The sequence below is a fragment of the Sorex fumeus genome, unplaced genomic scaffold (assembly GCF_029834395.1).
Source record: "Sorex fumeus unplaced genomic scaffold, SorFum_2.1 ptg000142l, whole genome shotgun sequence".
NCBI classification, from domain to species: domain Eukaryota; kingdom Metazoa; phylum Chordata; class Mammalia; order Eulipotyphla; family Soricidae; genus Sorex; species Sorex fumeus.
The window spans coordinates 2,193,329-2,331,373 of NW_026606199.1; the positions used below are offsets into that span (position 1 = coordinate 2,193,329).

At 63.2% G+C, this 138,045-nt stretch overlaps 3 protein-coding genes across 4 annotated transcripts in view; 1 reads left to right on the forward strand and 2 right to left on the reverse strand.

The window, feature by feature from the left end:
* Positions 1–6,041: 6,041 nt before the first annotated feature.
* On the reverse strand, positions 6,042–16,171 carry CLRN3 (clarin 3). Its single transcript, XM_056106747.1, has 3 exons — positions 15,943–16,171; positions 9,582–9,761; positions 6,042–6,322 (listed from the first exon to the last, which is right to left on the reverse strand). Exons 1-3 carry the CDS (start codon positions 16,169–16,171, stop codon positions 6,042–6,044), a joined length of 690 nt encoding a protein of 229 aa, XP_055962722.1.
* A 13,417-nt stretch (positions 16,172–29,588) lies between these two features.
* On the forward strand, positions 29,589–120,839 carry PTPRE (protein tyrosine phosphatase receptor type E). Of its 2 annotated transcripts, none has more exons than XM_056106674.1 (20): positions 29,589–29,720; positions 94,050–94,168; positions 97,608–97,707; positions 97,945–98,018; positions 99,007–99,143; positions 103,440–103,530; positions 105,718–105,794; positions 106,105–106,141; positions 107,568–107,665; positions 109,124–109,243; positions 110,904–111,067; positions 113,229–113,364; positions 113,775–113,924; positions 114,041–114,134; positions 115,076–115,152; positions 115,888–116,022; positions 117,562–117,687; positions 118,284–118,450; positions 119,097–119,232; positions 120,653–120,839. In XM_056106674.1, exons 1-20 carry the CDS (start codon positions 29,668–29,670, stop codon positions 120,725–120,727), a joined length of 2,166 nt encoding a protein of 721 aa, XP_055962649.1. In that variant the 5' UTR covers positions 29,589–29,667; the 3' UTR covers positions 120,728–120,839. The 2 variants fall into 2 exon arrangements, with proteins under 2 accessions (XP_055962649.1, XP_055962650.1); XM_056106675.1 differs by having other exon boundaries at positions 110,907–111,067.
* Positions 120,840–127,133: 6,294 nt separating this feature from the next.
* Positions 127,134–138,045, reverse strand: part of MKI67 (marker of proliferation Ki-67) — a 20,269-nt gene continuing 9,357 nt past the window's right edge. The window contains exons 7-13 of the mRNA XM_056106706.1: positions 137,971–138,045; positions 137,210–137,435; positions 137,003–137,124; positions 136,747–136,918; positions 129,550–135,029; positions 129,006–129,248; positions 127,134–127,199 (exon numbers count right to left, since the gene is read on the reverse strand). The exon at positions 137,971–138,045 is cut by the window's right edge and continues 92 nt beyond it. Of these exons, the coding sequence (XP_055962681.1) occupies positions 127,134–127,199; positions 129,006–129,248; positions 129,550–135,029; positions 136,747–136,918; positions 137,003–137,124; positions 137,210–137,435; positions 137,971–138,045 (6,384 nt within the window). The remainder of the gene's footprint in view (positions 127,200–129,005; positions 129,249–129,549; positions 135,030–136,746; positions 136,919–137,002; positions 137,125–137,209; positions 137,436–137,970) is intronic.

The following is a 138,045-nucleotide window of genomic DNA, read 5'->3' on the forward strand; positions in this document are numbered from 1 at the left end:
GGGCTGTGCTCCGAGGCCACTTTCCACCGGCCTCGTGTCCCCAGCCCTGTCCGATGCTGGAGCCACTGACCACCACGCGGCCCTGATCTCTGCTGCCCCCTGGTGGCGCCACGCTGAAGTGAACTCTGGGCTGGACCAGGAGGCAGCAGCTTCTGAGAGGGGGTCGTCCTCAGCCCCTGGGGTAAGAAGCGCCCTGAGGGAGGGTGGAGGACCAACACGGTGGCCTCTCAGGGTCAGATCACCCCGGGGACCCCGGGGCCAGCCTCCACAGTGGGAGGGATGTTATGTCCCCAGGGTAATAGAGAGCCCAAAGGAAGAGAGAGACAGGGAGAGACAGAGACAGAGAGACGGGAGCGGGAGAGAGAAGCGCCTGCCAGGGAGGAGGGGGGAGGGGGTTGGGAGGGAAACTGAGGGCACTGGAGGTGGGGAATGGGCACGAGAGAAGGCACGGGTGTTGGAATGAACCCGGTTCAGTAAAAGAAAGGAAGGAAGAAAGATTCTTAATTTTTAATTTTAATTTTTTACCTTTAATTTTTTTAAAAGGTAAAAGGTAAAGGCCCTCCCGTTGATCGTCGATTTGCTCGAGCGGGCCCAGTAACGTCTCCATTGGAGACCTTGTTGTTACTGTGTCTGGCATATCGAATACTCTCGGTAGCTTGCCGGGCTCTCCGAGAGGGGCGGAGGAATCGAACTCGGGTCGGCCATGTTGGCTGCGTGCAAGGCAAACGCCCTACCGCTGTGCTATCACTCCAGCCCTAATTTTTTTAATGTAAAACATATGAATACCACAGCCCCCGAAAGGAGAGAGAGAACAAAAGGGAGTGCCCTGACACAGAGGCAGGGTGGGATGGGGGGGGTGGGGGTGGGAGGGATACTGGGACCCGTGGTGGTGGGAAATGGGCACTGGTGGAGGGATGGGTACTCGATCATTGTATCATTGAAACCCAAGCACAAAAGTTTGTAAGTTGGGGCTAGAGTGATAGCACAGCGGGTAGGGCGCTTGCCTTGCACAAGGCCAACCCGGGTTCGATTCCCAGCATCCCATATGGTCCCCCAAGCACCGCCAGGAGTAATTCCTGAGTGCAGAGCCAGGAGGAACCCCTAAGCATTGCTGGGTGTGACCCAAAGAGCAAAACAAAAATCGTAAGTCTACAACTGTACCTCATGGTGTTTCACTAATAAAAATTTTTTTAAAAAAGGTTGATCAGGGCAGTTAAAACACAAGTTAGTTGTCAAGGAAATAAAAATATATATATGAATATCCTCTAAGACCCCATCTGTAATCTGAATCCCAAGAAAAAGAAAAAAAAAGAAAAACCAGTTTCTGCCCTGCCGTGGAGCAAAGGAGGTGAACACAACTGAACACAACACAAGTGAACACAACTCCAGGCTCACCAAACGCAGTTACCAAAATGCCCACCAGAGGGCAGTGCCGCCCTAGAGCCGTCCTCCCAACGGGGCGCAGGAACCCAGAGACCGGGACGCCTGTCTGGTGGGCACTGTCCACCCCGTGGGGGAAAGCCAGGGGGCCGAGACGCTATCAAAGCACAAGGGCGTGAAACTGGTAACAGCTGCAGACCCCAGCCCGCCCGGGTTGAGAGAAAGTGAGGGCTGGGAGGGAGACCCTGACCAGGCGAGAGCCCCCGTCCCCAGGTCCCCAGGGGTCCTCGAGGCCCCTGTCAGCGGGGACGCCTCTGCCGTTCCCACCTTGCTGGAGCTCCTCCCTCCCCCAGATTCCCCAGTGCTCTGAGCCTGCCCCGTGCCACCCCCAGATCTTTCGCAGCCTAGGCTGATGGTCCTGGGCCTGGGCCCACCACACCTGTGGGGTGACACAGAGATCTTGGGAGTCCCCAGCCCGGCTGCCCACTCACCTCTGACTCCAAACTCCGGTCTTGTCACCTAGTGCCCTGGGGGAGCCCAGCGCCATGCCAAGAGTGACATGGTCCGGGGTCCAGGTTCTGTCCCGGCCGACCTCGGCCTCTTCAGGCAGAATCCCGAGTGCCCCCAGTGGGTGGGCTGCCCGTGAGGTGCCCCCCGACCCAGCTCTCTGGGATGCAGTGATGTTCTCAGGGCCCGCGGGAGCCCTGCCGGCAACCTCCCTCTGTCCCTTGGCCCAGCAGAGACCCGGGGGAGGCAGGCCGGACCCCCTATCTGACACTGGGCTTTCCTCCTGTCAAGGGGCTCGGTCGGGCACCCTTCCCCGGCAGCCTCACCCCGGGCCTCCCCGGAACCGCCCGTGTCTCTGCTCTGGTCGTGTTCCATCAGCAAACACAGATGCATGTTCCCGGCCCCACACTTCCTTCTGACGGGCTCCGCATTAGTCCGGCACCCCCCACGCGAACTCTTGGGGGTCGTGGATACTTTCAAGAGGGCAAAGGGGTCCTGAGAGCAGTGAATGCCCAGGGACACAGCAAGCACTGGTCTCTGCAGCCCCCCAGGAGGGGAGTAGCGCCCTGCCTCACCCCCACATCCAGGGAGGGCGCATGACAGCCCCGTTTCCTGGAGACGAGACACCGTCTCACATGACCTGTTCCCGAGGTTGGGCCCTCGCCGGACGCACCGGGGGAGGCAACGGCCAGTTGGGACTAAGGTACTGAGCTCAGTGGCTTCCTGGAAGCGGCAGTTCCTGGGAATGTGAGACCCCACGGGTGGTGCTGTGTCTGGGTGGGAGAGCCGGAGGCTGCCCCGCTGTGCCCACCAGTGCTCGCCGCCTCTCTCGGGCCCAACTGGAATGTGGGAGATGATGGGGGGTCTGGAACTTGGGTTCAACCAAGGCGCTGCCTCTCCGTGCTCCCGAGTGCTCCTCAGCGGCTGCTCCTGGGCCCTTCTGCGAGGAGTCCGTAGCGAGCAGGGATGAAGCCTGAGCCATTTCCCGCGGGGTCTCTCTGCTCCCCCTCGTGTTGGGCCTTCAGTGGGTGACGGGAAGAGAACTCAGCGCCCACCATGCACGCTCGAGTCTCCAGTCAGCGTCCATGACCTCTGCCCTTCCCGCCCAGCCCCGCCTGCTCTCAGGTGACCCCATCCCCCCCCCCCCTCAGGCCTCTGTGGCCTCCTCTGGAGCGAGCCCAGCAGAGAGCATCTGTGCCACGTGTGTGAGGCCAGGGTCATGCCAGCACTGCACACTCACAAGAGGGGAGTCTGTCTCAGAGGGAAACTGCACCCCCTTTGGAGGGCAGCCCGGGACTCCCCATCTCACACGCCCTGTTCCCAAGGCTGGGCCCTCGCCGGCCTCTGCGGGCACCCGAGCCACCAGGAGACGGGCAGAGGGTCCACGTCTGAGCAGGCCCAGATGGTGCTGTCTGGCATAGAATGGACCAAAGGATAGATAACTTGCTTCTGCCCGGCACTATGGGAAATCCCACCTGGCAGTTTGGGGGAGCCACTCCCGAGGCGGGGAACCCCGTGAGCTGTGCTGGGCCCTGGCCTGGGGGCGTCCATCACTGCACCCACCTTCCGGGGCCAGGGGCCAGACATGGCCAGGGCCTCTCTGGGATGGGCCGGGGCCAGGACTCCTCCAGCCCCAGGAGAGGGCAGCAGTGTCCCGGGTTTCCTCGGCTCTGTGGTGTCACCCTCTCCTCCGGGCCTGAGCCAAGCTAGACGTGCAGCCCGGTGGCCCGGAGCAGGCCCCGAGCGTGGACACGTCCCCTGTGCAGAGAGGCCTGAAGGGGGAGCTGCCCTCCACAGACCTGCCTCAGTTCCCAGGGAGTGAATCTGCCCAGCACCTGCCAAACTGGACAGCACCTCTCTGCTCTGCCCAGCACCAAGGCCCAGCTGACACCCTGGGCTGCAGAGCACTGGGCACGGAGCCTTGTGGGCGGGACCTGGGGCTGTGGGGTTCTGGCTGAGCAGGCGAACACGGGCACCTTCACTCCAGAGACCACGCCTGGCAGTCTCCGGGCACTTAGCACTTAAGAGTGTTGCAGAGTGGGCCAGGGGCCCTGGTGTGGCCTCTGGGCCATCAGCTCTGGCTGTTCTGAGCCTGCCGGCGAGTCTGGGCTCCCCCCCGGCCACCTCTGTAACAAGCCAGTGACCTGGTGGCACGTCTGTGCCCATGGGCTCACCCACTGCCCACTGGGTGGACCACTGTGTTCTCTCCTGGGAGCACCAAATCCTTGGTCAAGGGCTTGGCCTGGTCCCTGGTGACTGGGTGCCCTGGGGAGACCCACCCACATGGCTTAAAGGCACCCACAGGGATTCACCAGGGGCAAGTTGGCACCTTTGGTGCTGGGTGGGGCAGAATTGCTGGAGGCTGCGCCCAGTGCCAGGGGGCGGCTCCAGCTGGCCACCCTCTGTGCCCCCACCCTCGTGGGAGCTTTGAGAGTCTGGGGACGCGGCAGCCTGTGGGGTCCCCTGGAGCCCCCCGCTCTGCCCCCCCATGGCTCCCTGTCGGAGTGGGGGTCTGCACGGGCAGCTGTGTTGGGTCCTGGTGCCGAAGTTTGGGGTTGGGGTTCTCGGGACAAGGGCAGCCACACTCCCGGCTGTTATCAGGGGCTCTGGCCTCTGAGACTCTCCCCCACCCCAGCTGCAGGCTCGGGCCTGCCCAGGACACACCAGCGTGCCAGAGAGCTGGACTCCGGGTGAAGAGGATGAGGGTATTCGGGGACGGAGTCCCTCACCCGCTCCCCACCGTTGTCTCCACCCAGACAGGGTCACCATGTGGAATACTAGTCTGCCCTCAACAAGGACAGAGTCATTCCTTTCGGGACAGGTGTGCTACAGTGTGCTTACAGGCACCCACGTGGGGGGAGGGGGCGGCTCACGGCTTACAGGCACCCACATGGGGGTGGTGTGGGCAGCTCACAGGTTCCCACGCCTCAGCCTGAGCCTCACCAGCCCACGACACAGCAGCGAAACGCGCTCTGAACAAGAAACAGCCGCTTTCAGTGAAAAACTGGGCTGCGGGTGGGCGGGCAGCACTGAGGAGCCTGCCGGAACTTTCCAGAACCTTCAGGTCCCTGCATTTCCAGGCTTCCACGTCTGCGAGACAGGGGGCATTGACAGTCACTAGTGCAGGGGCGGGGGGTCACCGCCGAGGCCCGAGAAGGCTTCCCCCCCTCCCGACTGCCTGTCCCCAAGTCAGGACAGACGGCAGAGTGCCAGCAAGGACCCCCTCCCCGCCCTCGGCTCTGCAAACATGGAGCCCGACCCCCGGGGCCCTGACAGTGGCATCTGGAGCAGGTTCCAGAAGCTTCCATCACAGGCCGTGCCTCCCCACCACGCGGAGGCCTGCGGGGGTTCCGTGGCGTTTATTCAGCAAGTGGGGTGGGGTCGGCCACCGAGCTCCCGTCTCGCTCCCTCCGTCCTGGCAGGCTCGGCCGTGGCCGTGCTCGTCTGTGCCCGCTGGTCCTGCTCTTCTGCAGGGAGGGGGGGAAGTCCCTTGGAGGGTTCGGATGCCACGGGGCCCGCCCCTCCCTGCAGGTGGGTGTGCTTGGGTTCTCCGTTGGGGTCACTCAGTAGGGGCTGTGCGGGCTCCGGGCAGTGCCAGGAGTCACACCCAGGCCTCCCACATCAGCCGGGGCTCAGCCCGGGCGCCAGCTTCTCCGTGGCTCTCGCCATCCCAAGCCAGGCCTGGGCACTGCCCGTCCGTCCCTTCTCCCCGCACGACGGTCTCTTCTCAGGCGCAGACGGTGCCTTTCGTGCTCAGAGACGGGAGGTTTCCAGCTCGGACGGACTTGAGGGACACAGAGGTAGGGGCTGGAGGGGAGATGCAGCCCAGGGGGGCTGAGCCTGGTCCCGGGACCCTCGGCTCCGAGGCTGCACAGCCGGGTGGGTGGGGGGCATCGTGGGGAGGGGCCAAGGCAGAAGGAAAGGGAAGATGACAGTCCGGCAGCCTGGTTACCGGGGAAGGTCGCTGAGAAAGAGGAAAATAAATACAGGTTTGCTGGAACGGCTGCGGCACAGTCCGAGGGGAGCGTAGGGGGTCGGCGGTGGGCGGGGGGGTCGTTCGGCCCGTCTCCCGCCCAGCCACGCGCAGGCCCCCGAGCCGGGGGGGGGGGGTGCTGCTCGCCGTGGGGGGCCGCGGGCCGGGGCGAGGGGCTGGCTCAGAAGAGAATGCCGTCCCGAGGGGCCTCCTCCATGGGCTTCCGCTGCTCCTGCTTCCGCTGGTAACGGGCCTTCTGGTAGAGGAAGATGAAGCCCACGGTGCCCAGGGCCAGCGCCATGGCCAGCAGCAGTAACCAGAAGGAGAAGCCGTAGGCGTGGGTGGTGCTGCGGAGCGTGGCACCCTGGGAGACCTGGTGCAACTTCCAGGCCAGCGCCTCCGAGAGCTGGGAAGACTGCGTGTTCACCACAAACAGCACCAGAGTCAGGAAGGCGAGGGTCACTGGGCGGGAGAGAGGCGCGTGTGGGTGACGGGAGTGGACGCCTCCCGCCCCCGGACCCAGGTGGCTCTTGGGGGGCGGGGGGTCCAGGGCCAGGCCCGGAGGGTGCCGGACCTGCCCCGGTGCCCCCCTCAGGGAACCACGGGTGCCCTGCCGCCGCCCCCCTCATCCCACTGACAGACGTCCCCACGTCACTGTGTCAGGAGGAGCTGCCAGGGCTCCCAGAAGCACTGGGTCAAGTATTAGAGAAGCGTCTCAAGGATGCGGCGAGAGCCCCCTGACCCGGAGTTGTGGGTGAAAGCAGGAGCACCCAGGAAGCTCGGAGAGACTGAGGAGGAGAATCGGGCCTGACCAGGCCACAGCAGAGTGGGCAGTGGGCGGGGTGGGGGTCGACACAGCAGGACCCCAGCCCGGGAGCCGCGCGGGGGATTCACGCCCTGCAGACAGCCTAGAGAGAGTCAGGCTTTGAAGCCCTGTCCGTCCATCTCTCTGTCCGTCAGTCTGTCTCTCTCCCTGACACCCGCCCCCAGGGCCCAACGGGCGCCATCTCCCCCCCCCCCCCCCTTCTCTCCCTCCTCTCCGGCACCTTCCGCCCAGAACTTTCCTCTCTGTGGACTTCGCACACGCCCTGAGTCAACACAGGAGCATCCAGCCGGGGCCGGGCGGCACTCAGGGCCCGCGGCCAGGAGCAGAATCTGGCCGCTTCGGCCCCGGGGCAGCTGAGGCTCCGCTTCTGTTTGGAGCTGACGGTGCCCCCGACACCCACATTCCCCGAGGAGGGGGCGCCCGCGGGGCTCTGCTGGGACGGGGTGGTTGGCAGGGCCGAGTTGGGGCTGGCTGCCGGCGCCCAGTCACGGGGCCCTAATGACAGGCCCCGCGGGCGCTGGGCCCTCACCCGAGGAGACTTTCAGGCAGGCTGGAGGGTTTCGCTTCCCCGTCCTGCCCGGCCGCAGTGTCAGCCCCTTCACAGCCGCCTGGGAAGTGCCCCGGGTGCTTAGTCACAGCCGGGCGCCTGTGGGTGCCGTCTGGGTCAGCCTGGCCTGTGTTTAACGCACCTGCCGCTTTACGGGGGCAGAAAACGCTGAATGTGTGTCTGGGAGTCTGAGCGCTCGCTCCGGGCTGAGAGCACTCGGGGCCCCAGGGGGTCCCGTGAGGGCAGGGGTCAGAGGGCACCAGCTGGTGTGGGGGCGCAGGGGTGGAGTGAGTCGGCCAGGCCGAGAAGGCCCCGAGGCTGGGCCCACACGCAGGACTGAGTTTGACCTCCTGGGCCTCGGGCCTGGCACTGTCAGGGCGGGGTCTGGTGGCTCCTTGGCACGACCAGGTTGTGGGGACACGTGAGGGTCTCCAGACGCCACGAATTCCTCCTGTCCCTCCGGGGGTTCCGGGGAACGGCTCTGCCTCTGCCCTGCAGGCGTGCGTGGGCCCAGCCCAGCCCCGAGCTCAGGCCTGCCCTGTGCCCCCTCCTGGGCCCACAACCCGCAGACCCCACAACCCTCCTCCAGGGCTCACAATCCTTCCTGGGGGACCCACAATCCCCTCCCTCCTCCCCTCCCCCCTCCCGTGTCCCATCCCCATCACCCTCCTCTCTCCCTCTTCCTCCTTCCCCTTCCTCCTCCGCTTCCTTCCCCTCCTTCCTCCCCTTCCTCCTCCTCCTCCTCCTCCTCCTCTCTGGGGGCCAACCCCCGGATCTGGGCAGCACATCCACCTGCCGGTTTGGGTGGAGGACACTCTCCCAGCAAGAGGAGGGTCAGATGGTCAGATCAAACTTCCTCGGAATCACAGAGAAAGTAACGTCCCAGCTGCCCTCGGACATGCCAGGGATGGCCGCTGCCCTCTTGCTGAGTGGCCCTGGGACCCGGAGGTGCGTGTGGACAGCGGGGCCTGCGCCCTGCTCGGGCTGGCCCTGAAGCTGCCCCCTCCCCCCGATGCACAGTGGCCCAAGACAGCTCCACTCTGGCCATGACGCTGCTCTTCACTGGGCTGGGCTGCCGGGGGAACAAGAACACAAGGGCCAGGGAGACCCTCAAGGGGACCTGGCGCTGCCAGGCTGTCCCCCCACCCCTCGTCCCTGGCCGGGCCCCAGGGGACAGGAACGGGGAAAGCTCGCATGCAGCACGCGTTCAGTGCTCCCTGCACTGCAGCACCAGGAGGGGCAGCCTCATCCTGATCGTGCTGGCAGGGGACTGGCCCCTCTGGCCCTGAGCGGGACCCTGCTGGCCCCTCGGCCCCAAGCAGCACCTGTGCAGCTTCCCTGGGCCAGCGGATCCTGGGCCCAAGGTGTCGCAGGCGGCTCAGACGTCCTCTGCCGCCTTGTGAGCTGGGGAACCTCGGAGCAGACGCTGGCACCATGGGACAAGGCAGGGCTGTGCCCGCTGCCCTCCGTGGAGCTGACCCTGCTCCACACAGCCCTGCAGCCTGGCCACCTCCAGCAGCCAGCAAGGACGGCCCGGGGAGGACAGCATCCCACGGCCACTCCCTGTCACTCCCTGTCACCTTCTCCCAGGCTGGGAGTGCCGGCTGGGTTGGCGGGGCCTCCAGAGTCCCCTGGAGTGCCTGGTCCTTCTGGGGGCCAGCGCCATGGAGGGGAGAAGGGGCCTGCCGGGGAGCCCTGGCAGGACAAAGGGACCGCGGCCTGGGGCGGGGGGACGGGCGTGGGTGTGACCGTGACTCAGAGCCGCGACCCCATTGGCCGGCTCCACCCGCCACACCCCGATCCTGCAGACTCATCACGGCCACCCGCCAACACCGGGCAGCCCCAGGTCACCCCGCGACCCCCACCCCGCGGCCCGGGTGCAGGGGTGTCTCCACGGGGGTGAGGGAGCCTCGAGCCAGGAGCGAGGCCCGGCCGGTTCGGCCAAGCGAAGCCCAGTTCGTGGCAGGCATCTCACAGCAAGCGCCCCTCCACACCCCCCACCCCCCGCCCAGCCCTTCACGAATCCACCCACGGAAGGGGCTGGGAGGTGCCAAGTTAAGGCGTGGCCTTGCAGGTGGCACCTCATGGTCCCCGAAGCACATCCCCGGACACCCCCACAAAGCCCTGAGCAGGACCCCCCCCCGCCCCGGCTCTCACCTGCACCCACCGTCCATTGGCTGAGCGACTCCAGGAGGGGGCCCAGTGGCCTCCCGAACCCCACCTGGGTGACCCCCTTCTCCCACCTCCCACCCTGAACCCACCCGGAAGTGATTCCCAGGGCCCTGCCCGCGCCCAGGCTGCAGCGTGTCCCCACGGCGTGTGGCCTGGCAGGCGGGCGGGCTACTCACTGCTGAGTCCGCTCCAGGTGTAGACCCCCACGGCCCCCATGAACGTCTGGTAGGGGTTGCTGATGCTGTTGTACAGGGAGAAGCCGGCGCTGAGCAGGGCCGTGACCAGCGCCATGACCAGGAAGAAGATGACCAGCGAGTGCAGGGTCTTGGCGGGAGAGGTGCTCAGGAGCTCTAGGACTGAGGCAGGGGTGAGGGGGGGGTGAGCGCAGGGGAGCGGGGCCCACCCGGGGCTCCGGCCTCCGCCCCCAGAAGCAGACTCGGGACCACGAGGCTGCGACCCCCCGTCTCCCAGGCAGAGGGTGCAGGGAGGTGGGAGGTGCCACGGGAACCCCAGGCCCCTTCCCTGACTCTGGCCACTGGCCGTGCCCACAGCTGCCCACAGGGACCCTCCTCTGAGCACGTCCCCTAGAAGACACTTCTGGGCCCCGGGACGACCAGCACAGGCTGAAGGCCCAAGGAGGGCTGACCGGGAGGCAGACCCCGCTCCAGTCCATGGGGCCTGGCGACCCCGCTCCAGTCTCAGCCCCCTGGACGCCAGCGACCGGCCAGGCCTGTGTATCCCTCCCAGGGGTGGGGGCGGGTGGCGTTTTCCGGCGAGCCCTGTGACTGTCCCCAAGAGAAGCCCTGGAGTCCAGCCACAGACCGACGAGGGGCAGTGAAGGAAGGGATGGGCTGGGAGGAAGACCCCCAACTTCCTTCTTTCTGTTTCCGCTCTGGGTCCCCCACAGGGTTTCGGGGTGCTCACACCCTTCCCAGCACGGGGTTAAAGTGCAGAGACAGGAAGTCTGGGGGAGGTGGGGGGACGCTCCCTCTCCGTCTCTGTCCCACCGTGATGCGGGGGACCCTGCCTCTGCGAGGCGCCCCCCCCCCCCCACTGCTCACCCCTTGAGCCTTCACAGTCCTGCCAGACCTGCGTGTCTGTGCGCTGAAGGTCCGAAGGTGTCTGGGGGCGGCTGGACAGGCCTCGCAGGGGAGCCCTCATCGGCCTGTGCTGCGGCCAGGGGACCTGTCCAGCAGGGCAGCCAGTCCCTGCCCGGGGCCCTCGCTGCCTCCCTGCCCTGAGCTCTGCCCCTGCGGCCCCCGGGAGTCCAGGCAGGAAACGCCGGAGGGAGACTCAGCCCGCGGCCACCGGACATCCCGACATCAGGTCACACTCAGGCACCGCGGAGGCCCCTGAAACTGTGGCCTGCGGTGGACTCGGGACCCGGAGGGGTCAGAGCAGACGGGGCCTGAGCACTCGGTGGGCTGAGACCCTCGGGAGGAGACAAGGCCCAAGCCACACTGTTGGGGAGCTCCACAGCCTCGTGCCAACGGCGGGAGAACCTTCCGGAAGCGGGGCCAAGGCCAAAGCCACACCCAAGGCCTGAGCTCACCCGGAAGCCGCGTCTGCTCTGGACCCGCCCGAGTGTGCGGTGATGCCCCCGCACGGCTCTCATGACGTGCCTGAGGTGGCTCAGAGAAAGACGCGTCACGGTGGGACCGTCTGTCCAAAGGTGCCGGGTCGGACGTTGTTCGTGTTTGTGGGCTGAGTCACCGCACCAAGGCGGCTCCCACACACCTCCACACACCTCACAACCCCACACCCCACACCCCACACCCCACACCCCCACCACCCTACCTCCCAACACCCCACACCCCCACACCCCTACACCCCACACCCCTACACATCAGCCTGCACAGCCCCAAACATCACATCCCCGGACCTCACGCCCCACCCCTCACACCCCTACACCTCACAACCCCCACACTCACACCTACACACTTCCCACACCTCCACTTCGAACCATCTCACATTCTCACACCTCCCCCCGCATGCCTGACCTCCACGCCTCACACCCCCGTACTTCACAGTCCCTCGCCTCATCCCCTGTACCTCCCCCCCCCACTCCTCACCCCCCACACCTCAGCTTCCAACCACCCCCACGTCTCCAGAACTCACCCCCCACACCGCACACCCCCCCAGGAGGGCCGCTGAGTGGGCTGTGGTGGCCACACGGCCCCTGGCCTCCCGAGACATGATGCTGAGGAGGCTGAGGAGAAAGCTGACGTTCGGGTCGGGGCAGGAACACGGCACAACAGGCTGGAGCTCCTGCCTGGCAGGCAACCCAAGCACACAGGGTCTCCGAGCACTCAGCCAGGAGCCACCCCTGGGCACCACCACGGCCGCCCGGAAAGAAACAAAAAGGCAGGAAAGAAAGCCGAGGGTGAGGAACTGTCCGGGTCTGCCCACGGGCGTGGGGGTCCCGGGAGAACGTTCCTCTCTCCACCGACGAGCTGTCACGCAGGGCGCTCGCCCGGATGGGGACGTGACGTGGGCCCAGCGCTCAGGGCCGCGAGAGGGACAAGCAGCGTGGCTTCGCTTCCGGTCCTGGGTGAGAGTCCCAACCCCGGCTTCCCTCGGGAGCGGGTGGCAGCCTGCGGCCTGTCCGCCCACGGCACAGCCCAGCCTCGCGGTCACGTCGTCTCCGGGCCCCCGAGAGCCGCGCTCACCCCCAGGCTCACAGGCTGAGCGGTGGGATCCAGGGCCTGCTCGGAGGAGCGCAGCCAGCGACCCCCTCGCAGCTGACAGCTGCTCTGTGCTGCCGGTAAATTTAGCAACCGCGTCTCCTTCCCGTGCCCTCGCGGAGGGGTCGGGTGCGAGGCTCAATCGGGACTAATTGTCCGGGTGCTGAGAGCAGGAACGAGGCCACGAGCCCCCAGCCGAGGAGTGTGGCAGGCGTCATCAGCAGGCAGAGGGGCTTGTCCTGACGCGGGGCTGGGAGGCTTGGACCCCACAGCCCTTGGCCCTCTCAGTGGCAGCTTCTGGCGGGTCCTCAAGTGGACCCCAGAGGCTGGCGGGGATGGAGCCTTCAGATGGACCCAGAGGCTGGGGGTGGGGGAGATGGAGTCCTCCTGTCCTTCCCCGGGCGGGCTCCCCCACCCCCGCACTGACCACACCAGTCCCCACCGGGTGCCGGGAGCGAGGAGAGGCCCTGGCTGGTGTCCGGCTCCAGGAGAGAGAGAGCTGTGGCTCGGGGCGGGTGAGGGTGGGGACCAGCTCGGGATTCTGGAGTCATCAGCCTCATTTGTGCTCTTTGCAATTAATTGCATTTTTCGCTTAGGAGATTCGCTTTCCGGGTTATTTTTAGCTTGAACTAATAGTACAACCGTGAGTTCCCGGAGAACAAAGGAGAGTCGGTAGGAGAAGCCGGGCTAGGGGCAGGGAGGGGAGTGAGCGGGGAAACTGCCCCCCAGAAGAGGGCCCAGACTCACGGCCGAGCCTCTCTCTCTCTCACTTGGCCATCCATCGGCCATCGCACACAAGGCCATCCCTTCCCAATGGGGACGCAGAGGCAGGCGGGAGCACACACCGGGCGACAGTGAGACACCAGGAGGTGGGTCTGGGACGGAGCCCAAGGCCTCTCCTGGGCCTGCCGGGGGTCTGGGACAGGGTCCGAGGCCTCTCCTGGGCCCACCCGAGGGTCTGGGAAAGGCCTGAGGCCTCTCCTGGGCCAGCCTGGGGGTCTGGGTTACAGCCTGTGTCATTATCTGGGCAGGGGCTGTCCCAGGAGTTCCATCCCCACCACACACCCAGGGTTCTGCTCTCGGCGTGGGTCCTGGTCACGCTTCCGCCCGCCTGCCTTGGGGGCCGCCTTCACACCGGGTGCTCAGAGCACCCCCATGTAGAAACTCTGCGGAGAGACGGTGACCTGCTGTCCCGGGCATCGGAGTCTGGGACCCAGGCTTCCCTGGTCACTGGGATTCTGTGTCATGACTGAGGACGCAGACGCCTGAGCCATGTGTGAGCCTCCCAGCAGCGCGTGCCCCCGAGTCTGTCCTTGTGTTCATGCCGAGGGGGCCCGCACGCCCAGCCTCACACCCCCCTCCCCACAACAGGCAAACACTCTCTCTGGGGCCTGTGGGGAAGCCCCTGAGGCAGCGGGCGTGGAGGCCCTGGGGGCCCCCTTTCCCCGGTGAGGCTCACACCGCCCTTTGGCACAGTTCCTGGAAGACTGGGCGTGACCCCGCGAGCCTGGTGGCCCGTCTCATGATTCCCCCGCCCTGCCTCTCTGGCCGCAAATGCCCAGCGCACCCCGCTGTCCTGCTTCCATGAACCGTCCTCCCTGACTGGCTCACAGGCAGGCAGGGGTATGTCCTGTGACTCGGGGGTCACACTTCGATCCAGGACCCTGATCTCTCCAAGAGTGCATGCATCCGGGGTGTCTGAGGTCACCGCGACAGTGAGGATGCCACCCTGGGGCCTGGGGTCCTTGCAGCTGTGAGCAGAGCTGATGGCAGGGGGACACTGGGCAGGGACCTGGGTAGAGGCTGGACTGGGATCCACGGGAACGGGGAGGAGAGAGCTCAGCCCCGTGCCCCTCACCCTGCCCACGGCCCCCAGTTGTGGCCACACAGCAGACCACAGCCGCTGGACACACCTGACCACCCTCAGGGGGTCCACACACCTCTGCCCAGAGAGAGGGAATGAGGCCCTGCCAGACAGGGACCAGCGTCCAAAGGGCCAGTGGACACACACAGAACCGCCCACATCTCCTCCCACGCAGAGACACTCACTGCATCTCCGGGTCAGAAACCAGCACCTTCACAGCTGCCAATGCGGTTCCGCAGCTGAAAGCGTGCAGGCCTGGAAAGGGGGGTCTCTAGCTACCCCACCTACAAGCAGCCTCGCCCAAGAAGCACCTGTTTGTAGGACGCGTTTCCCGACGTGAGGAGGCCAGCGCCGCCTGGCACCTGTTAGCACCAATAGGATGCTCTCGGGCCGTGTGGCTCAAAGCCAGACCCACCTGCAGCGTCCAATCATTGGTGACCGTTTCCCTCGCTGATATTTGGGAAACATTATCAGGGTCTAGCCAAGCCTTAAAATTCACCCAAGTGAACCCCTTGGACTTCTCATTCTCTTGTAGGGCTAAGAGCAGAACAGAACGAATCGGGAAGGCCAGAGAAATAGAGAATTTGTAGAATGGAGGGAACTCGAATCCCAGGCCTAACAGCATCACTTCTCTGGAAAGTCAGAACGCAAATTCGCGGGAATGGAGGAAGAAAAGAAGGACAAGTCAGAATGCAAATTCTCGGGGATGGAAGAAAAAAATCGAAGGAGCAGAAAGAGGAAGTTGATTATTTTCCTGTTTGCTCTGCCCTTGGGCAGAAACCGAGAGGGAAACTCTGAAGGTCCTTTTTTTTTTTTCCTCTTTAAGCCTTTCCACCAAATTGAAGTATCAAAAACACTTCCGAACAGTTTCTATGAAGCAAATATCACCCTGATACCAAAAGCAGACAGAGATACCACGAAGAAAGAGAATTACAGGCCGATATCCCTGATGAACACAGACGCAAAGATCCTCAACAAACTATTAGCAAACAGAATCCACCGACTCATCAAAAAAATCATACACCATGACCAAGTAGGACTCATCCCAGGGATTCAAGGATGGTTGAACATTCAGAAATCGATCAACATAATCCATCATATCAACAAAAGAAAAGATAAAAACCATATGATCAGGGGCTGGAGCGACAGCATAGCGGGTAGGGCGTTTGCCTTGCATCCCACTGACCCAGGTTCAATTACCAGCATCCAGTACGGCCCCCCGAGCACCGCTAGGAGTGGTTCCTGAGAAACCCCTGTGCATTGCTGGGTGTGACCCAAAAAGCAAACCAAAAAACAAAAAACAAGACAAACAACCATACGATCATATCAATAGATGCAGAGAACGCATTTGACCAGACCCAGCACCCATTTATGACGAAAACTCTCAGCACGACAGGCATCGAAGGAACGTTCCTCAGTATAGTCAAAGCCATCTACCACAAGCCCACGGCAAGTGTCATCCTCAATGGGGAAAAACTAAAAGCCTTCCCTCTAAGATCAAGCACAAGACAAGGTTGCCCACTGTTGCCACTCCTGTTCAGTATAGGACTGGAAGTCCTGGCCATTGCAGTTAGGCAGGAGAAAGGTATTAAGGGCATACAGATAAGAAAGGAAGAGGTCAAACTATCACTATTTGCAGACGACATGATTCTATACTTAGAAAACCCTCAAGACTCTACTGAAGGTCCTTACTGTCCTGAAATTCCTCCCAGCCCTTCGAGGGCCCATTGCTGTTACACGGGTTTGCTTAAACATTGACTCATCCCCATCAACATCGACTCAGTGAGAAGAATTCCGCCCAACACATACCAGACCCAAGCGGCTGAGCCCGAGACAGTGTGTGTCCCAGGTTAAAGCCTCCCTGGCTTGCTCTTAGGCGTGGGAGGAAATGACTCCAGAGCAATTATTCGGCTCAAAACACAAGCCAGCCGGAGCCCGACCCAGCCCCGTCGAGCTCGCAATACCCGCTCCGCTTTGTTTCTCGTTTACCATTAAAATATTTTGTTGGTTCCTGCAGCCCATTGTCAAATTTCTGGTTGCTCTGGCCACTGAAAAGACCGTAGGATAAGGTGATGGTGCCGTTAGAGGCCGGGTCGCTGAAGAACACTTTGCTGCTGACCCACTGGGTGGTGCCCAGAATCGAGCAGATCACCACGAAGGACCCCAAGCTGGTGAAGAAGCCTCCGAGGAAGAGCAGCGTCTTCTGCGTCGTAGGCATGGTGGTCTCGGAGAGCCAGCGGCCCGGGCCCAGACAACTGCAGAGCCTGGCGCTGGCCCGTGGGCCTGGTCATCTGCAGTCCAGTGCCGGGAAATGGAGGCTGGCACGTTTGTTGTGAGCCTATAACACTCCCCTGGGAAGGAAGGGCTCTACGGTGGACCTTGAACTCAGCCCTGCCATAAAGATTTACAGCGCCTGGACTTCAGCCCTGGGGAGGAGGGGCCCTGGAGGCATGGGGGGGGGGCGGGTTTCGGGCAGCTGTGCTGAGTTCCTGGCACTTCCTTGGCCACACAGTTCACCGGAGGAGTCACTGCAGCCCAGCACTGCGGTGTGTGGCGGATCCTAGTGGCTGGAGACTCGAGACCCAACATCCTGGAAATGGGGCAGGGGGGAGGGGACCCTAACCACTGCCCTGGAGGGGAGCCCTGAAGAGGGGTGGTGAGGCGAGAAGGGGCCCCTCTGCTTTCCAGACGCCCCCTTTGATGCTTCGATTGTTCCTTGGTTTGTTTGGGGCCACACCTGGCGATGCTCAGAGGACACGTTCATGGCCCTGTGCCCGGGTTCACTCCTGGTGGGTGCAGAGACCAGATGGGGAGTGAGATCGAACCCGGGTCAGCCCTGCCCCACCTGCCGCACTGTCTCTCCGGCCCCCCAGACGCCCTCCTTGGTGCGAGCCGTGGGGTCTTCCTCTCATTAGAGCCAGAAGGGCCTCGCCTTTGCTCCTCGTCGGACTCGCTGGAGGGCGCGGGCCTGGCACATTGCCACTTTCGACGGACGCGTTTAGCAGTTTGACACCCGCCGTGTTTGGGCGGCGCTGGTGGCAGCTCGGTGTTAGGGCCGAGGACGTGATGCCCTTGGACCCTCCAGAGTGGGGACACGGAGGCACCCCCAGAGCCCACAGTGCTGGGAGATTCCCGGGCACACCCAGAGCAGCTCAGGGCCTTGCGGCGGCTCCTGACCGTGTGCCCGAACCAGTCTCCCACACCCTGGGCCAGCCTGACCGTCCTCTCTGTGTGCCCATCCAGGTGCTTAGAGAAAGATTTTTTTTTGTCCCTGCATCCTGGGGGGCACCAGGCGAGCGGGGAAGCTAGCCTAGGGGTCAAGACACTTGCTTTGCACGGGGCCGACCCAGGTTCAATCCTGACATCACATACGAATCCCTCCTGAGCCCAGAGCCAGGAGCACCCCAAAGTGTGACCCTAACAGCCCACCCCAAATGAAGGGCACCCATCCCAGAGAAACTGGAGCACGTGAGTCACCAAGGGGCGTCTCAGCTCCTAGTTCGCCAGGACGAGAGGCTTCTCCCTGACCTTCCATCGTGCAGACCTTTCTGGGCGAAACTCTGGAATCAAACACATGCCACCCGCAGAGAGCGGGGGCCGTTTTGCGCCCAGCTCACCCGGCAGTGGGGTGACACCTCTCGTCTCTCACGGAAAATTGGTTCCAGATCTTCCATCTGGGACTGCTCACACTTTATCCCTGGGTTCTTAGCCATTGTTATTTTTATTCCTACACATTTCTCTTTACAAAATGGTTAATTTATGACGGGGCGGGGGGGGGGGACTCTTTTCATGTGTGACATCTTTTTGCACAGTTAAGAATAGAAAGGCCCTAGGACTGGAGTGATAGCACAGCGGGGAGGGCGTTTGCCATGCACTCGGCCGACCCAGGTTCGATTCCCGGCATCCCATATGGTCCCCATATGCACCGCCAGGGGTAATTCCTGAGTGCATGAGCCAGGAGTGACCCCTGTGCATCGCCAGGTGTGAACTCCCCTCCCCCCCCAAAAAAAAGAATAGAAAGGCCCTGTGAGCAGAGAGAGAGGACCAGGAGGAGTTTGGGCACTTGACTTGCATTCAACGACACTGGTTCCAACCCCCGCACTGTATGCAACCCCCACCCCATCCAAGCACCATCAGGGATCGAGCACAGAGCCAGAGATGGTCCCTGAGCACCCGTGGCTACGGCCCATAAATCCAAAAGGTAAAAAGAGAAGATGATTAACTTTCGTCAATACCACTTGTGTCATATAGAATCAGTATAGAGCCATCAGATTTCTCTATCGATTTGGTAGTACTTCTCTGAGACCGAAAGAATTGCTTTGACATATCTGTAAACTTTGTTAAATTTCAATGGCCCATAGAGTCAAATATTGTTTTATGCTTCCTGGGTTTGGGGACACAATTTCAAAATCATTCAGTTTTGTTTTGTTTTTTTTTTTTGAGCACGAAAACCAGCTCAATCCTACTTAAAGCAAAACTATAAGAATACAAGGTTGGGTTAAGAGACAGATCAGGAGTCGCAGTTCTTGACTTGAGGAGTCCAGTTTGGACCCCAGCACCGGACATGGTCACTGAGCCGGAGGAGATGCAGAGCACAGAGCCAGGAGGAGGCCCCGAGCTCCTGGCTGGCCTCGCAGTTCCCAAACTGAAGGACAGGAGAACTACAGTGTGAGCAGGAGAGCGATTTCTGTTCTGCTCTCTGCTCCCTTCTGTGTATCAACTTCATTCCTTTCTTAGCACTGTAGCACTGTCCTCCCGTTGTTCATCGATTTGCTCGAGCGGGCCCAGTAACGTCTCCATTTTTTTTTTTTGAGACTTGTTGTTACTGAATTTGGCATATTGAATACGTCACAGGGAGCTTGCCAGGCTCTGTCGTGTGGGCGAGACACTCTCGGTAGCTTGCTGGGCTCTCCGAGAGGGGCGGAGGAATCGAACCCGGCTTGGCCGGGCTGGCTGCATGCAAGGCAAACGCCCTACCGCTGTGCTGTCACCCCAGCTCCATTCTTTTTTTAATTTCAAAGTTTGTTTTGCCATTCTTTTTATTGACATCCTTCCATTTACTTCCCTTTCTAACTTTCTGAAATACTTTTCTTAACTATTTTGCCTGTTGACGAGCAGTGAAATCATTTGAGGCTGTGAGTTTTCCTCTCCATTTGGCTTCAGCGAGATCCAAAAGGCCAGACTCCTACACTTTTTCAAATAATCATTTTCCATCTCGAATGGTAATTTTTCGTTTTTCCTTTTTGAGGAAAAAGAACAACTCTGTGCTACGGTGTTTCTGTTTTTATCGTTCTTCTTCTTGAATTTTATTGATATTTTATTTGGAATTAATTCATAGTTAATTTTTTAAGGTTTTCAGTATATGCCATTCAAAGTTATTTTATGGATTTACCTTTGTCTTTTTTTCTTTCTTGATTTTTTTTTCGGTGGGGGGGCACATCTGATGGTGCTCAGGGCAGACTCCTGGCTCTGTGCTCTGAGTTAATTCCTGGTAAGGCTTAGAGGACCATCTGAGGTGCCCAGGATCGAACCCGGGTCAGCAGCATGCAAGGCCAATTCCCTATTCATGGCATCTCAGTCTGGCTCCAGGATTTACCTTTGTTTATTTAATCATGCTCCCTTCATTTATTTATTTATTTATTGAATCACCGTGGGAAAGGTTACAAAGCTTTCAGGTTTAGGTCTCAGTCATGCAAATATCAAGCACATTTCCCTTTACCAATACTTTTTTTTTACCATGAAGAACCCCAATAAAACCCCACCCCCCCACCCCTCCCAGTCCCTGTGGGGCAGATGAATTCTAGTTAACACTCTATCTGCTTTGATTAGATTCATTGTTTCAATAAAAGATTCACCACTATTATTTAGAGTTTACCCCCACCCCCCCCCCCAAATCAGACATGCTGAAAAAGCATTGTGAAGTGATTTGCTTTCTACAGCTGGGTTCAAGAATTAAATGTTGGTTTTGGATTTCTGCTATTTTACTTATTGACCCTGGAAGTATTTCTACTGAAAGTCAGATAGTTAAGAAATTGGTTTCTGTGCTCTGGAGTCGTGGCCGTGCTGGAGAGCCGCTAGTGGGGGGCAACTGGTGGCCTCAGTAGGGCGTGAAGGGCGGACTGAAATGCCCCCCTTCCCATGAGGTTTTAGTCGCCCCCACACCCCTGGCTCATACCTGCTGTCCACAAGGCTCCCATGCGGCTGCCATCTTTCTTTCCAGAGAGGAGAAGGCGACTGGGGCAACACCCTTTCCCCTCCGGACAGACAATCATGCTCCCTTTGAAGCACACCGGGGATATTACATTTTTTTCTTCATGTAAACTTGCTTGAACACAGATCATCATGTATCCTTTCTACAAGTTCTTCCGGTCAAGTTCTTGATTGCGGCAGATATTTCTGGATAATTCAAAATTTGATTTGACCCTCAAATTAGATCCGATTAATGATCCCACCAGCAACGTCAGAGAAATATTTCTTTCCTGGACAACTGAAAAAGAGTAGATATTAAAATTCTACTTGCAGGAATTTTTATACGCAACGCTGCATTGCGTTGTAAGCCTCTGTCTGCTTTTTCTCTCACTGACGCTTCGCCTTTTCTAGAATGTCATAGAAATGAGAGCAACGTGGTGTCCAGTCTCCGGTCACTGGCTTCATGCCTCTGGTACATGGTTTGGTGTCTCTAAGTGGGTATTTGGACCGATTCAAGCTTTTGGCAAAAGTGAATAAAATTGCTAAGAACACGTGAGTTGATTACACGGCACCGGAAGAAGAACAGTGCAGTCTCCTGCCCCCGCGCCTGACTGTCCTCGCCGCCAGGGCCCCTTGGAGGGGAGCGGGCTGAGCTTTCCTCCCCGCCCCAACCAGGGCTCCGGCAGCCAAAGACCTCCAGGACCAGCCACCACCATGCTGAGACCACTCTCCGCACACATGAAGGTACTGGCAGAGGGACAAAGCCACGCGGGTTCCGGGGCCGAGACCTCCAAGCCTACTCGGATTGGAGTCAAGCATCCTCCACCCAGATCCTCCAAATTCCAGTAGGCGGGAGTCACACCCACTAACTGGCCCCCTGGCGCCGTGTAATCCCATCAGCAGCCAAGACTCAGAGACTATAAAATCCAGATCCCGGAACCGCGCGGCCGCATTTGCGGCCACGCGACATCTTAACAGAACTTTTTTTTATGACATCTTATTATCTCATTCCTACTTTGGACAAACTGGCAGGCTACCGAATGTAGCCTGCCCACACGGCAGAGTCTGGCAAACTCCCCGTGGCTACCCAATATGCCAAAACCCAGTACCAATGATGAGTCTCATTCTCCTAAAGAGCCTTGAATATAATGAAGGAGACGTTACTGGGGCCTGCTCGAGGCAATCGACGAATAACAGGAAGATTTGTGATTTTGTGATTTGTGACGTGAGTTGATGCTTCTGTGTGGTTAGAAGTTTTCTTTCCTCGGAGGGAACAGTCGGAGGAGGGGAACTTTGGGGTCCGTGGTAAGTGCATTTACCTGAGCTGAGCCTGAGGAGTGCCTTCCCGACTAAGGGTCCCAGTGAGGCCTCCACAGAAGAGTTTCATGCTTCAGCTGTTCCATGTCCTCACCAAAACTCCCCAAGGTCTCCCTTTAAAATTTGGCTTTACTAGGGCTGGAGCAATAGCACCGTGGGGAAGGCGTTTGCCTTGCACGCGGCCAACCCGGGTTCTATTCCCAGCATCCCACATGGTCCCCCAAGCACCACCAGGAGTAATTCCTGAGTACAGAGCCAGGAGTAATAACCCCTGTGCATCTCTGGATATGACCCAATAGCAAAAAAAAAAAAAAAAGAAGAAGAAGAAAGAAAAAAATTGTCTTTATTGGGCTAGGAACAGGCTCGGCAGTAGAACACTTGCCTTGTGTGGGACCCTGGGTTCTATTTACAGCACTGCAAATAAAAGTTGTCACTATAATGAGTGTTCATTGGTAGCCCACTATTTGCAAAATGCAGTGTTCTTCAACATCCTGGCTCTTAAACACCTTTGGACAACCTGGCAGGCACTGAATGTAACCTGACCACACGGCAGAGTCTGGCAAACTCCCCGTGGCGTACCCAATATGCCAAATACCAGTAACAATGATGGGTCTCATTCTCCTAACCCTGAAAGAGTCTCGAATGTGGCACTGTTTAAAATCTCAGGGCTAGGACGAAGGAGACGTTACTGGGGCCTGCTCGAGGCAATCGACGAACAACAGGATGGTCGTGATCGTGAAACACCTTTTGTGTACTTATTTACCATTCATATGTTTTCTATGGTGAAGTCTATTTGAATTATTATTATTATTATTTTGCTTTTGGGGTCACACTCAACGATGCACAGGGGTTACTCCTGGCTCATGCACTCAGGAATTACTCCTGGCCGTGCTCAGGGGACAATATGGGATGCTGGGGATTGAACCCGGGTCGGGCCACATGCAAGGCAAACGCCCTACCCACTGTACTATCACACCAGCCCCTATTTAAATTTTTTGAACACTTTCTAAAATTGGTCACCTTCTTACTGTTATAAAAGGTATTTAAGTTGAATATCAGGAGGGCAGAGCAACAGTGCCGCCTGAGGCCGACAGGTTTGGTCCCTGGAGACGCATCCGGTCCCCCAAATAAGTCAGAGGCAGGAGTGAGCCCCGAGAACACCAGGATGAGCCTCCAAAGCAAACAAACAAAATAAGTAAATTATATACTCTGCGAAGTCTATAATTAGATATACGTTTCCAGCTAATTTTCTCCCACAATTCGTTTTTTTTTTAATTTTATTGGACTATCTTTAAAGGCGGAATCCTATTTCAAATTGGTGAAGTCTAGTTTACTAATATTTTTATGTGATCGGTTATGCACGAAATGTTATATTTCAAAGGGCATTGCCTAATCCGAGATGACAGAGGTCTTTCTGTCCTATCCTCTCAGAGAATGTTTCCATTTCATGCCCATATCTGTGTGTGATCGTTATCTATTTTGGGGTCACGGCTCGTGAAGGAAGGTTGTCATTCATTCTACACATGGATACACAGTGACTCACACTGGAGTCTTTGAAGAGATGTTCTTCCCCTTGGGAATCCCCTTGGCATCTTTGCCAAACACCGATAACAGGATTTGGCATGTGGCACCAACGCCTGGCACAGAGAGACCGCGTCCCCGCCACGTTACCCTGAGCACTGCAGGGAGTCGCACCTACAGCCCAGAGCACTTCTGGGCTGAGCACCACCAGTCCAGGGGTCTCTAGAGCGCCCCTTGTTAAGGAAACCAGGGGGGGAAATCCCATGGTTGATTCCTGGCACACGCGGACCCCTGAGCACCACCAAGCCTGCCACAAAAACCAAACCAAAGTAGCCCACAGGCCACGTGTGTGACTTCTGTCCCTGGGTCTCCTTCAGGTCACACTCAGGCGTCAGCACTGTCCACTGCAGGCCTGGCTCCTCACGCTGCCTCCAGGGGCTCTGCTCCATGGTTTATGGCCGGCCCCTGGGTTCCCCACAGAGCCCTCTCGGAACCCCATTCTGGTCACTTTTGCGCCCCCCCCCCCATCCCTCTGTCCAGTTCCAGAGGCCTGGGCCCCTCGTGGTCTCCTTGGCCCATTGGAGCACCCCCGCAATGGCCAATCGTTCAGCAGCTGTAGCTCACGGCCTTGCCTCTCTCTCGGGAACCACAGCCCCTGGCTGCCGGGGCTTCTCCGTGGAGAGACCACAGAGCTATCTGCGCTCCTCTGCCTCGGGGATCCTTTCTACACCAAAGAACCAGTGTGGTCGCTGTGGTTCTCTGGTGGACAGAGAAGAAATCGTGCATTTTGGGAATATTTTTTGTTTGGGGGTCATACCCGGTGATGCTCAGGGGTTTCTCCCGGTTCTGTTCTTAGAAATCGCTCCTGGCAGTGCTCGGGGGACCATATAGGATGCCAGGTTTGAACCTGGGGCGGCCATGTGCAAGGCCAGTGCCCTCCCCACTGTGTTATCTCTCTGGCCCCCAGGGCCAGCTCCTGAGTGACAGCCCAGCTGCCACTTCCTGTCCCCCAGACCAGCTCTGCACCGCGCACCCACACCCGGTCTGTGACATCGGATGACGCTCGGACGAGTCTGCGCCCACCTCGTCTCCTCCCCCTGGACAGTCATGTGGAGCTGGACCATGCACTGGGCCACTTGTGTGCTGGGTAGCCAATGTCCGACACCTGTTCGCGCCCGAGTTCTCGGATTGTCTTTCACTCTGCACAGTCACTGCAGAGAAATCGTTCTGTCTCGTGTTTCTCAACTCTGAGCTCCGTTGGTCGGGATTTCCCTTTGGGTCCCCTCGTTGTCCCGTGTCCGGGCACCGTGGGCTTCCATGTCCTCCTTCTTCTGTGGACGCTGGGCCTGTTTCTCCTCTTCCTCGGGGAAACTCGCCTCGCCGCCACTTCCTTCTTGGCTCTGCATGAACTCGATGCTGTAGGGCTTCAGAGTTCCATTCCTTTCCTGCCCCCCTGAGTTCCCCTTTTAATCTCCTGTCTGCTGTTTCATTAAGTCATGATGAACCCTTTGTTTTATTGCCTGTCTGTTACAAGCCTTACGTGGGATGAGACCTGGGAAGTTGCCTTTGTGACTAGTTGCTGGTGTGTAATTCTCCACTTTCTCCCCTTTGCTGGTCTGTAATTCCCGGGGGGTATTTCCCACCTTGCTGATGCCTCCCCTGTGGTCTGTTCCACCCCACAGCCTGGGTGGGCTTCCTTCTGGCCCCCTGGCCTGCTCCTAGCTGCCCTGCCTCTCCCCCTCAGAGGCAGAGGCAAACCCTGAGAAGACCAGGTGTGACCCCAAACAAACAAACCAACAAATGCAACCCTCATGCTACCTGCTCACTCCCGGACTCTAGCTGAGGCCAGAGAGGTGGTCCTCGAGTGACCGGCATGCACCAGGACAAGTGGTTTCCTTTTCCCTTTTCCTGTCGCTTGAAGGTGCTGGTTTCTCGTCTGCTTATTTTAAGGGTTATTCAATGTCAAGTTAGCCTTGTTATTATTATTTTAGAAAAATAATCACAAAGATTCATCTTAGGGCATGTAGAGAGCTTTAGAATATATGTGATTTGTTTTATTACCTAACTAATTGGGCTGGAGCGATAGCACAGCGGGTAGGGCGTTTGCCTTGCAAGAGGCCAACATGGCTGACCCAAGTTCAATTCCTCCGCCCCTCCCCGAGAGCCCGGCAAGCTACCGAGAGTATCTCGCCTGCACGGCAGAGCCTGGCAAGCTCCCCGTGACGTGTTCGATATGCCAAACACAGTCACAACAAGTCTCACAATGGAGGCGTTACTGGGCCCGCTCGAGCAAATTGATGAACAACGGGAGGACAGTGACAGTGACAGTGATTTAACTAATTAACACACATTTATCTTTCTTTAATGAATTGCATGTAGCTTGTATGTACTTAGGGATCATTTGAAGAGGAACATTTCCTTGACATAATAATTTTCCATTAAAGAGGCAATTTCTCATACTAAAAGTATCTCTTATGGTAGCAACGCTTGAGGAAATCAAACATTTCAAGTTTTTGGAGTGAGGCAGGGACAAGGAAGGAGAGAGAGCCCTCAACTGGCGGAGAGCTTCGAGGTTGGGGTTTGACCCACCAAATGCACCCCTCAGCACCGCCAAAAGCAGGTCCCACACGTCAAGCAGGGAGTAGCCTGAGCACCCCTGGTGAGTCCCCCAAACGAGAAATAGGAAAATGGTTAAAAATTACTTTTTTTTTTTTTGCTTTTTGGGTCACACCCGGCAACGCACAGGGGTTACTCCTGGCTCATGCACTCAGGAATTACCCCTGGCAGTGCCTGGGGGACCATATGGGACGCTGGGAATCGAACCCGTGTCAGCCGCGTGCAAGGCAAACGCCCTACCTGCTATGCTATCACTCCAGCCCCCAAAATTAATTACATTTTTTTAAAAAAACTGTCCTGTGGCACTAATAAGAAACGGTTTTGTAGATCCTGTTGCCAAGCGTTTTCTCGACATCTCAGGACTCCGTGCTAGCTAAGCTCTAACTTGTCCTGCTCCAAAAGCAAGCAGAAATTAAATAGAAGACCAATAATAAATCATTTCCCACGTGAAAATGTCCCATAATTTAGAGAGTAAAGACAGAGTGCTGTTGAGCTGGAGAGATAGCACAGCGGGTAGGGCGTTTGCCTTGCACGCGGCCGACCCGGGTTCGGTTCCCAGCATCCCATATGGTCCCCTGAGCACCGCCAGGACTAACTCCTGAGTGCAGAGCCAGGAGTAACCCCTGTGCATCGCCAGGTGTGACCCAAAAAAGAAAAAAAAAAGAGTGCTGTTATATTCTCCCCGAAACCGAAGGCTGCAGGACTTCTTGGAGAGGAGAGAGGAAACGTCTATCTGCAGAAACGTAGGCTGGAGTGAGGAGGCCCATTTCTGCTGGGCTCGCTGGGAAGAGCCCCTGCCAGGTGGTTTGCTCCGGGCCTTCCGCAGGCCTCGGCTCTCCCGGGGCCAGTGCACGACGGGGGCAGTGGCCGGCCAGGGCTGCCGCTGGGAAGGCTGTCAGACCCCGAGGCACACGCAGAAGCTTCGAGGGCGATGGGAGAGATGTTTCTTAGGAGGAGGGCGCATGGCTCTCGTTGGGGCATTTCTTTCCACTCAGGAAACCGCACACACGGGATCTGTTTGACACACAAGTTCGTCTTATCAGGGGAAAGGGCCCGAGAAGAAATCCTCGGCCCTGTGTGGGGAAGGATGGACAGAGGGGCCCTTGGTGGTTCTGAGTGGCAGGGGGCTCTCTCGGGAGGGCTGGCCTCCGGCATCAGGCGAGGGGCTGCTGGCGTCCCCTGAGAAGGGTGAGGGGACGTGGGAAGACCAAGACCTGGACCACTCGAGTTAACTAACGCCTCTGGCAAATTCTAGAAGCTGTGTCAGGCTTCCAGAACATTCCTGGGAGAAGGCAGGTCCTGAAGTCTATCTTTCCTTGTTCCCTCGGCTCTCCAGACAACCAGCTATCAAGCCCTGATTTTAGCCCTTAGGAGTGAATGTTTCTGCAGGGGACACATTGACGCAACTTTGCATGTGGCCCTTCAGGGAGGAGAAACATTCAAACATTCACTTTGTGTCTAGTTGGAGCTGGGCGGGTGTCAGCTCTTGCTTGAACAGAGTCAGAGCAATTGTTCGAAGAAATCACCCCACAGTGACCTGGCACTCGTGAAGGGGACAGGGCTCACCAGGGACTCTGCAGCCAAGGCTGAAATCAGGAGCCAAGCCTGCAGCCAAGAAGTTTCTGCTCTGGGCACCCGCGAACGCTGCTGGAACCAGGGATCTTCCCTCCCTCTTGGGACTCCTGGAGGGCCACGTGCAAAGTTGCTTCCTCCGTTCTTGTACCCGAACCGGCCACCCTCTCACCCCAAATAAGGCCTTCGCCTTTTCACCCCCTTTTTCAGGCCGACATGACTAGTGTTTAAAAGGAAACCCTTGTTTCGCTTCCAACACATCCATTTTACCTCTTGATGCTTTTAGGGAGCACTTTCTGGTCTCACGACGTTGGTGTTAGTTGAACTCACTCACCCCTGGAAACCCGGGGAGCCTCACTGGGGTCACTCTGAGAAATGCCGAGACTGAAGGCAGCGGGACAGCCACAGCTGACGGAGAACAGACGCAGAAACAGGGGTTCAAGCTGGGCTGGAAGAACACGAGTCTGCTGGCCTGGAAACCCGGAAGCCGACGGCAACAGAGGGCCGGGTTCGGACTGGAGTGGGGAGAAGGGGGAGCAGTGAGTTCTACCAGGATGGTGCCGGGTTCCAGATCCCCAACGGGCAGGGCGCATGGTCTGAACGGCGAGAGGTCGGAAAGTCTCTGAGGCGATCAGGGGATCCCTTGGGAAGCCGGTAGTGCTTGGATCCTGCAGGAGGTGGGAAGAGGAGGGCTGAGGGGGCCTGGGAGGGCCCGGGAGGATGGTCTGGAGCCCGCTGGAGTCGGGCCTGGCTCCTGGAAGAATCGAGCGACAGCACGGAGGGCAGAGCCATCTGTACCCGTCCTGTTCCCCGGCTGCCGACGCCCCGGGAGCAGATGTCTGACAAGGCGACAGTTTCCTGCCTGCCTACCTCCTCGGCTGCCGCGTGCCCGCGTGGAAGCAGTGGCCGCCGCTGCAGCCAGCCCCCGGGCCTGTCACCGGGCCACCCGCCCCGTGCCATCTGGGCTGTTCCCGGGGGCCGACCGAGCTCGGGGCCCCGTGGCCGTCTGGTGCTGCCCACATTTTTACCAGGCTCCCTGGCTGCCGGGTGGAGAGAGGGGGCCACGTTCACAGTAGGGACTGCTTGGGGGCGTTGGGTAGCAGAAAACGGGTCGAGAGTAGGGCAGGGAGGGGTGCGGCAGTCAGAGGAGGGGCTGGGTGTGAAGGGAGAAGAGAGCCAGGCTGGGGCCCCCGGGAGGTGCTGAACGCTGGGGCAAGGGAGCAATTGGGGGGTTGGGGGGCTTGGAGGAGAGTGAGCAGGGTCAGACCCCCTGAAGGTTGAGTCTGTGTAAGAGTCGGTGTGAAGTCGGGGATGGGGGTGACCTGGGCATGGACTGGGGAGGGGAAGGAGCCAGCCGAGAACGGGGTACGGTCACGGGTCTTCTGCGGCCTGCAGTTGGGCAGGGGTGGAGAGGTGGAAGTGAGGTGCCGCAGGGAAACTGAGTCAGTCCAGCGCAGGTGGGCTCTGCTGTCCCAGCTTTCACTTTCCAGAGAGGCAGCCCCCCCTCGGACACCAGCACCCCCAGAACACACCCCACAGCACTGCAAGATGCGCCCCACCAAGGGCCCTCAGAGTGGCGCACAGCTGGAGGCTTCTACTCCTCCATTCCCAGTCCTGCAGACCACTGGGCCCCACTGACCCCGCCAGCCAGGCCAGGATACGGTTTGAGTTGGGTGCCCTGCAAGGGCTCAGGAACCCACTGGGGGTCCCCACAGCCCCTCTCCTGGAGGACAGCGGTCATGCCTGCGAGTGCCAAGGACAAGTCGGGTGTGGGCGCAGTCGCACACACACGCTGGGTTCAGGTCCCCCCAAGTTCTTACTGGGACAAGTCAGGCTGAAGGTCCCATCCTCCTCACCGTGGGGGTGCCCAGCTGCCCTGAGTCCTGGCGTTTGGGGGGGCCAGACCCCCAGAGTTGCCTTCTCACCATCAGTGAGTGACGCTGCACCCACAAGAAGGGGCCTGGAGGCCCGGGGAGATGTCCACGCGCCAGGCAGCCGCCCAGCCCTGCTCATCCGCCGCCCTGGCCCAAGCCCTGACGACGTTTCCCACGTACTTAGGGGTGCTCCTGCCCGGGCCTGGAAGGAGGGCGGGTCTCAGGGCCTCTGTCCCCAGGGTCCCCGCACCCACAAGGGCCCCCTCCGTCCGCGGCCGCGCCTCCTGTCCAGAGGGCGCCCGGCGGCGCCGGCGCTTCCTGGTGTCCAGGCCCGCGGCCAGGCCGGGCGTCCGGGGTGCGGGCCCTCCCGGGGCGGGGCGGCGCGGGGCCGGGCCGGGCCGGGTGCGCTGCCCGCGCCGGACACCAGGCGTCGCCCCCGCGCCTCGCGGCCGCCCCCGCCCCGCCAGCCGAGCCCGCAGCGCGCGGAGGCGGCGGGACCGGCCGGTTTCCTGCTCGGCGGCGGCGCTCGGGTCCTGCTGGGCGGCCGCGGGGACGCGGGGACGCGGGGACGGCGGGGACGGCGGGGACGGCGGGCGCCCCCGGGCGCGGCGGGCGGCGCCGGGCGATGCGGAGCCGCCGCGGCGGCGCGATCGGCGCGTCCGGACCGGCCCCCGCGAGGTGAGCGGCGCGCGGGGGGCGCGGGGGACGCGGTGCGCGCGGGGAATGCGGGGGGCGCGGGGGACGCAGCGCGCGGGGAACGCGGGGGAGCGGGGGACGCGGGGCGCCCCCGCGGCGGGGTGAGCGCGGCCGGCGCAGGCCGAGTCGCCCAGGGGCCCCCGCCGCTGCCCGGGGGTCGCTGCGGCCCGCGGAGCCGGCCGGCCCCCCGCGCTCCGGCCCAGGTGCGCCCCGGGTGGGCGTGTGCGCGCCGCCTGGTCCCTGCGGGGGGCCCCCGCGCACGCCCCCGGCCCCGGCAGCCACCCGGGCTGCGCGCAAAGTGAGGACTTGGCGCAACTCCGGGCGCGCGGGTGGGGGGCGCTCTGGGGCGCAGCCCCCTCGGGCCTCCCCGGAGAGGCGGGAGCAGCCCCCCTCCCTCCGGCCTGGGCTGCTGGACAGGCCCGGCACCCCTGTCCGCGGCGCCGGAGTGAGCTGGGCGAGAGGCCTGGGGTCCAGGCCCCCCGTGGGGAAGGTCCCGCAGCGCGCAGGGGTCAGGGGCAGGGCAGGGCTGGGCTGGCCCCGAGCGCCTGGAGCACCTCGCCTGCCCGCGCTGGTGCCCAGCTGGGGCGGGCGTGTCTGTGTCAGCCCGGGGCTCCAGGCTTGACTGGGGGGGCGGCAGAGTCCGCGAGTGGGGAAGTCCTCCGTGGCCGGGCGCCTGGAGGGAGACCAGGTCCCAAGGACCCATCATCCCTCCCTGCCAGGATTCTGCCTGCGCACAGCTGGCTTGGTCCCCGCAGTCCCTCCAGCTGACCTCACCAGCCTCAGAGAGCTCTGTCAAGTGGCCCTGGGGCCCAGTGACTCCTCTAGGGAGTCTGGGGGCAACCGGCCGGGAGGAAGAGGAAGGAGGCCCCAGAGGTGGGGAGTCTGGCCTGACTTCCCCCTGTTCGTTCAGATGCGGAGCTGACCGCAGAGTTCTGTGTCCACTGGTGCTAGTGGTGTCTGAGTTCTCCCGTGGTCACCCCCTCGTGTGCGGCCAGGAGCAGGAGTCCCCTGGCCCCAGGCTTAGCTGGAAAGGCACAGCCCTGAGCCAGGCCCTGCCGCCACCCCAGCGCAGGGACTGGTGAGGACCCGCGTGGCCTCCAGGCTCAAGGACATTTGGGGATGAAGGTTAAGTGGGCGCAAGCCCCCCACCTAAGAGGAGCACCGGGAAGGCGCTGGCGGCCGTGGACAGCTGGTTGTTGGTGGGTCGGGAACATGGTGCGTTTCAGTGGTGACAATCTGTATCTCATCCTCTGGCCATGGGGTCCGCTCTGCGCTCTCTGCTCCCTCTGACTGTCCAGCCCACACTGTCCCCCTGGGCCATGCGCAGACCAGCCTCTGCCCCCTGGGTACTTCTCCTGGGGAGTGAATGTCTCCCACACTCCACATTTCCTTGTGGTGGCTCCTGGCTCTCATTCTGCCCTGGGGGGTGGATGTCTGGGTGTTTGCTGGAATCTGTGGCCAGGAGGCACCGGAACCCCTCAGGAAGCGGGAGGCTGGGGCGCGTCTGTTGGCCGGGCGGGGGTGTGTTCAGTGGGCGCTGTCCATCGGACCGGCCGAGGAGGGAGGCAGGTGTTCAGCACGTCTGCTGGGGGCCTGGAGACCGTGCTGGGCTCCCGCCCCACACGGCCGGCTGAGCCCACAAACAGAAGCACATTTGCTGAGTGGGACTAGACACCCCCAGGGCCCCTTGAGGAGGCCTGGGGAGCCGTGAGGGGCCTGGGGAAGCTGCTGTTCATTCCGTTCTTGGCCTCGGCTCTGCAGTGTCCGCCGTGATTCACTCTAAGGATGAAACGCTCTCCTTGGGCGTCCCAGCAGGAACAGGGTTGCACTGTCTCCAGCCTTCCTTGGACTCCCCTGGCCTGCTCTGTCCCCAGATCCTCCCACGGGGAGCCACTCAGCCCTCTGGCCTGACCCTCCTTCCCCTTTATATCTCTGCCTCTGGGACTCCTACTTAAACCTCAAAACCCTCTTCAAATGCTCCCCTCTCCTCAAATCCCCAGACCTAGGAAAAGCCTCTGCCTTTCTTTCTTTCTTTCTTTCTTTTTTTTTTTGTTTTTGGGTCACACCTGGCGATGCACAGGAATTACTCCTGTTTTTATTTATTTATTTATTTATTTGAATCACATCCGGCGATGCACAGGGGTTACTCCTGGCTTTGCACTCAGGAATTACTCCTGGCAGTGCTCAGGGGACCATATGGGATGCTGGGAATCGAACCCGGGTCGGCCGAATGCAAAGCAAGCGCCCTACCCGCTGTACTATCACTCCTGCCCCATTTTTTTTTTTTTTGGCTTTAGCCTCTGCCTTTCTGCCTGCCCCAGACTGTGCAGGCTCTGTCCCACCTTCCTGACCAGTAAATAGTGCCGGTGTGTCCTGGGTTGGGGCGTCCCCGTGCCCCTGTGCCCCTGTCCTTAGCAGAGAGCAGTCAGCCCTACTTGTCTTCCCGTGACCGAGGTTCAGACCCAGCCCAAGGTACTCAGCAAACCACGGCCGTGATTCCCGAGAGGGACCAGTGGAGTTTTGGGGAATAAATGGGCAGTCGACCCCCAGCAGGAGATGCCCAGGTGCCAGCCAGACTCTCGGGGGCTCCCTGGGTCGCTCTGCTGCTGGTGCCCTCAACTGAATGGGGTGACGAGATTTCATGTGAGCATTTGTCCCCTAATGTGACCGCTGTGTCCAGCCTGGATCCGGCCTTCCACGCCCCGGGCTCTCTCTTGTGTTCGGACGGTCTGGGGCACCCTGTGCGGGTCTCCACAACTCCACCTGGGCTGGCCAGTGGCCACAGCAGTCGAGAGACTCTGGGGGATGCAGCTGGGGTCAGAGGACAGCTTCCAGGCCAGGGGACGTCTCCCCAGCCCCCAGCCCCAAACCCAACGCTCTACTCCCCGCTTTTCTTACCTCCCCAGAGAACCAGAACCTTCCTGGCCATGGGCCGACAGTGAGAGCCCGTCCACGGCCGGTCGGGGGGTGTCGTTCATTCTAGACTCTAGACCCACCGCTCCACTGCCCGGCGCCCGGGCCTGTGCCCTTGAACCCGGCTGCCGCAGCCCTGCACCAGGTACGGATGGCCGCTGACCGGTGCCTTGGGCACGCTTTGGGTCTGGACACCGACCGGCACACCCTCTGCCCGGGGAGGCTTGCCTTCCCATGGCCTCATCTCGGATGCGTTTCCCCCCAGAGGAGCTGGGACATCTTCCCCATGATGGGGCTTCACCTCAGGGCCTCCCTGAGCCTGCGGGCCTGCAGGAGGGGCCCAGGGCGGGTCGCTCTGCCCAGGCTGGGGGCAATTGCCAAGCCAACTTCCTTTGCTCCCCGTCTCGCGGCTGTGCCCCAAACCTCATCTGCCCAGGTCTGCCCCGTCCAGGTGCTGTGCAGGGTTTGATGTGGTTCGCCACCTCTTTGAACCCGCCCCCGGGCGCGGGGCCAGCGAGGTGGGCCTCCCGCCTTTCAACTCCCCGCTACTTCAAAGGGGCTGATGAAGCTTATGAAATAAAAAAAAAATAATAACAATAAGTTTCAGAAATACACATACGCAGAGCCTTTCATGCTGACTCCCAAGGACGTAGGATCCCAATGAGTATTCCCAAGGGCCGTCTTATTTGAAAGCCGGCTTCAAACACAGCCAGGGCTGCCTGCAGCGGGAAGTTGGCGTGGCTCAAAGGGCCGGCGTACGCGCTGTGCTTGGGGGGGTCTGGGGCGCTCGCCCCAGTGCTCGTGCTAGTGAGCCCCGAGTTCCCTGGGGTGACCCGAAAACAGCCATGCTTGAGGGTCAGGAGCCCATGGAGGTGTGTGGGGTGAAGGTACACATAGGGACCGTGGTGGGGAGCAGGTATGCATGTGAGACCCCTGATGGGGTGCAGGTGCTGCCTTTTCTGGGGAGCCCCAGGCTCCATCCTGACCTTGGGGAGGCTGGAGGAGGAACACCCTACTGGTGTGAGCAGTTCAGCGTGCTGTGACGTTTGTGCGTTGGGAAGGTACTTCAAGGGAGAGGCCGTGGGCCCTGGCTCCAGCCCTGCTCCATGGGGTGCTCAGTTCCAGAAGGTTCCAGCCAGTGCTGACCCAGACAGGTGCTCTCTGCAAGCACGAGGATGCTGGCCAGGACTGGAGGGGGTGTGGGGGTGCTCGTGACGGGGGCAGCACGGAGAGACCCCACGGCCCGACCTCCTGGATGCCTGAGGGTTCGAGCGCAGATGCTGGGCCTTCAGTGGGGTGTGGCGGTCAGCGCAGGTGCCCAGCTCTGGCCATGATGGGGATCGTGACTTGCTGTGCTCCGGCAGGCTTGGCGTGGGGTTGAACTGGGGGGGATGGGGGAAGGAGTGAAGAGAACCTAGGAGGGCCCCGGAGTCTCAGGGCGACTGGACGGGGCAGACCTGAGATGTGCCCAGCGCCGTGGCCACCTTTGCTCTGACCTTCTGTGTGTCCATTCGCGGCTGTGGTGCTCACGTGCTGGTGCTCCCGCCTCTCCCTGGACGGTGTTTCAGTTTCTGTTCAGGGAGACTAACCCGTTCCCTGTCCTCCTTCACCAAGAGTTCTGAAGTGTCCAGCGCTGGACCCGGCCCATCTTTGGTCTTCATGCTGTGCTGGCCCTCCCTGGGGGTCTGGGAATCCCCCGCTGTCTCTGTGGTCAGCTTCTTGGGGGGGGCTGTCGCCTTCATCCTGCAGACTTTGCAGATCCGGCCCCAACTGTGCCCTGCTCCAGGCCCCCTGTGGGTGCGAGTGGGGCTGGACAGGGCGCACGTCCCTCCTGAAGCTCCGGGACCCCCAGCCCCGCCTCACTCACGGTGCAGGGCAGCGCCCGATGGGCCACCCCGAGCAGCTGAGCGGGTGGACGCTGCGTCCTGTGTCTACATGCGAGGCTGGAGCACTCGCTCTGCACATGCAGCCCGAGGTTCAGTGCTGTCTCCCAGGCCAGTCGGAGATCATCAGCCCCCCCATGCCGCCAGGTGGGACCCCGAAACCCAGGAACCCCCAGGACAAAGGCAGCTGCCTGGGCCTCCCCTCCCCTCCCCCTATGCTCTCCAGACGGGCATTGTTCTGGTGCAGGTTCTTGCTGGCCCGTTTTCCAGTCCTGAGACTTGCCAGCAGCTCTCGTTCCGATAGAGGCCCACACGCGCGCGCTGCCCGCGGCCTGCCGGCCTGCGTGGTGGCCGCGTGCCCTGGCGCACAGTCCCGAGGGCTCCCTTCTGCCAACGTCCCCCATGCCCGCTGGGTTTGGCCCGGGGAGATGTTATCAAGCTGCCCGTTTAAATTCCTTCCAGCGCTTGTGCGTTGGAGTCCAGCGTGGTTGGAGGATGTGGACGCCCCAGTGAGACCGTGTTCCCGCCGCTGGGGCTCAGACCTCCCACCTTCTGTCAGACCTCCCCCCCCACACCAGGGCTTTCTCGAATGCAGGGAGCAATAGACGTCAGACCCTCGAACTCACCACTCCCTGGGGACTGGCTTAGCCCTGCCATCCCTAAGGGGCCAGGATGGTCACTCGGGGGTGTGGTACTCTAGCGGGTGCAGAGGGGACCCAGCTGCCCCACAGCTGGCGCGGGGCCTGGGAGGGCGGGCAGCTGGGTTTTCTGGGAGATTCTTTGGCCTCCAACGGGAGGGTCGTATGGGGTGGGCAGAGGGATGTGGCATCCATGGGACGAGAGAGGAGGCTGGCGGGGGGTGCTGAGGGGTCTTGGCCCTGTGCTGGGGCTCTTACCTTTGGGGACACGCCGGGGAACGTGGGACCACATGAGCTCCTTTGCTCCTGGGCTGCCAGGGGGTCCTTGAGGGAGGTCAAACGTCCTTTGGAGTCGGAGATTCTGGTGCCCCCTGACACCTATGAAAACTTCCCTTGATTGGACAAAAGGACTTGGAGCCTGTGGAAACTTCTGTGAACCATGGGCTGGCACCCCAAAACACTGATGCGCGACGCGGTTCTGTGCTTGGAAAACAACATCCACAGTCGTCCGTGCTGTGCCTCCAGACGTGTTCCCCTTCTGTTCCACAGACCAGGACCACCCCCCGGCTCCCACTCCAGGCGCATCTCTGAGCCTATTGTGCCTGTGTGGACCTGGGCCTCCCAGGATCCCCCAGACCCAGGCCCTGCCCCACTGGGCCTCTCGTCTTCCCTCCCCCTGCTGCCCGTGCCCCTGACGGGAGGGGCTCTCCCCTGCTTGCGTCCAGCCCCCTCCTGCTCGGGAGGGCCGGTGGTCGGCTGCAGCGGGCAGAAGTTGGCGTCCATCCCCGCAGCGGGCCGCTTACTCCTGGCTGTTCTGAAACAGCCGGCCGGACCAGCCTCGCGGTGGATCTCACTTTCTTTTCTCGGTGTGGTGGGCCCGTGGGAGTTTCCTCTCTGCCCGGGGTGGCCGCTGGCATGGCAGAAACAGTGTTGGCTTGGGTGCGAGGCCCCGGCTCTCCCATCCTGAGAGCGGGCAGCCACCCAGAGCCACGGTGCAAAGGCAGAGCCAGGCCGAGTCCGTCTCTCAGGGCCCTTCTGGCCTTCCCAGCTCCGCTGTGGGACACAGCGAAGAAACTGAGAGCAGTGGCTTCCAGAACTTCCTAGAACCCGGTGGGCCAGGCAGTTTGTCGCTCACCCCCGCTGAGCCTGATGCTGGCTACTTGAGCAAGGAGAAGAGCCGGGGAACTGCCGGAAGGTTCTCAGGGGCCGTGGGTCACGGGAGCAGGCTGGAGAGGCAGCTGCGTGCGCCACACTGAGCCCAGGCCTGGGTGTCACCCAAGGGCCTCGGCATGGGTGACGGAGGTTGGGCCACCCCCATCCAGAGCTGGCTGATGGTTCCTGTCGGGGAGGCGGGGGCCGGCGTGTGGGGAGAGCCGGGTCCAGCGGGCGGCCCCTCACTGCCTGCCTGGGCCGGGCGCAGACCCCAGAGCAGCCCCCCGGAGCTTCCCACAAGCCCCTTGTACTCAAATTTGGCTGAGCTCAGCCCCCCAGAAATCTGCAGATCATCCTCTGGTTAGTCAGCTCTAACTGCCAGGGAACAGGAAATCGCTCTGAGCATTGTAGCATTCATTCATTCATTCATTCATTTGGACTCCCAAGCAGTGCTCAAGGGCCACTGGGTCACTCCCAGCATGACTCAGCCAACTGGGCTGGATGGTTTAGAGCATGGGCCCAGTGGGGCTGGGGCCTGCAGGACCCCTCGGGGCTGTCTCTCAGGCCCCCAGACTGCTCAGCCCGCGGATCCGTGTGGGAGCTGGTGACCCCCGAGTTTCCGGGGCATTCCTGCAGCTGCTCGTGGGCTGTCCCGGGGATCCGAGTGGCCAGGGCGGGTCTCCCGCTGCAGGACCCAGCAGAGGCCTTCCGCGTAGGCTGCTCTTAGGTAGGGGGCAGGACGGGGACCCTCAGGAGCCCTCAGGCCCCTGCAACCGCTCAGACGAAGAGCAGAGCCGAGGAGAGACAGACAGACAGAGACAGACAGAGCCACCTACGCCGGATTCCACCTGCCACTTGGCACTTCCACGCCCACTGCTGCCTCTGCTCGCTGGAGGCCTCCTCCCGCAGAAACGCCAGCTGCCTCCAGACTCATTTCCTGCATGGCTGCACAGCCGGGAGCGAAGGTCCGAAGGCCGGACGGGCAGGGCGCAGGGTCCAGGCGCGTGCGCGCGCGCGCACACACACACACACATAGGCACACACACAGGCACACACACCGGCGCCAGGCACACAGACATACACACAGACACACACACAGACACACACCCACAGACACATACAGACAGACACACACACAGACACAGATACACACATAGGCACACATAGACACACACAGGCACACATAGACACACACACAGACATACACACAGAGACATGCTCTCACACACACAGATACACACAGACACATACACAGAAACACACATATACCTATAGACCCACACAGACACACAGACGCACAGAGACATACACACACAGGCACACACAGACACGCAAACACTCTCTCACACACAGACACACACAGACACGCACATGGACACACACACACAGACACACACACATAGGCACACACAGACATACAGAGACGCATAGACAGACACAGACATACACACAGAGATGCACAGACATATACACAGACACGCGCGCATGCGTGCGTGCGCGCACACACACACACACACACACACACACACACACACACTGGCAGGGACAGGCTCCTGGCAGCTACAAGGACCAGGCATCCCCTGGAACCGAGAGAAGGTATAAATGTGTAGCAGGAGGCAGTGAGGCCAGTGGAAATGGACTGTCCCCTTGAGAGGCAGCGGCAGAGAGAGTTCCAGAGAGAGGCAGAGACAGAGACCGACAGGCACACAGGAACCAAGACTGGCCCTTGCACCTTCCAGGCCCCCATCCCGCCCCCATCAAGCATCCCCGAGTCCCCGTGCCTGGCTGGGCTCTGCCATGGCTCTGGGCTTGGGTGCTCTCTCCGCTCTTGGGGGGCCTCTGTCCAGACCCATGTGTGTCCTGGTCCCCCCCCACCAGCTCCAGCCCCCGGAACCCCACTGTCCCGGACGGGTCAGGCCAGGGTCACGCTCACAGGGCAAGCAATGCAGAGAGGGTGCTGGCAGATTCCCCTGCCTCCGAGTAAGGACCCCACTGGGGAGGGGCCATGGCCCCCAGACCCAGACTCCGCGGCTGCCGGGGCAGGAAGCTGAGGTGACTGGGTGAGCCTGTTTCCTGGCCGGACCTGGCTCTGGGCCTGCATGCCCAGTCAGCATGCAGGAAGGAGCCCTCAGCTCCGTGCCGGCACCCGGGGTCCTCCAGCAGTGGCTGGGAGTGGCAGTTGAGCACTGAGCCGGGAGCCTGAGCCCTTGAGCACTGCAGAGGGAGAGAATGGTTCCTGCCCGCCTGGCATAGCTCGGATTGTGGGCACAGCTGCTCTGTTCCCTCCGGTCACTAGTTCCCGTTTCGTACAATGTCCCCACGGGCCACGCAAACCGAGTGAGGGCCCGTGAGGAGACAGTGCTCCCGGGGACTGCCCTCCTCGCCACCCACAGGCTCATGGCGGTGTCTTTCCATCCTGCCCCTGGCGTCCTCCTTGGGCTGCAGATCTGCCGTTTTCACTCAATCTTGCTGGTGACAGGGCAGCCCTGCTTGCTTCCTGCGAGGAAGGAAACGCTGGGAGCCAACGCGGCCATGGCGGCCCAGGCCACTCTGCTCCGGCTGGTGCCGCCCTCCTCCGTGGGAAGCTCCCGGCCTGCGTTTCCTCTTCCTCCAGCGTTTGCTGCAGCCCCAGAAGCCTTCCGGGGGTGGCCTGTGATAACTCAGGGCCCGTCGATTAGCCTCTAATCTGCCCTCACGTTGCCAAGTAAATAGGAAACATCCTTCCCGGACCAGGCCCGGGGAGCTGTTCCCTCGGAGAACATTCTGGAAAGCGTGAGACCTGGCGCTGTAGAGGTCACATCAGACTCACGAGCCCGTGGCGTGTTCGGTTTCGCGATTGCCTCTGCCGGTTGCCTCAGAGCTGTGTCAGAGGTCAAGGTCGCCATCAATCTGCTCCAGCCCTTGGAAAGGAAAATTAGCCGCGAGGCCTTCCACGGTGCCCGGCGTCAGAAGCGTGGGGATGGGGCGTAGATTTATGCCTTCAATTTGTTTGCAGGTGTCAGAACCTCATTCGCAGGAGCCGGTGACACTGCTTCCTGTTTCAAGTCACTCCTCAATGACACAGTGCACCTTAATCCAAAAGGCAGAATCAAACCTTTGATTGGTCTCTATTTCAAGTTGCAGCTTGATGCCATTGTGTCTGGCGGGGGGTGGGGGGTGGGGGAGGGGGGTTTAATAGGTGCCGTAAATTAAAATTAGAGGGTTAGGGTGCTTTCATTCCAGTGGCCCCCTGTAATCACATCAGTCACTGTAATTTTTCAGGTTAATTTCTCCTAAGAAATTAACATGTGTGCAAATAAAAAAGTTCTGAATCCCCTTTATATGTTTGAATGATCACAGTCCTTAATACTAACGCAATAAAGTATTTCGAATAAATTACTTGGGAGTCTGAGTTGAATGGCAAGGAGGTAAAATTGATTTTATTTTTTTAAACAAAGAAACCAGTGAAGAGAGATAGCATTGCTGTCCCAGCATGGTAATGAGGTCTGTGTGGGACACGGAGCCCCGAGACCCCCTCTAGTGACTGCGGGCCACGGGCCTGGAGACCCCCTCTCCCGACCGCCTCCTGGGTCTGCTTCTCTGGGGCCGGAGCAGCTGTCTGGGGTGAGAGGCCCCAAGTCCCAGCCCGGCACCGCTGGGGAGCGTCTTGGGAGTCGGGGCCCCTGCGGAAGAGGACATGGCTCTCTGGGCACATCTCCCTGTCCTGGGACATTTGTCCCAGGCTTCCCTGCCAGGGGGGTGGACAGCTGAGCCAGCTGCAGGGACCCTTGGAAGGAACAAGGCCACCAGCTGTCATTGGGCCCCCGAGGCTCTGGGCCCCCTCTGACTGCTGGCCAGGACTGGCTCTGGGCGCTGAGGCTGGCCGGTGGGAAGAGAGGCCTGGGGACCCCCATGGCCCTTCGCTGGCCCCTGGAACCCACTTCCCCGCGACCCTGCACTGCCAGGTGCGTGCCGGACGGGCACAGGAGAAGCCCTCCTCAGTGGCTCAGCTTGGGTTGGCTTCTGTCCCAGGAGGTGCCCCCACAGGGCCTGGGTGGGTGGTTCCATGCAAGGCCAGGACATGGTGCCGCTCAGACCCTGCAGTGCTCGGGGGCACCCCGGTGGTGTCGGGGGACCTTGTGGCGGTGGAGGGAGAAGCAGGAAGGACCGTGCGGGCCCTTCCCCGGCCTCCTCCGGCCCCAGCTTTGGGGTTTTGGTTTTTGGTGTTTTTTTTTTTGTTTTGGTTTGGTTTGGGGTCACACCCAGAGATGCTCAGGGGTCACTCCTGGCTCTGCACTCAAGAATTTCTCCTGGCGGTGCTTGGGGGACCATATTGGGGTGCCGGGATTGAAGCAGGTCAGCTGTGTGCGAGCCAGGTGCCTGACCCCCAGTACTATCACTCGCCACCCCCTCCGGCTCTGGTGCACACAGCAGGGGGATCCAGACACTTCCTTGGGGGACCCCTGGCCTCAGTTTCCACCCTGTCCCGTCCCCTGCCCCCTCGGTCTGCCTTCACCCATGAGCCTTTTCTAGAATGTCGCAGAATGTCATGGAAATGGATTTTCCGGCTAGCTCCTGCTTAGTGTGTGTGTGGGGGGGAGGGGAGGGTCACCACCGAGCTGTGGCCAAGTGCCAGGAGGGTCCTGCCGGTGTGTGCCCAGCTAGGGGGGCGCGTGCTGAGGCTTGGACATGTGCCTGGGGGCCATGTGAGTCTGGAACAGAGCTCTTGGCTGACTCACACAGAACAATAGGTCTTCCCGAGCAGCTTCCAGAATGTTCCACGTGGCCGGGTGACTACGTCCCCGCCGGCAGTCCTGACGTGTCGTGACTGCATCTCTGCCAGCACTTGCTGTCGTCAGCTGCTTCCCTTCTCTGCGCTGTTGTTCGAGGTTTGTTTGGTCTTTGACGGGCCCCGAGGTGCAGGTTGCCGGGTGCCGTGAGCGTCAGCCTGGGCCTTGTTTATGGAGGACGGATCTCTGGGCATCGCTGCCTGCTCGGGGACTGACTGGCTGCTTCTCCCTGCTGATGGAGTTGGTCAAGCAGTGAAGTCATTCTCCTGAGCATATGCCACAGTGCCACCTGGTGCCCCCCGGGCTGTGGCTCCACGCAGGGCCCCCAAGGGGCCTGCAGTGCTGGGGGTGACCGGGGCCACTCTACAGGGCTGGGGGTCCCCAGGGTCACATCCAGTGGTGCTTGGGGACCCGCCTGGTGCTGGGGGCAGGACCAAGATCAGCGGCGGCCATGTGTATCCTGCCCCCTGACTGTCTTCCAGGCCCACTGCTTTCCTTCAGTTTAGGTTTTGGGGTCGTACCCGGGGGTCAGTCGTGGCAGTGCTCGGGAGTCCGCTCAGGCCTAGTGAGTGTGTAGACAGCGAGTGTCCACCCACGCGTTCCTGGCCAGGTCCACAGCTTCTCCACATGGCTCCTCCGCCGGCCGCTGTCACCTCCACCACGTGACACCGTCCCCCTGGCCAGCCCATGGTCCCAGACAGCCCCTCCTGGCACCCCTCCTCGGAGCCTGGGACTGTTTCTTCTGTTTCCGTCCTGGCTGTCTGGGGGCGACAGTGGCCACACGCAGGCTGACTCCTGGCGGTGTTCAGGAGCCATCACTGGTGCTGGGGGTCAAACCCAGGCTGGTCACATGCAAGGCCAGTGCCTCTCCCCTGTGCTCTCTGTCCGGCCCCTGTGCTGTGTCCTTGGAAGTTGTGGGGGTGGTAAAGGCAGGAGGGGGTCACTCACAGTGACACCAGGGCCCTCCGGGGACTCTGCTGGCACAGGCTTACACTTTGGGGGTCTTCCACTCTCTTCGGTCACAAGATAAGCAGACGGGGGCAGCCGTGGGCTACTCTGGGTGTGGACTCCTCCCGGTGTTGCTGCCTCTGACCCAGCAACGCCCCTGCTTCCCGCTGGCCACTGTGGCAGTCCCCCGGTGCCCTCTTCCTGTCCAGCCAGCAAAGCAGGTGGGTCTCCCACGTCAGGACCCCGCTTCTGTGTGGCTGGGGCGGGGTCTCCCACCCTGCCCATCTCCCTGTGACCCCCGTGTTCCCCACCCCCGCTCAGCAGTGCTGGGGGTTCCCTTGGCCTCACTTAGGGGGTCCCCGTGCTGCCTCAAAGGTCGCCTCTACGACTGGCCGCCGACAAGCCGGCTTCGTTCTCCCCGTGCGCCCGGCAGCGCCAAACCTGTGTTCGGTGCAGAGAGCCAGGCTGGGGGTGGTGCTGGCATCCCGGGGGATGGTTGTTGGGTCCTGCCCGCCCCCTCTGCCCCACCCGCACACGAGGCTCTGCAGGTGGTCCCCGGTCTGTCCCGGGGGTCTGCGCGGCCCAGCCTGTGATATTTCTGCAGTTGGTGCTGACTCCCGGCGAGCGCCGTTACCCAGATCTTTAGGAATACTCTTTACATAAATTAAGACGATTTTTCTCTCTCCTGTAAACATAGCAACATGCCACAAGTTCTGGATGGAAATGAGGGATTGTTTACACCACGGACCAAATTAAACTCTGGGAGAAGCTTCAAGTGTGAGGGTGAGATGCGGGCTCAGGAGGAGGGTGTATTTAGGTGCTGTCGGAATCGCCGTTTTCGTTAACCACGTGTTAATATTCGAAACCTAATTGTAATACGGAGCACGCGCCTGAGGTTCCCTGGCAGCTCGGGGCGAAGATGAGCTAAAGGCTCATAGTCGTCGTCGTCGTTTTCTTGCCTGGGGTGGTCCTGGGATCCCAGGTGTGTCTTTGTGAGGCTGAAGGAGGAATTTGGGGCTGGGGACAGGGTCGGATTCCTCGCCACCCACCCCCCCTCTCTCTAACCCCCCAGACTGGGCCTTTCTTGGCAAATAGCCATACTCCTCTCATAGGCTGGAAATCTTGGCTGCAGATTTAATGAAGTTAAGTCTAAGAAAATAATGTGTAACTTAGGATGGGTGCGACATCTGCTAGTGACACCAGGAGACGAGAGAGAGAGAGAGAGAGAGAGAGAGAGAGAGAGAGAGAGAGATTGTCATTCACAACTTTGCTTTCTCACACTTGTTCTGAGAAATTCTGGGACTTTCTACAGGGAGGAGTCTGCAGGGGAGAACCTTGGAACCAGATATAAGCCAAGCAAAGCACGAGTCTCGTGTCCCTTTCTTAGCCCCTGGTAGCAGCTGGGCCCCCTCGGTCCCCGCTAGGCCCCTGGGTTGTGGGCTGAGCCGTTCTTAACCTTCAGCACGTCGGCCTATTTCTCTGCTCTGGGGAGCGTGTCCCCTCCCCGCCCCCCGTGTCTTCGGGGACTTGCCCGTGGAATCCGTGTCCCCCCCGACCCATCCCCCCAGAATCAGACTCTCCTGCAGCTGGGCCCTGGCTCGCTCCCCGCAGGAAACCCTAGTTGACTTGGCAGCTGGCGTGGCGAGGGCTGGCAGCTCCCTGCCGGCCCCTCCCCCAGGCCAGCAGGCCGGGCCACGAACCTCGAGCACCAGGGCGGCTTGGCCCTGCCTGAGGGAGCCTGGCAGGAGCAGGGAGCCCCGGGGGGAAGGACTCGCCCCCGAGGTTGAGGTCCTGGGTGGATGCTGCCCCCTGTGAGGCCCCAGGGTGGGTGCTGTCCCCGGGGACCTCGTGAGGTGTCCGGCACAGGTGCAGAGCAGGTGTGGAGCTGGCAGAGCCTGGGCCATTCACATCCTGGGAGTCGGGTGTCCGCCGGGTTCCGGGAGGCCTGTCCGAGGGCCACGAGGACAAGGCTGTGCAGACCTTCCGGGGCGTGGGGCCGTGCGCTGGCCATGAGAGCCTCTCCCGGGGGTCTTGGGGGCTCGTGCCCCCTTTCTGGCCCTGCCCTCTGCTGCCCACCCCTCTGCCCTCTGTCGGTGTTGCAGAGAGTTGGAGGGGTCCGGGGGGGCCCTATGACTGTAGGGTAGGGTCTCCCACCCTCAGAGCTGCCCCTTGGGAGGGATCCCCTCTGCTCTGCTGGGCCCAGGGTTTCCTGCTCCTGGCTCAGGTGACCTCCAGGGGCCTTGGGGCGGCCGAGCTGGCTCTGGCTGTGGGAGCGTCTCAGGTCAGCCCACTTCCGAGGCAGAGCTGGGTGCCAGGGGACATCCCCGGCCGTGCCCCGGCCGTGTCCTGGTCTTCCGCAGGCTGGTGACGGACACGCCGGATGTGACAGCTGTCGGGGACACTGGCCCCGAGCTCCAGCCTGGCCCCGGCCCTGCCCTGGGGAGGCCCCTCCTGCCGGACCGCGTGGCCTTCCCTGAGAAGCTGGTGACACACTGCTTGGGGACGCTCCCACAGCCTCCTCGGACCATGGTGCTGGTGCCCGGCCGCTGCCACCTGCCCCAGGGCCTGGGCACGGCCGTTCCCAGCGTCTGCATGGGGGAGGCAAAGGCGACCGTCTGAGTCTCAGAGCAGGGGTCTCCCGTGCAGCCACAGACAGACAGAGCCCCCGGTGGTCAGCTTCCTCTTGGGGTGTCCTGCACGCATCCCCGACCCTGTCACCTTGTGTGTAAGGAGCACCCCCTTCCCTGGCCCGCGCCTGACACCCTGGGTTCTTGGCGTACGTTCCCCACCCCCCGGGGCTGCCGTCCTCAGTGTCCTCAGCTCAGCCAGGCAGCCAAACTGCCATGTGGCCACGCGGGTGTGAGCTCCATCTTTCTGTCCTTGGGGTTTGGTTTTGCTTTTCAGGCCACAGATGGTGGCAGTCAGGGCCGACTCCTGGCTGTGAGCTCAGGGTCCCCCGCAGGGCTCCGGGGCCCAGTGTGGTGCCGGGTCAGGTCCCCTGTAGCAGCTCTGTGCCCAAGCCCTGTCTCTCAGCGAGAGCAGCATTGGAAACTCGACGTGGCTTCACAGTTTTACGACTGTGCCTTTCAGAGTGACTAGGGAGAGGGCCGGGGGGATGGTGCTCGGAGCTGGGTCCAGGGTTGACCCCAGCGTGGCGTGGTCCTTCAAGCACCCCCAGGTGTGACCAGCCCTTGTGCGCATTCATGTCACTGTCCTCCTCTCTCTGGGTCTCCCTGGGCCAGCAGCCCTGACTGGAAGCCCCCTTCCCTGCCCTCAGCTCCGAGCAGAACCCCCTTGGCTGGGCCCCTAGTTGCCCGTGAGCAAGAACTCGAGTTCTGTCAAGTTTAAAGGTGTTACTGTCTGTCCCCTCTGAGCACCCTGGGAATGGTCCTCGGCCCCCATGGGGTCTCTGCCTCCCGCTGTCCCGCTCCTCACGGTGCCCAGCCAGCATGGCCGTGAGCTCCGTGATTGGGCATAGCTCTGGGGGTGCGTCCCCGCGTGCCTCTTTGCAGACCTGCTGATCTGCCGTTCGGGATGGAGACGCGTCCTGGCAGGTCACTGGAGGGAAACTTCTTCCCCCGGGACTGTGGGGAAGCAGGTGGTCGTGCTGGTCATGGAAATCAACTTCAAGTGACAGTTGTCCTGAAGGACCCCGTCTAATGCAGGGAGCGCCCTCGCAGGCGTGCTTACTGGTGGGGCCAGGGATTAGCTCTGGGGATCGGGGGCAGCTTCGGGGGCCGGGGGCAACTCCAGGGGTCAGGGCATCAGCTCCAGGGGTCAAGGGATCAGCTCCAGGGGCCAGGGAATCAGCTCCAGGGGTCAGGGGATCAACTTCAGGGGATCAGGGGGATCAGCTCTAGGGGATCAGGGAATTAGTTCTAGGGGATCAGGGGGATCAGCTCTGGAGGATCAGAGGGTCAGCTCCATCGCCTCCGGGGATCAGGGGATCAGCTCCAGGGATCAGCTCAGTTGCCTCCAGGGATCAGGGGATCAACTCCAGGGGTTAGAGGGATTAGCTCCAGGCTCAGGGGATCAGCTCCAGGTCTCAGAGGTCAGCTCTGTTCCCTCCAGGGCTCAGGGTCAGCTCCGTGGGGGCTGTGTGTCTGAAGCTCCCTCCAAGGTGGTGTGTGAACTCGGGCTCTCCCCCGGGGGTCCCTAACCCCATGTGACTGGCCTCGGGGAGATGATTCAGAGTCACTGGGCACAGAGGCCGGGTAAGAGTTCCGAGCCCTGCCCATGTGTGTCTGAGCTAAGGTGGCTGTGCTCCAGCAGAGACGGACTCAGCCCCGGCCCCACGGAAGCACCAGCCGTGCCCCGGCACTCTGGGGAAGGCCCCTTCTGACTGGGACCCTGTCCCTCACTGTGACGGAGACGGCCAGCAGTGCCCAGGGGAAGAAAGCACAAGTGTGTGAAGGCGGGCGCTGGAGAGTGAGCACAGAGCACAGGAGCACCCCGGGCCCTGCCTGTGGGTGCTGGGGAGAGCAGACGCGCGGCTGGGCCTCCCTCCCACCTGGCCCCTGTGCGGTCGGTCAGGATGCGTGCTCTGGGCCTCCCGGAAGAACAGACCAAGATGTGGGAGTGTCCACACAGAGACGTTCCCCTGGGACAGACTGAAGTGGGGGGGGGTCTCCCGGAGGGCCAGGAGGGGTGGGCACACAGGGGGACTGTTGAGTGGTGAGTGGGTGAGGGGGTGAGTGGATGGGTGGGTGGGTGGTGAGTGGATGGATGGATAGATGATTGATGGGTGAGTGAGTGAGTGGATAAGTGATGGATGGATGGATGGATGGGTTATGGGTGGGTGGATGGATGGGTGGGTGGGTGGTTGGATAGATGGGTGGGTGGTGGGTGGGTGAGTGGATGGATAGATGATTGATGGGTGGGTGAGTGAGTGAATAAAGGATAGATGGATGGATGGATGGATGGATGGATGGATAGATGGGTTATGGGTGAGCGGATGGATGGGTGGGTGGGTGGGTGGGTGGATAGGTGGGTGGGTGTGTGTTAGTGTATAGGTGGACAGATCGGTGGGTGGGTGGGTGGCTAGGTAAGTGGTAGTGAGCAGGCAGGTAGGCAGGTAGGCTGACGCTGGCCAGCCTTGCCCATGAGGGCTGGGTGAGTGAGGTGGGACTGATGGACACTGATCAGTCCCATGTGGAAGGCCATTGAGGTGCTTAGCCAGGAGAGTGGCAGCTGGCCCTGGGAAGACCCCTCTCCTCCACCTGGATGTGGGCTGAGGACAGAACTGGGAGCTGGCGAATGGCTGGAGGACGGGGAGCTGAGAGACCGGCAGCCAGTGGCGACCGGATGGAGACAGTGGCCAGCGCCACAGTCAGGAAGCAGTGACTCAGAGGACGGTGGGAGACAGAGGAGCACGGTGGGGCAGCGGGCGGGGGTCCCGCTCACGCTCACAGACACCGGATTGCCATCCTCGGGGAGACGCTTCCAGAGTGCTCCGGAGGGTCTCCGTGTGGGATGGGCGGAGTGGTGGGAGCATGAGGCCCTGTCTGAGGCAGGGGCTGCGCTCCGTGCCTTGAGCACCCACGGGTGAGTCACACTGCTGCTCCCCGCTCTGGTTGCGGGGTCCTGTCCTCGAAGTGTGGGTCACAGCACAGAGGGAGCCGGCGTGGCGGGCCGCGAGTGGGCTTCCTCCTTGGGAGGGGGCTGGCACCGACTGCTCACCACGATGGCACGTCCTGAGGAAGCCGTCAAGGGCCGGGACAGGCACAAGGACATGTGGGTGAAGCCGCCAGAGGGGACTCAGCTTTTCTCACGGTTCCTCGGGGCAGGGCCCAGGGCCACTTTGTTTCCTTGTCAGAAAGGCAGTTCCTTCCCCAAGGCGCTTCCTCCTCATCTGCCTGCTGGGACGGAGCTGCCCTCCCGGGAGGGTCCTGCCCTTGCTCAGCCTGTGTTGGACTTGAGGAGGGGCAGGGGTGGTGTGTCGCCTCTGTGGAATCACAATGCCCATGGCCGCGCTCTCCTGGCTTCAGACTGCAGTGATGCCTCTGCTTAGGCGGTGAGACCCGTGTGTGTGTGTGTGTGTGTGTGTGTGTGTGTGTGTGTGTGTGTGTGAGAGAGAGAGAGAGAGAGAGAGATGAGACCCCGGTATGTATGTGTGTGTGTGTGTAGGTGTGTATGGTGTGTATGGTGTGTATGGTGAGACCCTGTTGTGTGGAGTGTGAGGTGTGTCTGGTAAGCCCCTGGTGTGTGTGGTGAGACCTTGGTATGTGAGGCGTTTGAGGTGTGTGTGGTATGTATGGTGAGACCCTGGTATGTAGCATGTGAAATGTATGTATGGTGAGACCCTGGTGTGTGGAGTGTGTGTGTGGTGAGACTCTAGTGTGAGGTGTGTGTGGTGAGATCCTAGTGTGAGGTGTGTGTGGTGAGACCCTAGTGTGAGGTGTGTGTGGTGAGACCCTGGTGTGAGGTGTGTGGTGAGATCCTGGTGTGAGGTGTGTCGTGAGACCCTAGTGTGAGGTGTGTGGTGAGGTCCCGGTGTGAGGTGTGTGATGACACCCTGGTGTGAGGTGTGTGGTGAGACCCTAGTGTGAGGTGTGTGGTGAGATCCTGGTGTGAGGTGTGTGGTGAGACCCTAGTGTGAGGTGTGTGGTGAGATCCTGGTGTGAGGTGTGTGATGACACCCTGGTGTGAGGTGTGTGGTGAGACCCTAGTGTGAGGTGTGTGGTGAGATCCCGGTGTGAGGTGTGTGATGGCACCCTGGTGTGAGGTGTGTGGTGAGACCCTAATGTGAGGTGTGTGGTGACATGCTGGTGTGAGGTGTGTGTGATGAGCCTCTAGTGTGATGTGTGTGTGGTGAGACCCTGTGTGAGGTGTGTGTGGTGTGGGTGCAGCCTCACACTGACAGGAGGGAGGCCTGGTGTGGATCAGGTGGGGCGGGAGGTGAGGGGTGACGGGGGCAGCTGGGGCGGGGAGACTCCGGCTCCTCGTCCTTCTGTGGGGAGCACGGGGCTCCCGGGCAGCCTCCCGGGTTCAGGTGTTGAGCAGGAGACTCGCCGGGGAAGAGGAGCCGCTGCCCTGCCGTTATTCAGAGCGAGGTTCCCTCCGCGTCCCCGTCAGAGCCGCCGTGCGGGGCCCCTGGCCGTCCGTGCTGCTCAGGCTGAGTGCGGGCGGGCGTCCGTGGGCAGGCAGAGCTGAGGCTGGCCGCTGTCCTCTTGCTTTGTGGACGTTGCCATTTTCTTGATTCTCTGTCCCAGGGAATCGGGAGCACTATGCGCCGCACTGGGAGAAGCGTGGCCGGGGTGGGCCTGGGAGGGGCCGTCCCCCAGGTCTCCCTGGACGCTCAGGGTGGCGACGGAGCCAGCGCCGAGACCGTCGGGAGCAGTGACGGCGGTTCGGGCTGGCTGTGCCTCTGCCCAGAACCATGGAGGCAGGCGCGGACGTGCTGGGAGGGAGAGGAGGGGGACGAGCCCTCGGGGCGGTGGCCCAGGCTATGCGGCCAGGACCCAGGGCTGCTGGACTCTAGCTGGGCGCCAGGGGGCATGGAGACCCCATGGGGCACGGAGCTGGGCCCATGTCTGCCCAGTGACCTCAAAGCACGCACCCGCCACCCCCAGGCCAAGGACAGGGCAGGGGCTTCTGCAGAGCACCCCGGGGTGAGCAGCAGAAGAAGAGCCACTGGCGCAGTCTCTGCCCGCAGAGCACTGTGAGGTGAGAGGGCAGAGACCCTTCAGGGATGTGTCCCTCAGCACATGTGACCGTGTGCAACAGGTGTGGAGACTCAGCAGGGACGCCTGTATCCCTCAGGGCATGTGTGACAGGTGTGAACACTCTGCAGGGACGCGTGTGTCCCTCAGCGCGTGTGACCTTGTGGGACAGGTGTGGGCACTCGGCAGGGACACGTGTATTCCTCAGAGCATGTGTGACCACTCTGCAGGGACGCATGTGTCCCTCAGCGTGTGTGACCATGTGGGACCAGTGTGGGAACTTGGCGGGGACACGTGTGTCCCTCAGGGCATGTGACAGGTGTGAACACTCTGCAGGGACACGTGTGTCCCTCAGCACGTGTGACCATGTGGGACCAGTATGGGAACTTGGCGGGGACACGTGTGTCCCTCAGGGCATGTGTGACAGGTGTGAACACTGCAGAGACGCGTGTGTTCCTCAGCGCATGTGACCATGTGGGACAGGTGTGGGCACTAGGCAGAGTCATGTGTGTTCCTCAGGGCATGTGTGACCACTCTGCAGGGACGCATGTGTCCCTCAGCACGTGTGACCATGTGGGACCAGTGTGGGAACTTGGCAGGGACGCGGGTGTCCCTCAGTGCGTGTGACCATGTGGGACAGGTGTGGGCACTCGGCAGGGACGTGTTCCTCAGAGCGTGATTGTATGACCCGGGGAAACAGGGCAGGGATGCCTGTGTCCCTCGGAGTGTGTGCTTCCTTTCAGGAGCACGTGATCGTGAGCAGCAGGTGCAGACGTGCAGTTTCCATGGCGTGTGGGGAGAGGATGGGAGACACTGAGGCAGGCAGTGGCAGGGCTGAGCCACGCTGTCGGACACGGCCGCTCTGGGCCTTCGCGAAAGGCTCTTGCGTATGGAGGGCGACCGAGTGCCCTGGCACGAGGACCAGTTGCTCTGGCACGGGGATCAGTTGCCTTGGCATGGGGATTCGATTGCCCTGGCACAAGGATCCGTTGCCCTGGCATGGGGATCGATTGCCCTTGTACCTTGGCAGTGCTCGGACGCCCCCAGGGTGCACGTGGTGATGCCTGGCAGCCAGATGTGGCAGAGATGGACCAGGGTTGAACACAGGCCCAGCCCTGCACTCTCTCCTGCCCTGCCGTATTTGACAGGTTCGCTTCACGGGCCGTCCGTCCCCACCCACAGGACTTCTGGGTACCAGGGTGTCTTCTCCGGGTCTTCTCTGGAGCCCAGGCTGGACCCCACAGACCCAGGAGAAGCCCCCCCCCCCAGGAAACATGGACAAAGTGGAAGGGCAGCCCCTGAGGTCCAGCGCTGCAGGGTGGTAGCTGGCAAGCAACACTCAGGGACCTGAGTCCCGTGAGGCCCGGTGAGGTGGGACCCCTCTGATGAAGGGCCTCGGGGACTCAGGGGCTGCCTGTCACCCCTGGAGGCGCGGGGACTTGAGGCTGGGCTGACTGAGGGGATCAGAGGCAGCAAGGTTGGGGTGTGCATGCCAGGGACCAACTTTTTAGAGCAGTTTTAGGTTCAGAGCGAAACTGGCTGGAAGGTAAAGACATTGCCCGTGCAGACCTGTCCAGGTCCACCCCCCACCCAGAGCGAGCTTGAATCACGGACACCCACAGCCCACAGTGCCCGCTGGCGCTCGCTGGGTTGGCCCTCATCTGCGCAGTGCCGTGGGCCGCGGTCGCTTTGTGGACATACACATCCTCTAGAACCCCAGCCACTTTCCCCTCCTTCTCCCCTCTCTCCCCCAGACCCCCTCTCACTGCAGCCGCCACTCCTCTTTGTAACGGTTTTGCCTTTTCCAGAATGTTCTGTGGTTGGAATCTGCCGCCTCAACCCTTGCAGGCGGGTCACTTTCATTTCACTGTCCACACTGAAGGACCTCCCGTGTCTCCCCGTGGCATCACCACCCGCCACTGTCTTCCGGCACTGGACACTCTTCCACTGCCTGGAGGCGTGGCCGTTCATCCTCTCATTGCTGTGGACATCGTGGTGGCTTCGGGGCTGCCCCGCCACGTGCCACTGCCCTGGGCTCCTGGCGGCTGGCTGGTGTCGGTCAGGAGGAGAGGGCATGGATTCTCAGAAAGTGCTCCCTTCCCCGGGTTCCTGTCTGTGGAGTCGCCCTCTCTCCCGGCCCTTGGTGTTCTGGATCTGGGCGGTTCTAAGAAGCAGTCGGGGTCCCATCTGGCTCCGGGCCAACGAGCTCCACGTTTGCTCTTTGGTCACGTACGTATCTCCTGTGGTCGTTTTCACACCAGGGTATCACTGTGGTGGGCCCGCTCGGTGCTCTGTGCTGCTGATCCCCGCCTTCAGGGCTGTCTCCCGCAAACGTTCTCTCTCCGGTGGACGGTGCTTCTCTCCATTCTGCAGTGATCATAGTGGGAGGCACTGGGGGGCTGTGGGTCCCCTGATGAGGAGAGGAGACGAACACATCCTGGGGTAGTAAACAAGCTCCGCTCAGCCTCGGTGCCTTCAGTAACGGCTCTGAGTCCTCAAGAGGCCCGCCTTACTGAGCCCTTGGCTCTGGGCGTGGACTTCAGTCTGACCTCGGGTTAAGAGCCAAAGCCGTCTCCACCTCCCCCTCTCCTCTCTTCTGTTAATCTGAGAGTTTTGAGTTTCGGTTTCAGGCCAGTGATCTCCTTGGAGTTTGCAGTGTACTTTCTGCGTCACAGTTATCTGTTTCCAATAGAATCTGCAACACGCCCCGCACTGTTGGTTGGAAAGAGCAGCTTCTCTGCTGTATTGCACTTATTTTCCAAAGTTCTAGTCCTAATCTTTGGTCTGGGGCCACATGTGGTGCTCTGGGCTCAGGGATCTCTCCTGGGGGGCTGCACTAGGTGTGCAAGGCAAGCCCCGACTCAGCACGCTGTCCCTCTGGCCCAGTTCTGTCTGGGTCTTTATGCGTGTGTGGATGGGGCCTCTGTGTTCTGTCCGGTTTCCACCCGCACGTGCTATCTGGGCTCCTCTAGCTTCACAGGAAGTTGTGAAACCAGGTGGTTTGCCTCCACTTTTGCCTTCCTGCTTGACACCGTGGCGGCTTCTCTCGGCCTCTCCCCCCTGGAAGCTCAGGCCTCCCTTTGAGGCAGCTCCCAGAACCGCTCTGGGGGTTGACCCGATTGTGTCTGTGTCTACAGGTCAAGTTTGGAGGCATCCCTAGACTGGCGACCTTGAGTTTTCTTGTCCAGAACCTGCATTGTTTGGTTAGGTGGTTGAGTTCTTTTTGATCTCATTCATCATCAGAGTTGCAGTTTTTCCTCACTGTAGATGATTTTTACACAATTTTCACATATTTATACCAAAGTACTTTCTTTGGGGGTCACTTATGTAAATTTGCTGTTTGGAATTCCAAATCCTGTTTCTTTGTTACTGGTACACAACTGGCTTCTTTTTGGAATTGTCCTGTTTCCTGCAACATTGTTATAGTTGCTCCTGAGTTACAGTTTTCTGTTTGCTTGACACTTGCAGAGTTTCTGTGCAGACAGTTTATCATATGTGTGCAAACACAGTTTATGTTTCACTTCCCAATTGGCGGACCTTTTGTTTCCTTTTCTTGTCTTATTGCGTTAGTGAGGAGTGATGAAAGAGGGTAGATACCTCTGTCTTGTTCCTTATACTGACAGCATCTCATTTCTCACCAGAAAGTCTGTGTGGTTTTACTCTAGGGTTTGGGGTAGATATTCTTTATGATGCATAGAAATACCCCATCTATTCTTAGTTGCCGAGAGCTTTCGTCATGCGCGTGTGTTCAATTTTGTTAGATGTTCTGTCCGAGTCTGTTGGTATGACCACATCATTTTTCTTCTTTAGATTGCTAATGGATTGCACTACATTATATAATGCGATTAACGGATGGCATTAATGAATGGATTAAATTAGTTGATTTATAAACGTTGACTCAACCTTGCCTACCTACGGTAAATCTTACTTGGCCATGATCTATAATTTGCGACTACGCTCAGAGGTTTCTCCTGACTCTGCTCGGGGCTCACTCCTGGTGGTGGTCCATCTGTCGCCAGGAATCAGACCCAGGCCCCCTGCGTGCACAACTTCTCTCCACCCTACTGGGCTCTCTCTTCAATATTTTGTTGACGATTTCTGCATCAGAGCAGATGAACGATATTGGTCTGTGTTTTCCTTGTGTAGCGTTGGTCTGATTTGGGTATTAGCTTGTCTCACAGAACGACTTGGGAAGTGTTTCTTCTGCTTCTGTTTCCCTTGGAAGAGATTATAGACAGTTGGCATAAATGCATAAATTCTTCCTCGACGTTGGAGCTCCCTACTCTTTCCTGCTTGGGAAAGTTTTTTTTTTTTTTTTTTTTTTACGATTGATTTCGTTTAGTTAGTGACGAAAGCTCTGTGGAACTTGTCTGGGCCTCTAGCAGAGGTCCAGGGCAGGACTCGGGAGCGGATGGTGCTGGGGTCCCGCCTGCTCAGCCTCTGAACTGCAGCTCACTACCCCCAAGCCTCCTGCTCTTCCTTGGGGTGTTGTTCAGTGCAAGGGCATCCCTACCGCTTTGGGCTCTGTGGGAGTAGCCATTCCCTAGTCATTTGTGAAGTATGCAGGGGCCTTGATCTGTAATTCAAAGCCAAAAGCCAGCCCAGGGCACTGCTGGGAGGGTCTGTCTGGTGCGACGGACCCGCTTCCCACAGCCCTGGGCACTTCCTCGCCAGGGGACAGGCTGTGGAGGGGCTGGCGTCAGGGAGAGTCTCCCGCTTCAATCCTCTTTCTCTCCCGGTGCCAACCTTGCCACTCTGGGGAGGACTCGTGGGGTACGGTGCCGAGAGCACAGCCGGGTCCTCTTCCCATGCACCCGTGCTAAGGCATCCTGAGGCTCTGCATTATGGGAGAGGGCGAGGAGTAGCCGGGCCCAAGGTGCTCAGCTTGCGTGTGACACCACCCCTCCCCGGCTGAACCGCCACCAACCCCAGTCAGTGTCGGTGGCCTAGACCCTCACCAGGTGTGGCCACACACCCCTCCCCAACACACACACACACACACACACACACACACACACACACATCCCACAAAAGAGATCGAAAAGTTGTTGCCTACCTAGAACTGTGTTTGGGAGGCTGCTGGTGAGTGTGGGCCGTGGTGAGGGCCGGCCGGGTGTCCAGGGTGCTGATGCCTGGTCAGAGGCCACGACCTCTGTGTGGGCTGCTGGGCCTGGCCGCCAGGGGCCAGGGCCACAGGAAGCACGAGGGGCACTTAACTAGAGCCCTCAAGGCCAGCTGCCCCCGAGCTAGGTCAGGAGGGAAATTTCCAGAGCCCCGTGCCCAGGAGAGCCCACCCTGCCCAGGCAGCTGGCGTGTCTCCTCTTCACCTGCCAGGGCCTGTATCATTTCCTGCTCTGCCAGCAAGCCGAGCCCTGGGCTGGACACAGTCACGTCTGGGCGGGGGTCTGCCCTTGGACTGCTCCCCCAGCTCCCTGGGGTCTCTTGCACATGTGTGTGTACACATAGCGCTTGCACACGCAGACACGTGCTCACACATGCAGACACGCGTGCATATGCAGACACACACATATGCAGACACCTGCAGACACATGCTCACACATGTAGTTATGCACACACACGAAGACACACGTGTGCAAACACGGACACATGTAGACACACTCTTGCAAACATATGCTTACACATACAGACACGCACACATACGCAGACACACACATGTACACACATGCGAACACACATGCACACATAGCACACATGTGTAGACACATGCACACGCATGCACACATGCAAGCACGTACACACATAGCGACACATGTTCACACATGCAGACACATGCACACACATGCATGCACGTGTTTATATTTTTCTCGGGGGAGATTAGAGTCGGCATAAATTTTTCCCTGAATGTCGGGATTCACAATGAACACGTCTCTGGTCTTTTCTGTGTGGGAAAGTTTTTAACGCGGGGCTCCATGCACACGTGCACACACAGGCACTCACAGCACAGACATACGTGCGTGGGCACGGCGCATGCCCACGTAACACCTGCACGCAGATAGCACGCAGCACGCCCATGGGCACCCCCGCCCCCTGCTGCCCCGTCTGTGCCCTGAGGGCCCGGCCTTGGTCCTGCTGCCCCGGGCGGGTGCTGCCTCGTCACCAGGCTCCCTCGCCCTGGAGTGTCACCCGACAGGCGCGTTCTGACAGAGGACCCGGCCACCACCCACCGCCGTGCCAGAGGGGCGCATTCAGGCCGTGCCCGCACTGCTCACGGCCACGCTGTGATCTCCGAGGGGTCCCGCACCCCCACGCGGCCAGCCCTGAGTGGGCTTCTGGGGCCATAGACGTGCTTTTCTCTGCCAGGCAAATGGCCGCGGCTCCGCATTCAGCGGGCCCAGCTGCGCCCGCGCCCCTGCCAGCCTTGGCACCGCCTCGCCTTTGGGTGCAGAGGCAGGAGCAGGAGAACAGAGCGGGCTTGTTGGAGCCGTGTGCAGGCCGGGGCGGCCGGGAGAGGCGCCAGGGGCTGGGCCAGACCGTGCAGGGGGGCACAGGGGTGGGGATGTGTGCGGGGGGGGCTGTGGCAGCTTGGGGAGCACACTGGCTGTCCTCCTTTCCAATGTCACTGCACCCTGGGGTCCCGCGTGCTCATGCGCGCGCGCACACACACACACACACACACACACACACACACACACACACCTGCTCCGTGTCCCTGAGCCACACTGGGCAGGACCCAGGCTCTATCCCAGACTCTAGGCCCAGCCTCACTGCTGGGCTGGGCTGGGCTGGGGCCAGGGGGATGAGAGAGGGAGGGAGGCCGGGAGGGAGGAAGGGAGGGAGGAAGGGAGGGAGGAAGGGAGGGAGACTGGAAAGAGGAGGCAGAGTGAGGATGGAGGGAGGAGAGAGTGGGAGGAAGGGGGAGGAAGGGAAGGGGGTCAGAGGAGGAAAGGAGGGAGGACGAGAAGAGGGAGAGAGAGGAGGGAGAGAAGGAGGAGAGGAGGAGGAGGAGGAGGAGGGAGAGGAAGGAGGGAAGGAGGAAGGGGTGGGAGAAGGGGGGAGACGGGAGGGAGAAGGAAGTGGAGGAGGAGGGAGAGGAGAGGGTGGGAGGAGGTAGGGGAGGAGGGTGAGAAGGAGGAGAATGGGAAGGAGGAAGGGGAGGAAGGGGAAGAGCAGGGCGGAGGGAGGGAGGAAGGAGAGATGTGGGAGGAGGGCGGTGAGGGCGCCTGGCCCTGCGTGTGTGGGCGACTCTCAGATATGCCTTCGGGCTGGGCGCCAGTCTCTCCTGCTCGTGGGCCCCGGGCCACGAGGGTGTGTCACTTGGCTTTGCAGTTCGGGGAGACGCGTACAGGGTTCGACCTTCCTCCCTGCGAGGCCGGACACAGGAAACCTGGCCGTGGGGTCACGTGGCTCTGGCCTGGCAGGGATACCCCCCCCCCGGCACAGTTGTGGGTCCAGGGGCGGGATGTGGACCCCAGTGATGGCCCGGGGCTGGCGCTACCCTCACCGGACACACGCAGGTCCCGGGCCCAGCCGGGGGCAGGCGTGAGCACTGTCCTGGGGGTGCGGCTTCTGGGGGCACCGGACAGTCCGTGTTCGCTCTGAGGCTGCTGAGCTAGAGGAGCAGAGTGAGGCAGAGTCTGGGTCAGCCGGCCAGTGCTGGCCTCCAGGACAGCGTCCAGCACCAGGGGCCCCTGGGCAGGTGTCCCTGGGCCTTTCCCCGGGGCATGCATGGACCAGACCACGGCAGGGGTGGGGGAGAGAGGGAAGGGGGCCCTGCCCCCGGCCAGTCAGGGCTGGTGGGCTCAGAGCGGGGGGCTCCCCTTGCGGCCTGTCTGGCGATGGCCCCTCCGGGCTTACACCCACCCCAGTTGCCTCACGGTCCCGCTCCTGATCCGGGGCACTGCATCAACTCCCGCCTCCCCGGGGAGCACAGAGGGGACACACCTTTGGAGAAGGTCAGGCCAGGGTCAAGTGAGGACAGCCAGAGGCAGGTGGGAAGCGCCATCTGCCTGCCCGGCCACCAGGGGCCCTGTGGGAGGTTCAGACCTGCCCCTTCAGAAGGCAGCCGGGACGCAGTGGACTCGGGATGATTGGGGAGGCCCCGTCCCCCACCCGGCATCCACCCAGCGGGACCACGCGCAGGGTCCCTGCTGAGCTTCGTGCCCAGTGGCCATGCCTGGCCAGGAGTGGGCAGGGAGGCCGTGTTGGAGGAGGCTGGCGCCAGGCGCTGCCCCTGCCCCTGGCCACTCGAGGGACAGGCCTCGCGGGGAGCTGCAGCTGGCCAGCCCCTCCCGGGTGCCCGGGGACCCGCGGGTCAGGCTCGTGTCCTGCGTCCCTCACTGCCCTCGCGATGGCACGCGTCTCTGAAAGGCATGTCCGTCTGCTACTTTCATCGCGAGCCAGCACCCGGCCGGGCTCCCGGCTGTGGGCTGTGGCCACGGCGACAGTGCCCTCGGTGTGGGAGCGCAAGGTCAGGGCCTGCCTTGGGGACAGCGGTGTGTTCCGGCCGTGGCCGACGGCACCCGGGTTCCGCTGGACCCCACGGGTCCCCGGCCGAGGTCAGACCGCCTGAGTCCCCCGGGTGTCGGCGGAGAGCAGGAGGATGCGGGGGACATTCTCCGGCTTGGGGGCTGTCGGCCCTTCGTGCGTTCTCCAGCTCTGGCCCCCAGACCTGCACCCTGGCCCCACCGAGCCCGGGGCCTGGGCCCTGCGCCCTGGAGCCGCCTCCTGTCGGGGGCTGGGGTGGGGGGCAGCCTGACGGCTGGCGAGGCCCCGCGGAAACGAAGGAAGAGGCCCTCGGCATCCCCATGGAAACACGCTGCCTCTCCCCTGCTCGTGGGGCTATTTTAGGCCTGAAATCAATTCACCTCCCCGCGGAAAGGCAGAGCAGCCGGGAGGGGGCGGCTGGGGGCGGCGGCGTCCTCCCCGTCAGAGCGGGGCCGGCTCCCGTGGAGGGGCGCCTGGTCCTGGGTCAGGACGGCCTTAGTTTCCCTCCCTGTTCAGGATGTCTGTTCAGGATGTCTGTCTGTGGCCCGAGCTGCCGCCTCTGGGCCGGGAGGGGTCCCCGGGAGGGCCGAGTGGGCTGCTGGCCACCCTGCCTGGCCGTGTCCTTGTGCGGGGACAAGCAGTCCGGCCCCTGGGTGGCGTATCTCCGACTCACCTGCTGACCTTCTCCGGGCTCCTGGTCCTGCGCTGGCCTGCAGGCCCACCCCGCTGTGCCCCCACACCTTGGGGGTCATGCCATGGGCCTTTGGGGGTGGGTTTCCTCAGAGACAGACCCCCGCAGAGCAATTCGGGTGAAGCCGGCACCCTGGCAGCTTGGTGAGCCCAGGGGTGCGCTCCCCTTGTTCTGCCTGTGTTCGGGTCAGGGGGGCAGGGGGAGCGGCTCCCTCTGAGGCCAGCGCCGGCCCCTCTGCAGGCAGGTGGACGTCCTTATTCTCACAGAAATCACCAGAAGGTTTCCAATAGCTTGTCAGAGCCCAGGAAAGCCAGGCCAGGTTCCAAGGGTAATAGAACAGCAAGGCGGGCCATGGGGTGGGTGTTTTGGGGGGCTGGGGGGGTGACTCCAAGGCCCTTACATGCCCGAGGCCCCGACCTTGCTCCCTGTCCCAGGCTGTGAGTGACGCCTGTGGCTGCAACACCGCCCGGTCCGAGTGGCCAGTGTGACTGGGAAAGGCCGGTGGACGGCACCCACGTGCCAGACACCATCAGGCCCCGCGTGTGCTCACGCGTCCCACTGACCATGCTGTGGGCCTCGGGGGCCGTGGGATTTTACGCAGAGCTCGCCAGGCTGTTTGCTTCCCAGCCAAGGGCAACAGGAGACAGACCTTTTACAGATAAATAAAATCCCCAACCCGTGGCTCCGAAAAGTGAAATGCCCCCTGCAGGTCCCCTCCCCACAGCGGGAACCTGGAAGAGACCCCCAGCCCGCCGACACTGAGCGGCCGTCATCTGCGAGGTCAGCACCTCGCAGCGGAGGCCGGGCCGGTGGGGGGGAAGAGCCAAGCCAGCACCCCCAGTCAGCGTGTGCCCAGCCTGAGCTCGCCCGGGGGGAGACCCGAGCCATGCCCGAGGCTTCAGGTCAGCCCGGCCAGGCCTAGCACGGCCCCCAGAAAAGAAATCACACGCAAGTGGAGATTCCAGATGCCCTAAAAGAGATGATTAAAAAGCAGGAAGGGACTGGAGCAGTAGCACAGCGGGTAGGGCGTTTGCCTTGCACGCAGCAGACCCGGGTTCGATTCCCAGCATCCCATAGGGTTCCCCGAGCACCACCAGGAGTAATTCCTGAGCGCAGAGCCAGGAGTAACCCCTGTGCATCGCCGGGTGTGACCCAGAAAAGCAAAAAAAAAAAAAAGCAGGAAATTATTTTCAAATCAATATGCCTGAAGGCAGAGACTCGGAGCCGAAGCGACAGGCGCAGTCTGCAGGTGGTCTCGCGGGCACTGTTGGGCACGGGTCCCTCTGACGGGGGGCCGGGCGGGCAGGCCGCGGGCTGCTCCTCAGGTGGGCAACCCTGTTTGCGAGTTGTCCAGAGCATGAGAGCTCTGGGGATGGAAGAGTGGAGACACTCACAGCCAAGGCTGCCCTGCCTCTGTGCGGAGAAGCCGGGTTCCGGGCGGGGCCACAGTCCGCCCCCACCCCAGCCCCCTCCTCTCTGGTGACCTCCCTGTCCTTGCCGGTCCTGGGCCGGTTGTGGGAGGTCCTGGTCAGGGGGCATGTGCGGGCCTTGGAGGACACGTCAGCGCAAGGAAGAAGGGGGGTGTGCCCCCGAAGCCTGGGTCAGGGGAACACCCAGTGAGAGGGGCCGTCGGAGGCCACCCAGGCCGGGTGAGGACTGCCCTTGGGTGGGGGCTCCCGCCGCCGGCTGACCTGCTGAGTGCGGGACATCAACGCTTCACCTTCAAGAGGAGTCAGAGGCACTTAGGAAGGGGCTGGGACACCCCCCTCTGCCCCCGCCACTGGGTGTCCGGGCATGGTGGGTGAGCAGGTGGGCGTGGCAGACAGACAGCTGGGGGGGCCTCTCTGAGTCCTGGCCCCAGCTCCCCTCCAGCTGGGACTGGCAGAAGCACTGGGCACCTGCCGCTCCATCCCGGGAAACAGCGGCACTTTCTTGAGGCCGGCTCTGAGGCGCCCTGGCGTGCAGGCCCTGGGGCGTTGGGCATGCGGGCTCGGCGAGGTGTGGCTGGCCTGGCAGGTCCGTGGTGGCCTGGGCCTCTCGGAAACTCCCCAGCCACTGAGGAGGCTCAGCCGTTTCTCCCCCGGTGCCCTGGTGGGGTCTTAGAATGAGCGGGCAGGGGCTGGAGCGATAGCACAGCGGGGAGGGCATTTGCCTTGCACGCAGCAGACCCGGGTTCGATTCCCAGCATCCCATAGGGTCCCCTGAACACCGCCAGGAGTGATTCCTGAGTGCAGAGCGAGGAATCAGCCCTGAGCATCGCCGGGTGTGACCAAAAAAGCAAAAAAAAAAAAAAAAAGTGGGCGGGAAGGGCTGAGACTGGCCATGGGGGAGGCCAAAGGGGAGCCCAGACTCAGGCCCAGTGCTCGGTCACTGGTGCCCGTGGCCATGCTGGTGTCCAGTGTCAAGCAGATGGGTCTGCGTCCTCTCCGCACGAGTGTGCACCCTGGCCGGTCAGGGGTGATGGGAGCTGGGATAGTCCCTGCAGCTCTGTAGACCCATGTCCACTCCAGGGAGGGGAACTGGGCACAGGGACGGACCCACGGGAGCCTGGGGCAGGGGCTAGCCTGTCCTCTCAGTCCTGCCCAGAGCAGCGGCATGTGGGTGGGTTTGCAGTCAAGTGGCTGGGACTGTCGCCCACGGGGCTTTTGTGTTTGTGAGGGCCAGTCAAGGCAAGTGTGAGCGAGTGATGCTCGTGCCCCGGTGCTCAGACCGGGAGGACAGAGGTGGGCGGCCGGGAGGCACAGACCCAGACAGGATTCTCAAGCCTCCAGGACCTCAGGCCTGGTGCTGCTCCAGGCCACCGAGATCACGCTAGGTGCATCTCAGGAGGCCTGCGGGTGGGCGGCCCAAGAGCATCCCCAGAACCACAGTCAGAGGGGTGGAGCCCCCGTGGCAGAGTACAGGGCTGAACAGGCCCCGGGCAGAGCCGGAGCCCGGGAGACTCTCCCTCCCGGCCCACCACCACCCCTCCCACCCAGCTCAGCATCCTGCAGCATAGAAGCTGATGACGTGCCCAGGACCTGGTGAGGCCCAGCCCCACGCATGTCGGCACATCCGCCGGCTGGTGAAGGTGGCACATTGGCACATCTGCCTGCTGGTGAAGTTCTTGTTTGTTTTTTTCTTTTTTGGGGTCACACCTGGCGGTGCTCAGGGGTTCCTCCTGGCTCTGCACTCAGAAATTACCCCTGGCAGTGCTCAGGGGACCCTATGGGATGCTGGGAATCGAACCTGGATCGGCCGCGTGCAAGGCAAATGCCCTCCCCGCTGTGCTATCGCTCCAGCCCCAGCCCTGTCCTTCCTGTCCTTGACCTCTTCCGGCACTGCTGGCACTGGAGCAGGGGTCGGTGCCAGGCTGACCTGTCAGTGGCCCAGCTGTGGCTCATCGCTGCCTGTGGCCCGGGCTTCCGTGCGTGCGGCCTTCTAACCCACAGCTGTGGTGTCCAGGGAGGACCACGGGCCCCCTGAGAGGCAGGTGAGCCCCGGGGAGCCCCCGTGACTGGCCACAGCGGACCCGCCGCCCCTCCCCCTCCCAGCTCTGCCCACACGCGGGGACACAGCTGACCGGGGCCCGGGGGCTCCGCGCAGCCTCTGAGGCGGCCCTGAGCCCGCGTGACCTTCCTAGGTGGCCGCTTTGGTCGCGGCCGCTGTTCCGAGCCGAGCGCTGCATATTTTCGCTATAAAGCCGTTTTGTTTGCGCATGAATGCCGCACTGTTCTGGGTGCGGGGGAGGGCGCGGGCGCGGGCAGATGCGGCCATCGGAGCTGGGGGGATCAGGTGCTCGTCCCGGCAGCGGCCCTGCCTGCAGCCTGCCCTGAGGATCCCCGAGAGCTCGGCCTGGCCCAGACCCGGGTTGGCGGTTCCCCTAGGAGACCCCTCCCCGGCCCAGCTCTCCTGGTCCATGAAACTGTCACCGCATCTGTCGCGCGGGTTCTCTGCCCATCAGCCTGCGTGGGCGTCACGGAGGCAGACCCGAGAGTGCAGGGCAGCATGGGGGGACAGGCCAGGTTCCTGCTGTCAGATTCCCCGGGCGTGGCCAGGCCCCTCGGCCCCGCCCAGCCCCTCACCTCGGGGTCTCCTCTCCTTCGAGGCTCTGGCTATCTCTTCCTGGGGCCCGCCAGGGGTGACGTCGCTCTCACTCTGTACTTTCCTGCCACCTCCCGTGTGCTCCCCAAGGTGGGACCCCCTGCCCCCAGCCCCTCCCCTGCTGCCCGCCCCCACGGCCACCCCGCAGCCGTCCCAGGGCCTCTGGTCACCGCAGACCTCATCGGCCGGCATGAGGCGAGCACCAGCCCCCGATGGAGAGCCCTGCTCCAAGCCAGGGTGCCCTTTCCTGTTGTTTCCAGAACATTCCGTGTCCCTCTCACTTCCTGCGCACGTGGGGGGCCCGGACATCTCATTCTCGGGATGTGGCCCCACCGGGCGAGGCGAGGCCAACCTGTCCCCACAGGCCCCGAACCTGCTCGGTGGCGGGAGCCCCGTGTCATCCCCCGTGGCGACCTTCAGACGTCTTTCTGCACACCTGAGCATGCAAACGTGCCTCAGCCCAGCACCGCCAACAAGCTGGTCACGGCCTCGAGGATCGGGGCACTTCGGGTCTCGGGTGCTGGCGGCATCAGATCTGTTCGTACAATGAGGAAGTTCCGGCTAGAGGTGGCAGGAACTCAGGGTCACCGCAGCTCTTGGGGGAGCCTCTGCCTCGTCCTCAGCGGCCACTGCCGGGCAGGGGGACAGCATCAGGGGGACTTGCTCCTCAGCCATCACCCGGTTCTGGGATGAGGCTCAGAGGAGGAGCCGCTCGGGAGGGCGGGGAGGGCAGCACCAGGCCAGGCAAGGGGCCCGGGACCAGGAGGGAGCGCACACACGTCTGCCCCTCTGGAGTGCGGGGGTCTTTGAGGCTGGGGGACAGGCAGGGAGGGGATGGCACGGGAAGATCGTGGATGCCAAGCGGAGGGCAGAACACAGTGCGGCGGAGGGGGTGGCACTCGAGAACATTCCAGAGCGCTGAGGACAGGCCCGCTGTGGCTCTCCAGCTGCCGCTCAGAGGGGCTGGCACGAGAGCCAGGCGGGACACAGTCCCAGGGAGACGGAGTCCTGGCGGCAACGGGGCCGTCGGGTTGCAGAGCTCTGTGTCGTGCGTGAGGCTCAGATCCAAAGGCCTCCTCCAGGGAGAGGATGCTGTGATTCGACCCAGCCTCTGGTCCTCGCTGACCCGGCAGTCGCACGGCTCAGCAGCCACACGGAGAGAAGCAGCAGATCTAAAACCCGGGTGGATGCTTTCAACAGACGCGTCTCGCACGGCGGCCAGACGCTGGCGGGTAGTGCTGGCTTTCAGGGGCGTAAGTGCCCACCCACACCCAGCTCGGGGCTGGGAGCGGCTGCCGTGAGCACGGGGGAGCACGGAGCTGGTGTGCTGTGGGCGGTGAGTAGGTGCCACCATCTGGGAGACAGTGTGGCACGTCCCCCCAGAAGGTGCCACCGACCCGGGCTTTGCCTCTGGGGACCTGTGTGCAGAATACAGGCCACCGACGTGGAGGGTGCCGGCCTCCTGCTGTCCATCGAGGCTTTGCTTCCGGTGGCCTAAGTACGGCAGCTGGCGACGCCTTCTAGGCGGTGAAGGCGATGGGTGGGAACAGGCGCCGTGAAATGCGCAGGTCACCACAGACGGGGGGCCGGAGCCACGGCATGGCAGGAGGGCGTTTGCCTTGCGTGCGGCCGCTCCAGGTTCCATCCCCGGCATCCCACAGGGTCCCCCGAGCACCGCCAGGAGTAATTCCTGTAAAACCCTGAGCATCTTCGGGTGTGACCCAAAATGAAAACAAAAAACACCAAAAAAAAAAAATGGGAGGAGTGGAAGGAATTCTACAAAGAGAAATACGTGAGAGGGAACGCACAAGTATTGGGTGATCGCACCTGTGTGAAGGGGACGAAACTGCCAGACGGGAGTGGGGGTGCAGGGTCTCCCTGTCCTGAGGTTGGGGGATGGGGTCCAAGGGTGTGTCTGGGGTCCAGCTGAGTCTCTGCGCCTCACCATTCCCCGTCCCAGACCGTCCAGGCTCTGGCTGTTGATCCGAGTCCTTCTCCTGCTCTTCCTGCTCCTCACGGCCAGCCCCGCCCCGCCCTGCCCTGCTCGTGGCCAAGTGGGACCTCCGGGTTTCCTGACTGTGCCCACTTTTGTGGCCATGCTGTGCCAGCCACGTGCTGCCTTTGACCGCTCCCCACCATGGCCAGGGGATTGGCAGTAAAACTCGTCTTAGTTCGTTCAGCCTTCGACCATTCTAACTGAGAGGCAAACAGAGTCCCTTCCCTTCTGGGGCTGCGGGGATGAAGTTCCTCCTGATAGTCCCGGGGTCCAGCAGCTCGGCCAGCAGAACCCCTGGGCTGCTGGGGCCCCCGGTGAGGGGCCGGGATCGGCCAGTGGTGCTCGGGAAACTGCGTCCACACACAGAGCTTCCCCGCTGAGAACTGGGCTCCATTGTTCCCTCTGAGGCCCACTGGACATCAGCGAGACCAAGACAAGTATCTTGGGGGTGGGGGGAGGCACCGAGACAGTGGGGGAGGGACGTGGATGCTGGTGGAGAATGTGGTGTTGGAACATCGTATACGTGAAACACAACCACTAACAGTATTGTAACCACCTGTGTCTAGGAAGGTCCCTTTGAATTAAAGGCCACTGTCACTGTCAGTGTCATCCTGTGACATCGATTACTTGAGCGCGTGCCAATAGCGTCTCCATTTGTCTCAACCCTGAGATTTTAGCATCACAGGCTTTATGCCCTCTCTCCACGGATGCGCACGACAGCTGGATGTCCTTGGGCATAATGGTGACGCGCTTGGCGGGGAATGGGCAGAGGTTGGTGTCCTCGAAGAGCCCCACCAGGTAGGCCTCGCACACCTCCACAGCGCCATGACGGCCGAGCTCTGGGAGCACAGATCGGTCTTGAAGTCCTGCGCGATCTCGTGCACCAGCCACTGGAACAATGGCAGCTGGTGGATCTCGCATAGCGCTGTGGTGTCAGGCTTCTTCATGCCACCCGTGGCTGGCGCGCTCTTGCGGGCCACCTTGGTGTCCAGCTGCTTGCGGGGTGTCTTCCCACCTGTTGACTTGCGCGCCATCTGCTTGGTACGAGCCCTCTCGTTCTTCCCAACTCCGCTGGAGACTCCTTCAGGGTTAGGGAAACGAGACCCATTTTAGCTACTGTTGTTGGCGTATTGGGTCCATCCCAGGTGGCTTGCCAGGTGCAGCCTCCATCCTCTGAGAATGCTGCCATGCGAAGGCCGGCTGCTAAGAAGGATCTAGCTCGTGCTGGCCAGCAAGCGTGACGCAGACAGGTAAACTATGCTGCTAAGAATTGGGTAGGCGCAATCCACACATGTGCCTGTGGTCACTGTCACTGTCCCTGTCCTCCCGTTGTTCATCGATTTGCTCGAGTGGGCCTAGTAACGTCTCCATTGTGACACTTGTTACTGTGTTTGGCAGATCGAATACGTCACGGGGAGCTTGCCAGGCTCTGCCGTGCGGGCGAGATACTCTCGGTAGCTTGCCGGGCTCTCCGAGAGAGGCGGAGGATTCGAACTCGGGTCGGCCATGTTGGCTGCGTGCAAGGCAGACACCCTACCGCTGTGCTATCGCTCCAGCCCAATTTATTTAATACATTTGCTTTATTAGTTAGCCTATTAAAATCACTGTCACCATCCTCCTGTTGTTCATCGATTTGCTCGAGCGGGCCCAGTAACGTCTCCATTGTGACACTTGTTACTGTGTTTGGCATATCGAATACGCCAAGGGTAAGCTTGCCAAGACAGGTAATTCTGTGCTGGTGAGCGTGGTGTAGACAGACAGGCCCACCTGGTGGGCCTGGTGTAGACAGATCAGTCCATGCTAATGAGAAGCCAGCTCAGTGCTCTCGGCCATTTTCTGACCATGGCCCCGCTGACTTTGTCTCCTTCCTGTGACCCCCCAGTTCTAGCATCCGGCCCCTAGTCTTGTGCCCTGCCCCCCCCATGAGGTCTTGTCACGGGAGCATGTGGGCACCAGCTGAGAAACACCAGCCAGCTGCTTCACACTCGTGTCCGAGGAGCAAGCTGGCAACGGCTCGTCCTTGCACAACTGGAATCATCTGCTGCTCAGTTGCGTTGTTCCCTTTCCAAAAACGGGTCCCCGGAGGTGGGGGGGGGGGTGCGGACCCTCGTGTGCAGTTTCCAGGGCTCAGAAGAATTACGTGATAATTCTTCAGAGCTGCCGGCACTCGGTGTCCCGCTTCTCAGACGCAGCTCGAGAGGGGGCTGACCAAGTGGGCACTCCGTGGCCTTACAGAGTGCCGGCCTGCCCACGGCAGCTGCTGTGGTGGTGCATGGCCCACTGCCCCCGGGCCCGGACTGCCCACAGCCTGGAAGACGTCTGGAGGGGCCTGGCAGGGTAGCCTGAGTGTGGACATGCCGGGCAGTTGCCTGTCCCACCTGCCACAGGACCAGCCAGTCCCAGGGAGCTGGTGCTTGGCAGGAAGATGAGTCCCCAGCTCTGCTCTGAGGGGTGTCCTGGGCACCCTGCGTTTCCTCTGCAGTGACAGCCAGCCCTGGGTGCCCACCCGGGTACCTGTCCTGGGGCTGGAGTGCCCCTTGGGTGGGCGTGGTTGACACTTTGCTTTTTGCTGTGCTGGACCCCTGTTCGCGTGCTCAGGGTGTCCACGGGCCCGTGGCAGGAGAAAGAAGCAGACTTTGGGCTCAGAGGTGTGTCTGGCATCAGTTGAGTTTTTTTTATTGTTCCCTCACTCTATAAAATCTAACCCTTCAGAAACTGCCCACCCTTTGGCTACTCCATGGCACTGTCCTCCCATTGTTCATCAGTTTGCTCAAGCGGGCACCAGTAATGTCACCATTGTGAGACTTGTTGTTACTGTTTTTAGCATTTCAAATATGCCATGGGGAGCTTGCCAGGCTCTGCTGAGCGGGTGGGATACTCTCAGTAGCTTGCTGGGCTCTCTGAGAAGGACAGTGGAATTGAACTCGGGTCGGCCGTGTGCAAGGCAAACGTCCTACCCGCTGAGACCTGTAGAATTATGCGTGCATGTAAAAAAAAAAAAAAGGCAGATGTGCAGCTTACAGACTTTTCACCTTGCTGCCTGTTTGCAGGACAGCGCACAGCTGCCCTGAGCTGGGGGCACCCAAGGGAGACAGTGCCTCCTCCCTCCGTCTGCCCAGACCCCGATGAGCCCCTCCAGCTGTGCTGTCTGCACGCAGAGGCGCGGGAGTGTGTGAGTAATCAGGACTGCCCCTGTGGCCTGGTTGTCCCCGGCGGGGACCCTGCCCACCAGACTCTCCTGTCCCTGTCCACTCAGGGCCTCACCCAGCTGGCGGCTCCACCCCGGGGAGAGCCAGGTCCGAGCGTGGGGGACAGACACGGCCACCTCTGAGTGCCCAGCCGGCTCCCGCCCGTCTCTCTCCTGCGCTGACCGTAGCTGAGGTTCTGTGAGAAGCTCCCGCCAAGCAGTGGCCGGAAGCAGAGGTGTAGATAGACACTTCCTGTCAGGGAGGAAAGACTGCTTGACTCGGGGGCAGGGAGGGGGGTCCTGAGAAAGGAGCCAGCCTGCTGTCCCGCTGGGCCCCGTGACTCTGGCCAAGGAGCCCAGCACGGCTCGGGGCCCTCGTCTCCAACGGGAAGCCCCCGCTGCCCTGCCCACCCACCCAGAGTCAAGGCAGTGCTCGAGCAGTGTCCCCTCTCCCCTGGAGGACCCCAATGCCCAGCTCTGGTTGAGCCCCGTCCCGCACCCCAGCGCTTCTCGGGCCAGGCTGCCACCCCCAGAGCCCTCATCTCTCTCACGGGATGCAGGAGGCAGGCGCGGGGCCTGCTCAGGCTGTCCTGATGCTCTCCATGGAGACGGTGACCACTGTGGTTTCATGCTGACAGTGTGAGCCGAGCCCAGAGAACCTTCCTGTTTGCAGGGGCAGCGGTCAGGCGTGCCTGAAAAGGTGAAACCACCACGGTAGTGTGCAGCTGACTCGAACACGATTGTTGGCTGGGGTCAGTCCCCCTTATTAGCTGAACGCACGTGTTGGCGTCTGGCTGGGCTCTGGTCGTCCATGCTTGTGTCTCTGCCGAGTGTCAGCCCCGCGTTCTGCCGTCTCTCCGCCTGCCCGTTTCCTTGCAGTGAGGCCCCTGCAGACCTTGGGTTGGAAGGTGAACAGGCTCCTTTGGGTGGCGTCGGCAGCCTCTTGGGGGCCTCTCTCAGCCCCCCTAGACATTCCCAGACCTTTCCCGGCGGCTCCCAGGAGACCTGAAGCTCTCCCGTCCTGCAGACTGGGGCGCCGGAAGCCACGGGGTCTCGCAGCGGGTCACTCTGACTCAGAGTTGCTGGCCCCATCCTCGGTGCATGTGTCTCCCCGCCCCGTGCAGAGACCCTACCTGCTCCTCTGCACCCCTGCCCTTCCCGGGGGCCCTTCCTTCCACCCCTGCCGGGCTGCAGTGCCTTCTAATCACCGTGGAGAGGCGTCTGCTCGGGGCTCGGCCGACCGCCCGCGCCGCAAGGAAACCTTCTATTTCGGGGGGAAACCGCAGGCTACGTGAGCGACTTCAACGGGCAGCCTCGGGCCACCCAGGCAGCTGCTCCGAGCTGCTCCGAGACCTGAGAGCCTCGTCTGAGGCTCAGGTGTCAGCCCTCCTGCCCTGGCCCAGAACAATGGTCAGCCTGTCAGCTGAGCGGGCGGGGCCAGGAGGCCTGTCCATACCAGCGGGTGTGATTGGCTCGTGAAAGGGTCCGAGGCAGCCTCAGACATACGTTAAGTGAAAGCCAGTGGCCACGGAGGCTGCGTGCTGTGGGAACACACATGCAGGAAGTAGATTGGTGTTTGGGGGTGTGTGTGTTGGGGGGGAGCTGGGCACTAGTGAGATAATGTCCTTTTGGAGGGGGTCTTCCAAGTGCTGGCCAGGAAGCCCAGAGTCCCCTCCCCGTGATTCTGGGCGTGGAGACACCATGCGGTGCCAGCACTGAACTGGGCCACCTGGAAGGCCAGCAAGCTCTTCAACCCGGGCGCTCTGGGTGCTTCCTCTGGGCGGGATCCTGAGAATGTTCTAGAACGAAGCTATAGGTGATGACTGGAGCGCTCTATAAGTCAGCCGGATGCCCCCTTTTCACTCGTGGCCATGTCAGTTCTTCTGTGTTTGAGCAAGTCAGAGGGGGGATAATAGGCGAGCCCTCCCCCAAGGCTGTCTCTGCAGGGGTGCAGGGGGCACCTCCCAGGAGACCGTACCTCGGGCTACACAAATGTTCGGACCCTGAGGCAGCGTCAGCCGGGAGCCCCCACGCGCGTCCCTCCAGGGTGGGAGGCTCCCTTCGGGGCTGGACCCTGCACCCGGGCACCCTGACGTGTGACCCGAACCGGCCACTCGTGCCCGTCCACAGGCTAACCCGCCTTTTTTCTCTTTCTCTTCCAGGCGATAGCCCTCGCTCTCCCTCGGTGAGTACAGACTCGAACGTCCCTTTCCTCGTGTCGTTGTAACTGGCCACCAACACAAAGCCACGTGGCCACGTGGGCTTGGCTGTCAGAGACGCATTGTTACCCGGGCCTGGGCGACCAGATGGGCAGCTGTTCTTTGGAAGTCTGTGTTCTCAGCGTCAGATCTCACTCTGCTCACAGCGTTTTATTACAGGGCCGGGTGCTTTTGTGTTTTGTGGGGTATTGTTTGCATTTAAAATCGGGCCCGGCTGTGACACCCCCACTGCTGGCTGGGACCCTCCTTCCACCTGCCCTCCCCCCCCCGGGGCTGGAAGCATGGTGGGACGTGCCTCTCACATGGACCTGTCTTGCATGGGCGTGTCCCTCGTGGGCGTGACTCTCGCGTGCACCTGCCATGGGGAGCGGAGCTTCTCGGGGTAGCCCTCGGGAGGTCTCTTGGGCCTGGTCTGCTCGTGTTCTGGGAAGCAGCCCCGCGGCCCTTTGGTTCCGCTGCCTTGGCCGGGCTGCGGCTCTCTGAAGGCCCTGAGAGTCCAGAGTCCAAACTTCAACCTGGCGGAGGCATGAGGCGGGGAGGCCCGTCTGTGCCCACCTGCTCTGACTGGTGGCCACAGCCCTGGAAATGCCCCCGGGAGCCCTGGAAGGCCAGAGGTGGGTGCCTCTGCCCGCCTGCCCCCCGGCAGGCCCGCGTCTTCGTGGGCATAAACGTCCCAGCTGGGCATATGGGCGTGACCTGGTTCACTTGCCTTACCTGGACTGTCCATCCCCAGGGAAAGCTGAGGATTCTGCTGGGCAGCAGTGGGCGTCCTGGCTGCCATGGCCATGCGTGTTGTCTGCTCTCTGCCTGTCGGCGTGGGTGGCGTGGTTTCCAAACTGTTGTTCCACGGGGCCAAGAGACCTTGGTGAGGGCTGGTCAGTGGCCAGTGAGCTGAGGGGGTGCGTGTTCGATGCTCAACCACGTGGACTCCTGAACCCCTCAGCACGTTGGGGTCCCTGGAATGATGTGCAGGGGCTGGGGACCTGGCCACCATGGGTCTCGATCCCGTGTTGCCCACCCAGAGCCCAGATGCGAGGTCATGGCGGTTCTGGGTTGAGAAATCATGACAGTTCCAGGGTGAGAGGTCACAACGGTTCTGGGTGAGAAGTCATGATGGTTCTGGGTGAAAAGTCATGATGGTTATGGGGTGAGAGGTCATGGTGGTTGTGGGGGCGGGACGGAGGTTCCGGTTCATCAGAGCCGCAGATGGTGCCGTGCTGGGGTGAAGCGTTTGGACCTCAGACCCCGCCCAGGCCTCCCCCTCCCGAAACACAATGGAGCTGTGACCTGCTGGGCTGGGCCGCCGGCCTTCGGGGCTCTCTGGCCTTTGGAGGGCCCATCCTGGTCCGGCCTCGCTCTCGGGGTCCTGCTGCTGTGGGTGGCTGTGGAGAGGCGTCGTCTCCCGCGGTGGGGACAGGGGATGCGGTCAGCTTGGTTTGGGGGTGGGGGAAGACAGCGGGTTATTAATAAGTATTTCCACTGAAATTCTGGAACAGGACTCGCCACAGTCAGGAAGTTGTGTCGCCCTTGCGGTGTTGGAAAGTTGCTTCTGGTCAGTGAGGACAGGGTGGGACGGGGGGGAGGCCCTGAGACGGGGGATCTGGGGGGGGACGCTGGCCGGGGTGGCCCAGGGATCATCTGCCGTGTCCCCGGGGCCCCGTCCTGCCCTGGGTCCTCACTCCTGCAGGTGTGGCTCCATGTCCGGGGGCGGGGGAGGGGGGAACAGCGTGAGTCTGGGCCTCGGCCGCACCCCTCCGGCCGCCATCAGTGGGGTGCTGGTGTCCACGCCCAGGCCAGCAGGGACAGACCCCGATGCACGAGTCCCTTTCCTCGCAACCCCGCCCATGTCCCTGCTGACGAGCACTGCAGCACCGGCCCTTGACAAGCTTGGCCCCTCGCCGAGCTGTGCTGACCGGGCTCTGCCCGTTGGGGTGTTTCCCTGAGACCTAGATGGGGGTTCGGGAGCGATGCCCCCCACCGCCACACAGGAGCGGGTCCCCCTGCGGAGGTGCTCGACCCCAGGGACCCCGCCACGGGAGACACTGGAACTGAGAATCAGGAATTGGAAGACACCGAGTTCCACCCTCACTGCCTGCTCCAGCCCCGGGGCGGGCTGAAAGGTCTCCCCCCAGGGTGCTGCCCGCTGTACACAGTTCCTGCTCCGGGGAGGAGAGGAAGCCCCGGCCAGGGCTGCTAGCGGGTACAGGGGTCCGTCCCAGCCTGGCTCCCCCTCTCCGTTTCAGGCGTGTGGGCTTTCTCCTCCCTCTCCTGCCCGCAAGTGCCTGCAGGTTTGTGAATCGGGTGGAGGATGGGGGTGTAGCCCGAGTCCTCCAGGGCAGGGCGGGAGCTCCAGCCCCGCTTTCTGCCCATGGCTGCGGTGGTGCCCGGCTCCCAGGCGGGGTCCCCTCTGCGCCCAGCGGCCCCCGCTTCTGCAGAAACGGGGAGAAGCCTGGTGCGGCGTGCAGGGTGCAGGCGACTGGAGCCGGGTCCGAGCCCTCCCGTGTGGGAAGGCGGCTGCCCCCTGTCTCGCCAGAGTGCCACGCTTGGTCCTGGGACTGACCCTGGAAGAGGCGGCACAGCCCCAGGGCACTGGCTTGGGAGTGACAGACAGACCCCGGGGCTCCTGCCCTCCACCCGCGGTCCGTGGCTTTCTCTGCGTGGCTCTCCCCACCGGTGAGGAGAGTTCTTCTCAGCCTGAGGTTCTGTCCCAGAGGCTGCCACGAGACACTGGCAGGAAGTTGGAAGCGAGCCTGGGTGTGGTGGTGACAGACGGATGCGTCCGCCCGCTTCGGTCCTTCTGCAGCTTCCCGGGAAGTTTTCCGTGTTCCAGCAAGAAGCCCAAAGGCCAAGCCCGAGGGCACGGCCGGTCACGGGAGGCCTCGGCTCTGCTCAGTCATAGTTCCTGGGCGGGGGGCGGAAGCCGGCCCCCGCCCGAGGCCTCAGCAGCCCACAGCAGCCCAGCCGGGACAGCCGACTTCTAGAAAAGCCTTTCTCACCCTGGGGAGATGGACCCGCCCCAGCCGGGATGGTGCCCCTCTGCCGCTCCCCAGCCGCTCGAGGTAACGGCCGCCCCCAGAGTGAGTCTGGTGGCTTCCTCTCGGGTCCCTGCGCATTCGGAACCAGGCCCGGGAAGGCACGCAGGAAGCCCCCGTTGCCGGTGCTCTTGGCCAGCTCAGCAGTCAACTTTGTCCGCCCTGGACAGGAAATCTGGGACTTAGGACTCAGGAAGCCTTTTTAATCCGGCCCCGCTCGGCCAGTGGCACTCTGGAGGGTGGGGGGAGGAGCCGTGCGGGCGTCTCCCAGGACCTCAGGGGTCTCACTTCTCAGGACCACAGTCCCCTGCTTGGGGGAAACCCACAGCCGGAAGCCCCACGATCACCGCTGGGGCTATTTTTACCCTCAGACTCAGCCCCGGGTGCTCTGCAGCCTCTTGGCAGACGCCAGCCCTGGCTGGAGGGGGCCGGGAGCGCTCCTGGGGGCTGGGGGTCGGGCGGGCTGGGTGCAGGGCTTTCCCGGAGGCTCTGTGGTGATTCGCACTTGGAAGCAGATGGCCGCGCCAGCCACCAGGCCCCAAGGGTGGCGCCACCCGCACTGGGGGCCAGAGAACAGGAACTTGCAGGAGCCTGTTGAGTGTGTGTGTGTGTGGGGGGGGGAGGTGATGGATAGAGAGATTCCTTGGTGCAGGGACGAGCCTGGGTCAGCCAGGAGGAGGGCAGAGCCCACACGGTCCTGCCCCGCAGAGCTGGGGCAGCGGCCCACAAGCTGTTCTAAAACTGCCCTTCGAAGTGACGTTCCAAAGCTGAATGCTTGCAGCACGGAACTTGCTAGATAGAGTTGTAAAAGTTGGAAGCCTTGGAAGAGGCTCCCCGGGGCCTGGCTGAGCCGAACCCGCCTCTACGGGCCCTGGAGCTGCTGCCTGGTCCCAGCAGAAGTGTGTGTGTGTGTGTGTGTGTGCGCGCGCCGGACAGCGGGAACCACCTGCGGGCTGCTGACCGAGCCTTGGGATGGAACCTGCCTGGGGGTGGGGGGGCGGGAGGAGGGCGCATGTCACTGATCTTGAACAACTCTCGTAAGACTGGGCTTCGGGGGCAGCAGTGGGGCGTGGGCTCCCGGACGCTGTGTGTGCCTGATAATTAACACGCATGTAGCTGAACTCCAGGGTCACCTTGTCACCTTGCTGCTGCTGCTGCTGCTGCTGCTGTTGAGAAATTGTTTTTTTAGGGCCGGTTGGTGGAAGTGATTCCTCACACAAACAGGACTCGCTCTACTTCCTGTTTTGTCAGGTCCCTCCGTGCCTGTCCCAGAACACGGGCGCTTTGCCACGTCTGGAGTGTGCCGGGGCTGTGTCTGCCCTGACCCCCGACGTGCTGAGGAAGCAGGCTTGGAGGGAAGGGATTCTCCCGGAGCGGGGGGAGGCCGCGCTCAGACCCACGGGGGCGGGGGAGGGGAGCTGAGGCTCAGGAGACAGCACCGCGGGGGGTGGGGGAGGCGTGTGCTGGAGCCTGGCCCACCCAACCCTGGTTTCATCCCGGGCAGCCCATCTGGTCCCCCGAGCATGGCCAGGAGTGTCTGCTGAGTGCAGAGCCGGGATCTGGAAGCCCTGAGCATCAAACACACACAGACACACACACACACACACAGATACCTGTGCACACACACACGTGTGCACACATGCACACACGCACGGCACACGCATGCCAGGAGGAGTGTAGAGCCAGGAGTAACTCCTAAGCATCAAACACACACACACACACACAGATACCTGTGCACACACACACACGTGTGCACACATGTACACACGCACGGCACACGCATGCCAGGAGGAATGTAGAGCCAGGAGTAACTCCTAAGCATCAAACACACACACACACACACAGATACCTGTGCACACACACACACGTGTGCACACATGCACACACGCATGGCACACGCATGCCAGGAGGAGTGTAGAGCCAGGAGTAACTCCTAAGCATCAAACACACACACACACACACACACAGATACCTGTGCACACACACACGTGTGCACACATGCACACACGCATGGCACACGCATGCCAGGAGGAGTGTAGAGCCAGGAGTAACTCCTAAGCATCAAACACACACACACACACACACAGATACCTGTGCACACACACACACGTGTGCACACATGCACACACGCACGGCACACGCATGCCAGGAGGAGTGTAGAGCCAGGAGTAACTCCTAAGCATCAAACACACACACACACACACACACAGATACCTGTGCACACACACACGTGTGCACACATGCACACACGCATGGCACACGCATGCCAGGAGGAGTGTAGAGCCAGGAGTAACTCCTAAGCATCAAACACACACACACACACACACAGATACCTGTGCACACACACACACGTGTGCACACATGCACACACCCACGGCACACGCATGCCAGGAGGAGTGTAGAGCCAGGAGTAACTCCTAAGCATCAAACACACACACATACACACACACACACATACACACACACCTGTGCAAACATGCACACACATATGCGCGCACACAGGGGAATGTAAAGCCAGGAGTATTTTTAAGCATCAAAAACAGACAGACAGACACACACACACACATGCACACACACACACGGGGGAATGTAAAGCCAGGAGTAACTCCTGAGCATTTAAAACAGGCACGCAAGCATGCACACACACACGCACACACACACACTCACACACACACAGGCCGCCGGCTCTGTTTCATTACCAGCAAAGGGCTGGGCAGACCTGCCCGAACAAACGGGAATGGAAACACCCACACAGGCAAATGGCACTTGGCAGTTTCCGTGCGAGAGGCCTGGGGCGCCGCGGCCCGGCCCGAGCGGCGGTTGTGCTGGGTGACTGACTGACTATTCGGGAACAATTTTATGAGCCTTGGCTGGCTCCGGGCCCTCGCTCCACGCTGCTTCCTGTGCCCAGCCGCTGGCCAGGGCCAGTTTCTAATCTCCCCGCACTCGCCGGCCAGGCTTCCTCCCACGCTCTGCCCCTCCGCGGTTGTCGGGGTCCGGGCAGCAGCGGGCAGTTGGATGCTGCCGCCCGCCTGTTGTAGCTTCCTGCAGGCATCGAATTCCCTTCCAGAGAGCGGAATGGGGGTGCCCGCCACAGGCTCTGTGTTACAGAAGCCGAAAGGTGCAGAGCTCTGGGGTGTGGGGCTGCCCCTCGGGCCTGGCTCTCAGAAAGACCCTCCACGGACCCGGAAGGTCAGTCTCAGAAAGACGTTGGGGTCCCCCAGAGTGAGGCCCCCAGCTGCCTCTTCAGCAGAGGCGACTGCCTGGCTCCGTGTGGCCCTCGTCCACCCGGGCGTCCGGCACGCTGGACACCCTCCTCCATGCCCACAGGCCCCTGTTGCCTCATTGTGGCCTCGATGGGACCCTCGGACCATAGCCTGTGGGACTCGGCTTGGAAACTTGAGCAGAAACACAGTGACATAGTCAACTCTCTGGGGCTCTCCCCGCCGAGGTCTGTTCTGGGCTGGTCTGAAGCCAGGACAGGGCAGCTGCTCCCCCAAGCCCTGGACGCCAGTGCCGCCCTGGGGGGGATCGGGTTCTGGCCGGACGTGAGCCGGGACAGCCCCGAGGCGTAGCCCCAGGGGCGTCTCTGAGCCCGGCTGCTTCCCCACGCAGAGCCAAAACCAAATTTCTGTCCTGCTGTTCCTGTTGTGGGTGGATTTATTTAATTTTTAATGAGTGATTCACTGCCCATCGAGGGATGTTTTCTTCCTGGTTTGCTGAGGATGAAGTCATGCTTCCTTTAAAAAAAAATGTTTTTGATAGAATCTGAGTGATCGGGGCTGGGAAGGGACTCGGCTGTGTCCTGAAGCCTCTCCCGGGCCATCATCCCAAGGGCCACCGTCTCCTGGGCTCCTGGGCACCCCGACCTGCCGTGTCTGCAAAAGCATCTTTGGAACCCGCATGGTCTTTCTCAAACATGTTTTTCGTGTTGCGACAAATCCGTGGCACGTGGGAGTCACGTGGGAGGTTGGTGGCCCCCGAGCCTGGAGTCAGCCGCTCCTGCGGGGGCATCTCGGCTCCTTCTTCTTTGCACATGAACGGGGCGCCCCAAGCACCTAGCACTCTTCTGCCTGGCCACGTGAGACCCCAGGCCCTGCTGGACCCAGCCTCCCTCCTGCCCCTGCCCCCTCCTGTCCACGGCGTTCGCTGAAAAGCCGGGGTGCGGGCAGAGGGCAACACAGGGACGGGCTGAGTTCTGGGCCTGCGCCAGGCACTGTGAGGTCTGGACTGGCTGTTCCCAGGCTCTTGGGGTAACAGTGCTGGAGCAGTGACTAGCACCTGGCATCTGGGCTGGCGTCCCTCCAGGACTCGGGTGGGCTCTCCCGGTTGGACCCCCTCCCTGCAGTTCTCAGAGAGAAGGAGGGAGAGGGTCTGAGGGGGGTGATGCTTGGGCTGTGGTGCCAGGGAGCCCGGACACCCCAGGGGACCTTGGGGCCTTGGGGCTGCCCCCCAGGATGACCGGGAACCATGTGGGTCAGGCACGTGCAGACATGTGCGCTAACCACTGTGCTTTCTCTTGAACCCAGGCTCTGCGTGAACTGGCCCCTAGACCCTGGCTGGGGCCTCCTCCAGCTGTATGGGGGACCTGGCCCTGGGTGCGGGCACTGCCACTCCCCAATGTGTATATGCAGGAGACACCCCGCAGCTCTGAGGGCTGGACTGAGGCTGGGTACCAGGATTGGGTGAGGACCCCGGTCAGGGTCAGGGTCTGGGTCAGGGTCCGGTCAGGGTCAGGGTCCGGGTCTGGGTCCGGGTCAAGGTCAGGGTCAGGGTCCAGGTCAGAGTCCGGGTCAGGGTCCAGGTCTGGGTCAGGGTCCGGGTCAGGGTCTGGACCAGGACCCGGAGCCCACACCAGCACCCACAGCCCTCCTCTTGAGGCGGGTGCCCGCAGGAAGTCAGTGCTGGCCACTCTCTGGCCCCCAGCTCGGGCCCGCGGCCCTGCTTGCCCAGAGGTGTGGGCACCCACCAGGCAGGGCTCGTGCAACCAGGCTGGGGTGGGCTGGGGTGTGCAGAGGGCTCTGCCGTCGTCACATCTGGGTGATTCCTACCGGACTCTCGTCTCCGAGGGAAGCCCCACAGTTCCCCTGGGCTCGAACGCCCTCACGCAACTCACAAGAACCTGTTTCCTGTGTGTGGAAACGTCCAGTGTCGTGGGAGGCTGGAGGATGGCCGCGGGGGGGGCAGCGTCCGGCCAGGCGGAGGCAGGGGGTGGCTGTGCCCTGGCCCTGCCCCTGAGGGTGGCATTCAGCAGGCGTGGGTTGCGTCTGTCAGGACCTGTGGGGGCGCTCAGGGCGGGGGTGTCCCGAGAGGCCTGGACACACGAGTGGGACAGGCAGGCCAGGGGACAGGCCGGGGACTCACCACGCAGCCCCCCCCCCCCCCCAGAGCTCGGTCCAGAGCGCAGGCGTGCTGGACAGGGCCTGCAGCCAGGGCTGCCCCACCGCAGACGGGCCACAGGCGTCCAAGGCTCCTGCGTCACCCACTCCCGTCTGGTGCCTCCTCGGTTCTCAGGCTCAGGGTGCAGGACCCAGAATCACACAGCTGTGGGCTCTGGGGGCCGCTGAGAGCTCCGGGCACTGGATAAATGCCACGAGAGACGCCCCCCCCCCCCCGTCGCCCTGTGGGAGGAGCCGGGCCGCGCTGCAGGGGAGGGCCACCGCACGGACGGAGGGTTCGAGGCAGAGTCCCAGGGGGCCTCTCTGCCTGTCATCCCCACACACTCCACACACCTCACAAACCCCGTACACTTTCACACACACACACACACACACACACACCCCGTACTCTCACAGACACTACAGAGATACCCACCCCATACACATCCTGTACTCTCACACATCCCACACACCCCACAGACACACAACCCACATACACACACATTATGCACCCCTGTAAACTTACACACCCAAACATGTACCATGTCCATACCAAACAACTCTCTCTCTCTCTCTCTCTCTCACACACACACACACACACACACACACATTGAAACACACATTGAAACAACCCCTGAGGGCCCTGACGCCTGTTTCTAGACTCCTGAGGGCCCCTGTCACCTGTTTCTCGACCCCTGAGTGCCCTGACGCCTGTTTCAGATCCCTGAGGGTCCTGACACCCGTTTTTAGACCCTGAGGGCCCCTATGCCTGTTTCTAGCCCCTGAGGACCCTGACGCCTGTTTCTAACTGGAGCATGATGCCAGCAGCCTCCTTTGGGCCGGCCCCGATCTCCACGGGCAGCCTGAGGGGGGAACGCGGTTGCTCGGGGAAGTGCCTGCCGTGGTCCTCCCGTTGCCGGGAGCTGAGGCCGTGCACTTTGCCCTGGCACGGTGGCAGCCCGTGCCCCCCTCGCACGTGGCCCGAGCAGTGAGTGACGCCGGTTGCTGAGTGGGAGGCGCTTCCCCGAGTCCCCCCCCCCCACCTCCAGCTTCTGTTCCTTGGCAACGTGGAACTTTGCCTGTTTTCCCCACAGCGCCAGGCAGCCAGGCCGCCCCTCGTGTGCCGATCCAGAGGTTCGCAAGTGCCAGGGGCAGGAGGGGGGCTTGTGTTCCCTGCCTCACGCTGACCCGAGATTAAAGCGCATCATATTCTCAGTGTCCTGACGGACAGGCCCCATGCAAGCACCTCCGCATCCCGGTGCAGTGACTGAACCTGTCAGGATTCGGCCTGGAACCAAGTGAATGCATCCGGCGGGGAGCCGCACCCACGGGCTCAGCGAGGGCCGGGCTGTCCAGGCAATGGAACCCGTGTCCGTGAATTCAGTGTGGGGCCGGTCGGGTCCGTCTGGGGAGGCGTCAGGACCCACGGGTCCACGCACCGCTCTCCGGTCACTGCGTGTGCTCTGCAGGAAACTCTTCTTTCCCGCAGGGGAGGGGTGCGAGGGCGGCCCTGCAGCCCCCAGCCCTGCACACTTGCCCTCACAAAAGCAGGCTCTGCTCTGGGTCCCGGGGGCTGGGACTCGCTGCAAATGTCACCAGCTCCTCGGCGGAGGAGTGGGTGTTGTGAGAAGCGTGTCTGTTCAGTCGCCGCCAGCCACTGCCCCCTCAGCATTCCTTCCCGTGCGGAGACGTTTCTCTGCTCCTAAAAACAACAAACCTTCTCAGCGTCGAGCCTGGCCGGGCTTCACAGTGGCGGGCAAAAACAGAGAGAGAGAGAGAGAGAGAGAGAGAGAGAGAGAGAGAGAGAGGGAAAGAGGGGGAGGAGAGAGAGGAGAGAGAGAGGGAGGGAGAGAGGAAGAGAGAGGAAGTGAGAGAAGAGGGAGAGAAAGAGAGGAGAGAGAGAAGGAGAAAGAGAGAGAGAGAAGGACGGCGGGAGAGAGGGGGAGGAGAGAGAGGAGAGGGAGAGGGAGGGAGAGAGGAAGAGAGAGGAAGTGAGAGAAGAGGGAGAGAAAGAGAGGAGAGAGAGAAGGAGAAAGGAATAGAGAGAGAGGGAGAGGGAGAGAGAGGAAGAGGGAGATAAAGGGAGAGAGGAAGAGAGGGAGAGGGAGAGAGAGGGAGAGAGAGAAGGAGAAAGAGAGGGAGAAAGAGAGAGAGGGAGAGAGGAGAGAGAGGGAGGGAGGGAGAGAGAGAAGGACGGCGGGAGAGAAAGAGGGAAAGAGGGGGAGGGGAGAGAGGAGAGGGAGAGAGAGGAAGTGAGAGAAGAAGAGGGAGAGAAAGAGAGGAGAGAGAAGGAAAAAGGAATAGAGAGAGGGAGAGGGAGGGAGAGGAAGAGAGAGGGAGAGGGAGAGAGAGAGGGAGAGAGAGAAGGAGAAAGAGAGAGAGGGAGAGAGGAAGAGAGGAGAGAGGAAGATGGAGGGAGAGAGAGGGAGGGAGCTCCGAGCAGAGCCAGGGCCTGCCGGTGGTACCTGAGCATCCCAGAGCAGTGATTGGCTGAGTGTCAGCGGCATGGGCTTGCCTTTCCCAGGAACCCGCCTTCGGTCGCCCCCAGCTTTCTGAGACGCAGCCGCTGAGCCCGAGCAGGTCAGCTCGCCCCTCCTGAGTGGAGCACTGTGCTGGGAGCCCTCCCTGACTCCCGGGAAACCCTTTTGCAGCCAGAACTGCCCCCCCCACCCAGCACCGCAGCCGAGCCCCGCGTGTTCATGCAAGCGCTGTGCAGGCTTCAAGGGGGCCAAGGAACCCCTGTCACCCCCAGGGACTCGATTGCAGGGGCTGCGAACGCGCCAACCTCCCCGAGCCCGGCTCCAGGCGAGGCGGAACCCAGTGCCCGTGGCCTTGAGTCGCAGGCTGAGGTCGTTGGGTGTGTTTCTGGTTCAAGCCGGACCCCACAGAGGCCCCCGGGTTGAACAGGCCTTAACTACGACGCGCACACGATACAAGCGTCCACCCTCGGTGCAGGTGGCCGGACTGGGCATCACAGCGAAGCAAGGAGCCGTCCGCGCCCCGTGGGTGACGCGGGACACAGCCCCGGGGATGGGGGAGCAGAGACGCTTCCCGAGCCTGAGACGCGGGGTGCGGCCGGCGGGGGCTGTTCCCTGGGCTGCGGTGAGGCGGGCCGGGGGCCTCGCGGGGCCTCTTCAGGGCCCGCGTCCTGAGCCTGCAGCCGGGCATCGCGGCCTGGTGTCGGCGTGTGGCAGGACCTCAGGGGACACGCGTGCCGTTTGGCCGCCATGGCAACCGGTGGCAGCTGCATCACCGTCAGGAGTGACCACTGGCGGGAGCGTTGGAGAGGCTGCGGGTGGCGGCTTCCAGAGTTCCTGAGTGAGCAGGAAGCGGCACCTTCAGAAAAGGCTCAAATGCGACGGACAGAGTCGCCGGCAGCTGTCGCCCGAGCCGGCCAGCCCGTCCCTGGCACCGCACCCTCCCTGTGGCCGCCGCCTGCCCGTCCCTGCACCCCTGCCCGCCCGTGCCGCAGCTGGCCGGGCCGCTCGCTCTGTGCGGTCATTCCCAGGGTGTGGCGTCCCTCTGCGGGTCCTTCTCCGGAGGAGAGAGAAGGGGCAGGAGGAGAGCGGCCACTCTGCCCGAGGCAGGCCCGGGTGGACGGTGCTTCCCTGGCAGGGCCCAGGGTGGGCGGAGGGGCTGAGACACATGTTTACAGGCGAAGGCTCCGGGCTGGACCCCACACCCCCGGCCCAGGGCTTGGTCCACTGGTAGTGCCCACAGTACCGGCAGCTGCATCGTCCTTCGTGGGAAGAGCCAGTCCCCGGGACGGAGCTCACGCCGCTTCGGCAAAGGCAAACGTGCCCGGCGTCTGCACAGCCTCCGAGCGGGGGGTTTGGCCAGCAGAGGCCGAGCTGGACTCCAGATGTGCCGGGTCACCAGGCAGGGAGGAGACGTGGGCTCGCTGCACCCACCCGGGGAACGACGGTCCCCAAGCCTCCAGGGCCGGCTCCCAAGGCCAACATGGAAAACTCTAGAAGGGATTGGACTTCAGGACCTATTTGGGGAAGCGCTCTGGTATTTTTGGCACCGAAGTCGCTCTGGCCAGGCGGCAGGTCCGTTTCCTGCGGTTCTAACCGACTCCCCAGACCTGGAGCCGGAGTGACCACACAGCGGGCGGGCGCCTGCCTTGAACTCGGTTGCCCCCCCCCCCCGCCTCCTATTCCCTGGGCCCCGTCAGGAGTCAGCCCTGCGCACTGCCGGGCATGGTGGCCCCTAAAAATCCCCTTCCTGCCGCCTCCCGCCCCCGAGGGGCTGCAGTTGAAAGTCGGTCCCTGAAGCTGAGTGCCCATGAGTGGGCCGGGCCTCACGGTCCTCCTGGGTGGCTGGACAGCGACGGTCCCCACCAGGCTGCACTGCCCCAGACCCCCGTGTGCTCACAGCTCCCTGACTGACCAGAGACTCGATGTCCCACCCACGGTGCGCTCAGGCCCTGTTTTTGCCTGTTGTCCCTCTGGAGATGGACAAGGTCATCCGTCACTTTTTCCCTTTGGGCTCGGCTCTGGCGTCCGATGACGCAGCCGCCTGGCGGTCAGGCCGCTCGAGAGTGGCCAAGAGCCACACGGCCCTGTGCCCTGGCGCCTGCCTGCCTGCTCGGAAACATCCAGACCTGCAGTGGCGCGATGTTCGGGCCGTGGATGGGGTCTGGCAGGCCGGTCGGCACGAGGCTGCTGTGGGTCTCCGTGGACAGAGCAGGCAGCCGTGGGGAGGGGTCCAGGAGGCGCTTGTGGTCTCTGGCTTGGGTGGCGGGAAAAACGCATTTTGAGTAGCATTAGAGCCCTCAGGCGCGTGTCCCGGCACCGGCTCCGTCCAGGTGACATGCGTCTCTCCACTTCATGTGTGCGCCGTGCCACATCCCGCGGGTGGGCGGTTCCGCTGAGTCACGCTCCTGTGAGGTTGCAGTATCTAAGAAGCGATCTCGGTCTCTCACTTGAGCGGAGACAGGTGTGAAGTGCAGCAGGCATGGCCTTCCCCTTCCCGACACCCCTCAGAGCACCCGGACTCGGCCCGCACCCAGGACACCTGTCAGGCATCGCCCCTTTAACAGGGGCGAGAGGTCGCCCTCTTTCCCTGCTGCTGTGGCTGCAGCGACCCTGATGGAAAGGCAGAGGCTTTAGGGAACTGCAGCAACCCTGATGGAAAGGGAGAGGCTTTATGGAACTGCAGCGACCCTGATGGAAAGGCAAGGCTTTAGGGAACTGCAGCAACCCTGATGGAAAGGCAGAGGCTTTAGGGAACTGCAGAGACCCCGATGGAAAGGAAGAAACTTTAGGGAACTGCATCAACTCTGATGGAAAAGCAGAGGCTTTCAGGGAACTGCAGAGACCCTAATGGAAAGGCAGAAGGCTTTCAGGGAATTGCAGCAACCTCGATGGGAAGGCAGAGGCTCTCAGGGAACTGCAGTGACCCCGATGGAAAGGCAGAGGCTTTAGGGAACTGCAGAGACCCTGATAGAAAGGCAGAGGTTTTCAGGGAACTGCAGGTTTGTGCGATGCTCCGATGACTGAGCTGCCGAGGGGTTCTGTGGCTGCCAGACTCGGCCACTCACAGGAGAGTTGTTTTTGGTGCATCTGGCCGGCATGGCTCGCAGTGAAGAGTGAAGCTTCTGTAGCCTCCTACCAATACTCCACTCTCAGCAGCCCCGTGTCACAGGACAATGCAGAGTCCCGTGGGGACTGCCCGCAGGCTGGATGTGGGGACACACTATCTCTGCTGTCCCGGGAGGAGCAGCGCGGGCAGACCCACCCCAGCCTTGGGAGGACCCCACGGGCAGGCACACTTGTACCCCCGTGTTGCACGGGGTCCCGCTGCTGTGCTGGTACCCAGCCTTGAGGGTCTCCTGGAAGCGTCGCCCACCCAGAACCTCCTGTCACATCCCCATCTCAAGGTGGAGTGGTTGTTTTGTTGGCACAGACAGAACGTTCCACCATCCCCCGGGGGTGAGGGGGGACTGCGTCGTGTTCATCTCTAAGGGCAGGGGTCTCCGTCGGCTGCAGTCGTGGCAGAGAGGACCCTGTGTGTGTGTGCGTGTGCGTGAGTCTGTTCTTGGGTCCCTGTGGGTGCATGTGTGTCTGCACACATGTTGTGTGTGTGTGTGTGTGCACAGGAGTGTACTGTATGCATGTGTTTGTGCATGTGAGTATGGGGTATGCTATGTATGCTGTGCCTGTGGTGTGTGCATGTGTGCACGTGTGCGTGTGTGTTTGTGTGTATGTGTGTGTGCACGTGTGTGTGCATGTGCATGTATGTGTGTATGTGTGTCTGTGTCCTTGTGTGTCTGTGTGCATGGGTGTGCATACATATGTATGAGTGTGTGTGCGTGTGTGTGTCTGTGTGTGTCCATGTGTCTGTGTGTGCATGTGTGAGCATCCATGTGTGTGCATCCATGTGTGTGTGCGTGTGTGTTCGTGTGTGGATACATGTATGTGCATGTGTGTGCATACATGTGTGTGTGCGTGTGTGTACGTGTGCGTGCATGTCTCCGAGCCCCTGGCTCTGCACGGCACGAGGTGCGCCACCAGGGAGCCCTTTCTGCAGGCAGGGAGGGGCTGGTGACGGCCGAGAGTGAGCACTGTTTCTCCCCGGAAGGCAGAGCCGCACCCGGGCCTGCCTTTGCCTCGTGCCTCCTAGGAGTGGCAGGGAGACACGTCCCCGCCCAGAGGTGGCCCTGCCCTCCCCCCGCTGACCCGTGGGGCGCAGCCTCGCTCCTGTCCCGGCGGGGATGCTGCCGCTCCTCTGGCGTTCTCCTGACCACACTGACCCTGGTCGCGCCTCTTCCCCGGAAGCAGCCCAGAGCCAGCCGGGCTGTGGGAAACAGACGTTCAAGTCTCTTCTGGGGCATTTAGGACGTCAGCCCCCTGGAAAAGCTCTGCCCAGATGCCCTCACGCGTGGAATGCAGATAACCCAGAAAGCCAAAATCGCAACCAAAATATCTGCAAGAATAGATGGTTCCTGGAGGGGAGGGTACAGAGGAGGGTGGCCTGGTCACTGGCTGCCCGCCTGCTGTGAGGACCGTTGGGTCACCCCGAGAGGGACACTCCATGCCCGGGTACCTGTGGCGTGGGGAAACCCGCAACGAGGCAGTAAAATTTTGGTTAAAAAAGTGAAACAATAAAAATATGGGGCCGGAGAGATAGCACAGCAGGGAGGGCGTTTGCCTTGCACGCGGCCAACCCGGGTTCGATTCCCAGCACCCCATAGGGTCCCCTGAGCACTGCCAGGGGTAATTCCTGAGCGCAGAGCCAGGAGTAACCCCCGTGCATTGCCGGGTGTGACCCAAAAAGCAAAAATAAATAAACAAATAAATGGAAAACCACTAGCACGGTGAATTTACAGGCCTGCGACGTTGGTCTTGATTCCACCCGTCTGTCGCTGCCACCCCAGCGATCCTCGACGAGCAGGCCCGTGGCTCAGGGCTCGGCCCGGGATGCAGTTCTGTGGCGCCAGGGCTCTGGGCCACACTGGGTGGTGCTGGGGTCCAGCGCTCTCTCCCCACACCCCTTCTGCACACCCCCCTTCAGCCCCGGGCACGTGTCAAAGGGGGGTCTAAGGCGGACACCCTGCATGGTCACTATGGTGGCACTGGCCAGCCGCAGCCTCTCAGTGTGGGATGCAAGACCCCCAAGGCCACCAGCATGTCAGCCCCCACCTCCTTGGGTTCCCCCCCCCAGTTTGGTGGGACACCTCAGGTCTGGGGAGACTTGGGTCCCCGTAATTCCCCTAAGGACGCACTAAGGGGCCAGTGACGTGTTGGACGAGGCAAGGGGGCGTTTGGGTTCTGGCCCTGCATGGGGGCGCGTCTCCCTCCTGCATGTGGACAGACGTGACTGTGGCCAGCTCCATGCTCTGTCCCCGTCAGCAGGTCCATCCGCAGCCCCTCTTCCCCCCCTTCTGGCCCCGGGGCCCTTTTGGGCGTCTCCCGCTCTCATCCCTGAGAACACGCTCAGAGTCCAGGGTCAGCTCCGGTCAGAGGGCACGAGTGACCGTGAAGCTGCCCTGTCGGCGTCCTGCAGGGACAACCCCCTGAGCAGACCCCACGCCTGGCCCTCTGCGTCTATGGCCTTGCGCTCCGGGGGCAGGACACGGCCAGCGCCCTCCCCGACAGACGGCCCCAGCCCAGCTGGTCACGTGACGCAGACCCTATTCCTCTGGCACAACCGGAGTCAGTGGGCACCACTGGACGTTCAGTGTCCGCTCAGGTCACCACGCATGCTTTTCGCATCTTGGGGTACAAATGGGGCCCCCTGCAGCCAGGCCGGACCCCCCTCCCAGGAGTGGGCCCACAGTGCCAGGCATGGACCCAGTTGAAAGCTGTTTCCCAGAGGGGCGTGTCAAACCCTCACGGGACCGGCTCCCTGTCCATGGAGGCCGAGACCTGCTCCAGCCCCCAGACCTGTAAGTCAGGTGGCGAGTTCGAGACCTGCCCGTCTCCGAGATGCCAGCTCTGTCCCCGAAGCCCGCAAGCCAGGTGGGCGCTTCTGGGGGACAGAGGCAGCCGGCCCAGGCTCTCAGAGTTCCCCAACACCCCCCACTGTAGGGGGCTGGGATGGGGGCAGGTCCCGTCCCGCTTGCCCCGGACAGTGGCCAGCAGGAGGCGCCAGTGAGCCTGCATGGAGGGGCCCCGGCAGGCCCTGGCGCTGAAGGCAGAGGCCGGTTCTACCCCTCCGCGGCCTCCCCTGCCTCGGCCACTGTCCCAGCAGTGCAGACCATGGACAGGGCCAGTGGCCAGAGTTGGACTGGTGTGGCCGGGGGCCGCCACTCCCTCCCCAAGTCCATGGTGGGAGGGGTTCTCGGCGGCCTCCCCCGTCCAGCCCCGCCTCCACTCACGCACCCCACCCCTCCTTGTCACCCTGGCCTTGCTCTGCCTCCTCTTCCCTCCTTCCCCCCTCCTCCTCCTCCCTCTCCTCCTCCCCCACATCCTCTTCCTCCTCCCTCATGCCCCCTCCCCCTCTCCTCTCCTCCCCCTCTCCCTACTTCTCCACCTTCTCCCTCCTCCATCCTCTCTCTTCCTCCCCCTCGCCGGGTCTCTGCCTCGACATTGGAACTTTCAACCTTGCTGTTGTTGTTGTCCGGTGTATCGAAGGCGTGTCGTGAGCACGTGAGAAACTCCCGTCTGGGTGACTTTCTGCCTGGGCGCACCTCCGCAGCGGGCTGTGGAATGCGCCTGGCATCCCGTGCGGGCCGCTCTCGGGAGAAGCTGCCGTGGGCAGAGAGCCCGGTGCCCGCACCCCCGCTGCTGTTTCTCTGTCGGGCTGGAGAGACAGCGTCGGGCTGTGAGACCCCCAGGCCGGGCAGGGGTGAGGCCAAGGCTGGGCAAGGGTGAGACCCCACACTGAGCAGGGCTAAGACCCAGCCTGGGCAGGGGTGAGACTCACCCCAGGCTGGGCGGCAGGGGTGAAGGGGGTGTTTCAGATGGATGTGCCCACTGGCTCCTAATCAGCCATCCAGAGCTGCAGGGTCACACACGCTGCCTCCGACCTTGAGGGAGCCGGCCTTGGGGGTGAGCGTGAGTGCGAGTACCACATCCTGGGGGTCCCCTGGCGAGGGGCAGGGGTGCACACGAGGGACTGTGATGTGACCCAGGGCCAGCGGGTGCAAAGGCAGTGACTGGGGCGTCCCTGCAGCGCCACCTGCTGGTCACCGGCGGGGCTGGAGAGGTTCCTCGGACACATGCGCACGACTGCCCCCAGCACACGCCGTCCCGCCCCAGTGTCCTGCTTCGAGACCCCCTTCTTGGGCACCTGTGCCCTCCCTCCTCTGGGCTCCCTCCTAACGCCAGGTTCCCTTTGTGTGTGAGCGCTGTGGGGGTCCCTTGAGCTGGAGCCCAGCTGTGGGTCCTGCCTGCCTTCCCGTGAAGGCGCCCCGCCAGGGTCCAGCATCTCCTGGACAGGCTCCACCCGGGGCCCGAGATCCCAGCGGCGGCCACCCGGCCACTGATCCCAAGTCCTCCCGCTGTCCCCTGAGGGCCAAGGCGGTCCTGGGATGAGGGGCGCGGACAGGCCCTGAGAGTCCCACCCTGGCTTTGCAGAAACCCCGCAAACATCCCCATACACACGCACGCACGCACGCAGGACCGCGATGCCCTGTTGGCATCTCCCACTGCCCGGTGCTGGCCGCAGGATCTCCACGCAGTCCACAGGCAGGGGTGGGCTCCGTGTCTGCCCCAGACTATCCCCAAAGGCAGACTATCCCCGGAATCCATGAGGCACATCAACTTCCTGTGCTTGTTGCCAGCCCTAACCCAGACACCAGCCCACGCTGCCCCCGGCTTCCCTGGGCAGGGAAGAATCACTGAGAACGCGTCTCTGTCCAGCGTTGCGGGCAGAACCGCTGCTTCTGCCTCTGATGGGCCCTAGGACGTGCCGTGGATGTCTGCTGGTGAAGAAATGGCGTGTCTCATGCCTGGCGCCCGGCTGCGCCGAGATCAGTGCCCCTCCAACATCCATCAGTGCCGTGGCGTCTCCCCACGTGAGAGCACGCCGTTTTCGGAAATTGGTGTGAATTTTCTGTTCAAGAGAAGAGTGTCTATTAATATTCCCGAAGGGCATCTTTTTTGCTTTACTGCTACACGGCTGTTCTAATTTCCCATAATTACGTGGTGTTGATTGCAGTTTACCAACAGAGCATCAATAAGGAGTCGGTTACCCTCAAGCCACCTGACTCACCGGGCCAGCCTTCCCGGTGGGAGCAGCGCTGTGCGCAGGTGCCAAGGTGCGAGGGACTGTGTCCCACCTACCCGGGGTCGAGCTGAGCCCCTGGTGAGTGGCGGAGACGAGGACACACACGGTCCTTCTCAGGGCAGGCTGGGAGAGCCCCTTCTCTGAGTGCACTCAGGTCTGGTGATGGGCAGGGACGGGACTTCGAAAGATGTCAGCCTGACGGGCAGAGCTGGCTGGGAAACATCCCACAGGGATGCTCCCGGTGAGCAGAGGACACCTTTGAGAGGCACACCCAAGGGTGCTGCTCTCTTTATTTTGGTCAGCAAATTAGCAAATTGAAACCATGAGCGAGTCAATGAACGGCGAGTCAATGAATGAGTGAATGGGTCCATTAATGAATAAATGAATGGATACGAGTCAGAGGGAGCCTGAGTGAGAGAGTGGCCGAGACACTGGGTCAGTGGGAGTGAGTGATGGGGTGAGTGAGTGAGTGAGAGAAACTGTGAATGGGTGAGCGTATGATTCAGTGAATGATAGAGTGAGTAGATGGTGTGAATGAATGAATGAATGAGAGAATGAGAGAATGAGTGAATGAGCTGGGACCCTATTGGGAGCTCTTCTGACCATGTGCACTGCCCCGCCGCCCTCCCAGGTTCTGACCCTCCCCGGTCAGTCTGTGGCATGCATGGCACCACAGTCCCTGGTCCGGCTGTGTGTCGGGCCGAGGTGGGTGGGTGCCCGTGTGCTCACTGTGTGTGGAGGGCTGGCGTATGAAGCGGGTCAGACCCCGGTGGGCGACACCCTTGGGCCCTGCCAGGCACCAGTGAGGCTGTGTCTGTGGCTGACAGTGGACACTTGGAATCCCTGCAGTGACCAGCCGGGATCGCCCAGTTCTGGGCACTGTGGAGCCGCGCAGGGAAGGGGCGCTGCTCCTGTAGACAGCCAGAGATGCGGTTCCAACTCACCCTGCTCGGGAGTCTGCACAGGGGTCGGGGGGTGCCCCGAGGCCCTCTTTCCTCTGGGGACAAGCCCACGCCCAGGGGTGAGACCAGGCTTAGCCCTGATCACGCACTTACACAGGGGACCCGGCGGTGAGCGGGGAGTCAGGGTCACTAATACTGTGTCTGCGGCAAGGTCAGGAAGCCCGGTCAAGTGGACTCCACCGATGGGGGGATGGACGGCGCGTTGCTCTGGAAACTGCCGGAACTTCTCACAGGAAGTCCCGCCCTGAGGCTGCCCAGTACCTCTGTCACAGCGTTGGTGCCCAAGCAGGGAGGGGGCGGCAGAGGACCTTGGGCAGAGCCAGGGGGAGCTCCCAGAGAAAGACCCGCCCCTTTGGCCCTCCTGTGCCCTGGGAGTGGACACTGCACTAGGGCACGAAGTGGCCAGGCTGCCTCAGGGCTCAGATTCCTGCATGGTCGGGGATGGAGGACCTGAGGGGGTGTTTGCTGCAGGGCCAGAGTGTGGTGGACAGTTGGGTGGGGGGCAAGAGGACAGGTGACGTCCACCAGTCTGGGCTCAGCCCAGGGCAGTGGGAGCCCCAGAAGAGAGGGTGCAGCCAGACTCACGCGGGACCAGGGGCTCTGGACAGGGCAGGGCTGGGCGGGAGGCGGAGGGTGCTCTCCCTTCAGCCCACATCGGGCACGGGTCCCAGCTTCAGGGCCAGCCCCAAGGGCCACTTCCTAGACCTGGGTCCTGAGCAAGGACAGGTCGCAGGTGGAGTATCCACCAGGTGACAGGCGAAATGCCCACCAGGTGACAGGTGACAGGCCCTCCAGATGACAGGTAGAGTTCCATCAGAGTGACAGGTCAAATGCCTGATGGTGACAGGTAGAATTCCAACGGAATGACAGGCCAAACGCCTGCCAGGTGACAGGTTGAATACCGGCAGCGATGGTGAAACACCCAGTCGTGACAGACAAAACGCCTGCTGGGTGACAAAACTGCCAGACGAAGTGCCTCCAGGTGACAGTTAGAGACTAAGCAGGTGGCAGGTAGAATAAGGCAAGGGGACACGTGAGATGCCGCCTGCTTTCAGGCAGAACGTTCACCCAGCCAGATGAGCCTCAGCAGGTGACAGTGTGACGCCTGCCCGGTGTCAGGTAAATTCCCACCAAGTGACAGGCAAAAGGCCTGCCAGGTGACGAGCAGAGCACCTGCCGGCCGTTGGGGAAGGCGCGTGCCAGGCCGGCGGGTACGGCCGCGTGGTGGCAGGTGGCAGGGATGCTCTGGGACTTGGGGCTCGGCCCAGCAGGCCTGGCGCAGACCCCCACTCTGGGAGCTTCCCCCGTCCAGACATGCGGGGCCGCACCCCCCACATTCTGCTCAGACGTGGGCGGGACCCCCCCCAACTTCCTCGAAGCAAAGGGCTGGATGCCCAGGGGTGACGGGCACCCAGGTCAGGAGCTAGAGTGACCTTCGCCCCGTGGCGTCCACACTGCTGCGTCTGCACCCTCTGTCCACACCCCTGTCGGGAGACGGGATCCCGGCGACCTCCGGCACTGACCCTGGAGCTTCCCCGAGTGACCCAGGAGTCAGGCCTCCTGGTTTCGCCCCCGCTGTGGCCCCGTCGTGGCCTCCTTCCTCCTTGATGTCCTGCCCCTGGACCGGCCAGCTCGGTGTCTGTCTCTGTCCATCTAAGTCTTCCGCGCTAAGGAGGGAACCGGGGAGAGAAGCCGCCCAGACACGGCACCTTGGGAAGGAGCTGGTGGCCCTCCCGTCGGGGGGCAGCTGGACCCCGCCCCAGCCACGCCTCTGGCCGCCCTGCCCAGATGTGGCAGCCGGAGACAGGCACGCCCGCCTCTCCCGCCTCCACCCCACCCTGCCCGGTCTCTGCGCCCACGTCTCGACTCTTGTCTCTGCCCATCCCTGTCCCACGGGCCCCGTGTCCCTGTGGCCTGCTTTTGATTTTGCCACTGTTCCCGAATGTCCCGGTCAGAGCGGGGAACGACTCGACCCTCAGAGGCGGCTGGCGGCCGTGGGTGTCCCTCAAACACCTCCTGGCCGTGCTCCGTCTCCTCCCGGGTTTAGAGCTCAGACCTCAGGGGAAATCAGATCCGTCCTCTCGGGAGAAAACGTCCAGTCGCTGCCGGTGTCCACGGGCCGCTCGTGGCACGGGGCGCTGGTCCCCCTGACCCAGCCCAGGGTGCCCGCAGGCACCCGTGTCCCCAGCGGTGAAGACCAGGAGCTCCTCCTGCACCCACCCCCAGGGGCCGAGGGACCCGGGTCCCGGGAGAGCTCCCCTGAGACCTGGGCTCCCCAGGGCCCCCCCGAGTGGACCATGGTGGCCGCCCCACCCCTTGGACCTCTGAGCCCGCTGACCTGGTCAGTGCAGGTAGAAATCCACTTCCCAAGGGCAAAGGGCGCCCACACCCGGTCCACACGGGCCGCAGAGGAGACTGTGGGTTCCGGGGTGGCCCCGGGTCCCCGACAGCCGGGAACTTCTGCAGCAGGAGCAGATTCCGGGGAGGGTCCCTGAGTCGCAGGGGCCCCACGGGCCTGAGGGTCTCCCCCTCTCAGCCAGAGCCCACCACAGACGGTGCCCGCCCCATGCCCTGCCGCACCCCCCCCAGGGGCGCTGTCACCTGCCTGGTGCTGCCTGGACAGCCCCGAGGCTGCCGGACCCCCGGGTGGGTCCCGGGCTGCCCCCGCCCCACACGGGAAGAAAGTCGTGAGCCCAGCACGACCCCGGCCCTCAGGCCTCTGAGCAGCACTGGGGGCCTGGAATGTTTTAAAACACCAAAGAAGTGCTCCTTCGTGCCGCGTGTCCCTGAGCTGCAGGTGTGGGTCAACGCCCTCTCCCCTCTCCTCCCTCGGTCCGGGTTCAAGTGCTAACACCCCCCCCCCCCCAGACTGCGGCCAGTGCCCCCTGCAGGCCAGGTGCGTAACGGGTGATGACATGCGCAGTCACCCAGTGCCAGGTGCGGGGAGGTGAGCCTGGGGGCTGCAAGGAGGGAGAGGGGCGTAGAGACCCCTGGGGAGCCCCTAGGAGCTGGGGTACATGGGCAGGGGGCTGGGGGCGGGGGAGGCTGCAGGAGGCCCCAGGCTCCGGATTGGGCTGGAAACACCCTGGAAGGGAGGCAGCTCTGTAGGGGTCAGGGACTTGGGTACAAGAACCCCTTTGGGGCGCATCCCAGGTCAGTGTCCACCCCAGAGGCCCCTGGATGGGGTCAGAGCTGGGGACAGACAGGTGTCGGAGGGGGTGGAGTGGCAGACCCACCCCCCCCCCCGCTATCTCGGGACCCTCCCCGCGGGCAGGTGCTGGCCAGGACGGGCCCAGTCTTGGCTGAGGGCCGTGTCCCTCGTGGCTGGCCCTCAGGGCCCCTCCAAGCCTCTAGAGCAAAGAAGCCTGAAAGGAGCTCTGGCCGGAGCTCTGGCCGGGCGCGTTGGTTGTGGGAGCCATGTCACCACCTCCTGGTGTGAGTCCCATGTGGTCACCCTGGTCACTCTGTGACCTGGGCCCAGCTGACCAGACCCCCACCCCGCCCCGAGCTGGGCCTGTGCCCCCGTCAGCCTGCCCGGGGCCCGGGACACTGCGGGTGGCAGGGTGGGGACTGGCCGGGCTCGGCTGTGCCGGCTCCCGGCCGTGGGTGAACGTCTCTCCCGTGGGCGGTGTGGCGCTTCTCCCGTGGGCAGCTCTGAGCTGGCCGCGCCCCTGCAGGTCCACCATGGAGCCCATCTCACCGCTTCTGCTGGCCAGCTTTAGCCTGCCGCTCGCCAAGGCCCTCAACGGAAACGAGACCAGCACGGCCAACGGCAGCTGGAACACCGGCACCTCGGGTAAGGCCCTTCTGAGCGGGTGGTGGGCAGGAGGGGGACGGGCGGGAGGGGGTGGGAGGGGGCGGGTGGGGGCGGGTGGGGATTCTGCGTCTGCCTCTCCCCGCACAGCCAACCTACTCCTGCTGGGCCCTGGGCCAGGGAGGCCCCGTGTCTTGGGACTCTCCATGTCTTGGGAATCTCCGTGTCTTGGGAATCTCCGTGTCTTGGGGAGCCCCGCGCCCCGGGAGCCCCGTGTCCCGAGAGTCTCAGCACTGGAAGCCGTGAACGTGGCACTAACAGTTTCACCCCACCCGTTGGAGCCTGAATCACACCTGGGACAGACGCCGCACACCTGGTGTGGCCGCAGCGGCCTGGACTCAGGGATGGTGGTGGCGGGGTGGGGATCTGGGATGGGACACAGGGTGAGCAAGCACATGTCTCGCACGCGTGCAGCCCAGGGTCTGTCCCGGAGAACCCCCAGCCCGAGCCAGCTAACAGCACAGGGCGGCCCCTCTCCACGGAGACGAGCGTGGGGTGTCCGGGCGAGTGCTGGTCTCCCGCGGGGAGGCGCGCCTGGACGGGCCGTGCTGGGCTGGTCTCGGCCTCAGCCCTCTGAGGTGTGGGGCTGGGTCGCAGAAGCGTCGGTGCCGAAGAGCTCCAGCCCGGCTCCCTGTGCGGGCGGCCCAGGCTGGGGAGGGACACGGGTGCCCGGGGGGAGCTCGGGCAGTGCCCACAGCTGGGCGGGAAACGTCCCCAGACCAGATCCTGGCGCTCTCGGCACGGGTCTGTGGCCCCCCTGGAACGTGACTTCCCGTGGGTGTTGGATGGTGTGTGGGCGCCGTCTCCGCGGGCCTGTGAGCCTATGCTGGAAGGGGAGGAGGGGGAGGGGAGGAGGGAGAGGAGGGAGAGCAGGAGGAGGAGGAGGAAAGGAAGGGAGGAGGGGGAGGAGGAGGAAGAGGAGGAGGAGCAGGAAGGGGAGGAGGGGAAGGGGAGGAGGAAGAGGAGGGAGGAAGGGGAGGGGAGTGGGGGAGGAGGGGCAGGGAAGGAACGGGAGGAAGGGTAGGGAGGAGGGTTGGGGGAGTGGGAGGAGGGGGAGCGGAGAAGGGGAGGAGGGAGAGGGAAGGAATGGGAGGAGGAGGAAGGGGTCTGGGGAGGAGGAATAGAGGAGAGGGTTGGGGGAGGGGAAGGGGAGGAGGGGAGGGGAGCACGGCAGGAGCGGGAGGAGCCGAGGCGGGCAGTGAAGTGCTCCTCACTCCCTTCTCTCCTGAGCCCCTCGTCAGTCTCCGTGTGCCTGCATGCCTCAGTTTCCCCGCCGTGGAGGCGACAACGGTGGGCTCTGCTGGGCATCCAAGGTGGCCCCCCGGGTCAGCCCTGCATTGAGGGTGTCCTCGAAGTGGCCAAGCGGCTCAGGGGGCATCACCCTCCGCTCTCCTCCCGGGACAGTGCCGGCCAGCGTGCGACACGGGGGCCCCCGCCCCACGTCCGCTCCCCTCCCCCGAGGCTCCTCTGTCAGGCAGCAAAGATCTCCAAAGGGCACCGTGGGGTCGGGCCGGGCCGGGGCTGGCGTCCGACTCTGGCCGGGCGCAGGGAGAAGGGGGTTCTGGGGCCGGAGACAGCACAGCGGGGGCGCTGGCCCTGCCCTCCTGGCCCTGAGCCCCCGCTTCTGTCAGGGAGAGAGGAGGCGGCGAGGAGACCCCCCCGGGAGGCGGTGCTGGGTGATATGCAGCCCTGTCCCTGGCATTCTTGGTGTCCGCTTTTCCTCACGCGCTGCAGAGGGCAGAGCGGACAGTCGGGGCCGCCCCCAACACCCAGGCGGGGGACAGTGCCCGCCTCGCTGCACCCCACGCCAGCCTTGCCCACTCACCGCCGTAGGGATTGGGAAGAAACCACTGTGCAGTTTGGGGCTCAAGCCCGATGCCCCCAGAAGAGCGAGCGCGTGCACAGCCCCGGCCTTGAAGGACCAGCGGCCCACAGCCAGCGGCCAGGCGGGCGAGGTGCTGGTCTGGTGCCACCTGTCAGAAGGTGGCCATCTGAAGGGGGGCGGAGCAGGGCTGTGTGGCCAGGTCACAGACACGCGGGGCTTGTTGGCTTCTGGAGGAGGAGGGATGCAGAGAGGAAGGGGAGGAAACCTCGCCGTGTCCTCCGCCCGGGCAGAGATCTCTGGCTGCGCCTCCAGCAGGCGGGTGGCGGCAAGAGCGAGGTGGCCAGGGGCGGGCAGCGCAGCGTCCAGCCACCAGCACGCTGACGTCCGTCACTCATGCTCCCGCAGAGGTGGGCGTGTGTCTGGGAGCCCAGCCGGGGACGGGTGCGTCCTGAAGGCAGAGGTGAAGGTTGAAGGGCAGGAGAAGAGAAGAGTGAGGAGAAGATTCTAGACCCGTGATGATGGCCACGTGGAGGGCGGGGTGGACGTCGCAGGCTGGGCCAGGAGAGGCTGCGGGGCCTGACGTCACGCGGAGAGGGGCCTTTCTCTGCGCACGGATCGAGGATCGGCCGTGGCCGGCGTCCACTCTCGCTCCGGCCTCCCCTCTGGCCCAGGGCGGACCGTCCAACATGGGGATGCTAAGTGGCTTCCCGGGGCCCCGGGGAAAGCACCTGTGACCACTCTCCACAGTGGACTCCCCAGGCCTGTTTGCTCTTCTGCTGCGCCGGACACACCTTCCTGCAGGGAGGAGGTGACAGGCTGAGGACTGGACCAGCTACAGAGGAAGTGGACGGTGGATGGGCGGGGAGCTCGGGGCGTGCCGGGGGCCAGGGTCAGCTCCAAAGGCCAGGTTCAGCACTCTGGCACGTGGAGGGAGTGGACGGGCTCAGGCCGGGCCCGGTGCTTGGCAGCCCAGGGTTGCTTTGAGGGGCTCCCTTGGGATAGGAAGGCAGGCAGCACCCAAAGGGAACTTCCTGGAGGAGGGTGCTTTGGGGGGCACCCTGGAACAGGCCTACTGGGATGGGCTGGAAGACAGGATGTCGCACGGGGCCCAGCCAGGCTGCCCCAGACCCCGGGACTGGGGCTGTCAGACCACGAGGGGGACACACTGGGGCGAGCGTGTGGATGCCCGTTAGGAGGGGGACTTGGCAGTTGCTCCCATCATGCCCGTCACCAACTTCCTGGGGCCAGCTTCAGGCCGGAGGCTGGGGTCCTGCTGCGGAGTCTTGGCCGGGAGCAGGGAACGAGAGGCCCAGGTACCCCGGGACAGACGTCGGGGTCTGCACGGCCCCTCCAGCCTCCGCCGGCCTCCGCCGCACCCAGTGCTGGGCTGCTGGCACCGCCCTTGTGGTCAGACCCCTCCGGACCCTGGGCAGAATGTCCACCCACCTCCCATCGGGAGGAGAACGCGGTGGGCACCACCAGACTGCCCGGGGTCCCGTGGCCGGGAGGCTTGGCCGCCGCGTGCAGGGGTGGCTGCTGTCAGCTGTCGGGCTGTGGGGGACAGGGACAGACCCCGGCACCCCTGTCTGCCCACAGGCCCCCCGGAGCCCGGCGCCCCCCTGCCGCCGCTGGCCTGGCTTCTGCTGCCGCTGCTGCTCTGCGCGCTGGCCCTGGCCCCCGCCGCCTACTTCTGCAGGTAGGAGTGTCCCCGACACGCCCCGACAGGCCGGGAGGAAGCGACGTGAGCCAGCGCGGGTGTGGCCAGGCAGGGGCGGGGTGATGGGGGGGGGTCGGCTGCTGTGCCGCTGGGCGTAGTGGGCCCCAGCTCAGCCATGAGCAGCAGGAAGAGCTTCTCCCGGCTCACCTGGTGGGTACAGCCGGGCGCGGGGGCCGGGGGCAGCCCTGCCGCGCCCTCACCGTCTGTGTCCCTCAGGTTCCGGAAGCACAGGAAAGCCGTGGTCAGCGCTGGCGACAAGAAGCTGCCCAACGGCATCCTGGAGGAGCAGGGTGAGTGGGGGCGGGCGGCGCCCCGGGCTGTCGTCGCCCTCACCTGGGCTGTTGTCACGGGCCGTGCCCCGACCTGGGCTCCAGTCAGGCTGCGGCTCCAAGCTCCCCCGTGGGCGCTGGGCTCATCTGCCCACACGCCCCTGCAGCCTCGGCCGAGGCGTGGCCGTGCTCTCCGAGCTGGGCACGGGGCCCGGCGTCCGGCGTCCGTCCGTCCGTCCGTCCGTCTGTGCGTGGCTCGGGTCTGCGAGGCCCTGGGCTCTCCCTGCTGCCGGCAGCGGCTCTGACTCGGCCCCCTGAGGCCGAGGGGCCCCGGAAAGGGGCAGGCATGAGGCCGCAGCTCTGCCCCGAGGCTGCAGTTCCTCTGCGTAGCGTCTTGACGTCCTCGCCAACACCCAGGCGGGTGCAGTGGGCATCCGGCCGCCCCCAGCCCTGTGCCGGCCCCCCCCCCCACCATCCCCGAGTCTGTGCAGGAGAGGGAGCCCGTGGCGGGAGCTGTGCCCACCTCGCACCCGCCCCCCCCCCCGCCCCTCTTGGGCGGGTTCCTGGCTGCACAGGTGGGGACAGGCCCTGGGGCCTGGGGGCCCACACAAACCTGGCCAGGACACTCCCCGCCCCTGCAGTCTCGGGAGACGCGCCCGGCAGCAGCTCTGTCTTTACCACACACACACACACACACACACACACGCACACACACACACACACACACACACGCACGGGACCCCCTGCAGCCCTGCCCCGCCCCCGCCCAGGACAGCCCTTCTGCCCTGGCACCGGGTGGCAGGATGTCACACCAAGGGCGGGCGTGAGCGCCCCTCGCTCCCGGGCTGCAGCCCCCAGAGTCCCCCGTCACCTCCTGAATGGATCCAGGAGCGCATGGGGCCCTCCTGACCTCCCTGGCCGGGGCCGTGGGAGGGCGTGGGGCGGGGGAGGGGCGGCGTGGAGGCGCCCCCTGCCCTCGGGCGTGACGGCTCCCCCCTGGCGCCTGCAGAGCAGCAGCGGGTGATGCTCCTCAGCAGCTCCCCGTCGGGGCCCAGGAAGTCCTTCCCCATCCCCGCCGCCCTCCTGGAGGAGGAGATCCGCCTGCGCTCGGCCGACGACGGCAAGCTCTTCCGCGAGGAGTTCAACGTGAGTGGGCCGGAGGGGATGCCAGGGCCTGGGACCTGCCCTCTGGGGTCTGGGGGACCTGCCAGCTGGCACCTGGGGGACCCGCCCCCTGGGCCTGGACCTGCCCTCTGGGCTTGAACCCGCCCTCTGGGACCTGGGGGACCTGCCCACTGGACTTGAACCTACCCTCTGGGGTCTGGGGGACCTGCCCGCTGGGCCCGGGGGACCCGCCCCCTGGGCCTGGACCTGCCCTCTGGGCTTGAACCTGCCCTCTGGGGTCTGGGGGACCTGACCCCTGGGGTCTGGGGGACCTGCCCGACAAGCCCCAGGTCTGTTTGGGGGTGACTGTGCAGGGACCCTGAGCTCCTGCATCGCCCTGATGTCCCCCCACCCCCAGGCACCCTGGTCTGTGCCGGGCCACCCCATCGCCTCCTTCCTCGGCTGAGCCCCACAGTGGGTTGAGTGTTGCTTCCCCTGACCCCGTCGGCTCACATGGTCGTGGCGGGAGTCGTGAGGGCCAGGGCCTCGGAGGAGGAGCCCAGACCAGCCTCCTGCTGCCAGCTAGGGCCCGCGCATCTGATGGGTGGGAGCGTCCCTCTGAGCAGCCAGACAGCTGTGGGGACGCAGGGAGTTGTGCTGGTGGGGTCAGCGCATGACCCCCCTCCTCGCTTGCTTAACCTGGAGGTGGCGGCTGCTAACCGGGGTGCAGTCCCCGTGGCCGCAGGCGGGTTCTGCTCATGGCAGAAAGTGTGGATGTGCCTTCGTGATGACACTTTGCTGTCTGTAGTTCATTTTCTGATTTGTGGTGCTTTGCCTTCTGGAGTTCACTTTTTAGTGTCATGCAAATTGTGAAGGACACAGATACGTGGATAGAGGGATGACAGATGAGTGAAAGGATGCATAGATGGAAGGGTGGGTGGGTGGGTGGAAGAATGGATGGCTATTGGGTGGGTAGAAGCATGGATGGGTGTGTGGATGGATGGGTAGGTGGGTGGATGGGTGGGTGGATGGATGGATGGATGGATGGATGGATGGATGGGTGGATGGATGGATGGGTGGATGGATGGGTGGGTCAGTGGATGGATGGATGGATGGGTGGGTGGATGGGTAGGTGGATGGATGGGTGGATGGATGGATGGATGGATGGATGGATGGATGGATGGATGGATAGATGGTGGATGGATTGATGGATTGGTGGATTGATTGATGGATGGGTAGGTGGATGGATGGGTAGATGGATGGATTAATGGGTGGATTGATGGATGGATGGATGGATGGATGGATGGATGGATGGATGGGTGAATGGGTGGGTGGATGGATGGATGGATGGATGGATGGGTGGGTGGGTGGATGGGTGGGTGGATGGATGGATGGATGGATGGATGGGTGGGTGGGTGGATGGATGGATGGATGGATGGATGGGTGGATGGATGGATGGGTGGATGGATAGATGGTGGATGGATTGATGGATTGGTGGATTGATTGATGGATGGGTGTGTGGATGGGTAGGTGGACGGATGGGTAGATGGATGGATTAATGGGTGGATTAATGGGTGGATGGATGGATGGATGGATTAATGGGTGGATTAATGGGTGGATGGATGGATGGATGGGTGGATAGAAGGATGGGTAGATATATGGATGGATGGTGGGTGCATGGATGTACAGGTGGGTAGATAAAAAGAAGGAAAGGAGGTTTGCTGGATGTGTAGATGAAATAATAGTTTGGGGTGGGTGAAAGCATAGGTGGGTGGAGGGATGGTTGTAGATGGAGGGATGGGTAGATAAGTGGATGGATGGGTGGGTGGGTGGAAGGATGGATGGTCAGATGGACAGATAAATGAATAAAGCAGGCGGGTGGAAGGTTAGGTGGGTGGGTGGGTGGTGGGTGAGTGGATGAGTCTACTGATGGGTGAATGGTGCACAGTCAGGCATTCTTGAATTTTGCTGTTTGTGGGGCTGAGTTTTGTCTTGTGACCCTTCGTCAGTTGCATGTGGCCGTGTGCTGGGTGTCGAGCGTGGCAGAGGACAGGCTTCCGGCAGGCGAGCTGACCGCTCCGGGCTCTGGGCCTGAGTCCACATGCCGTCTCTGGGAGGCGCCGTCAGCAGTGGGGACGGGGCCTGTGTCCGTGCCGCTGCCCCCAGCGGGAGACAGAGCAGAGGCGGTGAGCAGCAGAGGGACGCCAAGGCTGTCAGGGGCAAGTCCCCAGAGGCCCACGAGGGGAGCCGCATCACAGGCGCGCCGCCCACTCCGCTCTCCAGCCCACGTCTCTGCCTTCCTGCAGCTTCTCCCCGAACGTGGCCCCTTTTTGGAGAAATGAGGTCAGAGAGAAAGCCGGCTCCAAGCAGAGTTGCGCAATCCCTGGGCCTCAAGGAGAAGTTGAGTCTCTGTTTCCAAAATAAGTCTGGGACTCTGCGGCTCCTCCTGCGGCCACTTCCTCTCACCCGGTGGGACGGGACGTCAGCCGTGAAGGGGCCTGGCCCAGCCTCCACCCTCGGGAGCCTCCACCCTCGGGGCCTGAACAGCCGGCGAGTCTGTCTCCAGGCGCCGTGAGCGCTCTGCCAGCCGGAAGCCTCCCCGAGCGGGACCTGCCAAGCTCAGGCTGTGTCACGCCTGGGCCCGGCCCGCCCAGGGCCGTGGAAAGCCAGGCCAGGCGACCCCGATATGCCCGCCCGAACACACACGAGTGCCCGTCCCCGGGGCCGGCAGCCTCACCCCTGCTCTCTCTGCCCCACCTCTGCCCGGCATTGCGGGGGAGGACGGGGCGAGGCTCACGGGACGGGGGCACGGGAGTGTGGGGTGCCGTGTGCACAGACGTGTGAGACGGTGTATGTGCCAGGGCGAGGGAGTGTGCAGGCATGAATGAGTGTGTGAGGGTGTTGAATTGGGAGGGGTCGTGCGCACGTGTGAGGGTGTTGTGTGTGTGTGTGTGTGTGTGTGTGTGAGGCTGTCGTGTGTGGGGAAGAGGGTGTCAGGTGTGCACATGAAGGTGATGTATAGATGCGGGAGGGTGTTGTGTGTGAGAGTTCGTGTGTGTGTGTGTGTGTGTGTGTGGCATGATTGGGTAAAGATCTGGGGTGCGAGAGCGTTGTCTGAGTGCCTGAATCTGTGTGGGTATTGTGTGTTTTGTGAGGACGTGAATGTGTGCGGATGTTGGGTGCGTGTCGGTGGAGGTGTGGATGTGAGGGTGTTGCTGGCGGGTGTCGGTCTGGGAGCGTGTGTGAATGTGGGGGTGTGGCGTGTGTGTGTGTGAGGGTGTCGCGCATGGATGAGGGTGTAGTGTCTGAGTGTGTGACTGTGTGGGATGTGGGGGTTGTGAGGGGCCTGTATGTGGGAGAGGGAGTCGTGGCTGCGTGTGTGTGAGTTGTGGGGTGTGGGGGTCGTGAGGGTGTCTGTGGTGTGCTCCGTGAGGGCATCGAGCATGTACGAGGGCGTGGTGTCAGTGTGTGTGAGTGGGGTGTGGCGTTGTGTGGGTGTGCGCGTGGATGAGAGTGTCGTGAATATGTGACAGTGTGAGGTGTGTGAGATGTTGTGTGGCCGAGGGTGGAGTATATGTGAATGTGTGAATGTGTGGTGTGAGGCGCGCATGTGTGTGTGTGTGTGTGTGTGTGTGTGTGTGTGTGTGTGTGTGATGTGAGGCAGGCCTGGTGGTTGCTTGCCTCTTGGCTGACCCTGCTGGGCCGGGGCTGCTTCTCCCTGAAGGTGGAGCCCTCGGGCGAGTGGCTGGGGGAGGCCCGAGTGTCCCAGACCCGGCCCGTGTCCAGTGCCCGGGCCGCACCCTGACCCCCGGGAGGAGGGCGCCGGCATTTCCTCGGCTCCGTTGTCTCCGTGTGCTGCTTGGTCAGAGGGGATGGGGCGGGGGGTCCTCGCTGCCTCCCCCAGACCTGGGCTCCCCTGGGCCCCACAGTGCGAACAGTGTGAGCCTCGCCACACCCGAAGGCGCCTGGTGCCTCCACTGGAGTTTCGGTGCTGGGCTCAAAAGAGCTTAGAGTGTGGACAAAAAGAAGATTCTAGGCCATCGCCCCGAAGTCCTGTGTAGGTCAGCCTAGGGGGTCAGCGAGAGACAGTTCTGGTGAATAGTCAGGAGAGGCCAAGGTCCTCTCCCGGGGGTCCACCACTGCCCGGCAGAGCCTCCGCTACACCTGCCTGTCATGGTCGCCCCAAAGCCAGGGCTGAGACCCAGCGGGCGCTGTGATCTGAACCCTAAGTGAGCACTGTGATATGAGTCCTATGCGAGTACTTTGAGCTGAGTCCGGGGCGGGCACTGTAGGCTGAGCCAGAGTGGGAGCATGACACTCATTCTTCTCTCTCTCCAGTCGCTGCCGTCTGGACACATGCAGGGAACGTTCGACGTCGCCAATAAAGAAGAGAACCGAGAGAAAAACCGATACCCCAACATCCTTCCCAGTAAGTGGGCGGCCCGTCTGCGCCCTGATGCGGTTTATCGTTGCGGTTTAAGGAGTGACCATTCGGGGCCCGAGGGACGGCCGGTGCTGGCCTCCATGGACCCGACCCAAGCCGGCCCCCAGCTCCGTCAGGAGGGACCCTGAGCACAGAGCCGGGAGTCGGCCCTGAGAACCGCCAGTGTGGTCCCAACCCAAAGGAAAAGAGAGGTTGCCCCGGGGTCAGGAGCTGACCCCGTGGGCAGGGGGTGACCTCAGCTTGGCCCCCAGTACCACACAGGGTCCCTGCCCCCCGCTGGGCCAGAGCACAGAGAGGCAGAAACCTGTGTCCGGCTTTAGAGTGATCAAGTGACCACGCCCCCCTCCCTGATGCCCATCTCTGCCATGCCTGGCTGGGTGGGCTGGACGGAGGAGCAGGTGGGCGGCCCCTGTCCGGGCCCCCTCCAGGTGTGCCGAGCACTGTGGGCGGGAGAGGCCTGTCCCCAGATGGAACAGCAGCAAGACACAGGCCCTGCCACCCTCCAGGGCCCCAGGAGCGCGAGAGCCAAGCTGCCCGATGGGCCGTGGGCCTGTCACTGGCCGCGTGTGAGGCCTGTCAGAGCACGTGGTCAGCGCTGCCCACTCCTGTTGTGTGTCCAGCGCGAGAGGGGCCCGGGACCCTGATCCACACCAGCCCCCCGCCCCACACACACTGCCCTGGCCACGTGGGCGTCACCCAGCAGAGGTCAGCGCTGCCCCGGGCCGAGCCCTGGAGGTGACCAGTGGCACCAGCAGCCCAGAGACGCCTGCGAGCCGAGGCGGGCAGCCCCGCCAGCCTCTCCTGGAGACACACCAGCGCCGAGGACTTTAGGAATCGCGTTTTGCAAGCCAAGTGTGACTCCTTAGAATCAGAAGCAGGAAGTTCTTGGAAATGACGAGATTCCAAATCCAGCCCCAGGGTATTTTTAACCTCCCTCGCCTCAGTCGCCCTCGGAGCGTGAGTCGGGCGGAGCTAGGGACGTGCTCCCCATTTCCGCCCTGCCATGGCCCCCGCGGGCGGAGCTCGGCCACCCCCTGCCCCGTGACGGCAGGCTGGGGGGCACCTGACCCACGTGGCGGACACGTCCAGAGCTGGGCGTCTGAGCGTCCCAGACGTGACCCCGGTCCCCGGGCACTGGTGGCACCGTCAGCCACCGTGGACACGTCCCCGGGGGCGAGTCCCACTCCTGGGGTTCTGCGTGTGTGTCCGGAGGGGCGGCTCCAGGCCTGACGCTCCCTGTGAAGACTCAGCCCGGACCCCCAGCACACGCGCCACCGTCAGAGGCTCCCACGGAAATGTTGGTGTCACGGCACCCGGGAGAGCAGAGCCACGAGGCCCCCAGGGCTGAGCAGAAACCCCTCACGCACGCACACACACACACACGTGCACACGTGGGTCCCCTCCGCCCACCCAGACTCAGACATGGAGACACTCACCCCATAGACACCGCAGTACGCGCACGCACACACACACACACACACACACACACACACACATCCACTACTGTGCCAACACACACACCTTCCACGTGCCACTCAAAGACTAAGCGTGTGTGCATTCACCCCACAGTCCCACCAGTGCCCATTCTCTACATACACACACACACACACAAACACACACACCATCCAATCATATGCATTCCACTAACACACAGCACCCACATCCGCTACATACATGGACACACAGCACCCATGTTCCCTGCGTGTGTGCACAAACACACACACACACACACATACACACACATATACACACACACGTGCTCAGAGCCCCAGGACACCCCCACCCCCACCCGGGGCTGCTTCTCCCCCTGGCCTGGCCTCGGCTCACTGTCCAGTCCTGAGCACCTGCAGGAGAAACGGGGTCTGCCCCCCCGCCCCGTGCCCTCATGTCCCCCCATCCAGGGTTCCGAGGGCTTCTCCTGGGCACTTGGGTGCTCATTGTCCGTGTCCCGGGCTTCCCCTGCGGTCACCTCCACGTCAGGAGGGCCTGAGCTGGACCCCAGAGGGGGTGGCCCCCGGGGGCCCAGAGCGTGGGCTGCTCTGCCCCAGACCCGGAGTCTGTCCTCTGTCCTGTTCCCAAGGCCTGAGGGGCCCGTGGGTGCGTGGGGACAGCCGGGTCTCGCTCCTTCCCACGGTTCGGGCGCCGCCCCCTGACTGCCCGCTTCCCCCACAGATGATCTCTCCAGGGTGGTCCTGAGCCCCGTGGACGGGGTCCCTGGCTCCGACTACATCAACGCCTCCTACATCGACGTGAGTCCCTGTCCTGGCCGTGGTGCTCCCGGGGGTCCCTCCTCTCTCGCCCTGACACCCACCCCTGTCTGCGTCGTCCCTGCACTGCGGGGAGGGGGCCGCAGACAGTGCGACCCCTGCCGTCTGGAACGTACAAGGCAGTTCCAGGGCGCGCGTGGGAGCTGCCCAGCCTGCAGCGCAAAGCCCCTGCTGTCACGGGACACTCGCTCTGTCTGGTTCTCCTCTTGCCGCTGCCCGCCCTCCCCTGCCGCTGGGCCCCTGCCCTGCCGGGTCCTTCTGAGACATTGAGCGTTGGACTTTGCTTTCCCAGGGTTATAAAGAGAAGAATAAATTCATCGCCGCTCAAGGTAAGCTCCTGGCGGGCGGCTCCCGGGGGGCTTTGGCGGGGGTGGCGGGTGCCACGTCTGACCCCCACGGCCAGGGGCGCCCAGGACTGGCCTGGAGACTGGCAGCTTCAAGGGTGCAGACATGAGGAAGCCCAGTGCGTGTGGGGGGGACGCAGAGCACAGCCCCTGGAGCGCGGAGGGGGGCAGGGACATGTGGGGGTGTGACACACGGGGTCCAGCCCGCCTGTGCGGGGTAGACGGGCCATCTCGCCAGTGAGACGGTCCCAGGAGGGTCCCTGCAGCTGAGAAGGCGTAGGCCGGCCTGGAAACACCTCGTCCCCCCAAGCACCCAGCCCTGACCCCCGAGTCCCCCAGGCTCAGGGCTGAGGTCTGTGGCACTCACACGGGCACCAGAACCTGACACACAGCCAGGCCGGGTCCCACCGGCCTCCCGTACGGTCCCCCAGGACACGGCAAGAGCCAGCCCCCCAGCATCACAGAGCAAGCAGCACCCAGGGCCGGGAGCGTGGGCGTCCATCTGGGCGCTGGCGGGGCCGGGGCGGCTTCTCTGGGAAGTGGAGACAGAGCCGGCCTGGGTGGGGCCAGCACCACGGGGCTGTCGCTTCCCCTGGGAGGGACAGGGGTGTCCCTGTCCCGAGGCGGCCACGGCACCTGCAGGCCAGGGCTCCAAGGGCTGGGCAGAGCGCGGGACTCTCCTCTCAGGGGACGCGTCCCCTTTGTGGCCCCCGCCAGGGACCTGCATCCCCACCACACACATCCTGAGAGGCGGCTGGAGCGGAGGGAGGAGGCGAAAGAAGGAGCTGGGGGGGGGGGTGGGACTCCGCTGATACACATGTGACACACATGCGTGTATGCGCACATGGACACATGTGCTGCACACGTGTGTGTACACATAAACACATGCATGTGCACAAAGACACATGTGTGTGCACTCAGATACTTGGGCCATGCACGCCTGCTGGTATGTACACACAGACACGTGTGCTCCACATGCGCGTGGACACGTGCTGCACACACATGTATGTGCACACAGATACAGGTCCTGAACATGCATGTGGTGCACACAGAGACGCATGTGCTGCACACGCATGTCCACGCACACACCTGCAGGTCCATGCGGGCACACCGTGCACATGCTCACTCTCTGGGTCACACTCAGCCCGACCTGACGGATTCTGCAACACCCCCGGGGACTCTCAGCCCCGGGCGATGCCTCGGGGCCTGGCTCCTCCCAGCTGGGGTCCTGGGGCTCTGTTGGGACCCCCCCAGACCACCCACCGCTGTCCTTGGGGCTGGTGGGGGGGGGGCCGCCACGGACGGGTCAGCGGCATGAGCCACAGGGACGCAGGGTGGGCGACGGGGCCAGCCGGGGGTGGCAGCGGGACCCAGACAGCTGCCCTTGGGGGGCCGGCCTGTCTCCGCGCAGGCCCCAAGCAGGACACGGTGGGCGAGTTCTGGAGGATGGTCTGGGAGCAGAAGTCGGCCACCATCGTGATGCTGACGAGCCTCAAGGAGCGGAAAGAGGTGAGCCCGCCCTCCGCCCACACCCCAGCCCCCGCCCACCCGCCTCGCGCTTCCTCTTCCTCGCCTCTGCCTGGGCTCGCACCTCTGCTGCGGTGGGCCCTGCACCGCGCCGGCTTCCGGCCCGGCTTCGAGGGCCCCCGGGGGGGGGGGGGGCAGGCGGCGGCCGTCTGGCCCTCCTGGGGCTGTGGGCTCGGGGGTCCAGGCCTGAGTCTCAGGGCCACACTCCAAGGTGCCCTGGCTCCCGGTGCCCGCCTGGTCGGGGAGGCCTGAGCCCCCAGAGCAGGGTGGCAGGTGTGTGCCGACCCCTTCCTGCCCGGCCCCTCCCCAGGGCCCAGAGAGCAAACCTGCAGGTGTCAGGGGCCACGTCCCGGTGACGGAGGGGAGGGTCGAGACCGGGGACAGGCGGGGCTGGGGGACCCCATCCACGCACCATCAGAGCCACCCATGGGGAAGGCCTGAGGCAGGAAGGAGCCGGGGCTCAGGGCCCCTGGGGGCGTGTGATGGCCGCGCTCTCTGGCAGACCACCAGGGACCCCCAGCTCACCCGGGGCGCAGCTGGGGCTCGGCCCAACGTCCAGCTGAGGGGGTCCAGGCCAGGGCTTCCAGGCAGGTGCCCCTTTGGGGACGGGCGAGGGACCTGCTCCAGCATGTTCCAGCATGTTCCCCCATGTTCCGGCACCAGCAAGGCCAAAGCGGTTGCGGAGGGGTTGTGGGGCGTCCTCGCCTGGCCTGGGGGCCTCTGTCCCCTTGGTCAAGGAAGGGGCCGTCCTGAGTCACCCTGCCTGCAGGGCCCCCTGGGGTCCCAGTCCCCAGCCCGTCTCGGGCGCAGGAAGGTGCTGACCACGGTTTCCGCCTGCTCTGGGGGTGCGGGCGGGGACTCGGCGGGGCGGCCGCCAGGAGCCGGCAGGCAGTGCGGGGAGCAGCCGCGGCCTGTTTCCACCCAGAAGCTCTGCCCGTTTCCATGCAGTGACTCAGGCCCGCCTGCGCCTCCTCCCGGGGCGAACAGTTTCTCAAGCCAGTTCCCTTTCCCGTTGCCTCGCTTCCCGCTGAGGCCCGCGATGCAGCTGCTCACACCCACCCTGGGGTGCTCAGCACAGCCCTGGGCCGAGGCCAGCCCAGCTGGGGCATCGTGGGGCTGTTCCGGGCCCCGGAGACCGCAGAGGGTGGGGCTGCCCCTGTCTCCTGGCTGCCGCCTGCGGGCGTGGCTGTGGGCCTCGGGGCAGAGGACCCCCGGTCTGCACCCCTCCTGGGCTCAGAGGGAGGGAGGGAGGGAGGGGTGAGCGGGACCTGCCTGGGAGGGCTGGGGTGTCACCGTCTCCCAGCTCTGGGCTGCAGCGGGCGCCAAGACGTGGCCGGGCCATCGCGGCCGCACTCTCGGGCCGTGGCCTGGAGGAGCAGCGCGTCCTCGTCCTGGGGCCCGGCCCCGCCCTGCTGACTCGCCCTCCCCTGGCCCACGCAGGAGAAGTGCTTCCAGTACTGGCCCGACCAGGGCTGCTGGACCTACGGCCACATCCGGGTGTGCGTGGAGGACTGCGTGACACTGGTGGACTACACGGTCCGCAAGTTCTGCATCCAGTCGGTAAGCACGGCCGGCTCTGCGCCACGCGCCACGGGGCCACGCGTGAGTCACGCATACGTGATATGCCCATGGTCCACGCGTGAGCCACGCCTTCATGCACTTACCCACGTGCCACGGCCACGGCCCACATGTGAGCCACACACACGTGATGTATCCATGTTCCACGCATGAGCCACATACACACCCACAAGACACACCCACGTGCCACGTCCACGGCCCACATCATAGAGTCGGTCACGTGCACGCGCCCAGTTGCGCTCACACACACGTGTACAGGAGCACGCTCCGAGCAGCACACGGCACACGTGTACATCTCTGCACATGCACCGCCCGTGTGCTGTGTGGACGTGCAGCACATGTGCGCTTTGCGTGTTTACACGGGTCCTGCTTGTGTGTGCGCAGCTGTGCGTGCAGACGCCGGCACATACCTCCACAGACGGCCCCTGTGAGGCCTTGGTCTGGGCCGAGACCCCCGCGCTGGTTCCAGGGCCTGAGAGAAGGCGGGTGGGGGCGGGGACGTGTTGGGGGTGGTGAGGAGGCCCCACCGCACCCTCCTGTCTCCCCCAGGAAGGCCCTTCCCAGGGGAAAGGTGCCCGGGGGAAGGCAAGCAGGGGTGAGACGACGGGCGGGGGTGAGACAGGCAGGGGTGAGGCAGCGCAGGTGTCAGGCCCAGACCACATGCGGGCAGGGATGAGGCAGGCAGGGGTGTGCGGACAGGGGTGGGACGGGCAGAGGTGTACGAGCAGGGGTGAGGTAAGCAGAGGTATACGGGCAGGGGTGAGATAGGAAGAGGTATACAGGCAGGGGTGAGGCAGGCCGGGGTGTGCGGGCAGGGGTGAGGCAGGCAGGGGTATGTGGGTAGGGGTGAGGTAGGCAGAGGTATACGAGCAGGGGTGAGGTGAGGTGGCAGGAGTGTGCGGGTAGGGGTGGAGACAGGCAGAGAGGTTTGTGGGTAGGGGTGCGGGCAGGGGTGGAGACAGGCAGGGGCGTGCGGGCAGGGGTGAGATAGGAAGAGGTATACAGGCAGGGGTGAGGCAGGCCGGGGTGTGCGGGCAGGGGTGAGGCAGGCAGGGGTATGTGGGTAGGGGTGAGGTAGGCAGAGGTATACGAGCAGGGGTGAGGTGAGGTGGCAGGAGTGTGCGGGTAGGGGTGGAGACAGGCAGAGAGGTTTGTGGGTAGGGGTGCGGGCAGGGGTGGAGACAGGCAGGGGCGTGCGGGCAGGGGTGAGATAGGAAGAGGTATACAGGCAGGGGTGTGCGGGCAGGGGTGAGGCGGGCAGGGGCATGCAGGCAGGGGTGGAGACAGGCAGGGGTGTGTGGGCAGGGGTGAGACGGGTGGGGGTATACAGGTAGGGGTGAGATAGGAAGAGGTATACAGGCAGGGGTGAGGCAGGCAGGGGTTTGCGGGCAGGGGTGAGGCAGGCAGAAGTATATGGACAGGGGCGAGGTGAGCAGAGGTGGACGGGCAGGGGTGAGATAGGAAGATGTGTACAGGCAGGGGTGAGGCAGGCAGAGGTGTGTGGGCGAGGGTGTGCAGACAGGGGCCTGTGGGTAGGGCTCTGCGGCAGGGGTGCGCCCCCCCCCGTCTCGGGGCGTCGCGGGTGCCCTGGCCGGGCCGGGTCCGGAGCTGCAGCCCGCCCTCCGCGCCCCTGTCCCCGCAGCAGCTCCCCGGCAGCTGCAAGGCGCCCCGCCTGGTGTCCCAGCTGCACTTCACCAGCTGGCCCGACTTCGGGGTGCCCTTCACGCCCATCGGGATGCTCAAGTTCCTGAAGAAGGTGAAGGCGCTCAACCCCGCCCACGCCGGGCCCATCGTGGTGCACTGCAGGTACGTGCCGTGGGGGAGCCCCCTCGGGCCGGCCCGCCCCCGCCCCTACCCACTCACCCCGACTCGACTCGGAGCAGAGTTCTCGTCGGTCGGAGGCTGGGCCCAGTGTCCCAGGGGGACGCTGTCTCGGGTCTGGGGCGCCTGCGACCCCCGTCAGAGGGAGCCCGCGTTTCCGCAGGAGAGTCTGGGCTCAGGAGCGGGTGCTCAGACACCACCTGCTCCTCACCCGGGCCCTTCCTCGGCGTCTCTCTGCGGGGTGGGCCTGGAGTCGGGTGCGGGACCCCAGGGGTCGGGTGCCCTGGCAGCTTACAGGCGCTGAAACTCTACTCTGGCTTCTAGCGCAGGTGTGGGGGCCCTCTGCGGGGGGTGCAGGGTCCTCTGGGAGGGGTGCAGGGCCCTCTGGGAGGGGTGCAGGGCCCTCTGCGGGGAGTGCAGGGTCCTCTGGGAGGGGTGCAGGGCCCTCTGGGGAGGGCACTGTGGCTCCCAGGGGACCCGCCGCACAGCCGGCAGCTGGGCCGGCTTCTCCGAGGTCTGACCTCCGCCTGCGGCCTCGGTGTCCGGCCAGCCCTTCCTTGGGGTGGTCAGCTGTGGCCCCGGTGGCCGGGAGCAGGGCTGGGCTCAGAGCAGAGGCCTCTGGGGTCTCTCCGCGGGGACAAGGCTCCGGGGTGCGACCGAGCAGGACACTGCATGGTGGGCGGCACCAGGCCGGCCCCATCTGGCCCAGCAGTGGGTCTTGCTCTGTGGCGTTGGGGCCCCCCAGGGCCGTGCTCTGGGCGGGCGCCCCTCACAGCCATGCTCACCCCTCAGTGCCGCCCTGTGGCCCCCAGCCCTGCCGCTCCTCGGCTCCTTCCCAGCCTGGCCCCGGAGCAAGCCGGCGGCTCGGGGCTCGTGACGTTTGTCCCCGTGACCGTGGGCTGGCCCTGTCCCTCACAGCCGGGGATGCGGTGACTAATCCCAGAGCCGTGGGGTCAAAGGTCCGTGAAACCGGCAAGCAGAGGGGGCTGCGTGCCGTGTCCTTGGGGTCCCGAGTGGGCTGTCCTTGGCGAGCCTGTGCCCTGGACGGCCCCGCTGCCCCTCACCCCTCCGCGGCACCCACCCTACGTCCCGGGGCTTTGCCTGCTCCCTCTCACTGCAGCCCTCCTCCTCCTTGTGGGGGTCAGAGCAGGGGCTGACCGTTGCTTGGCCTCTGGGACTGGCCGTGGAGGGCCGTGGGCGCTGCCTGGGGACACCGGGTCCGGGACGGGGTGGCACCAGAGTTAGGGGGAGAGGAGCCGCCCCTCAGGAAGTCCGGGTGGATCTCCTGGGCTGGTGACCCGTTTCCATCGCTCCTGGATGTCCCTGGCAGCCCCTGGGAGGCCATCGGGGGACTCGGGCCCGTCCCCGTGCCCACCCGGTCCTGCGGGAGCCTGGGCCAGCCCCGCCCCGCCCCTCCCACCCGCCGCCTCCTCTGGGAAAGTCTCTGGGTCTCCTTCCCGCCCCAGCCAGCGCTGTGGGGTGGGTGGGGGGTTCTGGTGCTGGTTCTGCAGCATCTCAGGGTGTCCGGGGGGCAGGGCTGAGGCACTGCGCCCCTCAGGGCGTCCCCTCCCCGAAGGAGAGAAACCGGAGCCGTCACTGGCCAGGGTGCTGCCCGGGACAGGGGTTCAGCTTGACCATGCCCAGGAACCCAAGTTGGGGGTGGTTCAACCCCAAGTTCCCGTGTGCCAAGCCGGGCTGCAGCCCCCGGGCTAACGAGGTGGACTGCAGAGATCCTCGGACCCAGGCCTGACCCCCTGCCTGTGCCCAGATCGGGGGCAGCCCAGCCCCTGCCCCTAGCCTGGGCATTGGGGGCCGTGTGGGGGTCCCCAGCCCCAGGCAGCATGGGGAGCCCCGGGGCTCCAAGGGCTCAGTCCTAACCGAGACAGCTCCCTCGCAGGCCGAACCCGGGCCAGGGGGGAGGGGGGCAGCTGGCACCTGCTTCCAGGAGCCCCATCCCAGGGCCCAAGCGGGCAGCGGGGTCTCGGGGCTGCCCAGCTGGGCCGTAGCGACTCTCCCTGGGTCCTGAGGCTCTTGACTGGGACGGCGGCGCCCTCTGGTGGCGGCGCCCTGGAACTACTGCCGTGGGCGGGGACACCCTGAGGTGCCCGGCCCAGGGAGAGGCTGACCGGGCCCCCCCTGCCCCCAGCGCGGGCGTGGGCCGGACGGGCACCTTCATCGTCATCGACGCCATGATGGACATGATGCTCGCCGAGCAGAAAGTGGACGTCTTCGAGTTCGTGTCGAGGATCCGTAACCAGCGCCCGCAGATGGTGCAGACGGACGTGAGTGCCCGGCGGGGCGGGCGCGGGGTGGACGGCGGGTGGACGCGGGTGGACACGGGAGTCGGGGTGGACGGCTGGAGGGAGGGCGCAGGGTGGACAGCGGGTGGACGTAGGTGGCAGGCTGGGGGGTGGATGGCTGGTGGACGCGGGTGGACACGGGAGTCGGGGTGGACATCAGAAGGGCGGGTGTGGGGTGGACGGCAGGTGGACGTGGGCAGCAAGTTGGACAGCAGGTGGACACGGGAGTCGGGTGGACGGCGGGAGGGCGGGCGCGGGGTGGACAGCGGGTGGACGTAGGTGGCAGGGCTGGGGGGTGGACAGCAGGTGGACGTAGGCCACGGGGCTGTGGGGGTGGACGGCGGGTGGACCGTGGGCAGGGGCGTGAAGGCGTGCCGCTCTCTGTCCCGCAGATGCAGTACACATTCATCTACCAGGCCCTGCTGGAGTTCTACCTGTACGGGGACACGGAGATGGACGTGTCCTCCCTGGAGAAGCACCTGCAGGCGCTGCACAGCCCCGCCCCGCCCCGGGACAGGCTGGGGCTGGAGGAGGAGTTCCGGGTGAGCGCACGCCCCGGGGGGGGTGGGCACTGCCGGCCGGACACGCTTCCACGGGGTTGGGGCGGGCACTGCCGGACGCGCCCCGGGTCAGCCCACGCCTCCGCCCTGCCCTGCAGAAACTGACCAACGTGCGGATCATGAAGGAGAACATGCGCACGGGCAACCTGCCGGCCAACATGAAGAAGGCCAGGGTGATCCAGATCATCCCCTGTGAGGAACGCGGCCGCGAGGAGGGCGCCCCCCCCACGCCACGCCACGCCACGCCGGGCCCCCCACCGCCGTGGCAACTGGGCCCCTCGCTCACGCTCACGCCCATGAACACTCACTCCTGGCGCTCAGGCTGGGCCTTGCGTTCACACCTGCTCACGGCCACGCACACGCCCACCCCCTCACAGCCACACCCAGTCACACCCACGCACACTGGTACGAACACACACCCGATCTCACAGCCACCCGTACCCAGGCAAACTGGTGCCCGCTCACACCGGCTCACACTCACACCCACCCACTCACCCCACGCCCACTCACGCTCACCCGCTCATGCCTGCTCACGCTCACACCCGATCACTCACACCCGCTCACACGCCCACTCACACCGGCTCACGCTCACACCCCCCACACAGACCCACTCACACTCACACTCACGCTCACACCCACTCACACCCAGTCACTCACCCCACACCCTCTCACACTCACACTTGCTCACACCTGCACACACTCACCCACTCAGGCCTGCTCACATTTATTCCCACTCACACCCGCTCACACCGGCTCACACCGACACCCCCTCACACACACTCATGCCCACTCACACTCATACCCAGTCACTCACACCCGCTCACACACCTGCTCACAACTTGTGCCCACTCACACCCACCCCAGATCCCACACCGACGTGGGGTCAGCCTGTACTAGGGGGCCTCCACGTCCAGCCAGACCCATCCTTCCCCCATGCAGTAAATAGGGGCACTGGCTGGCCTAAGGGACCCCTCAGGACGCAGGCAGGTTCTGTTGGCAGGAGGCAGCCCCCTCGCCCTGCCCGCCACGGGGGTCCCCGGAGGGGTGCTACTCAGCCATTCTCCTCAGAGCGGGGGGCGTGGGGGCGGGAGGCCAGGCCGGGCGTGGCGCTCACGGGCCCGCTTGCCTCACAGACGACTTCAACCGCGTCATCCTGTCCATGAAGCGGGGCCAGGAGTGCACAGACTACATCAACGCCTCCTTCATCGACGTGAGTGGGTGGGTGGGCCCCGCCCGCACCCGGCACCCAGCACCCGGGGACTCGCCGCCACCTCAGCACAGCTTCCGGCCTGCCACGGCCGTTCCCGGCCCAGCGGGGGGGGGGGGGGAGCGCGGGTGGCCGGTGCTCTGGTGACCCGCTTCCTCCCTGCAGTCACTGCGGCCTCAGAGCGTCCTGGGACCCCCACAACCCGAGTCCCGAGTCCCACTGCTCTTGCGCCCAGTGCCCTGACAGAGGGGGAGGTGGTGTGCGTCTGGGTCTGAGGATGCACACGCGTGTGTGCCTGGATCCGTAGGCACACGTGTGTGCCTGGTCTGAGTGTATAGGTGTGTTGCCTGGGTCTTAGCATGCACATGTGTGCGTCTGGGTCTGAGTATACACACGTGTGTGCCTGCATGATTGTGCATACACGTGTGTGCGTGCATGTGAGTGTACATGCACCTGTGTACCTGCCTGTGAGTGCCCACACGTGTGCATGGGTATGCACACGTGTGTGCCTGGGTCTGACTGTACCGGTGTGTGTGAGTCTGAGTGTGTGCATGTGTGTGTCTGGGTCTGAGTGTACACCCGTGTGTGCCTGAGCACGCACACGTATCCGCCCGGGCCCCAAGGGTGCGCACACACATGTGTGCGTGTGTGTGCACCTTCCCCGGGCCGGCTCCCGCCCTGCTCCCCGGGAGCCCCCGAGGGCCGAGGGCGGTGGGCTGACGCTGGCCTCCCGCGCAGGGCTACCGGCAGAAGGACCACTTCATCGCCACGCAGGGCCCGCTGGCGCACACGGTGGAGGACTTCTGGAGGATGGTGTGGGAGTGGAAGTGCCACACGATTGTCATGCTCACGGAGGTGCAGGAGCGGGAGCAGGTCAGAGCGGGCGGCCGCGGGCCGTGTGGGGAGGGGATGGACGCGCCCTGCCCCGCGGGGCCGGAGCCGTGCGCAGGCTGTCCTGCGGCTCCCGTCACGCTGGACCAGCGGCACCCAGTGGGCTCCCCTGGTGCAGACCCCACCAGGACCCTGGGCCCGTTAGCTCCCCCCTGCACCCCCACACCCCTGCAGCCCCAGGCTCCCCTTGGGGTCCGCCCCGTGCGCACGTCACGTGATGGGGTTCGAGGCCCCCGTCTTTCTCAAGCTGGCCTCTGCAGCCCTTCCTCCTCCTTCACAGACCACAGTGCCCTCTCTTGGGTTGACGCCCGAACTTGCGTCCTTGGGTGCTGGGACAGGCCTGTCCCCCTCGGGTCCACTCCCAGTGAAGCCCCCGACCGCGTCTGTGCTCGTCCCACAGACGCGTTCCCGCCCGCTCCGAGAGCAGCTGCACCATTTCTGTTTCCTCCACGGCGTCTTCCCTGGCCAGCCTGCCACGTCCTTGTCGGGCGACCCCCGGCGTGCAGGGTCCAGCCGGGGTCTCCACACCTCCCCGGCCCCGGCTGGCCCTGGCGAGTGAAGCCGCCCGCCAGCCTTTGCTGGCCAAACCTTCTCTGTCGTGTGCCGCCTGCCTTGAGAGTGGGGCGCAGTGGGGGTCTGGACATCCTGTAGGGGCCCGTCCTGTGCACGTCCTGCACGGGCCGTCTCCGCTCAGAGCTGCTAAGAATTCTGTCTGGAACCTGAGCTGCGTGTCCTGGTGACATGACCATTTCCCCGAACCCGAACCCCGAACCCGAACCCCCCATGCAGGCGGGCACTATGCGTGCAGAGCTGCACCGTGACCGTGGGCAGGCGTGGCCCTGAGGGTCCTTTCTCGTTCTTTGTCACTTCACACCTGAGCTCTTGTCCCCTGGGGGCCCGGGCAGGGGGCAGCGCCTCCCCCTCTCCACTCCCAAATGCTCCCACCCTGGCGAGGGCCACCAGTGCCGAGCGGCCGTACAGGAGGCCGGCTGATGCCCAGTCGCCCGCTGTGGGGGTCTTGCCTGGTCCTTCCGTGGCTCCGGGTCTTCTTTCCAGACCCCACGGCATGTGGGTCACAGGTGGGTGGGCCCGTGAACTGTCCCTCCTCCGGCAGCGGCCATGTCTAACTGGGGCATGAGCCGTGCTGTGGCTAATGTCGGGGTCCTCTGTGTGCGGTGGGCTCTGGGGGTCTCGGCGTCAACCCCGCAGTTATCATTGCGCCTCCTGCCATAAGGTCCAGAACGCAGCTGCCCCGCCCTTCTGGGGGGCTATGTCGGGGGTCTACCAGGGAACCAGCACTTCCAGGTCCCTTTGCCAACCCGCCCCCACCTCACGGGTCACACTCCGTGGACACCCTGTGTGTGTGTCGGGTTCCGTGGGCATCACTGCTGGGCACCCTACTGCGTCGTAGGTCAGGCAGCTACCTTGTCTGTCCCAAACAGTCACGGGGGCTCTGCGGGCAGTGCTGGCCCTCATCTGGCCATTCGCTGTGCCCTGACGGACCCTGTCGTCCTCCACCAGGACAAATGCTACCAGTACTGGCCCTCGGACGGCTCGGTCACCCACGGCGAGGTCACCATCGAGACCCGGAGCGACACACTCTCGGAGGGCATCAGCGTGCGGGACTTTCTGGTCACGTGCAAACAGGTGGGCACCCGACAGCGCCCGCGCTGGCCCCTGGGGCCCTGGGTAGGGGCAGCACTGTCCTGGGATCCCACACTCAGTCCTGGCCAGGAGGAATCGGCGGTGAATGAAGCCACGAGGCTGGGCATGCAGGGACCCCTGGTCAGTCCCGCCCCCCTCCTGGGTCCTGTCCAGCATTGCCCAGTCGCCCAAAGGGCTGTGGTCAGCCGTGGACAAGAGGCAGGAGCAGCTCTGAGTCCCAGGCCCTCAGCACGGTGTCCCCACCTCCCAGGTGACCCCGTCCACTGACCCCAGTCCCAGGATGGGAGCCTGAGCCTTGAGGGGGCCCCTGGGGTCCTGGAAGGGACAGTGACCTCTGCCCGGAAAGCTGGAGCCTCCAAGAGCCGGTTCCGCGGAGCCTAGGCCAAGGGTGCCCTCTACTGGTCTGTCCAGGAACTGCAGGAAGGTGCGCTGGCCTCTTCCTGGGGACACGGCCCCTTCGGGCTGGCCAGCTGGGAATGCCCCTGGAGAGTGGACCTGGGGTCACACTGGGGCACAGGTCAGCACTGACCACCCTCCCCCACAGCCCCCGCCAGCACTGAGCATCCCCACCCCCACAGCCTCCCGGCCGCCAGGAGGAGCAGCCCCGCCTGGTCCGTCAGTTCCACTTCCACGGCTGGCCCGAGATCGGGGTGCCCGCTGAGGGCAAAGGCATGATCGACCTCATCGCGGCCGTGCAGAAGCAACAGCAGCAGACGGGGAACCACCCCATCACCGTGCACTGCAGGTGACCCAGCCAGGGGGCCCCCGTCCCTGTCCGTTGCAGTGACCCAGCCAGGGGGCCACATCCCTGTCCATTGCAGTGACCCAGCCAGGGGGTGCCATCCCTGTCCACTGCTGTGACCCAGCAGGGAACCCCATCACTGTCCATTGCAGTGAACCAGCCAGGGGACCACATCCCTGTTCATTGCAGTGACCCAGCCAGGGCACCCCATCACTGCCCATTTTAGTTACCCACCCAGGGGGCCCCATCACTGTCCACTGTAGTGGCCAGACAGGGGGCCCCATCACTGTCCATTGTAGTGACCCACGCAGCAGGCCCCATCCCTGTCTACTGCAATGTGTCCACCCAAGCAGCCCAGCTCCTGGGACACACACCGACTCTGTGTGTTCACATCGCCCTGACCCACACACAAGGGGACACACCCTCCATTTCTGTTCCCAGTACCCTTGATGCCCTTCCCAGATGCCCAGTCCAGCTTGGACAGCCGCCTCCGACACCGTTTGTCCTCGTGTGGGTTGGCCTGCCAGCCATCTCCCCGGGCTGGATCTAGCTTGGGTCTGGGCTGGGCTGGTCTGGGCCAGCTGGGCTGGGCGAGCTGGGTCCGGCCCGCACCCTGCTGGCCGACACATGAGCCTGCTCCCCCCTGCAGTGCGGGCGCCGGGCGCACGGGGACCTTCATCGCGCTCAGCAACATCCTGGAGCGGGTGAAGGCCGAGGGGCTCCTGGACGTGTTCCAGGCGGTGAAGAGCCTGCGGCTGCAGCGGCCACACATGGTGCAGACCCTGGTGAGGACGGGGGCCTGGGCGCGCGTGGCGGCGTGTCCTTGGCGGGACTCAGGCGTGGGGCGCAGGACAGGGCCAGTCCAGCAGGGGGTCCAGCCAGACAGCCGGGGGCCCCGTGCGAAGTCCGTGACCCAAGTCCACACCTGCTGGTGTCACCCAGCCCCGTCCACCTGCTCCTTCCTGGGCCCTCCAAGTTGCACCCACGACCCCCATGGGGTCTGTTTGCACCTTTGACCCCTGGGAATAACCTGGGGGCCTGGAGGGTGGGCATCTGGCTGCAGAACCCACGGATTTGTGCTCCCACCCCACCCTTCCCTCCTCCAGTTCAGAGGCTGCCCGTCCCTGGCCTGGCCTGTCCACTCTGCCCCAGCCTCTGGACCGTGGCTCAGTCTGTCGGGGGCCAGGCAGGACCCCAGAGTAGCTCCTCCCGCCTGGTGCACCTGCAGGGGTATCGGAAGGCAGAGAACATCCCTCCCGCTGCCCCTGGCGCTGACGGCACAGGCTGGGGCCCCCGGGTAGCCCAGCCCGCAGGGTGTCAGAGCGGCTCGAACCTGGGGCCAGCAGGCCAGGAATGTGGGTGTCCACTGGCTCCTGTGCCCCTGTCCCCGGACCCTCCCCGCAGTGGGGCCAGCAAGCAAGAAGGGCTGGATCCCCCAAGCCCACCTTGGACCCCTGACCCCGGCCCCGCATCTGTAGGCCCCAGCTCAGTTCCAGTCCCCTCGGGCCCCAGAAGCTTCCGGGAGCAGCTCTCTGTCCTGTGGTGGCCGATGGCTCCAGGCTGCTGCAGGACCCCTCTGCGCCCGTGTCCCACGGGAATGAGTCAGAGGTGAACGACCTTGTTCGCCGCCATGGAACGTGGCCTGCCCTCTGCCCCAGAAGTGATGCACTCTGGTTTCTTCCCCACACCGAAATCAGTGTTTTCCAGTTTAAATGTGAGAACTACAGACCTTTGTCTCGAATGGTCCAGTAGTGCTGACCTTTCCTGGGCCCGGATACAGCTCAGTGGGGACCCCAGGTCTCCGGGTGCCAGGCCCCTGGGACCGGGCAAGACCCAGATATCTCTGCAAATTTCCCCGTGGTTATTGCTGAGTTACAGCCCGGGCTGATCCTCACGGGGATATCTTAAGAACAAGGCGGTCTGGGACTGGAGCATAGCGGGGAGGGCGTTTGCCTTGCATGCGGGCAACCCGGGTTCGATTCCCAGCATCCCAAAGGGTCCCCTGAGCACTGCCAGGACTAGTTCCTGAGTGCATGAGCCAGGAGGAAGCCCTGTGCAAGGCCAGGTGTGACCCAAAAAGCAGAAAGAAAAAAAAAAAAAGAACAAGGCTTTCTCCTGCTCCTTTCGAACGATTCCACTGATGAAATGAAGGAAAAGCAGTGTTTTGTGTCTCATTTTCATGGTGTCTTGATCTTTCTCTTTCAGGAACAGTATGAATTCTGCTACAAAGTGGTACAAGACTTTATCGATATATTTTCTGATTATGCTAATTTCAAATGAAAACTCCTGCCTTAAAATATTTTTTAATTTAATGGTCAGTATATTTTGTAAAAAAAAAAAACATGTTAATTTATTTCATGGTTCACATTAATAGCTCCCTAATTTCCTTGTATATATATTTTGTTATGTGTGTAAGGCCACGTACTGTAATGTCATTACATCCTAAACGCCCCCTTTCCAGAACCGAAGTAACGTATGAAGGTCACGTAAATCCCACAAACCATATGTTTCTGCTAACATCAGTAAATATTTTTAATTTTTCATTAGATTCAGATCCTTGAGTTTCACACTTTGGACACCTCTAAATGTTAACGGTTTTAAGGCTTCCCCGTGCGAGGGTGCAGGAAATTCCCCGGTAACTCCGTTGCTAAGGAAACGGCCAGGGACCAGGCAGGTGGAGTCAGCCCCTGTGCTTCACTGCCCTGGCCAGCCGGAGCTGGGGCCGCCTGGAAGGCCCCTTCCTGGAGACGGACGGGAAACTGGCAGCGGGGAGAACTCTCGTGCCCACCACTCCGGATAAGATTTACGTCTTAAAGAGCAACGTTTTCGTCGGCGGAGTCTGGATCTGTGGCCGTCTGGAGGCGCTGGGTTGATGCTCTCCTGGGTCCCAGGCTGTGTCTGGGCCCCAGGGGGCTGGGTAGGAAGACGCTGGTGGTCGAGGCCTCTGAGCCGCCAAGCCAGTCCTGAGCCGGGATGCTCTGCCCAGTGGCCTCTCCGGCATGCCTGAACCCCACCCCTGGGCAGAAGTCCCGAGACAGCCCCGTTCGGATGCCCGGGGCAGGGAGCACCCTTCGGGGGGTACGAACAGGACACCCACAGACTATTAATTAGACTTTAAATGTTCAAAGATGCATTTTGGTATTTAAAACTCTCTTGTAAAAAAAAAATGACTGTTTGTAAAGAAAGGAAATCTTTTTTTAAAAAAAAATCTATAGATTTATACCTTTTTTTTTTTAAAGTTCCTCCTTCTCGATATTTAATGAAAGAAGAGGGGGTCCTTCGTTCAAGGGTAACTTATTTTTGAATGAAAATGCTGCTGAGACCGTTGACACTGGACAACGATGACCCACTGCCGACAGCACTGGCCGAGTGCGGGGAGGCCAGGAGGCAGGACACCCGAGTCCAGTCCCGGTGACGTGTGCAGGACCCTGGCAGCCGCCGATGAGCACAAGACAACAGGCCAGACCCGGGCCTCCTTGCACACGGGTCCGAGCACGGCTGGAGCCCTCCTGGCTCTCGGGAAGAGCTGCCCCTCCCCTGGGCGCGTCTGGCAGCGGCTGAGGGCCCCCCACCCCCGGCTCTCAGCGTCCCCATCTCAAGCACACAAAGGCACCCAGACGGCAGCTCATCCGGCTCTGTCGAGGGCGGTGGTCCACTACAAGGACAAAGCACCAACTCGCAGGTTCCAGCTCACGCCCCGCTCAGTTCCTGCGCCGTGTCCCCGTCCCGGGTCCGAGAGGCCGGCGGACGAGGCTGGTCAGCGGCCCACCGTCCATCCTGTGTTCCCATAGTTCCAGTCCCACACTAGAGCCGTTCTTTGACCAACGGCGGAGTGACTGAGCCTTGGTACCACCAGAAGCTGCTGGTTCTGTGGGTTGGAGGTGCCGGGGCAAGGCCGGGGTCCGGGTCCAGATGGAGGTGCCTTAATCACGGTCCTTGCCGTCCCGGGGACGAAACTGTGTCTCTTCCTAGGCCCTCAGGTGTCCCGAAGAAGTGCCCGACTGTGTGGTCATCTGCCCCACTGGGCCATCCCCAGGGATCCCGGCCACTGGTCCTGTCCTTCCTGTTCTAGAACCTTCCCGCCCCAGTCCAAGACAACAGTTACCTTTGGGGAGTGGAAGGTTCCCGGTCATCTGGTCCACACAGTCCCGGCGGACACCAGGGTCCCCGAGTCCCTCTGTCCAGCTGGAAGTAGGTTTCTCTCCCCCGCTGGCCGAAGGACACGCGTTGCCCACCCTCGCAGTGCCACACCCACAGCACTTCTCCGCCGGATGCCAAACGTGACCAGAAGGCCCCGTTCTGACCCGGAGGTCGCAACCCGCGGCCCTGACCGGCCCCCTGTGCAGTCTGCAGGAAGAGCGCACGCCAGTGTCCTCGAAGGGATTTTTACGTGTTTTTAAAAACTTTTTCAAATGAGCCTGAGCCCTCGGCTGCCACCCTGGAGACACCTCCTCTTCCTCTCCACTGTCCGGCCGCGAGCTCCGGGCCCTGCGTCCCCGCTGGTCACCCACGCGCGTCCTCCTCTCGGCCACGTTCTCCTCTCTCACGGGGGCAGTTCCATCTTGCTCTGACGACTGCAGGTGAATGTCGCGGATTCTTTGTAGATGCAGATCGCGAGATCCGGAACCTTCCGACGCGAGGATAAATCTTGCCATCTTTGAATCTCGCTCGCCTGTGTCTCGTTCTTCATCGGACTGAGTCCTGTCAGGCAGGAGGGTCCCAGGAGGTGGGCGGAGATTGAGGAGCTTCGGAGAGCCCCTGGCAGTGGAGCAGGGAGCCCCCGGCAGGGGTGCCTGCCCCTCCCTGGGACACGGGGTCCAGTGAGCTGTGGGGTCCCCGCCGTGAGGGTCCCGGTCTGTGAGCGGTGCTTCCTGAAGGTCCCAGCGGTGCCGGCCGCCTGGTGGATCCCTAGACCCTCCCCCCGGCCCTCCCCGCCCGCCCTCACCCCCTCTCGCCTTTCAGCTCCCCGGGCATGGACCGCTGCAGCCGGTGGCGCCCACTCTCTCTCCTGACCAGCTCGGCCCCAGCTGCAGAAACGCCTGCCTGGAGGGCTCTCCCCTCGCACCCCTGCCGCCCTTGTCCCATCCCACCTCTCCCTCAGCCCACGGGCGCTGGAAGGGCAGGCACGTCCCGGCCTGTTTGGGGGCCTGGACCCGGCGGGGCGGGGGGCGGGCAGCGGTTTCACTGCGGGGCGGGGACAGCGGGAGGGAGAAAGCAGTGGGGGGCAGGATGCTGCCGCTGGCACGACCACTCCCAGGGGCCTCCTGCAGGGGGGGCAGCGGCCTGGAGCCCCAGACCCCCACTGGGTCAAGGGTGGGTCCCCCGCCAGGGCCCAGCCTCCGCAGAGCCCCCGGGGCACCGTCCACCCCAGTGGTCGGCCCACGAGGGCCTCGACTCCTGCCTGTCAGATGTCCCAGAGCAGAACGCACCGAAGGGGCTTTACCCTGCCAGGACAGGAGGCTGGACACACACCTGCATGGACACAGCCCACGCACGGACACACACCCGCACGGACACACACCCACACGGACACAGCCCACGCACGAACACAGCCCACGCACGAACACACACCCGCATGGGCACACAGCCACACGGGCACACATCCGCATGGACACACACCCGCACGGATACACACCCACACAGACACAGCCCACACAACACACAACCACACAGACACACCCACACAGACACACACCCACATGGACACAGCCCACACACAGACACACACCCGCACAGACAGCCCACGCATGTACACACACCAACATGGACACACACCCGCACGGACACAGCCCACACACAACACACAAACACACATACACACACATGGACACAGCCCACACACAGACACACACCCGCACAGACAGCCCACGCATGTACACACACGCACGAATACACACCCACACGGACACACACCTGGACACACACCCACATGGACACAGCCCGCGCATGGACACACACCCGCATGGACACACACCCTCATGGACACAGCTCCCGCACGTGCACACATCCCGCAGATACAACCCACCCCTGCTGAGTGGCAGGCACGTGGCGTGTAAATCTTTTATGCATCTGGAAATATCAGCAAATTTATATTCATTTCAATGAGAAAAGCCTAGAGCAGGACCCAGTGATAGCGGCGGGTAGGGCATTTGCCTTGCACACAGCTGACCCGGGTTCGATCCCCAGCACCCTTCTAGGGTTCCTCAGGGCCCACCAGGAGTGACTCCTCAGCTCAGAGCCAGGAGAAAGCCCTGAGCAATGCCCGGTGCGTCCCCAAACATCGGGGAAAAAAAGAAGAAAAGTGGTTAGGGTCGGAGGAGGAAGCCCGCGGCACCATTCTGGGATCCTGTGTGTTCCGTCGCCTGGAAAAGTCTTACTCCCTCCCCTAGGTTTCCAGTTTCTGAGAAACTATTTCAAATGATCGTCAACGTGAAGGATAAAGTCTTTTACAACAGGCCCCTTAATTTCAGCTTTATCAGCGATCACAGCAAAACGCTTCTGACACAAATCTATCCTTTGTTCAAGAGAACCTTTAAATGTTTAAATGTGTCCCGGCGAGATAACCCCCCGCCCTGGCGTCTGCCGGCGGAGATATGTCAGGCCGCCGCCGCCACCATCGCTCACTGCAAACCATCCACAGGGCCGTGTTGCTTCATCAGGCTGCAATCAGCTTTCCCGAGTAAAAAACAATCGTTTCGCCGCTCGCAATTTGTGTTTTACAACCCGGAGCCGCGCGTTAACGACGGGACCCGCGTCGCTGATGTAATTTCAGGGGAAGGGGGGAGTCACGCCAAAGTGGATGGCGCTGCCTGTTCGAACCAGCCTCGCCGGGAGCCTCGCCGGGAGCCTCGCCGGGGTCTCTGGGAATAAGCGCCCAGAGGCGCCAAGCCCAAACCCTCCGCCTCTACTCGTGACCTCTAGGAGTCGGTGCTCGGCGGGGAGCGGTGATCAATGGCCGTGTTCTGTATCATTTCCCTCAGAAGAGCAGCTTGGGGCTCACTGTTGCTGACACAGCATACTTTGTTCTAGCAGATTCAGCAAGAGTTGCATGGGTTGCCCGGGTTCGGGGTGAGTGGGGGAAGGGTTGGCGCAGATTTCATTTTAAAACAGAAAAAGGGAGCTGCCATAAGAATGCAGCCGGAAGGCTTTTGTCCTGCATGTGGCTGATCTGGGTTGAGTCCCAGCAGCCCAGGTGGTCCCCCTAGGATCGCCAGGAGTGATCCCTGAGTGCAGAGCCAGGAGGAACCCCTGAGCACCGCTGGGTGTGGGTGATCCCCAAACAAACCAAATAGACCGTAGAAAAGAAGCGGCGGCGGGCAGTGTTGGGTGGGCACTGCTCCAGGCACCCAGGGCGTCCTGTTGGCTAACTGCCAGAAGACGTCCTGCCAGGAGGGGCCAGAGAGAGGCTTCCTGGGCCCAGGCCCAGCCCCTGACCTTCCTCTGGGCATGGCTGGGGCGTCTGGGTTCGGGACCCGGAGGAAACTCAGGCCCCACTCTTGGAGGTCCTGCTTGAGCTGCTGCTGCCCGGGCCTGCCTGGAGGGGCTGCAGGGCTGAGTGGGGGTTGGGGTGGATGCGATCCAGACCCGGGCCCTGGAATCAGGCTGTGCCCGGACGCCCCCAGCTGCTCCCGAGCTGGGCCAGGCCGGCTCTTGCCTCTGTGTCCACACCTGGGGCCGCTTTCGAGCTGTGGAGTGAAGGACGCTGAGAGCAGGTGGGGCCCAGGCCGCCAGGTCCACTGTCTGCGGAGCCGTCCCGACGGCGTCCCCGACCTCCCGGCCGTTCAGCCACACTGTGCTCCCTGCCCGTCTCCTGACACGACCAGTGGGTCCAGAACCCACCTCCGGGGCCAGAATCCTGAGTGTGGGGAGCAATGGGCCCAGACGTGGGCTCTGACGGGACCCGGGGCCCAGGAGTGCGGGTGCCCAAGAGCCCGGCTCCCAGGGGGCTCGCCCCACCGCGCCCAGAGCTGCTCCTCCAGCCCGGCACCCCCACCCCCACCCCCGGCCCCGTTTCCCACACCAGTCACACCCCACTCCTGCATTTCTTAACAAAATATTTATTTCTTGGTGGCCCCAGTAGCTGCCAGACACCAGGCTCAGGACCGGGACAAAGCAGGTAAGGGCGCCCTGCAAGGTCTGCGGCCTCAGCCCTCAGCAGAAAGCACCCCAGGCTGAGGCAAGCACCCAAGACGGAAACAAGCACCCCAGACCGAGACAAGCACCCAAGACGGAAACAAGCACCCCAGGCCGAGACAAGCACCCGCTAGGAAGAGTGAGTGACCACGGCTTCCGCGGGCTGTTGTCACCCTCCGACGCAGGCTTGGAACCAAACGCCCCACAATGTGGAGGGACCTTCCGAGGGTCCCCCCGGCTTCCTGAGTGCGGGGACCTGTGGCCCACAGCGTCAGACCCCGCCCCCCTCCCTCCCCACCTCCCCCCCTGCCCCACTGTACAACTTCATCTTGTCAGGAGAAAAGCGGCCCCTTGGCGGCCAGGACAGGGAATAAGAGCAGGAAATTTGCTGGCACAGCGCGGCCCCCGAGCATGGCTGGGGCCTCTCCAAAAAGAACAGAGCAAACCAAATCAAACTTTCGCCCTTACGCAACCCACAGCATTTACAGAACATTCCCAGGCGCCGCGACTTCAAACTCAACCCCCCTCCCAGCCCACCCCTCCCAGCGGTCAGCTAAACAGCCGCCCTCTCCCGCCGGCTCCGAAGGCGGAGTTTCTTGGCGTCCACGTCGTCGTTCTCCTGTGGGGAGAGGGGGTGGGCGTCAGTCACGGCACACACAGGCACCAACCCCGCCTGCCCACCCGCCAGGGACTGCGAGCTGCCCCCCCTCCCCACAGGCCAAACCATTGGAGGGTCCCGGGACTGCGGCACTGTCCAGCCCCCGCGTGATGCTTAAAGGCGCAGGGCTGGGGTGTGAGGAAGGGGCACGGCGGGTGCCCGGACCTAGCCCATGGCTCCCCTCATCCCCCATTTTTATCTGGCTGTTCGCACTTCAGTGTTTTTTTGTCTTTTGATACAAGAGTTTGTGCCTGTTTCCAGGGTCACGGTCAGTCAAGGTCTGTGCAGATCAACCTTCAGTGAGGGAGAATCCCGGCACACGGGGACTTTGCTTTCTTAGAAGCCGTCTGAGGGTGCACACGCGTGGCCCCGAGACCCTCTGAGAGGCGCCCAGGGATGAGTAGCACCACCCGGCAATGACTGCAGGGCATTCTCCACCCACTACGTGCGACACCCCGACCCTGGCGGGGGCTCACACCCTCCCCGCCAAGACTCTGGGAGCTGTACTCTGGGGCAGAGTCAGACAAGAGTCAGGAGGTCAGAGGCCAGGACTGGGGGGCAAGTGGCGTGGCCTGAGCTTGGCAGGAGGGAGCCTCAGGGACTGGTCGTAGAGGGCTGGGCAGGGTCTTGCCAGTGTCCAGGCCATCTTTGGTCTCTGCGGCTCCCCTCGCCTCCGGGAAACACCAGGGGGTCAGAGCGGGAACCCCCCCAAGGGTCTGACTGCAGGCCCCAAAGCAAAGACAGAGCGACGAGAAAGGCCCTGCGTGTCCTCAGCTGCCCCTGGCACTGCTGGGCGCTAGCCCACAGCAACATCACAGCGTGTCGCGGTGTGGGAGCTCTCGGGGTCCCGCCCTGGACACAGGGCTGCAGGGCGAGCAGGGGGTCCCACTCTCCCCCGAAAAGGGGTGTCTCGTGCTCCTGGAGCTCCCAGAACCCCCCATCCCTCCAGCTCTCCAACAGGTGTGGGCTTCAGGAGAGCCCACAGATGCGCCAGGACTCTCAGGCCACACGAGCTGCCCGGAACTGGGTCATCGCGTGGGAAGGGAGGCGGCCCTAGCCAGGAGGGTCAGCCTTGTCCTCCCCAGCCGGCCCTTTGGGTTTGGAGGGAGGTCAGAGCTGTGGACGCTCACCCGGGGGGGCAAAGTCCCAGGACCTGCCCAGAGCCCAGTGAGCAGCCCTCCGCCCCCTCCCCCGTGGCCCAGGCTGCTGCGATGGCCAAGTGGCCGGCCGTGCTAGGACAGGGACGGGACTTGCCTTCTCTGCGTCGTCACCGCCTCGCTTGCTGCCCCGAGTCACTCTGGGCTTGGAGTCTGGGCCCGCGGTGTCCTGCTGGACCGGGACCATGGCCTTCCTGCTGGTTCTGAGCGCGGCCTTTCCCGGGGCTCCGGCTGGACTCTCCTCGGCGGCCCTGGGCAGAGGCGCCTTCTTCCCCCTGGCCGGCCGCGGGGCTGCCTTGCTGTCTGGGCCACGGGTGTCCGTGGGGGCTGCCTCTTGCGGGCGTGGGGGCTCGGGGTCCTGTGTGGCTCCCAGTGGCGACCTCCTGTCCCTCCTGGCTTTCGTCTTCTCCGCTGGACTCAGAGACTCGGGTGCTGGCACTTCAGCATCTGCTTCTTTGGGGCGTTGGGAGCGCAGGGGCCTCCCCTGAGGAATCTAGAGGTAAGACAAGAAAGGCCTGAGCGACGGTAGGGGCAGGACAAAGGAGCTCTGAAGAGCAGGTGCCAGGAAATGGACATCAATGATCTTGGGCATCAGGAAACGGGCACCAACGGTCTTGGGCACTGGGAAACGGGCACCAACGGTCTTGGGCACTGGGAAACGGGCACCAACGGTCTTGGGCAACGGGAAACGGGCACCAACGGTCTTGGGCAACGGGAAAAGAGCATCAATGGTTTTGGGCACCAGGAAACGGGCACCAACGGTCTTGGGCACCGGAAAATGGGCACCAACGGTCTTGGGCACCGAGAAAAGAACACCAACAATCTTGGGCATCAGGAAACAGGCACCAATGGTCTTGGGCACCAGGAAATGAGCACTAACAGCTTAGGCACTGAGAAACGGGCACCAACGTTCTTGGGTACCGAGAAACAGACACCAATGGTCTTGGGCACCGGAAACGGGAAACGGGCACCAACAGTCTTGGGCACCAAGTAGCTGAAACCTCAACCTCCCAGCAGCCCCATGCGGACCCCCATGTCCCAGACCAACTCCCGCCACGAGCACGGAGTGGAAAGGGGTTGGAGAGCCGCCCTTTGCTCACGTGCCGGTGTCTACACTACCCGCCTCGCCCCTGCCATCGGGCCCGTGTCATCACCTGTCGGGTCGTGCCGGCTCTGCCAGCTCGGGTGCCGTCCGCCTGCTCCTGCTTGGTGCTGTCGGGCTGCTCCTCCGCAGGCTCCGTCCTCCGGGCCCGAACCCTCTGGCTCTGCGCCGTGATGGGGGGGTCCGGGGGCGCCACCCGCTGCTTCTTCTGCACCGGCGGCTCCTCTGCTGCTGGCTCTGGGCGCTGCCTCTTCCCTCTGGTGACCCGTCCGGCTGGGGGCGCCGGGAGAGCGGGGCCTTGGCTCGGGGAGGCCCCGGGGTCTCCACTGCTCTCTGGCTCCTCCACAGGCGCCCCCAGAGGGCCCTGGGGGCCACTTCTGGGAGTCCTAGCTGGCCGCCGCCTCGTGCTGAGGGCTGTTTGCTCTGGAGCCTGGACGCCGGCCAGCTGGGACAGCTGGAGATGGACTCTCGGCTGGGCCTCCTCGCCCGGGGACCCGGCCTGGGCCCGCAGCGGCCTCCTGCTTCTGCTTACAGGGTCACCCAAGTCCGGCTTCTGCTCGGTGGCTCCCTGGGATGACGTGGCGGCCGCATCCCCGGGGTCCTTGGCGGCTCCTCTCACTGCTCTGCTGGCTCTCGGGCGAGTGGGTGCCTCCTCGCTGCCCGCTGTGCCGGCTGCTGCCCGGAGCCGCCGCCTCTTGTTGCCTGGGCTGGCTGAGTCTGCCTGGGGGGCGCTGAGGGGTGCCTCTGAGGGTCTGCCCTCAGGGCTCAGCACGCTGGCATCCTCATGGGGGCTGGGGGGCTCAGTTGACTCGGCCAGGACTTCCGGGGCCTCGGCCTTTGCCCGGGCTGCTCGCAGCTGCCTCCTGCTTCCTGCCGCCCCTTCTGCGGGCTGGGGCTTCTGCCCGGCTAGTTCCTGAGGGGCCTTGGCACTGCCCTCGCCGTCAGCCTGGTCGGAGCGTGCGGCTCTCCCCGTGGCTGCCCGGGTGGGCCGGCGGCCAGCAGGAGGCTCCACATCTCCGTGCTCTGGACCCACAGGGGCTTGGACCCGCCTTGTTCTTGTTGTCACGACGGTGGGCTTGGCTGGAGGGTCTGCACGGGCCACCCTGGGGGTCTTGGCAGCAGACACGGGCTCATCTGTGTTCTGCGGTTGGGGGGGCTCCCTCTGCTCGGCCGGGACTTCCGGGGCCTCGACTTTTACCCGGGCTGCTCGCAGCTGCCTCCTGCCTCCTGCCGCCCCTTCTGCTGGCTGGGGCTTCTGCCCGGCTGGTCCCGGATCGGCTGTGGCACCTTCCTCGCCGTCGGCCTGGTCCAAGCGTGTGGCTCTCCCCGTGGCTGCCCGGGTGGGCCGGCGGCCAGCAGGAGGCTCCACGGCTCCTGGGGTTGGACCCGCAGGGGCTTGGACCCGTCTTGTTCTCATTGTCACGACGGTGGGCTTGGCTGGAGGCTCTGCACGGGGCACCCCGGGGGTCTTGGCAGCAGACACGGGCTCATCTGTGTTCTGCGGTTGGGGGGGCTCTCTCGGCCCAGCCGGGCCTCCCGGGGCCTCGACTTTTGCCCGGGCTGCTCGCGGCTGCCTTGTGCTTCCTGCCACCCCTTCTGCGGGCTGGGGCTTCTGCTCGGCTGGTCCCTGAGAGGGGGCAGCACCTCCCTTGCCATCGGCCTGGTCCAAGCGTGTGGCTCTCCCCGTGGCTGCCCGGGTGGGCCGGCGGCCAGCAGGAGGCTCCACGGCTCCTGAGGTTGGACCCGCAGGGGCTTGGACCCGCCTCGTTCTCGTTGTCACGACGGTGGGCTTGGCTGGAAGCTCTGCACGGGGCACCCTGGGGGTCTTGGCAGCAGACACAGACTCCTGTGTGTGCCCCTCTGGCTGGGGGGGCTCCCTCAGCTCGGCTGAGCCTTCCGGGGCCTCGACTTTCACCTGGGCCGCTCGCGGCTGCCTCCCGCTTCTCGTAGTCGTCAGCTTCTCGGTGGGCTCCAGCCGCTGCTTTGGCGCTTCCTTTGGCGGTTCGGTGCCTTCTGCCCCGGCTGCCGTGGTGGGGCCTGTGCGGGGGGCCCGGCGGCGGGTGGGCAGCTCCTCTCCTGGGTGCTCTGGTCCCGCGGCGGCGCGGGGCCGCCTCACTCTGCTGCTCACGACAGACTCTGGCTGGGGGGCTTCGTGGGGGTCCTCAGCGACGTTGACAGCAGACATTGGCTCCTGGGCTTGCTCGGGACTTCGGAACAGCTCTCTCAAACCCACCAGGTCTTCCAGGGGCTGTGCCTTCACTCTGGGGGTCCCCGGCTTCCTCCTGCTCCTGCCGACAGCTTCTGCCCGGCTGAGGCCCTGCTCTGGAGTTTCCTGCAGAAATGTGACCTTTCCCGTGGCACTGGCTGGGCCTGTGTGTATGGAGGCGGCCCTCCCCGGCGTGTGGGGGGTTGTTCTGGCTGCGAGGGGCTCCCCCACTTCTTGGGATGGTGTCTTGACTCGCCTGCTGGTGCTGGGAGTGCCAGTGGGTTCTGGCTTGGCAGACAAGCAGGGCCCGTCCTCGGACGTTGCTGTCTTAACGTGCTCTGGGGTTCGGAAAAGCTCTTCCAAGCCGGCCAGGTCTTCGAGGGGCTGCGCCTTCACTCTGGGGGTCCGCGACCGTCTCCTGTTCCCCGTGATGCCTGCTGCTGGGCTCAGGTCCTGCCCTGCAGCCTCTTGAGACCCCGTGACTCCTTCCAGACCTGCTGGCTCTCCATGTGTGGGGGCAGCCCTCCCAGGTGTGTGGGGGGCTGATCTGGCAGCGGAGGGTTCCTGCACGCCCCGAGACGGTGTCTTGAGTCGCTTGTTGGTACTGGAGGTTCCAGCTGGCTCTGGCTTGGCAGACAAACAGGGCCCGTCCTCGGACGTTGCTATTGCCTTGACTTGCTTTGGGGTTCGGAAAAGCTCTTCCAAGCTGGGCAGGTCTTCATGGGACTGCACCTTCACTCTGGGGGTCCCCGGCTTCCTCCTGCTCCCGCTGACACCTTCTGCCGGGCCCAGGTCCTGCTCTGGAGTTTTCTGTAGAAGCCTGAGCTTTCCTGCATCACTGGCTGGTCCTCTGCACGTGGGGGTGGCCCTGCCTGGTGTGTGTGGGGTTGTTCTGGCTGTGGAAGGTTCCTGCATGCCCCGAGATGGTGTCTTGAGTCGCCTGCTGGTGATGGGGGTGCCGGCGGGCTCTGGCTTGGCAGATGAGCAGGGCCCATTCACGGACGTTGCTGCCTTGACTTGCTCTGGAGTTCGGAAAAGCTCTTCCAAGCTGGCCAGGTCTTCGAGGGGCTGTGCCTTGACTCTGGGGGTCCGCGACCGTCTCCTGTTCCCCGTGATGCCTGCTGCTGGGCCCAGGTCCTGCCCTGCAGCCTCCTGAGGCCCCATGACTCCTTCCAGACCCGCTAGCTCTCCATGTGTGGGGGCGGCCCTCCCCGGTGTGTGGGGGGCTGATCTGGCCGCGGAAGGTTCCTGCACGCCCCGAGATGGTGTCTTGAGTCGCCTGCTGGCGGTGGGGGTGCCGGCGGGCTCTGGCTTGGCAGATGAGCAGGGCCCGTTCTCGGACGTTGCTATTGCACTCACTTGCTTTGGGGTTCGGAAAAGCTCTTCCAAGCTGGGCAGGTCTTCATGGGACTGCACCTTCACTCTGGGGGTCCCCGGCTTCCTCCTGCTCCCGCTGACACCTTCTGCCGGGCCCAGGTCCTGCTTTGGAGTCTCCTGTAGAAACCTGAGCTTTCCTGTGTCACTGGCTGGTCCTCTGCACATGGGGGTGGCCCTCCCTGGTGTGTGTGGGGTTGTTCTGGCTGCAGAAGGTTCCTGCATGCCCCGAGATGGTGTCTTGAGTCGCCTACTGGCGGTGGGAGTGCCGGATGGCTCTGGTTTGGCAGACGAGCAGGGCCCGTCCTCGGATGTTGCTGCCTTGACTTGCTCTGGGGTTCGGAAAAGCTCTTCCAGGCTGGGCAGGTCCTCAAGGGGCTGCGCCTTCACTCTGGGGGTCCGTGACCGCCTCCTGCTCCCCGTGATGCCTGTTGCTGGGCCCAGGTCCTGCCCTGCAGCCTTCTGAGGCCCCATGACTCCTTCCAGACCCGCTGGCTCTCCCCCTGTGGGGACGGCCCTCCCGGGTGTGTGGGGGGCTGATCTGGCAGCGGAGGGTTCCTGCACGCCCCGAGACAGTGTCTTGAGTCGCTTGTTGGTACTGGAGGTTCCAGCTGGCTCTGTCTTGGCAGACGAGCAGGGCCCGTCCTCGGACTTTGCTATTGCCTTGACTTGCTTTGGGGTTCGGAAAAGCTCTTCCAAGCTGGGCAGGTCCTCATGGGACTGCGCCTTCACTCTGGGGGTTCCCGACTTCCTCCTGCTCCCACTGACACCTTCTGCAGGGCCCAGGTCCTGTTCTGGAGTTTTCTGTAGAAACCTGAGCTTTCCCGCATCACTGGCTGGTCCTCTGCACATGGGGGTGGCCCTCCCCGGTGTGTGTGGGGTTGTTCTGGCTGCGGAAGGTTCCTGCACAACCCGAGATGGTGTCTTGAGTCGCCTGCTGGCAGCGGGGGTGCCGGCGGGCTCTGGCTTGGCAGACGAGCAGGGTCCATCCTCGGACTTTGCTTCCTTGACTTGCTTTGGGGTTCGGAAAAGCTCTTCCAAGCTGGGCAGGTCCTCAAGGGGTTGCACCTTCCCTCCGGTGGTTCCCGACTTCCTCCTGCTCCCACTGACACCTTCTGCAGGGCCCAGGTCCTGTTCTGGAGTTTTCTGTAGAAGCCTGAGCTTTCCCGCATCACTGGCTGGTCCTCTGCACGTAGGGGTGGCCCTCCCCGGTGTGTGTGGGGTTGTTCTGGCTGCGGAAGGTTCCTGCATGCCCCGAGATGGTGTCTTGAGTCGCCTGCTGGTGATGGGGGTGCCAGCGGGCTCTGGCTTGGCAGACGAGCAGGGTCCATCCTCGGACTTTGCTTCCTTGACTTGCTTTGGGGTTCGGAAAAGCTCTTCCAAGCTGGGCAGGTCCTCAAGGGGCTGCGCCTTCACTGTGGGGGTCTTCGACCGCCTCCTGCTCCCTGTGACGCCTCCTGCCAGGCCCAGGTCCTGCCCTGCAGTCTCCTGAGGTCCCGTGACTCCTTCCAGACCCGCTGGCTCTCCACGTGTGGTGGCAGCCCTCACCGGCTTGTGGGGAGTTGTTCTGGCTGCAGGGGTCTCCCCCACTCCCCGGGATGGTATCTTGAGTCGCCTGCTGGGGGTGGGGGTGCCGGCGGGCTCTGGCTTGGCAGATGAACAGGGCCCGTCCTCGGACGTTGCTATTGCATTGACTTGCTTTGGGGTTTGGAAAAGCTCTTCCAAGCTGGGCAGGTCCTCAAGGGGCTGTGCCTTCACTCTGGGGGTTCCCGACTTCCTCCTGCTCCCGCTGACACCTTCTGCCGGGCCCAGGTTCTGTTCTGGAGTTTTCTGTAGAAGCCTCAGCTTTCCTGCATCACTGGCTGGTCCTCTGCACATGGGGGTGACCGTCCGCGGTGTGCGTGGGGACTTCCCGATCATAGGGGTCTCCTGCACGCCCTGGGCAGCCTCCGCTGTAAGGAAGAAAAACAAAACACATGAGTCCATGTGGGGCTCAGCTTCCAGCAAGGCGTTCCTTTCTGTTTCTTGGGTCACGCCGGCTGTGCTCAGGGCTCACTCCTAGCCCTGCATGAAGCATCACTCCAGGCCATGCTCCGGGGACCACACGGGATGGCGGGGATGAAGCCATGAGCAGGCAAAGGCCCTCCTGCGTGCTCTCGCGGAGTCCTATTCTGACGCCCTGACAGCCACCACTCTTAGAACTAAGACAGGGGCTGATCTGAGGGCTCTGGCCTGGGCATTGGCTCCTCCAGGACCAGACGGGACAACCAGAGCCCCGAAGTGGCCGGGCCATGTCACGGAGACCTGGACGAAAGCACTTTTCCTCAGCGCCGGAAGCAGCGTCTGCCCTGCCTGACAGCTCTCCAGCCCCGCACTGACTGGTCCCCTCCCCCACCCGCCTCGGTGCCACACAGCTCCTCGGTGCCAGGGACTGGGCGGCAGTCCCCCGGGAGACAGAACACAGAACAGTGGGTGCTGCCGTAGGACACGGCCATGTGGACGCCTTCTCATGGGCATCTGTGAGCCGCTGGTCAGAACTACACAGAGAAGCCCAGAGACGCATCCCTGCGTACAAAGTCCCCTCTGACCCCAGGGAAGAGAAGGCAAAGGCCAGAGTTCACAGTTACCAGCTGGGCAGAGCCCAGATGCCGTGACCAAGGGGAGCTGCGTGGGTCGGAGGCTGCGCAGGGGAAGGCTGCCTTGCGTGGGGCCAAGCAGCTCAATGTCCGGTACCGCTTGGTCCCAGAGCACGGCCGGGCACAGCCCCAGAGCCTCGGTCGTCCTTGGCACCAGAGGGCCCGGGCAATAGCGCATCCTCGGAACCTCATGCCTGGCTGGCTCCGAACTGTCCCACCCTTGGGTGCCCCCCACCCCCAGCAAATACAGAAACGTCTGCCGCAGTGAGCTAGTGTCCCACGCTGCCACCCCAGCTGCTGAATCAGGCCACGCCGAGAGCCGGGCACCTACCCATCGTGTCCAGGACAGCGGGAACAGTCTCCTCACCGAAACCGGGGGCGGGAAGCTTTGCGGCCAGCAGGCCCCCAGAGGCAGATCGGCGGGCAGGACGCGTGTTCCTCCTCGGGGAGGCCCCTCTCCCGGGAGTCTGGAACATCTCGGCCAGCCCTATGGGATGAGTATCCTCAGTGAACGGGCCGCTGGCACTCCCCATGAAGAAACGCCCGGAGGAGGCTGGCACTGGGCACGCCCAGAAACCCCAGGAGTCCCCAGGGGTTGTGCAGGACCAGGAGGAAGGGACGTGCCCACAGCTCTGCTGACTCAGGCAGGTCCCCACGCCCCATCACAACCCGGACTCCCACTAGTCCTGGCTGTTATCTCTGGGAATAACGGTGGGGCCCCTGAGCACTATTTGAGAGCCCCCTCCCCCCCAAAGAGTATCAAACAGTCTGAGGTCCTACAGATGTGACTTTATGTTCAAACAACCCCACCCACACACACACCCGGTTTTAATTTAAGTGCTGGTAACACCAAGTCACACCCCTAGGGCATCCCCAGAGAATGGAAGGAACTGACGTTTCCCTTGCAGGGGGATGGGGGCTCCCAGCAGGGCTCAGGAGGGGCAGGGACCCTTCCTGGGAAAACATCCCATCAACGGAAAGTGACGTGTGAGGGAAACGTTGGCTTCCTGGGTCCCCCACGGCGAGGCCTTACCTGAGAGGTCCTCGGGGAAGCCGGCCTTGTGGCTGGACACCAGGTGATTCAGCATCCACTGAGGGCGGGCCGGCTCTCGCACCTTCTCCAGGTGGGCCCTGCCGACGGTGATGGTGCAGGGGGAGTTGGCGTGGCCAGTGCTGAAATGGTCAGGGATGCTGCCCACCGGCTTCTGCAAGGACACGGAAGTGAAGCTCTGGCCCCTCACCCTCCCCACTGCCCGGCCCCCTTCTCAGCCGCGGGAGGCCTTGCCCACCTTCGGGGTGTTCTGGATTCTTCTCTGCTTTCTCGGTGGCTGCCGGATGGGCGCGTGCTTCGCCGTCCTGGTCTGCGTCTTCTTGGCGCCAAGCCGCACCACGTCTGCCCATGACCTGGCCACTGGCACGAGGAAAACACCACACATGGAGCCGCCGGCCCTGCCCGGGCTGTCCCGCTGCTCCTTCCGCAGTGCTCACTCACTCACCCATGAGGTTGGCCTCGGACGCGCCGCTCCTCCTCTTGGAGTGGATCATCTGGAGGATGCCCTGTCGGCTGCGCCCAAGGGATACTCTCCGAGGAGGCTGCTGGCCGCTCCGCCGTGAGGTCCGCTTGGGCGTGTCCACCACCGGGACAGGCTGCCTGGGACTGTCAGCGGCTTCCTGGCGCGGGTCTGAAGGGGGCACGCCTTGTGCTGGGCTCTGTGGCCGCCCCTGCGGGGAAGAGGCGAGCATCAGAGAAGCCTGCGGGCGCCGTGGACCGGGCCAAGGGCGGCGTCTGCCCCGCAAGCCTCAGGTCTCAGGTTGGATCCCCGGCACTGGCTCATGTGTGCTAAGCAGAGCCCACTGTGCAGGCCGGGAGGGCCGGGTGCCACCAAGTGTGTGACCCGGGCCAGTACCCCCACGAAAAGCGGGTCAGAACCAGTTAGAGTTCAGCCCGAGCCAAGAGCACGCGGCCTCCTTGTCCGTTGCCAATGGGATGGAAGGAGAGGACCAAGGTCAGCCGCCGTCCGCACAACCCCTCGCTCCCACCCCTCTTGGAGAAGAAAGGGAAGAAAAGCCACAGGAATCCTCCCCGGGGCTTTCCACGGGAAGACCGGGCCGGCCAGGCTGGCCAGTTGCGGGGAGAGGGCCCACGGGGCTGGAGGCCTGAGGGGGCAGAGGGCACCGCCCGTCTCTGGTCAGGGAGGGGCCAGGGCCTTCCTGGCGGGGGGTCCCAAGGGTCTGAGGCTCGGGGCAGGCGCCTCACCTTGATGATGGTCTTCAGCACGCTGGGCGCCAGCGAGCGGCATCTCCGTGGCGTCTCTCCTCTCTTCAGGGGCGT

Excerpts from the sequence above, each read along its gene's own strand:
- CLRN3 (XM_056106747.1), bottom strand. The coding sequence starts at position 16,171 with ATGCCTACGACGCAGAAGACGCTGCTCTTCCTCGGAGGCTTCTTCACC. Across the intron at positions 9,762-15,942 it reads ACCAACAAAATATTTTAATG|TCCTAGAGCTCCTGAGCACC; the intron begins GTAAACGAGAAA and ends CCCCTGCCTCAG. Across the intron at positions 6,323-9,581 it reads CACCTGGAGCGGACTCAGCA|TGACCCTCGCCTTCCTGACT; the intron begins GTGAGTAGCCCG and ends TCTCCCGCCCAG.
- PTPRE (XM_056106674.1), top strand. The coding sequence starts at position 29,668 with ATGCGGAGCCGCCGCGGCGGCGCGATCGGCGCGTCCGGACCGGCCCCC. Across the intron at positions 113,925-114,040 it reads GGCTGGAGGAGGAGTTCCGG|AAACTGACCAACGTGCGGAT; the intron begins GTGAGCGCACGC and ends CCTGCCCTGCAG. Across the intron at positions 114,135-115,075 it reads GGTGATCCAGATCATCCCCT|ACGACTTCAACCGCGTCATC; the intron begins GTGAGGAACGCG and ends CTTGCCTCACAG.